We start from the raw sequence: 144,179 nt of genomic DNA, 5'->3' as shown, positions 1-144,179 counted from the left end.
CTTGATAAAATGAACCATGCAACATTTCATTATTAACATGCGTATATCAGGGCATTGGTTAAGTTTTTAAATTTTTCTATAAGCATTGTAGACATACATTTCTATACTGAGATGCCATATAAGCATCGGGTAATGTGAACAGGTTGTATTTTGTAGACCCAACGAACTCTTCTCCAAGCCAGTTTGGAATCTGCATTCCAATAATATGTACAAAAAAATATATGAACAAATAAAGCTAGTAAGCAGAAATTTGAACAGAAAAAATAGACCTTATTAAAAGCCTAAGAAAAATGCCATATTTATAGCGATCTAAAAGAATGGTTAAAAAATCTGTTATTAGATTTTGAAGATAAACTCAAGTGCTTGCTTGAAAAGCACCAAATATATTAATTTTGCAGAACTTTTTGAGTTTACTCATTTCATCACTTAAAGCCTAATCATGCAGTTAAACTTCTATATCTTTTTCTCTACTATATTAATCACACCTTATCAATAACATCTAGGTAATACACAACGCCTTGAGTTTTAAAATTTAATAATCAAAACAGTAGTATAATTTAATGGAAAATAATACCAAAAAAGTAAAATAAATTTAGTTAGACTAATAAAGAAGCTCAGGCAAATGTCATACGCCTACAAGTAAGATCCATCATAATTAATAAAATCCAGCCTTACAAAACTATGTGAAAATAAGTCACAATGAATCTATTATCTATATACCACAACAATGTTACACATTTCATTCCATTATATTTGATCGGTGAAAGTCAGTGCTAAATTGTACATTATTTAAAATCAAGTTAGTGTAAGCAACAAATAAAAAAATAACAATAGTGAGATCAGAATAATATGAGAGAAAACAATTCCTTATGCACCATAAACGGAGTGGAATAATAAACACCATGAAAAATATAAGCACTGTTATCTGAAAAAAATATAAGCAATACGTTTCACCCAAAGAATTAATTTTATATAGATTACAATTTTGGGCCTAATTATGTAGAAATCATTTTTAATTAAAAATATACGTGCATCAAATTTTAAGGAACGGATTGCATAGTATACACACCATGAAAATAAAATAAGGAAAAGGTAATTTACCAGCCAACAGAGTAGTTTCGCCTGTTGATGCAATCACTGAATCTTTTAATGAAAGCACTTATGGAAATGTAAGCTTATAATAATTAACATGTAAATAGATTAAAGTTTCTTCCTTGGGAGAATCATTTATGGAAATAGATTGTTTAAAATACAAACACAATCGAGTTAGACAATTAAAATAATAATAATAATTGTTACTTCTGATATACGGAAAAGTTTGCTGAAATAAATGTAGAGACCAGAAAGGTCTCATTTAATATACTTGGAAGTGAGATTGACCTATGATAAATAACAAGTACGTTTGAAAATTATTTCACCATGGGGATCTGTATCAAGAGGAACGATTTGTGTACATAAATATAAATACAGTATGATGAACATATAACTAACTTGGTATATTCATTTGTTAATCTATTATTAGTTAGTAAGTTATATGGTTCCAAAGATCTTATTATGGCTTGTTCCCTATGTGTGTGAGAGAGAAAGAAAGAGTACATACCCCAAGAAGAGCAGTAAGAGCATCTCGCTATTCCCCTTTTATAGAATGACAGATATCAATGTTCTCCCCTGTTTTCTTTAGTGCTGCAGCTACACTTTCTAAAATTCCAAGACCTAATTGAGGTTTGGCTGTCGTAACCCATTCACTATGGTTATTCTTAGACTTAAGATTATTTGTCCTTCATGGCCACTGTAATATCATGTTTTGTGGCTTCCTCCTCTCGATGTTGATTAAGTATCTCCTCTGCCACTTTCTTTTCCATATCAATGTCTAATCCAGGCACTACATTTAGTGACACGCTTAAATGATATGGATCTTCTACTATGAGTCAACCTCTCTCGCCACATACATAAGCTACAAGATGGCATTAAGGAAATTCTTAGAAACTTTACTTAAGATGTACTTGCATGGACATAAAATGGCTATAGCAGGTACACACACAAATATATGTGTGTGTGTTGTGTAGAATTTATAATAAATATAGCATAGGTCCCACACATGATTGTTAGTAATTATTGTATTTAAACATTATGTCTATGCCTACTATAAAAAAAATGTTATGTCTACAAGGTGAGCCCAATATAGACGCTACTTCAAGGAAAGAATGGTTTTCTCTATGTTTGATGATCATTATTTATGAGTATACGATAATGTATACGTGAGCTTTGACTGGTTATTGTATACAAACAACCATCATTATCATGGACATGTATATACCAACCTATTGATACGTGGACAAGAACCTTTAGTTTAATGCATTTTTTGCTGAAGCTCAAAACATGCTCAACTCCAAACATATTTATACCAAAAGCAACATAGTATCTGTATTTAATAACCAAACAAGAAGATAAAAAAAATAAACAACTTTAATTTTTAATCATGGAAAAATTTATTTATAACTCTGAAATAACACACACACACATAATGGATATATTAAACATTATAAAAAGAAAGCAAGGAAACATAGCACTGACATCAAGAAAGTGGGTTCAGTTTAGAGATTACATGGCCTGGCGATCTACCTATGAATTATAAGAACTTATAATAGCTTGTATCATAACCCAAGTAATTAAGGAGAGATAAATTTCAGTCATTCCCAAGGAAAATCATTTGGTCCATCATTTTAGATATTCAGTAAGATTAAGAAAATACCTCTCTAACTTTCATTGTAATTGGTGTAAATGAAACTCCTGCTGATCCTCCAGAAAAATTCTATGAGAGAATATCATCACACGCACATCAAATTTTATTTTAACCCCCCTCCCCCCCCAACCCACCAAAAAAAAAAGCAAATCATGTACATTTACATTTCTCAAATAATAACCATATACACCTTTCATCGAACAAGTTATGTACAAAAAAATTGACAACATGAAATAAAGTGCAAAAATAATTGAAACATATGGATCAGGTTATTACCATTAACACCATTGCATGCTACAGAAAAGGTACCAGAACTAACCCCAAATTAGAAGCTTATTGATCTTATAGAGAGACAAAGAAGCAACTGCAAAAGAAAACTGAAGTTACTAAAAATCATAGAGAGCTAAAATTGCAAAGACGTTCAGAGTTTAATCTCATTGTGAGAAGTTGAACAGTTAAAAAAATTTTAATTCTACAAAGTCAAACCCTAATTTTCAGTGAATTTAAATTTAACACAAACACACCTTGTTGAGATTCTTAATTCATAATGGATCCACTCTGCTTTTTCGCTACCACCGCACCTTCAGTCCTCCACCACCACTGATATCAGCATCGCTGCCAATGTCCATCGCAATGGCAGTGGAGAAGATCAGATTCGCTTAATCAAATCCGAGAAACTTCGAGACAACCACACCGTGCGCTTTCAGAAATATGATTTTTGATCAATGTGCAAAATTAAATAAAGAATGGAAGATGACATAAACAGAGAATTGAAGATGATAGCATTAGACAAATAAAGAGAGAGAACATGAATAAGAACAATGGGAGTTACAGACTTATAGAGTAAGATAGCCATCGGTTTGCAAAAAAGATTATAAGGGGAAATGGGATTGTGCGAATGATTTTTGCTACTGCCGTAACACTATATTGCATATTAGGGGATTTTTTTTCCGTAAACCTTTTAAGTGTCGCTAAACCATCGTGCCTAACTAGCGTTTTTCTTGTTTGAAGGGTATAATATCTTTTATGCAAGTTTTTTGAGAAAACCACATGTCCCTTAACATTTTTCTTGGAGTTAATTGAATTTTGGATGAATTGCTATTCCCATTTTCTGTTAGATTGAGCACTTACCAGTTACCACTGCGCGTTAACCGACCGAGTCGAGTCGAACTTTGGTTTTAAAAGATTAAGTCTGTGTTTAAATGTGTTAGCCTGACTAAGCCTGTTACATATCATAAATATAATTATCGGCCCGTGGCCTGACTTATTTATAAAAAATAAAAGCTTGATTTAGCCTGTTAGTCTGTTTAAAAAAAATTAAGATAACAAAAATTTATCCAAACAGAATATACAATCAACAACATCAGTAATTCCATAAATATTCATAAATTCAATGTATATCCAAACAGCATAATATAGAACAAAATTATTTAAAAAGTCTGTTTAACTAATAAAACAGAGTGAAATGGATTAAGGAGAAAGAGAGAGCTATTACAAGTAGTATAAAAAATATTAAAAAAAAATTAATATACTAGATCAGCCTTTAAGGCCGAGCTTTTGAATTGAGGCCTGAGGTCTTTGTATTAAACAAACTTTTATATAAGTTCAAGCCTTCTGCCAATAACCAATTTTAAACATGTAAGCTCAGACCTTCACGAGCCGGAGCCAAAGTCTCGATTCGTTTAGCACGGCTACTTACTACTAGGCCAAAAATTATAGGGTGCAAATCTTTCTAATTACCCTTACCAGCCCAAATGCCATGATTTGATCCGACTTCGACCCGACATTGGTCCTTTGCCAAGCAGGATATTGACCTCTCCAACATTTTAATCTTTTATCAGGATGTTTCTGATTAGGTTTTCTTTTTTTGTTTGTGGAAACATATGCACAGTGCTATAAAAGCCAAATGTTTGGGGTAATCATACAAGCACTATAATTAGCTTCTTGCTCTATATCCTGAAAGCAGCATGTTTGCAATGGCTTCATATATTTAAGATGAAGAAAGGTTGTGCAACAATGCCTGACTCCTGAACAGAAAAAGGTTACCATGGACAAATTTGTAGGACCCATAGCACATGGATTGATACATCCACCCTTCTGGTTCAAATTTATTAGCTCTCGGTCTAGACTTAAACTCTTTAAGCTCCATTCCATTCTATCTTTTTCCATCCTTGCAATTTTCATGCAAATACTAGACTTTCTTAAATTTCATGATGCTTATAAGTTTGACAACTTTGAACATGCAACTATGTTCCTTCACATTGCTTTGTTTTCTGGTTCCACACTCTGAATTGAGTTGACTGATTTACCTTACCTCTTATCTGGGTCTGTCAGTGTATGTTCAAGAGTTTTTCCTACTCCATTTTCACACCACTGACCACTTTGGACATGAAGGCCATTAGCTTATTTCAATTCTCTTTTTCAAGGATGTTGGTTTATAAACATGGAGTTTGTGCTATGGATTCCTGTATTTGTCCCTAAAGGATGTATTATGAATATGGCCAAGGCCAGTGATAATGACATGCCTGGAGCATTTACTTGTGGCTCTTACAAGGCTGCTTTTAGGGCAAGGGAATTGGCCAATTTACAATTTAGTTGGATCTTTTCTCCAATTTTGATATTTGCAGGATTGGTTTGCCTCAAAACGGCTAGAAAATGTACCATTATAAACCGGTTGAGTGAATGATCAATGAAGGTTTCAAGCAACCTAATTCACAGTCTAGTAGTCTACCACTCAGTTAAACAGGCAGGGTGTGTATGCATTTTTAAGGTCTAATGGGTATAAAAGAGAATTGAAATGGTGCAATGCAATGCAATATCCTATAGATTATAAAGTAGTTTATACTAGCCCAGGTTGACAAAGATGCCTTATCCAACTGTAATTGGATTTTGTAACTTGTGACAATATCTTCAGCAAAACTATCAGCTATATATTGCTGGTACCGTTAGTAAGTATCAAGTTCAAGCTACTGGTCTTCTGTGGTAATTTCTTTCAATATTGCAAGAAGCATACTAGTACAAAGATCTCATTGATTACTTTAGGAATTCCCTTAAACTGACCTATTTCAATCAGAGGGTATTCATACTGATATCAAGACTCTTTTTCAATCATAAGAAATGGAAACATTAGAGGGCGAGCCTCGGAACAGCGGTAAGGTTACTTTGCAAAATGTAAGGGTAAGGCACCATACAATTGATCCTCACCCCTACCCTCTCAAGTTGGGGGGCCACTGTGGTTTGCCCTTTGCCCCTTTTAAGAAATGGAAACATATGCATTGTTTCTGCTTCTGATCTCTTGTAAGCAAATTACTTTTCAGTTTTCAGTATTGTAACATAGATGCAAAAATCTTAGCTGTTTCATAATAATTACAAAGCCAATTGAAGTAAATTTCTTATCTAGGATCCATGCCTTTAGCAAACTCTGAATAGGCTAATCCTCAAATCTTCCAAAAGGGTATTATACTATTATGTTCTTTCTTCCATACCAGGTCCGCATTAAACATAGATCCCACCGATTTTTTAAATCAAAAGTAAGACATCATTATGTACAATTCTTTCTCTTCAAATAAAATTTCATATGGTAGCATTCACATACCCAAAAAAAATTTAGTTCCACATCATATCAAGAATTAAAGAAAGATACAACTTGTTTTCTGACAAGGATATATATAGATATATGAATCAACTGACGAAGTTTGTGAAATTCTCACTCAGCTTCTTCCGCAGTTGCTTCAACTCGAAGAAGAACAAATCCTACTGCAACCCCAACAAGAACAAGTCCATTCATGATGGCTGCAATCTGGAAAATCTCACCTGCAGCATTGCATGTTGAAGATGCAGCCCCTCCACCTCTTCCCTTACCCTTTGATGGATATTTCAAGGAACTCACAACCTTTGCAAATGATTGTTCAGTGCACACAGGAATACCTAATGATGTCACATTGTTCTGAGCCTTCAACCCACCAAAAGAATTAAGCCCTCTAATAAAGTGCACATTACTCTTCCTACTCCTTGAGCTGCCAACATTGGAGCTTCCCACAACAGTGATTGTAGATGGAGTTGTTGCTGGGGCTGTGGCCATTATTTTCTGAAATGAGAAGATATAATAGAAAAAAAAAAATGAAGAATTAGACACACTTGATGCTACAGAAGATTGCTTGAATAAACAAGGAAAAGTTATGCAAGTGAAATAATATTGGTGTTAAGTGTTATGAGTAAACCTTTTTCTATATCCTCTGATGTGGTTCTTGAAGTACTGAGGTTACAGGTGGGAAGTGACTTTGTATTTGGATCAAGAGAAACAAAAGGATAAGGTAGCAATGATAATGGATGGTTGACAAGAAAAATATGATAGCTTGTTGATTATGTGGCGCACAACTTTACTTAGATGCTAGCCAAGAAAATAATTGGAAGCCCCCTCATCTTTCTAGTTAAAGTTCACTCATTTGAACCATCTTCATTCACTCATTCAATTAATTTTATTTTATCCCCTAGATCTCCTTAAAATACTTGTTTGTCTAACATCAAATTGTTTTAATAATTAGAGTTTTAAGAGTTGAACATGTGGCTAATTGCATGAGAAAATCAGTGACCAAATTACTTGGATTTTCTTTTCTCAACTTTTTTATTTGGCTGATTTTCCAACCCTACATATAGTATCATCAGAGTACCATATCATTACATTTTTTTTTTTAAGCTAAGAACAAAATAAATTGTGATTGTGAGTGAATTAAAGCAAATATCTTATTTAATTGTGAGTATTGTTCGGGTGAAGGGCGAAAATTATTGTTATACCTTGTGTGACGCTGTATTCATTGTGTCCCATGTTTTTTATTTGTTTGTTTTGGGCCTTGCCCAAATAAATTTGGGTCCAATTTGTTACCTTGTGTAATGTTCTCTTCTCAAAGTTCATGCAAAAAGTATTTTTATTTTTATTTTTGAAAAAAAAACTGCATAAAAAAATAAAAATGGAAAATATAGAAAATAAGTTCCGATTGAAATGTCATAATGAATGGGGATTCAGAGTGTGTTAATTCTTATTAGAAAAATTGCCATTGACTCTAATTTTTAAAGTATAAAAACAGATTGGGGTGGACTTTTGATAACTAATTTTTAAGGTAATGCATCCTTATCATCAAAAAAATTTATCACTTTTACCATCAATTGAATTATTATTGACTTTTTTCAATCTAACGGTTATAATTTATTGAAAATTAATAATATTTATTATGTCACACTTATTAATTAATTATTAATTTTCAATAAATTATAATCGTTAGATTGACGAAAAATCAACGGTGATTAAATTAGTTGTAAGAATAGTAAACTTTTTTTATGATAACTATATCTTGCCCCTAATAATAAAACCCCAAAAGTACTTTAAAACCTTTTATACTTTAAAAATTGGGGCAGAATATACTTATCACAATTTTTTTTACCATTCTTATAATCAATTTAATCACAGTTGATTTTCGTTAATCTAACGATTATAATTTATTGAAAATTAATAATTAATTAATAAGTGTGACACAATAAATGTTATTAATTCTTAATAAATTATAATTATTAAATTGACGAAAATCAATAATGTTTCAATTGATTGTAAAAATGATAAATTTTTTTAGAGTTCACTAATGAGAAATACACAAGTATTCACCCGAATCATTAAGCAAGTCAATTCAAAACTCTAATTCTATCTTTAAAGTTTAAAGTATGACTAAAAAATGCGAGAGTGAAATATTGATTTTTAATTTTTGTGATTCATAGCTAGCCTATTCAATTAGGTCTCCAAATTAATTTTTAGAAGGACATTTTGATTTTTGTAGTTCATTAATTGGTTAAATATAATTAACTAAATTGTTTTTAGTATTGATAACTAAAGAACTTTTATAGTGATAAAGCAATTTCAAAATGATTAATCAATTGTTAGTGATTAAACAAACAATTTATATTATTTATAAATTAATTTCAAATGATTTGCTTCGATTTGATTTCGGGTTTGTTTTATTTTCCCACCCGTATTTTTACTTAACTAGTTTTACAATAATTACTTTGGGACATGAATCAGAGGTGTCTTCGCTACTTCATATTATTCCAAATTTCTTACAAATTTTGCATCTGTTTGTGGTGCCTTCGGAACACGACATCTTGCAACATAAACAAAGGGTAATTTTTTCCCGAAAAACGAGGTTAAAGTATATCATTTGCCACTTGAAATTTCCCGCAATAGCAAATATTGATTGCACAAGTGAAAATTCCATCACTAAAAAGCACAAAATCTAGGAAAAAGGAACATCTATAAAAGCAAAAAGGCATATTGTCAAGACAATAAGAGATACCAAAGCTGAAAAGCACATGAACAATATGGTGTGATAAGAAGTGAAACTGGAAAATGTTTTTGGTGCTAAGCGAGTACCACCGAAGAGTCGCACATTATTTATTAAATATGGTAAAAAAGTAATTTATTTACATTATTTTTATAATTATTTTCACCCCTACTTTAATTTTTTTCCTTTTTCACAAGGGAACTAGTATTCTCGTAGATTAAAAATATACTCGAAAAATTGATATAAAAATTGATGAAATGAATTCCTTTTTTGGTGTTTGTTATGGGCCCATTAAAGTGGTAAGTCCAACCAGAGGCAATCTAAGATATGAATTGATATTAACAAAGGATAAATATTCATCAAGGATACTAATCCTAATATGACAATATAGCAAACAGGCATAGGCCCTCATCAGAGGTACCAAAGGCCCATCCACATTACCCACATGTAACCTCTATAAATACAAGGTAAACACTAAAGGTACGATACACTCTCTTTCTTACTGTTATGTTGTCACTGTGCGCACACACACACATCATTGGCTAACGCCATTACAATATTCTGTGTATAGTGATCTGCTTGACTCAAGGGTATCTCATTCATAGATACCTTGGAGAGGGCACTAGATCCAAGATCGACATACCAGCCTACTGGGCTGGACATCTCTGTCTTAAGGACAGAACATTGGCGTCGTCTGTGGGAAACTTCGTCTTGGAGTTTGAGTTCCCATCAATCTGACAAAGGATGGCAATCAAGACAAATAGCAGTAGCCAGCAACTACCCCAAAACCAGAACCAACCGCTGGATCCAGTCCTGGAGGAGGTAAATCAGCCTTAGAACCAGATCGAAAACAACTTGGATTATGACCATGTCAAGGTCGAGGACGATCTCTCAGACACCGCGTCTACTCCAGCGCGTCGAGATAGAGGGGCAGAGGCGAACATGGCTCCAATATGAAATAATCCTTCCCAGCATCCAGGGGATCTTGCTGCGCGTATTGCTCAATCGGTCGATTCGGATACTCGGTTGGCTAATAATGCATTCGCTGCGATCATGGAACGAATCGCAGAATTGGAAAGTCGTAATAACCTGCAACGACAGCAGGATTTTCGGGCAATACGGGATGAAAATAACAGGAGAATGCGAGACCTGGAGCAGCGCTTACCACAGCTGACTGGACCAGGAGCAACAGAAGTTGGAGGCCAACCAGCCAATTGCTGAGAAGGAGCTCGGAACCTAGTTCTACCAAACCGGGTTCCCCATGTAGAAAGTCATGAAAGGCCCAACCCCGTGAACGCAGCGAACCCGAACCAGGGAAACCAGGCTACTGATGGCCAGAATGCTCAAAACCATTAGGCACGAGCTAACGGCCAGGAGGACCGGGTTAGGACTCATCCTGACTAGAATGCTCAAAACATCCGAGGACGAGTGGAACCCGGCAGATACAAAAGGAAATATAGCAGGGGGCAGTATAACAACAACCTGTTTATTAGGGAGATTTTGAACGCACCTTTCTCTGAGGATTTCGATTCGGCACGACTGCCGAAGTATGATGGGAGTCAAGACCCACAGGTCCACATTGACGTTTTCGATACGGACATGTACATCCGAGGCATAGACGAGCCTCTCATATCTCGGATATTTGCCATAACCCTGACTGGGGCTGCGCAGGCATGGTTCTCTACCTTACCTACCAACTCCATTGGGTCTTTTGAGGAATTCAGAGAGAAGTTCCTCTTAAACTTTGCGACAAGAAAAAAACATCTGAAGTCCGAGTTCTCACTTGGGAAGATACGCCAACAACCTGGAGAAACCCTTCAAGGATATCTCAATCGATTCAAGGATGTCGCATTGCAGGTACCGGGATTGCAAGAAAACGTCCACGTGCATCTCATTGTGTCCGGCTTGGACGGTGCATCCAGGTTTGCCAAGTCAGTCTATAAAGACCCAGTGAAGACATTGGAGGAGTTCAGAACCCGTTCGAAGAAATACCTTGAACTCGAATAGATGGAGATTGCAAATGCACAACCCGAAGAGGGTAAGAGAAATAGCCCGCGAAGGAGAAGTCCGGTCTTGAAGGGAAAAGAACGACTTGACAATAAGAAAAAAGATCCTAGGGCTAGGATTTTTTGAGGAATATGATTCACCAAAGAAACTGGTATTCTTCTCCTTCTCAACTAGTTGCAGAATACACAAGGAGGTTAAACTTTGATTTTGGAAATTATGTAAAACTGAATTGTAATTAATCTAAAAAATAATTGGAAAAAAGTGTATCATTTTAAATGACACACCTTATATCCTTTCACTCCCACAAAGAGGTGGAACCTACACCTTTACAACTTTTCTCTCTCCCATGATTTATCTCTTTCTTTCACTTAAAATAACACAACTTTATGTCCTTAAAATGATACACACTTTCTCCAAAAATATGTTCTTAACGGTGAAATAGATTTGGTGGTGCCTGGTGACCATTCCATTATATTAATTCTCCTACCTTACAGGTCTTAGGCAGAGAGTTTTGTGGTTACTCTTTATTTTGTTCTTACATAGACCTTTATGGAAGTCATTCTATGTTACCAAGTAATTTATATATGCTTATATTATACAGAGTTTTGCAAAGTTTTACACGAATAGCACGCAAAATAGGGATCAAAACGGTAATTGACAACAAAATTAAAAAAATGGTTCAAAATAAAAAAAAATAATTAAAAAAATAATTAAAAAAAATATGGGTCGACACGAACACGAATACCTCAACACAAACACGACACGAATTTTCGTGTTGTGTCGCGGGTCGACCCACGTGTCATAACCTATATTGACACCCCTAGATGCAAAGGTAAAATTGGCATATTGGAAGGGTAACAAATTTAGGTATTCCATAAGTTTCACAATAGCCATAGATATCTTTAGCATCTTATCTCTAGTGTTGCTTCTAAAGTGCTTTTAGAGTTGGAGGAAGAGTTCTTGACCAGTATAGAAGTTCTCTCACACATGATGTAGTGGAGGATTTAATTTGCACTAAAGATCAGTGGTTGTATGGAGTCATTGGTATTGTTTTTGTCTTCTTCATGGTTGTGGATGATCTTTTGGCTATAGAATTTTCTCCTCTAACTATTTTTAATACTTGTTTTATAGTAGATAGCTAAACTATACATGTGGATGATTTGGCTGAAGACATAATGGAGGATTGTGTGGTGGAGAAATCAAGAAATGGACCTGGTTCATAAACTAGTGTAGTTGTTTAATATAATTTATGATCAATTTAGAATCTCCATTGTATAATTTTATTTTGATGAGTTTGTACTTTGAACTAGCCATGAGGTTGATGATATTTGTAATATTCTAAGTTGGATTATTTATGAGGTTATCGATAACTTATGATAACTTAGTCGGAATTTGGTGACTTCGGTGATTGTTGTTTTTTCATTTTAAGTGCTTGTCCATTTTACACTTTAGATGCATAGGAATTATTTGTTTTTTTTTGTACATTCCAGATTTTTATGTTGTTTTTTTTTTTTTAAATAAATTCCTATATTGGAGCGGGTTGTGTCCGAGTTTAAGTTTTTTACACATGAATGTATATGTGTCGTGTTCGGTTGGTAGGTTTTGTGTTCGTGTCAAATCTATGTTGTGTCATGTCAACATGTATTGCCACTAGGCATAACTTTGTTGTTCGGGTACCATTTTCCGCCTCAAGGTTGTTAGGAATGTGACTTCCATACTCAAGAGGGGGGATGAATTAAGCATCACAAGATTTTCGCAAAAATCCCCCTTCTTGTTTCTAAATTAACATTTTATAGAAACTCTGACATATATATGATAAACTTATAAATATATTCAAGCAATCAATAATACACAATCTACCATAATGATATAATCTATTCTAGTACATAAATAATATCAAACAAGCAATTAAAGTGCTAGAAATAAAGAATTTAGATAATTACAAACACAATATATCCTGGTTCGGTCACCACTACTTGTGACCTACGTCCAGACTGAAGTCGCTTGATCAAATCTTTCACTATCTATCAGGTTTCGCGGGTGCTTAACAAACCGCTACAACCTTCAAGCTTCTGGGGTGCTTGGAAACCTTATAACCTCCAAGTTTACAGGTACTTGGAAACCTTACAATTCTCTCCAAATTTACTTAGGTATTTGGCTACTCTTCAAATATAATGGGTGTCACAACCTTTTAACTGAAGAATACAAAAAAGAGTGTTTGAAAATAAATATACACTCTCAATATGTGGATAATATAAGTTGAGGCTCTATGGGAATATGATTTATGACCAAATAAACTCAAGATCAAATATGTGTTATGCAAGTCAATGCTCAAATGAAATCTATGTAGAATTGCTCAAATAATGATATAATCTCGTCTCTTAAGGTTTGGAACCGTTCTAAATGAATTTATAGACTTTTCCAATAAAAACTAGCCGTTTATAGTCATTATATGCTTTCTAGACAGGTAATATCCGAATATATGTTGAGGTATATCCAGATATGAATATCCGGATATATCAAGACAACATGAATATTGTTTCATATTTTAGTCATAATATATATTATTCTTATTAAATTGATTTGATCTTGGTCTTTTTAGAAAGATAAAAGAAAGATCTATGACTTTTATGAAGAACATAAGACCCAAACCCATCATATTTCATATGAAAAATTATCCGGAAGATAGAAATCAAATTATGCAGCTAGATAGAAACATTGTTTCGTATTTTGGGCATAGCTTAAGTTATTCTTGTTGGATTGATGTGATCTTGGTTTCTTTGAAAAGATAAAAAGATCTACAACTACTATGCAAACACAAGATCCAAATCCATCATATTTGATATGAAAAATAGTCTGAAAGATAGCAAGCAAATTATACAGCAAATTTTAAATTCAAATGTATTCTAACTTGCTTCCAACCACTTTTTATGAAAGATCTTGACTTAATAAATATGCTTTGAAGTTATAAAACATGTCAATGATCTTTTCTATGAGTTTTTTTAAATTTCTTTCAAGTATATAAAGGGTTATGGATTATGCGATTTGAAAAACATGTTTAATCTTACTTGTACACCCGAGATAAAGCTTTTCGCGCATATAACCAGTTGACAACAAAATATTATTAAAACATAATATTATTAAACATGTTTGATAAAGTTTTAATCTTACTTGTACAACAAAACATGTTTAATCTTACTTGTACATTCGAGATAAATTTATTTCAACAAAATATTTTGACAACAAAACTTTATCAAACATGTTTAATCTTACTTGTACACCCGAGATAAATTTATTACATAATCAGTTGACTTATCATATATCTTTTTTTGCGCCTTGTACACCCGAGATAAAGTTTTATTCCAAATGAATGTTATGCCCTAAATGCTACCCAATTATAATCATAAGAGAAAAGTGATGACGATGAACAAACCATACAAAATCTTTCATAACCTCTAAAAATATCATATAGTGCAAAAAGAAAAGAATGATTGAGAAGCATGCTAGCCGTCCATATATGGCTAGGGTCCTTGATGAAACACTTGCTCAAGAAATATTTGATGTCCTCACTTAGTCCAATAGGTATCTCCGGTGCTTCTTCAAGCAACACAAGCCTATACATCATCTCCTTTGTAGTTGGAAGGTTCCTCCATGCAATTAACCTAGTGATCATTTCAATCACTATACATCCGGAAGATCATATATCCAACGATGTTTCAGTCTTACCCATAGTTGATTTTTGTGACATGTATAATGGTGTCCTCGAAACCTGAACTTCAAATTGTCAACATTGATAGTCTCTTCTTTAGTCTTGGACTATCCAGAATCAGCAATCTTCAGTTGATATTTTGCATCATTCTCTGGTGAAGAATGTTATCTGGATTGAAATAACAATGAATAACTCGTGCTTGATTAATGCGATTTAGTCCTTTGTAAAGTATACGGGTGTAGACTCTTCTTCACACTCCAAGAGAGACCCTTCCTAATTAAATTTTGGACAGAGCCGTAAGACGCAAGCTCCATGAAGATATTTTAGATGAATTGATCTTCCTCTATAGTGAATTGGCTATAGCATGGAAGGATTCATCACAACCAATGAATGATCTCATTATTTTTTTCTTTTTTCTCCAATGAACCTATTGAGTAATGCATTGAACTCTTCACATCCATGAAATTTCCTTTTCAATATTCTAAGTTCTACCATTTAGCCATGATTTTTTTTCCTTCTTCCTAACTCTTTAGATGTGTTGCAAGAAACAAAATAACATGGCTTATATATAGTTTAAATCTAATTCAATAGAGATATAACAGAAGTTAAGTTGAAATTACCTCTTCTAATTTGCCCAATCTTTGGTAAAGCATATATACAGTTTGCTCCTAAATCCTAATTCAATAAAGATATTGCAAGAATCATTATAATAATTAGGGGATATTGCAAGAAAAATGACAATAATCAGGTATCTAAAAGCATATCTACAACTTGTGACTTGAATTCTATTCAAAATATCTTTAATTTATATACTTCAGTAATCTTTGTTTCATTGATGCATGCTTTGGCAAAAAAGTTATTAATTTGTTTTGAATAATGCAAATTCATTTTCAATATCTGTTTGGTAATGATCAGACCAGTCCAATATGGATTAGGCTAAATCATACACGGTTGAAAGATGAAGACTTTGGGCTATATGCAACACTTCGTGGGCTTGAGACGTTCACTATGTATGTGAAGGTTGAAGCATTCTTCTGGCGCACTGGGAATGAATGGGGGGGTACCTGCAAAGACATTATGACGCTGAAGTCAGTTTCAATGCTAGGTTTATGCTATATTTAATGGGAATCAGATCATCATACATGGGTTTGTACCCTTCATATGTATAGCAAGTTTTATGCCGCCTTTGGTAGGCGGCATGCCTTCTTGTTGGTTGGTATGGGTTGCAGACTTGTCTGTCTTGGCTGGTGCCTTGCTGGCTATAAGTCTATATATTTGCTTGTCTTCTTAGAGTGGTGGCAAGCTAGAGCTGTCTTACGTGCATTGGTCTTTATATGTGGTGGGTCTTAGCCTGTAACAGAGTTGTTCCTTAACCTTTAAGTTATATAAGCCAACTTAGCATGATCTGTGTAATGCCTACATCTCGCGTTATGAGGCAATTGCGCTTCTTGGGCCTTTTTTGCGCCTTGGACCTCGTGGGTCTATATAATTATCCAGATCAATTTTCCCCTAGCTCGCAACTTTGTGCTTGTAAGTATAAGATGCGAGATATTGAAGTTTTTATTTCATCGTTTCTTTGTTTGATACTTCTATCCTTTTCTGCGCTAAATACATTCTGCGTTTAATGATAGCTATTGTTTGCAAATACCATTATTAACCTACCGCTAATAAACGATTGATAAGACTTTAACTGTCAGAAACATTGAATGCTACCAAAATTACGTGGAGGTTTTAATTGTCAACGTAAACTTTAATCTTTTACCTTCTTCACACGTGCCTCTTTCTTGCCATTTCAAATGACGATTTTACCCAAATATCCCTTGGTGACTTTTCGTATTTGTACTGCTCGTATTTTGTGGAAGGAAAACGTTCGATCAAACGAGAATACTCTTCCCATTACTTTCGCCGAGTATGTTTCGCCATTGTCTTAACTTTGGATTTCCTTCAGTGACACGTCCTACTTCAACCTTCCCACCGAAAGTATAAATCTCAGGTATATACCTTCTTCTTCTCTTCATCTTTGTGAAATTTGTTTAATCCTCCTCGAATCTGTTGAATTTCATCAGATTTTTTCACAGCGATCCATTTTTCCTTGCTTAGTTACTTAGTTTCTCTTAGGGTATGTCTAACGGACGTTAAGGGTGTGCATGAAAACCATTCTATTCTCTAGCACTGTTTTTGAAAAGAAACAATTCTTTTCTATTTCTGTTCCTTGGAACAGTTTCTAAGAAAAATAATGTGTTTGATAACATGTTCTATTTTTATTCCGAGAATGAGAATTGCGTTTGATAACACAATAAATAATATAATAAAAAATAATTTCTATTGAATATAAAATTTTTTTGGATCATCACTTTCCTTTCCATATGGTGTTGTTGTGGTGGTGGTGACAGCGGTGGTGGCAGTGACGTGGTGATGATAGTGGTGGTGGTGGTTGTGACGGCAGTGGCTGTGGCCATGGCGTTGGTAATGGTGGCGGCGGCGGCGGTAGTGGTGGGGATGGTGGTTGGTGGCATTGGTGGCGGCGACAATGGTAGCAGTGGCATGGTGGTGGTGGTTGTGATGGCATCATGGAGATGGTGGTGGTAGTGGCAGTGCCTGCAGCGGTGAAGGTGGTGGTAGTTGACAATGGTGGTGGTGGCGGTAGTAGTGGCGGGGGTGGTGTAATGGTGGCGATGATGATGGTGGTGACGGTAGTGGTGGTTGGTGGCGGCGGCAGCGGCGGTGGTGGCTACAACAATGATAGTGGTGGTTGGTGTGCTGGTGATGGTAGCAGTGGCGTTGTGGTGGTGGTAGTGGTGGTGGAGGTGACTGTAGTGGCTGCGACAATGGTGATGGGGATGGTGGTTGGTGGCATTGGTGGCGACGACAATGGTGGCGGTGGCATGATAGTGGTGGTTGTGATGGCATCATGGAGGTGGTGGTTGTGATGGCATCATGGAGATGGTGGTGGTGGTGGCAGTGGCTGCGGTGGTGGCGGTAGGTGACAGTGGTGGTGGTGATGATGGTGGCGGTGGTGGTAGTGGCGGGGTAGTGTAATGGTGGCGATGGTGGTGGTGGTGACGGTAGTGGCTGTGACGATGGTGGTGGTTGGTGGCGGCGGCGGTGGTGGCTGCAGCAATGATAGTGGTGGTTGGTGTGGTGGTGATGGTAGCGGTGGCGTGGTGATGATAGACTGTAGTTATAATGCAAAAAATGCGGAATTATGCAGAAAAAAGAAAAAAATTAAAATTTAAAACTAAAAAATAAAAAATTGAAAAACATAAATAATTAATAAATAATTAAAATTTTTTTAAAAAATAAATTTAAAAAATAAAATTTAAAAAATAAAAAGAATTATAAATACTGAATTAAACGAAATCAAAAAAATGAAAAAATAAAATATACGAAATTTTAAAAAAAATTAAAAAAAATATGCAGAAAATGTTTTTGCAATATGTTTAAAGTACAGAAAATTAAAACGTCCAATCTATAAGGTAATTAGTTATTTCTAATGTTGAAGGATCTGATCCCCGGCAACGATGCCAAAAACTTGTTGCGACTCGGCAAGTGCACCGGTCGTAAAGTAATAAAGTGTACCGGAGTACGAGATCGTTCCCACGAGGATCGGATTTTCAAGCACTAGTTCGCTAATCGCGTCTTAGTTGGACAATCAAAAGTAAGATTTTAGAGAATTGTAACTGAAGAACTTAAAATTAAAACAAGTAATAACATTCAACTAAGAAAATTCAGAATTAAAAAGATAATTGAAAGATGATGATTGATTAAGAATGTAAAGCAAGCGTAGTTAAGGTTTCGACTTCCCTCAATCTCCTCAATATGTTATGAATTAAACTGTCAAAAATATGTTCTTAATATATTGCCAATCAACTATTTCTAAGTTAATCAGGACTCAATTCCTTGTTACCCTAAATCTATGTGATCTTAGAAGAACCCTAGTTCCCCGGTTATTCCCCAAGAAAACATGCATTAAGATCAAGAATTCCAAGATTGCACAATTACTCTATGTCTATCCCTAGATCACAAGGATTGTGATAAATTTATCCAATCAGGGTTCATGCACCAACATCCCTATTGTCATACAATTCCCCAAAATCATTCTATAAGGAGCAAACTCATAGAAAACATTAAAAACAGATAAATTTATTCAATTATAAAAAGAAAAGAATTCAGAGACAATTTAATTCATAAACATAAAGATTCAATTGGGTTCCATCTACCCCTAACTACATAAAAGTCTAGCCTAGCATACTGAATTCAAAAATAATAGTAAAGAAAAGAGAACCCCAAGCCTCCATTGGTGTGATGTTGACTTGTTTCCTCAGTGTTCCAGCGCTCCGCAACAGGATTCCTCCTTCATGTCTCTATGTAATTCTCTGGACTTGTGAATTGGTTGACCTTGAGCTCCCCATTTATAACCTTTGAAGCCATATCTTTTAATTCTTCATCAAATCTCCCCATGAATCTCTATCAACTCCCAATTAAATATTGATTTGTTTCTGTTTTTATTTAAGATCCTGCATATTGGGCTTCAAATCTTTGTTATGATTCCTTTATCACTTCTTAGCATCAAATCTTGTGGATTTACCTTCAGAATAAGCAAGATATGAAAACATTAGCTAAATTTTCAAATCTTTATGGTTTTATCATATAACACCTTGAATTCCATGCAATCTACCATATAATTCTTGTAGAATTTAGCATAAAAACATGGTAAACCAAGGGTTTATCAGCGATTCATCAAAACACTTCCTTATGATGTACAACTACGATTTCTTAACCCTCGAAGCGTGCCTTCCTTTTTCTCCCTTCGTAATTAAATTACTTGAGCATATTCAAGTGGCACCATCTCAACTTCATCCCAATGCTTGGGGATTTATCAGAGTTTATGAGATGGTCTGTAAGGCTTACAACTTGGTCCAGTCGCCAGAATCCTTCTTGTGTTTGTTTAGTGTGTTTGGTTCACGCAAAAGTTGGGTATCTTTTAGAGGAAATGCAAATTATAAGTTTTGTGAAGTGTATCCAAGGAGGGTGCACAACTGGACCATAGATTTCTTCGAGATTTATCCTGCGAGAGATTGTCATCCATTTTTCCTAAGTGAGGAGGACAATTCTCCTCTATTTCCCCTGTATTGGACCAGATATCCCTCGGAAGAGCATAAGCTGAATATTTCTTTTTCGGATTTAAACGATTATGAACGGAAGACAATCAACACTTTGCGTAATATTGCATGAGAGGCATCAGATACAGGATTATTGAGTGCCTTTACCATTCTGAATGAGTACACAGAAGAAGATGTTAAAGTCTTCTTGGGTAAATGCTCCATTGATTTATTGCATACTTAGGTATTTTATCTGTATGCACTTTTGACTGTTGATCTAATATATGCTTTTGTTATGTGCCAGATAGCACAATGTCTTCCAGCTAAAACAGCTAGAGGCTCTGGCTGCAAGGAGAGAAAAGGGTGGCTCAAGCCCTACTAGTGCCAATCTGCCTACAACAGACACATGCGCTTCTCCCTCAGGAGTACAATCAAGCCATGGCACAACACACCTTACTTCACCTGGTCCTCAAACTGTAAAATCGATATCTACTTCTCCTAAGGAAAAGAAAAAAAAAAGAGGTAGCCCAAATAACAAGGGGTAAGAAAAGAAAAGTCGAAGAGTCCATCTTTTCCTGTCAAGATTCAACATATTAGGGAGGTGACTGGGGCACTAAGGAATGTCTATATGCCAAAGGGAAAGAAATTGGTCCCTTGATTGAGAATGCTGAAGAGGGTGAATAGGATAGGGAAGTGGCGAAACTGAACATAGCGAACCAGTGTTTGATGTCGCTAGCAGGTATTTATATTATCTCACTTGATTTGCGTAAGATTTCTTTCTTAAGAAAGCGTATCTGCTAACCCCCTCCTCTTTTTTGACAGGTACGTTTCCTTCCTTAAATCGCGCATTATGACTCTGCGAGATGAAAAGACCAACATGATTTCTGAATTCGAACAAGCCAAGAAGGTGGCTGAAGATGAAAAAAACAATATATCTAATGAACTGAAAGAGTTGAAGGCCAACAATGCCACGCTAAAAATGCAAAAAATAGGCATTTCAAACCTAGTGAAGGATTTAGTGACAAACATTGGTTCCTTGGAAGAAGAAAAGACTAATCTGAGTTCTGAAGTGGCGAGATACCATGAACTCTTTGAAAATGAGGTTGTTGGTACTTATGAAAGTATCATCGAGCATGTACTCCTTTTCAATCCTACTGAGAAGCTAGAGAACGTGCATTATCTTCATTTCGTGAAGAATGGTCAATTGATGAAGATGAATGAGAATCGGGAAGAAGAGTTGGTGGAACTAGTGAGCACAATGGATACTGAGAAACCAACTCCACCAGTTGTTCCAGAAAATGTAACGGATATCCAGACTGATGCAGCGGATGGGCCTCGTGACATGTCAATTCAAACGATTTAGGATCATCTTCTTCTTTTCTTTCTGTGTTGTATTAATGGTGGAATCACCAAAACAATTTGCAAGAGCGTTTTGTAAACATGGTATGTTCCGTGTAAATCATAACTATTTTTGTTAACTTTTTGCTGGATAATTTGCATCTTCTGATATTTGTAATTGTCTTCAATCCTTGTTGTTTCTTCATGTTTTGCACCAAGTCTTTAATTCTTCTCCATATTTTGCGTGATGGAAATCGTAGGCTTTTTCCTTCCTTGTTTGCATAACGGAAGTTTTAACCAGTTAAGATTTTACCTTCCTCTTTTTTGTATAATGAAAGTTTTAACCAGTTACGATTTTACCTTCCTTTTTATTCTGCGCATTGGAAGTTTTAGTCACTTAAGGTTTTACCTTACTTTTTATTCTGCGCAATGGAAGTTTTAACCAGTTAAGGCTTTACCTTCCTCTTTCCTTGCATAATGAAAGTTTTAACTAGTTAAGGTTTTACCTTCTTTTTTATTCCGCGCATTGGAAATTTTAACCAGTTAAGGCTTTACCTTTCTTTTTATTTTGCACATTGAAAGTTTTAATTAGTTAAGGTTTTACCTTCCTCTTTTCCTGCATAATAAAAGTTTTAACCAGTTAAGGTTTTACCTTCCTCTTTATTTTGCGCATTGGAAGTTTTAACCAGTTAAAGCTTTACCTTCCTTTTTATTCTGCACATTGGAAGTTTTAACCAGTTAAGATTTTACCTTCCTCTTTTCCTACATAATCGAAGTTTTAACCAGTTAAGATTTTACCTTCCTCTCTCTTGCCTGTATTGCACAATGGAAATTTTAACCAGTTAAGGCTTTACCTTCCTTCTTAATTTGCATGCGATGATTTACGTGTCTAGAACTTATAATTCAGAGCTTGACAAACCCATAATCTTTATTTTTAATACTTATTTTATAGTAGATAATGAACTCTAATCAAGAAATGAACGAGGTTCATAAACTAGTGCACTTGTTTAATGAAATTTGAGATCAATTAACATCTTTACTATATTATTTTATTTTGATGAATTTGTACTTTGTACTCAACCATAAGTTTTATGATATTTATAATATTCCCATTTGAATTATTATAATGTTGTTGACAATTTATATTGTTATTTGAAATTTTGATAACTTTGGTAAATGTTCTTTTTTCATTTTAAGTGATAGTCCATTTAAATTTTTTAGAGTTTTATGTTTATCATGTAACATAACACAACTTCACTTTCCTACACACACATTAAAGAGGTGGAATCCACATGTTTTTCTTTCTCTTTCATCATTCCACTTTCTCTCTCCCTTTTATTGTGTGTGTTGAAAACAAAACTTAAAAAAACCCAAATTTTTATGATGTTTTTAATTTAATCTTTTAAAAAATAAATTCCTAATTTTTTTTGTGTCATGTTAACTTGCGACATGCATCAAATCATGTTTGAGTTCGAGTTTTTGACAATTCAACAAATACATGTCATGGATCGGTTGATTTCTTATTGTCAAACTTAACTGCCACCCTAGAAGCACACAATAGATGAGTCGTGACATTCATGTAGGGAAGCTACAAACAAATGTAACTTCAATAATCAAAAAGTTGAACCCAATATAAACATAAACAGCAATAGCACATGCATTTCGATTCAGTTTCTGATTAACTAGATTGAACAATCTATTTACAACCCAAGTCAAAAAACAAAAAAAACATCTGTATCAAAACTACTATAACTAAGTTCAAATGTTTATGGACATGGAAAGCATCAAAGTTCCAAATAAAGAAAATAGATGAATAACATATCACCCAGAAAGCAAGAGCTACTAGACACAGTTTGGGCTATCAAATTCTAACCGATTTGGTTGTACTGACACGATGCTGCAAGTGAGGATTCAGCAGTTTAGAATGGCTCACATTTTGGCTCTGCTGCATAGGAGGGTTCAACAACCCTGTATCCTCAGTTACACGAAATACTGTAACATGCAACACTACATCCTTCATTCTAAGTAGCTCAAACACACAAACATCACCTTCCCCCAAATTGTTCTCCAGTGTAAATTCAAACCATCCCTGGCTTAACTTTGCTCGACCTCCTTTATAAAGGCAGCGAACCGACCACTGTCTCCCGTCAGAGATTTGAAGTTTAATGAACCCCGAAACCCCATTCAAATTCTTTTCTGCAAAGCAGGATGGCAAATACTGGAAAACAGAAACACAAGTTCAATATGTAAGATGACACATCGAAGAAGAATAAAGATAAACCATCACTCCCTATAAAGCCTCAAGTAATGAGGATAGGGATAAGAGCAATCCCTGTATGCAGTCTTATCCTTGCATATTTGCAAAAAGACTGTTTCCCGGATTTGAACTTGTGATCTTTTAGTTACAAAGGAGCAACTTTGCCACTGCTCCAGACTTGCCCTTTTAAGAATAAAGATAAACATCGATTTGAATTCAACATGTCACCATTATGCATCCCCTATATAAATAGGAGGGTCGAAGGACAACTCGACAAAATGGATTGGGTGGTTCAAATGCTTTTGCTGCATTAATTGCCCTTTCTCTTTCTTCCGCTGTCACGGTTCTTTTTCTTGCAGATGCACTTTCATAAAATCTATAGCGCATTTCTGCTTCCTCCTCATGTTCTGCAGAGGGTTCCTCGCCATCTAGAGTTCCATAAAATGTATTGATGAGAAAATTCATTGTTTAGATAACCAGATCATAGAAAGAAAACCGGGTTAAGATTTAAAAGAGCTTACCAGGATCTGATTTTCGCTTCCTTCTTACAGTTTTATTAACCCCTTCCTCATTAGAATAACGCAATTTCAATTCTTCAGTAGACCTTTTAAACTCAACAGCATTAAACTGAACACCTATGTCTCTGGTTGATTGAATGTCTTGGGAATTGGCACCCTTTGAAGAAAAAGCACTTGCACTATCTCCCCAGTTTACGCGATTGAGTTTAGACCCACCATTAAACAAATTCTGCAATGATGGAGTATGACTCTTCCCAGGGGTCAGTTGATCTACAGATCCAGCAAAAGCCTTGTTTTGCAATCCACCAGAAGTAAGGCGCGAAGATGACGAATCCAAGAATTCAAAGGAGTCTACATCTTCCATTTCGTCAAAAATATGATGATAATTTGCAAAGTAATGCCCTTCATTACGGCTTCTCATGGATGTTTGATAATTTATCTCGGAAGTACTCAAATTAAAAATATGAACAATGAAAGATGAATTTCCTTCATACATGAATACCAACAAGTATCCAACGCCTACGGAGTAGCGTTGAATAAATTCTTGCCACCCATCAAGGAAGCAAAATCTGTTGTCTACCTTTTTTAATCCTACACGCCAGACACTACCATCAGGAACAGTGAGGGTAGTAATCGTAGAAAGTTCACCCCCATATTTCCTCATAAAATAATCTGGAATCCTCTGCAATTCAAAATACATTAGGTTACAAATATTAGTACATTCTTGCAATAAAAGACTGAAGATGGAGATTCCACCAATTTTATGATAATGTTATTAACTATAAGAACTAAAAATTTAATGATGACGAGAATAAAAGGCATGTCATGCAATTCCGTCACTTGAAAATACCCCACTGCCCCCACCATCATGAAGAATGGCGGTTCCTCCCTCCCTCCCTTGAGAATAAAAGGCATGTCATGCAAGAATCTGAAACTACACCAGTGAAACTTCTAATATAATTGCCGCAAACAAATATCTTAGGTTCACTTAAAAGTGGTTCCTCCCTCCCTTCTCCTGTGCCTTGCAAATACTTAAAAATATCTTCAAAACACAATTGCATAGGTATAGTATTAAAACCAATTTGAGTGGATATGGGGAAAAAAAAAATCTTTTCACCTCACCATATATTTCTTTCCTTTCTCCTAGATCAAGTGACGAGGAAAATTTCTAGTGTCCATTAAGAAATTAGAACTCTAAAGCAACGAACCAACTTAGTTATACGTATGAAATATATGACCTCTCAAAATTTCCTTCATGTTAAACCTCATTTCTTCCCCTAAAGAACTCAAGTATGAAACAGCTATATAGATGTAAATAGCCAACTAGTTCTCCAAATTCCAGAGAGCAATACACTCAAGAGCATAAATTTTATCATGAAAACAATCTGACAGCACATATTCAATTTCTTTGCCACATGTTATGTTCTGATTTGAGTATTACTCTGAGAGTAGGTTAAGAATTTCTCCTCCAACAGACTCTAATTTCAACCAAACAACTAACAAAGCAACTTTAGGTGAGATTGTTCAATTAGGAAGTTGGAGCCAAAGAAAACTGCAACGCTTATATATAATGTATGCACACTGTTAAAAGAAAGACATGAACAAACCAACCCACTTTAATTCTAAGACTGATATTCAGTTCAGCCACCATGGTACCTCTTTTGAAGAAACCATAAAACCTTGACATTCAAAGGATATTGTCCTTTATCAACAATCTCAAGAGAACATCCAAGAACACCCCACTTACCCCATCCAACCCAAAAATTGGTGTTCAGAATCAGAGGGTTGAAAAAAATAAAATAATCCAAACGTGGTGAAAAGGGGTATCAGGGTTTGTAAGTAAAGGTGGTGGGGAAGAAGTGGAAAAGACCCAGAAAGCATTTCACTGCCACCTTCACAAACCCAATAAAATCCAATCCAAAAATCAAGATCATAACCAATTCCAAACAAAAAGAAAGAAAGAAATTCAATGGGTGAAAAAGGAAAGAGAAATTTAAGTACCAGTTGCCTGGATTGAAGAGTGGAAGGCAGAATAAGCTTGTGGAAACAAGGGCGTGCCATTCAGTGAGTGTTTGGGGAACCAGAAAAGACGAATTTTCAAAGCATTTTTGAGGACCCTTTGATTGAAAGTTGAAAACTTTGGAGGGATTTTGCTTGGTTACTCAGATCTACTTCTTCTTCACCTTCTTCTCCACCCTTCTCTGCTTTTGAGTCAAACAAGGATTTTTAAACCTTTAAAAAACCCCCACCTTGACCTAATTAAAAGCTAACGAGTCCATGACTCGGTTGAGTTACCTCAATCCCTTTTTCCGTTATTATTTTTAACAATAGCAACTAAGTATATTGGATTAGGATTTAAAAAAAAAAAAATTTGTACAGATTTTAAATGACATTTTAGAATTGGAGAGACTTTATAAAAAATTTTAAAAGACTTTTTTTACAATCAAGATTTCATAAGATTGAATTTTAAAGAATTTTAATATAATTCATAAGATTTGAAAGGACAATATGAATTTATAAGATTTTAAAAAATCATATGAATTTTTAACAAACATTCAAAATTACAAGAGTCAGTACAAAAAGAAAACTTATATTTATCACCTATTTTTGTTTACAATATTTTACTACCATATTTTAACCTCGTTGATTTTTGTCAATCAACAGTTATCATTCATTGCAAATTAAATATTAATTAATAAGTTTGATTTGCGAAAATAATAACCATTGATTGACGAAAATCAACAGTTAAGATATGGTTGTAAAAGGTTGCAGACAAAAATAGGTTGTAAATATAATTTTCCATAAAAAAATAACAAAGAAATACAATGAAATTAATAAAAAAATAAAACCAAATATAATTTTCTCAATCAGTAAAACATAATGGGGAAGGATATACTTACCACAAAAAAAGTTTGCAACTTTTACAACTACCTTAATCACCATTGATTTTCGTCAATCTAACGGTTATAATTTATTGGAAATTATTAGGTCGTATTTATTAATTCCCAATAAATTATAACTGTTAGATTGAAGGAAATCAATGGTGATTAAGTTGTTTATAAAGGTGGTAAAACTTTTTGGTGGTAAGTATATCGTGCCCCAAACATTAATATAATTTTTAACAAACATTCAAAATTACTAAACAACAGTTTTTCACATATCTAATGGGTTGAAAATCATCTTCTTCATTTGGTATCAAAGCTATGTATATATGATTATAAGACCCAATTTTTTTAATTATAAAAATAATTCTAAATTTGCATAGAACCTAAAGTTCATGATAAAATTTCGTTTGGAATTTTTTGCAATTGATCTTAAAAACCTTGAGGTTTTTGGAATTTTCAAACCATATATCATATGCATATTTTCATTGATATTAAGAAAATTTTGGGTTTAATTACATGAAAGTTTAGAAAATTTCTCAAATTTTTTTCAATCGATACATTGAAATTTTAAATTGCTTTGGGGCTTATGAGAAACAAGCTTTTAGTTATCTATTGACACAAAAATTGTTTGAAATCATTTCCTATAGTGAAGGAATTTCGTTCATGAATGTATTATTACGAAATATAGAGTTCATATTATGAAAGTTTCAATCTTTCTTTAAATTGATATTGTTTCATTGATGTAAAACGAAAATAATACGAAAGTTTCCCTGTCATTTTTTTACTGTTTTATGTTGTTTTTAATACAAAAAGCACATTTTTGTGCCAAGAAAAATCGCAACCCATAGCTTGAAAAATCACTTTTTAAACATCCAAAATTTCTCAAAAATATGTTATTTTAAGATAGATTATATTAATATCTCGTTGGTTTGTTGTTTCTGGGTTATTTTGTGATGAAAATCGCTCAAAAATATGCAATTTTTTTTTTAAGTTTTGACAAAGCTCTCATGGCGGAACCCAATTTCGAACAGTCAACCTACCAAAGGAAGAAGAAAACACTGCAATAGAAGAATCTCAAGAAATCCTAGGGGTTGGAGTGAGATTGTGAGAGAGGCATCTTATTTATATTTTTTACTAAAAAGTGTCACGAAATCCACACTAATAGAAAATCCATTAAAATCGTCGGATTTTTGAATACCACAAGATTGTGATTCCATTGTTTAAAATCCTGATTGAATACCAACGGATTTGGACGGATTCTAAAATAATCCTTTAAAATGCTAAGCGAATACCAACGGATTTTTTTGTCCAAAAACAATCCATTAAAATTCTTTGAAATCTCAATCCAATACACCCCCCCTAAATGTAGGATATTGTAACAATCAATTAAGGTTATTACCAATCAATTTCACCGTTAGATCAATTATATTGATTCAACAGTTATATTTATTTTCATCTTTGTATGATTAAATATGGAGAATCATAACCATACAAAAATGAAAATAAATATAACAGTTGGATCAACATAATTGATCTAACGGTGACATTGATTGGTAGTAATATTAGTAATAATCCTAATTGGTTGTTATAATATCCTACCCCACTTACTAATTATCAAATCACTAAAAATCCAGTATTTCTTTATATAAATAAATATGATGACGGTTATCCTTACTATTATTTTAAATTTACTATTCTTATTATCTGATTAGTTACCCATTATCATTGGATCAATTTAAAATCAACACTTGAAAAATAGAAAAAAATTAATTGCCCTTAATTTCAAATTGATCTAAAGGCAACCAATCAGATAATAAAAGTAATAAGCTTAAAATAATAATAAGTATAACCATTTCTAATAAATATATGAATTTTGTTATTTAGAGATCATATTTTATTGATTTAATAATTCAAAAATTCACATTTTACTAGTCTTGTCCTCAACCCTCACATTAGATGAAATTTGAAAATGCTAAAAAAAGAAAAAAGAAGGCTAAAGCAATGCCATTTCATCCCAAAACTCGACATTTTCCGTTTATAGAGTTATAAAATGGATGAAGGGATGTAATTTATGTATAATTGAGCTTGAATGTCAGAGAGATAGGCTAAAAAACCTTAAAATGGTACCCAAATTCCTTTAGGGAGGGTTTGGTTGAGGAAATTTTTTTTGAATACTAGGGAAATGTAACTAATAGGAAAATGGTTGAAAAGTGAGTTTGGTAGGAAAATGTAAAAAAAATTGTTTGGCTGGAAAAATTTTACCGGAAAAATTTGGTAAATATTATAAAGTCTATGTTTGGTTTGAGTTAAAATATTGATAGGAAAATGAGGTGAAATTACCAAAATACCCCTTATTTTTAAATATTTTGAATCTCATCCTGCGGTGTCTATGTTTGATTGTGTGAAGAGTACTCTCATTCAGTGTCATAAATTTATCAGAAATTGCCACATCTTTTTAGACTATTCAAACCTCTAGAAATTGCCTCTGTGTTCATCGCACTCGGCTTCCGGTTATGGTGAAGGATTAAGGTAACTTTATAAAATGGTAATTTTGATAGTTATGGTGCCAATTCTTTTTCATTTACCTAGCTTTTGTGAAATACCACCTTGGAAGTGAGATTTGAATACCATGCATTTTATCAAATTTTGCAAACAATTATCAATGGCTAGGCAAATCACCTAGCTAGAAAAAAAATTTAATACCATGTATCAAAGATGGACAATTCCAAATGCCAATCTCATATGCCTAGGTAAATTGCAAGAAAGCTGCTACCAAACACAACCTATAAAAAAATAGAACCTAAAGCTGTTTTATCCCCACATCTTCCTTCTTTAGATGTATATATGTGCGGGGGCAAAGCAGATTTCAACCTTATCAAGTAATGTCAATCATAATGATAGTTTATTTTAAAACATATTTAAAACGCCAATCATAATCTCATGCAATTTTTAACAGGATTGTTGACTTGGGATGGAAAATGATCATAATCTTAAGCAATTTTTAAATCTTACACAAGTTTGAAGATTTGAGCTAAACATTATTTAAACTTCCATGAGGTGTTTATTTCAAATTTTAAAACCTGTTTGAGAAGTTAAAATTGCACCCGACAATCATGTGATGATTTTTTTCATTTATGTTAGCAATGCCATTATGTTAAATAGTCAAAGTGAATATAATTTAAATTTTTTGAGTGATTACAAGTGGTTGAAGTAAATCATAATAGTGAAATTTGTTCGGAATTCTGGTGAATAATAAAGTCTTGCATCGAAAAAGAATGAATTAAATACAAAATCTGTAATTAAAAAACTCATAAGCTCAATATTTTAAGATTTTGAATTAAAATATATAATTAAATTCACGTATTGTAGGTTATTGATTATACTAGTCTCCCATACTTTAGGCCCCACTGCTGCATAACAAAATTGATATTAAATAAAGATATTGGTTGGTAAAATATACTTTCCTCTAAATAGTGATCTAGACTAGAGTTCATTGTAATGTTTTAATGGAAAAAATATTTGTGGTGATAAATAGAATTCATATCTTCACAACAACCAAGATTACTTTTACCTCAGAAATTTTGCATGCGATAAAAATAAATGAAAAAGCCAACAGTTTTTTTATTTGTAAGTTCATTGAATCAAAAATATTATGTTGCACTTTCTACTTGTATTTTGTGGTGATATAATTTTTTCCATTTTAAGAAAACGAAGTGCATGTTTGCATTACATTTTCATCTCCATTTCTCAGTGTTTAAGGCAACTTTTGAAGGAAGCAAATTCCGTCTTCTTGTGGTCCGCGTCCGGTTAATTGATCAAAATTCAAAACAAAACGGTCCTTAAACTGATTTAATTTCAATGGTATCATAATTTAGAAAGTGAGGAAATTATTCTAGATACCGAGGAAAGTGAAGGTGAATTTTCAAAAAGATCATGTTTGGTATCATAATTTAAAAAATTTACCCGGAAAAGTAATTTACTTAAGAATCCGTTTTGAGTGTAAATTGTAAATAAAAATTCCATCTAAGAGAGTGGTATTTTTGGATTCTTGAGAAAATAAAAAAAAATAGGTGAAAAAGAGGAAACTTATCCAATATTCTTGATATTATTTTTTACCTGTCAAACAATTTTTTTGGTAACATTTTTGAAAAATTCACATTTCCATTATATTCTCAAGAATCATGATTCTCGGATAAAAAAAAAAATTTCTCTACCAAACGTCACTTGAGGAGTAATCAATAATGTTTATTTTATTTTAGATTAAAGACTTCTCACATTACCTCATTACATTAGAAGAATTTCTTCTCCTATACATACATTAACACATACAGCAAACATATGGGTTTCACTAATTTTTATTTTCCTTTCCTTGGATCCACATATTTGTTGTGTGTGTAGAAAAAAATATTCTTCTTACGTAACATGAAAAGTTTTTAACCCATTTTATAAATATTAATTGAATTATTTTCAAAATGATGAATACTTATAGAATTTAAGAGGTCATACTCATAAACATGTTAATCGCATACATACACAGAGGCGGACCTAGCGGGTAGGGGTGGGCCCCCTGAAACTTGAAGGAAAAAAAAATTATATATGCTAAAGTTTGTTGTTTACTTGCTGATGTTGTTTAGGATAGTTGTTGGGAAAAATAAATATTATGTTGTAAGAAAAAATTTTAAGTCACGTTACAGAGACAATCAATTGTAGAATTTATTATTTTTAAAATAAAAAAAAAGTAAAAGAATTGATAAACTTATTTTTGTCTTTTTGTATAAAATAATTCAATAATTTTATTAAGTTCTTCCTTGTAGGCATTTTTACATCCTTAGCGTGATCATTCTTTCAAGCTTTTTTTATATTAGATCTATATTATATTGTAAGTACTTTTATTTATCATAATAATATTTTTCATTTTCGTTCTCCCTTGTATAAATTCCTGGGTCAGCCGGTGTATATACAATAGATTTGTGAGCTATAAAGAGTATTTAGTTACTCTATGAGCATTATGGTGTAGAGGTCAGAAAGAGAAAGAACAAATAAAGAAGAGTTTAACTTTTATGCAGTTAATGCAGAAAAATTATCTGCGGTATACTATATATTACGGGTAGTACATAATGTAACTTTTGAAATCTAAACAAAGATATAGTTCATTTCAAAAACTACACTATGTATTACCCATAGTACATAGTGTACTGCAAATAACTTTTCTGCATTAAATGCAGAAATGTTTTTCCCAATAAAGAATATTCACTAAATAATGAACAAAGCATCAAATACCAATGATAAACGAATAAAGAATATCCACTAGATGAATTTTCACAAATCTGTCACATTACAAAATTCCAGTGGAATGGTAACACCTAGAGAAAGCAAAACAAACCACAAAAATGAACGTTTCTGTACACAATCTAAGTTTACAAAACAATTCCCCAAGTTCCCAAGTGGAAAAAAAAACCATCAATCATGGCTCTTGTTCTAGCTTATAAAAAAGACTATTAGCCAGCAAAGCCATAACAATGAAAAAAAACAATGTCTTCTCAATCTAATGAACTGATCTTGAACAGAATCCGGGCAGATAAGGAACTCTATACAGGTCGGTGAACATGCATGTTCTCATGAACACTCATGACAACATTTCGCAACTCCGGGAAGAGTGATATAAGTAGAAGTTCAAGGATTGCATAAGCAAGTTGCTTCACGCATACAGAAGACTACAATGAAATAAGATAGTATAATTGTTAGTGTAAAGAACCAATTCAACCCAAAAGCTTAAGCTATTGGGTGAGATATCTCACCAGTTAGTTTAGAAAACAAGTAAATTGAGTAAGTAGGCAAAACAAAAAAGTAAAGAGAAACAGAAGCATAAAGTCAGCAGTTTTGCACCAAGTGAATACATCAATGGAAAAGAACTTTAACCTGACTAAAGTAATATATATCACTAGCACAACGTCTGTACTGTTTCTGCCCAATTAAGCTGACTAAGGTTGCTGGAGCTCCATCTGAAAAAAAAGGTGGCAACTTTATATGTCAAAGTCTGGAGATGCAAATTCTGAGAATGGAAATGATATTTACTTAAACTTTCACAAAGTTATAAAGACCATATAAACATGGAAATTATGACAATCATTCCAGAGATTTCTTTCTTACCAATGAATCATACAAAGATGAGAAATGCATTGGCTGTGATTGATATCATCCTCCCATCGTGAATCATACCGATGGTAATTTCTCCTATCTCAATGATGAGTCATACGAGCAATGAATTCTCCATGGCTATGATGCACACCAACCTCAATTTCAATTTCAATTTTTTACATCTACTAAGTTTTTCTTGTGGTTTGAAGCTTTCAAATGTTCTTAATGAACTTGGAGAGAAAATTTAGTTCCTACTGTGTATATTTGCTTGCCAGGATATTTTCATTGATGATCATTCTAGCAAGGTCTCTTCTTTCTTGCTCATACAACATTTCAACCAGCGCTTCAAGCTGATGATCATTCACACCATCTTGCTGATTTGCATTTCAAGCAATTATCATCTCTTTGACGTCTCTAGCATCCCTGAATTGTCTTTCCAGCCATATTTTTTGGAGCTCAAATTACATTGTTCAGTCATTTTTAAAGCTTAAAACTTGGTAAGCTTTGGCTTAAGGGAGATTGTTAGAATATATCTCAAAATATCTTGATTGTATCTTAGAATATTATAGTATATAAGATGATCTTTTAGAAATAGCTTCCTAATTTTTTTTTATATTTCATGATCTATTTCCTTAGCTAGAATTAGGAGTCTAACATTAATATAAATAGAGATTAGTGATTTGTAGTTGGTATAACGTATAACACATCATAAAACATCCTTCATATCAAATCGATATCTATTCCAGATTATTGAGTCCTTATTCTCTCTTTTCTACTTCCCCTTCCTGAATTCCTATAATTTTAACAATTACATTTGCACATTTGCTAAACCACATGGAATGTGATTAGAAGAAGTAAAACTTGACGTGTCTCTGGGTCTGTGCAAATGAGCCAAATTTAAAGGGGGTGTTTGCACTCATATTAGAAGAAAGATCAAAATATACAGGAAAGAAGTTCAAATAAAATTTCAAAAGTGCAATAATATCCACCAAGTCAGATGAATCAACATAGCACCCTACAGAAAATAGAACTAACCGAAAAGCAGTTTCTTCAAATCACTTGCTCTACGAGCAGCCTGAAGCTGTTGCTCAAAAGACCCTGACTCTGATTTGGCGATCTTGCTTCCCCCGGAGACACTTGTGGTTTGTAAAGGCTTTTGATCAATGACACTGCCACCAATTAACACCTGAGGGGTCTGTACTCTTAAAAAAAAAGTACCACCAGGCCAGAGGATCTGCAAGCATAAGTAGACAACATGTAACATCAGCAAAATCCATTGACAAATATTTAATAACTTTTCTTTTTGGCTGGTGAGAGTTACATCTATCTGAATTAAAAAAGAGGTAATTGTAAAATCATGTAAAGAAATTTAGGGCAGGAATTCATCGCTTCATCTGCTATCTATGACTCACCAAGAAAGAACAGCAAATTGATTTTCTTTGGATGAAATAAATAACACAATATATGTATATCAATTTCAAATGCAAAATTTTATTAGGGTAAAATATGTTTTGAAAACTCCAAACAAGCAAGAATCCCAATTATCAAGCTTTTGAGCTCCATCCAATGATGAAAAAAATACCAAGCAGTTACATGCCAAGTAAGCAGTAATTGTATCACATCTAACAAATATTGGCAAGTTCATAAAAAGTAAATTAACAATTTTGGCAGGTTAATAGAAAGATTTAAGATTAAAAAAATTGACAAATATTAAATCAAATGCAATTTAAAGCAACAAAAATCAATAACTGTTTAGTTAATTAGAAATTTTGAGGATAAAAAAAAACCTAAAACCACTCCCCGTTAAACCCGACTAGCGAGTGTGGGGTGGAGGAAATCCTTGTACACAGTCTTACCCTTGCATAATTGCAAAGATGCTGTTTCCTGGATTCGAACCCATGACCTTTCAGTCATAAAGGAACAGTTTTACCACTGCTCCGGTTCGTCCCCATAAATTTTGAGGATACTACGGTACAAATAGTGCACTATGTTAACTTCATTATAAATTCAACAAAGCTATATTGTAGAACAAAATAATGAGTCGAGGATACTAGGCTAATACAGAATTTTTTATTTTAATAATATAAGAATATCTATTGAAAGAAACCAGAAACTACAAATGAGGAGATGTCCTGTTTAAACACAGAAGTTCAAAGCAAAAGAGCACAAAATAAGAACAAGCAACGACATGAACTTAAAAAAGCTCTTCAATCCTGTATATCTACCAGAAAAAACAGTGTGTCAGTGTAAGATACTGTTAATTTACATTAAGGTGGTGTTTGGTTGAGAGCTTTTCAGCGGATATCTATGTTTCTCAAGTATGGCTTTTAGAAACACTATGTTTGTTTCAACGTATTTTCACCAAAAACCCATCTATCCAATTTGTATGGATTTATGAGAAACATAGATATCCGCACTGTTTAGAAACCCAATTTGAAGGTGGGATTTTTCAGAAAACCGGTTATGTGGCTTTTAATGCACTGTTGATTTCATAAAGTTACCTAATTTTTCCAGTAAAGTTTTTCTCTACCAAACAACTTTTTTTTACATTTTTCTACCTATCTCACTTTATCTATCTTTCCAATCATTTCTCTATCTATTAAATTTCCCTACTATTCCAAAAAAAATTCCTCAACCAAACGCCCCCTAAAAGAAAAACAATATCCCAGCAAAATATGTTTAAACTTTTAGCTCAATCCTTACATCTTGGACCCACCGAATCCCTTGAGCAATGGTATCCTCTCTCCGGAGCCAATGAATCTCCCTCAGGAGCCAATCATCAATAGCATCTTCCATAACCAACTGTAATATCTGTTTCGACATCCAAAAGACCTGTCTTCTGCATGAACAGAAATGAACTAGCATTAGCAATTTCAAGAAATGAACATCACCATGGCACTTGATATTTTTCTCAGTCAAATCCATTTAGCCTAAAAGTAACAAAATTTCAAGAAAATTATAAAAGTTTGAAATCTGGTTATGGTTATTGGCATGCACAAGTTGGAGAAAAACATGAAGCTATCATAAGCAGATTATGATCAATTATTCTTTTCAAATCAAACAAAACAGAAATCAAGATAGTACCCGTGCCTGTCAACGGAATTGGCAAACTCAAAAGTTCATTTAGAACTAGCAAATTCATAGCATAGAACCAATAAAGTCTGTGTTCTACAGCAGTAAATTTATAAGTATGTTATTCTCTCATGATTTAGAATAGCTCACCTGTAGAATAGATATATGTGGTTACAGGGCTGAAAATCAGCTTGCAATGAACAATATTTATATGAGAATTCTCCAGGAGGAGAATATACAGTTTTGCCTACACTTTTCACAGTTGAACAATGCCAAAGAATGGATTTTATTTCTACCACACGCCCTCGCAGTCTTACAAAAATTTGCTTTAGGTTTTAAGTATGACAAAACCTACATTCACCAATCATCATTATATTGTGCTAAAATTCAATTTGATTATAATATTGAGAGGTTGCAAGGATCAAACTGCAAATCACTTCACCGTGAAGATTTCATAATTCATAACATGTGGGGGAACGGGCACTCTAAAATCTTAAGTTGTTAGGTGAAAGTGTAGAACTCCGTCTTGTCTCCAACTTCATTGAAAATCACACATCTTAAGATAACTTGCAAGCTAAGAAAGCACATTAAACACAACACCAAAAGAAGCTTCTGTAAATTGGCATAAGACTTAAAGTTGACAGACATTATTTAATAGCAGTGACTGACTTGGAAATACAGAAAGACCAGATAGAGTAATATACTAATATACCTTAGCCAGCCTCTTTTGTTAAGCTGAAATATGTTGTCCACCAAATTCAAAATAGGGACACTCACGTTAGGTGGGGTCCACTGCAAAATGGTTAAAATTATAAATGTTAATGAGTCTTTTAAACTAAAAACAAACAAAAAATAAAGGTTAAACTGATATATAGGTCCCTATAATTTTTGGAAATGTCCAAATAGGTTATTTTTAAAGTTTGTAATAGGGTCCTTAAGGTTTTAAAATTTTCTAATTGAGTCCCTGCTATTACATAGAGCACCGTTATAGTGCTTGAGCTGATCTCAAGAACTCAAATTAAATTTTTTTAAGCTATAGGGACTAAATTATAAAATTTAAAATCCTTATTATTTCAAAATTTTCTAATTGGATCCTCCAGTCCAGCATACTGTTAGAGCACCATAACAGTATTCTAACAGTAGGGACCAAATTAAGAATTTTGAAATTATAGGGATTCAATTTAATTTTTATTTTTATTTTTAATTATGAGATTCAATTGACAGGGGCGAACTGGTATAGTGATAAAGCTGCTCTTTCATAACTGAAAGGTCATGGGTTCGAATTCAGGAAACAGTCTCTTTGCAATTATGCAAGGGTAAGGCTGCGTACAAAGATTACCTCCACCCCACACGCTAGTCGGATTTAACGGGAAGTGGTTTTTTTAATTATGAGATTCAATTGCACACTTCTAAAATATAGGAATCTATTTGAACATTCCCTACAAGTATTGGGACCTACATACTATTTTAACAAAAAAAAAAGGTTCTAATCAAAGAATGGACAACAAAGGATAAGCCAAGATCCTCATAACATCCTGCTTAGCAAAGTCCCAAGTAAAACTTTAGTCCTGCTTTGTTCTGGTTCTCAAATCATTATTCTTTCCCCTAGAAGGGATAGAGGGTTTCCAAAACATTTTCTCTGAGCACACCATCAAGTTTTCCTCACAGTTCTCATTTTTAATTTGTAATAAAAATTATAAGAAGCAACTTCATTTTCGAAAGATTTAGTAATTAATTAGGGTAACTGAGTTTTAAACACTTGAACAGATCTATGAAAACTAGGACACTTAATAGCTTACCTTCCTTCCCTATTTGGTGGAAACATGCTGATTGCACAAAACGATTAAAACAAGCCTTTAGCCAGCTAATGGAATCAATTCAATAAAAGCACAGATATATTTTCTTCATACATTTTTATTTGATGGAGGGATCACTCTCTCCCCCCTCCTCCTCCTCCTCTCTCCTATTTTCTTCTTAAAAGGAAGATAAGCTACCAATAGTAGTATATTAATGTTGTACAGTTTTCATCATATCTCAGTTATATAAATGCTCTTCCCAATTTTAACAAATAGGCAGAATACTAGTCAGCAGCCTGGTCCCAGAGACAATAAGCAGCTATTGTATAACTTAAGCACACACCAATAAGTAACAGTGAACCAATTATCTCAATCAACAATCAAAGTGTGATGTGCAAAACAAAAAAGATAGAAAACCCAGCTGACTATACAAACCTCAGGTGGCACTCCAACTGGATCCTCTACATTATTAGGAATTAGAGTGGAATTTGTCGCTGGAACATCCTTGCCAATCGTAGCTTCCATAACCACATCATGATTTCTATCTAGATCCAGTTTACTAGACTCATTACCATGGTTTATTAGCTGTTGTGAATGATCCTTCGAGCTCAATTCATTGTCAGAATGCCACCCATTATCTTCTGCTACTTCTCTATCAATATTCTCATGGCCAAAATTAACTTCTTTTTCACCTTCCTCATAATCAGAGCTTAACACACTCTCTGCAGCATTTTGCCTTGAAATACTTTTATCCATTTCATCCACATTCAAGTGCATGTTCCAAGTGGAAGATGTAGAAGAACCTTCAATGGTGGAGGATGCTGAACTAGAAACTTTTCGCTTTAAACCATATGAAACGCCTTTAAATTGGCGTACAATATCATCTACAGCATCATCTACGTTGACTGCCAATATAAAAAATTTGAGCATTATGATAGGAATTGATTTTTGCTGACGATAAGAAACAATGGAGTATAGCTCCTTACAATGGAGAAAATCCTCTTGATTATACTGAAAACAGAAAATCAAGATAGAAAAAACGAGTGATCTTTGAGGGTCTGCCAACTCCCTACCCAAAGGGCCCCAAAATCTTCCAACAATTTCTTGCCTAACCTTCACACAACTTCTTGACTAACTCCTACTCTCCCTGCTTTTCATATTTATCTCACTCTCCCGAACCGAATACCCTCATCTGTACTTATTAGTTGCAGCCATGTGGGCATTCCATTATGTTGCACTTGAATATTCCCCACTCTGTCCTCCTTAGCCACATGTGCTGATTCTCTACTTCCCATCCCCTACCTTGTAGCATAAGCCTTAATGTGTAGGTAAACAAAGAAAGGACTGATGCAGAAATATGAAAATGGCATATTGCATATCAACACAATCCTCTCATAAGTAGCTTTATAGCATTCAAGTCCATATGATAAATAAAATGGAAGAGAAAAGCCATTTATAAAACATACGTCCATCAATTAGGGATAAATAAATTCATTGGAAGAACTTTCTATAATAAAACAGCTTTGGCTTCCAATTTGAAACCCCAAATATTAAAGATATAGAAGATCTGTATTCATTATCAATTAAAAGGTTGTCACTTGCTAAAAAATAATACATTATGCCAGCTGCCTAGGTCGCCATTCTATCCTGCCCAACCAGCCCACAACAATGATGAAAAGTTTCCAATTTTCCATCTCATTGGCTTCAACCCCCCGATAAAAGAAAAAAGCAAAACTAACATGGTGTTAGTAGCAAGCCCCCGATTAGGAAGGTGTATGTGAACAGAAATAAGGATGGGCCCAATGATCTAGATGAGATGGGCCCTGTTAGTAATAGTTGTTACAGTTAATTGATTGTTGAGATATATAAAATCATTAATAGAACCAATTCAAGCCCACCTACCTGTGCATTGTCCGCCCTTCAAGCCCAGTGGGCTCTAATGTGAGGGGGCGTGTTAAGATATATAAAACCATTAATGTATCATCACCCAATAGCTTAAGCTTTTGGGTTGAATTGGTTCTATTAATGATTTTATATATCTCAACATTGATATTGTTAGATATAGAAGATAAAGTTACTGGTATTAATTGATACTGTTAGATATATTAAATAGAGTTACTTGATATTAATTGATATTGCTAGATACAGAAGTTAGAGTTACCTGATATTGGAGGATATTCCTCCAAGGAATAGTCAGAAGCAGGATATGAGCAGAAAAGTGGAGGATGGTATTCAGTCACGACTCACGAGAGTTGAGTGAGTGGGAGAGATAAGGTTATCAAATACCTGAGAAATGGTTCTATAATCATTCTTTTCCTTCCTAACCTTGGGTTCTCCATTGATCTCGGGGTCAAGGAGATCATATCAATAAAAATCCATTTTTTCCTTCATTATTTTTTAAATCTTTGGACCAGTTCTATCAACTGGTATCAAAGCTCTTGAATCTAAGGAGCATTTCATCATATACACGGGGATGGAGGCCAGATGAAAATCCTTGGAGAGATTGGGTTTTTCTCAATTCTTGGCTATTGATGAGCCTAAAAGGAGTGGGTCAGTTAGTTAGTTATTCTAGAATATTCTATGAGTAGGATAAAAGGAGTGTGTGTGTAGGGTGGGCAAGCATGAATTGAGGATTGGTTTAGTGGAGAAATTGGGGATCTCTTGGGAACTCTTGAAGCTTAGGTATGTTGGCTTTGAGGGGGAGTTGAGGTCTTTTGGGTTTTTTTCTACCATTAGTGTTTGTAAGGAGCTTGTTTCCATTTATGTTTTTCATCAATTTACAGTCAAATTCAGTGTTATTTTTCTGGTTCCATCTGCTACGAAGCTTAATGAGAAAATAAGGACGTGTTTCTATGGCCCTTTCCAGATTATTCTAAAAGCAGGGGCAATGGCATATCAACTTCAGCTTCCTTTATTCAGTCTTCCTTGTCTCCCTTTTAAATTAAGCAGTTTCCCCTCATGTGACTCATCAGTCCTTGCCTTCGATGCTAACTGAAGACTTGGAATTAAGGGTGCAACCTGCTCCTGTCTTGGCCATTAGTGATAACCTTACCAGATTTTCACCTTGAGGACAAGGTGAAACTTTCTTTTTTTTTTTTTTCGGGGAGTGGGGCCGGGGGTGAATTGTTAGTAGCAAGCACCAAAATAGGAAGGTGTATATGAGAAGAAATAAGGATTGGCCAAATGATCTAGTTGTGCCAAGCCCTGTGAGTAATAGTAGCTAGAGTTAATTGATATTCCAAAATATAGTAGAGTTACTTGATATTAATGATATTTTAGATGTAGTACATAAAGTTTCGTAATATTAATTGATATTGTTAGATATATTAGATCGAGTTACCTCATATTAATTGATATTGTTAGATATAGTAGTTAGGGTTACCTGTTATTGGAGGATATTCCTCTAAGGAAGAAGTAGGATATAAGAAAAGAAGAGGAGGAGGAGAGAGTATCCAGTTAAGACAGTTGAGTGAGTTGGAGAGATAGGACTCTCAAATACATTAACAAGCAGTTCTCTAATCATTCTTTCTATTTCCTAACCTTAGGTTTTCTCCATTGATTCATTCAGGGGTAAGGGAGATCACATCAACAAAAAACATTTTTTTTGTCTCCATTATCCTTTTAATCTTTGAACCAGTTCTATCACATGGCATAGGTAAAAGCTTCCTATCCCACTGTCTTTTTATTACTTTTTTTGTTAAGTTTGGATGGGTGAAACAACGGACTAATATTGATTTGAAAAGTTTAGAAGACGGAAGTCCCAATCAAAGTTACACAAATTCATCAGGCACATTAACGGGAGAAAATAGAATCCTAACTTGCAGATCACCATGCATAAAATAGCTATTAACAGAGCACTTAAATTGCAAGTATGACAAAAATAGAAAATGTTAAAACCATATACCTGCCAGGGTCCTCATCATTGAAGAAGATTTCCCAAAAGAGTAGTTCTTCAGGGGAAAAACAGGGAAAAAATAGTTAGATAGTTATTTTTCCCATCTTTAAGTACCAAAATAAAAAATGATATAAAGGTTACTCATCTAATTTTACGGTAAGAAATACCAAGCAGATGCAAACCTTTGAGGAAACACTCAAAAAGTCCCATACATCGTGTTGTTCAGCAACATTAGCTATTGACAGGAGGTCCTGAAACAAGACAGCATTATTGATGCAGTGTTATAGTTGTTAAAACAGTACAACCGGAAGTATTTCTTTAAAGAGTTGTAGATGATGATTGAGAATACCTGGAGATATTTATTGAGTCGAATGCAACGCTGATGGACAAAAGCATCCTCTGTGCTTGAGGAAAATATCCTTTTGGGAGGCAAATGTAATGTGTAATTAGGAATATCTTTTAGATGTCGATGCAATCGCTCAAAATTCCTGTATCTGAATATTACCAAAAGAAAGTCCAGTGATGTCAAAGCACAAATATAAATATGGACAAAACAATTTTGAAACACCATATTTATTCTCTATAAAGGGTCAGTTTAAACTAGAAGATGGGGGAAAGAGAATGAAAAAACAAAACATATAATACAGTGATCATAATATTTTGTTGTATAGTTACAACTTAAAACTTTGAACTTTACAACCTCTATAAACCCAATTCTAATTAACCTGTTTGTAAAAAGGGAAAATTCAAACAAACATAACTTGTGCACTCCCACCATAGTAGAAATGAATGAAAGAAGCAAACCTTCTACCTTCTTTTTACAAACCAAGTTTTCTCTTGCCCATCAGTCACAGCAATTGAATAGACAGCAAATGATGTGGAACCGAGTTTCTCAAAATATGCTCCCATCACCTGCAGTGTACAAGTAGACAACAAAAGAGCCAACAGTGAAATATTCCATGTATCACAAAGTGAATATTATATTGATTATAAATCAATTTATATTTTAGAATAGTATATTTCACAATTCATAACTTTTACAGTCAAAAGTGCATACCCGGCAACGAAGCTTGGGAGCAAATTGTCCCTCTCTCCTAATGACCATGTCAGAACTACTCTTTCCCTGAAATCCTTCACCATGCTTCTCAAATTCGGGGGTGTAGGACTCTGACATTGTGGACCCTCCTTTATGAGGTTGGATTCCCAAGACAGAAGCACTGTTACATCTCTTGAGTGGAATTTTATTCTTATTAGATGTGAGATCCTTGGTCTCCTTCACTTCATCAACTTGATGATCTGTTTCAGAAGATAGTTCCTTGTCAGGATCCGGCAAAGACTCTGACCTATTTGTGCTTCCAACATTTAGTAGGGGATCTGAACCCACAGTATGCAGTGAAGACTTTCCATTTGGAATTGGACATGTTCCAGGTTTACTCACTGATGTTTCCTGAGCCAAATTTCTATCAGGCAGTGAACTATATGTAGCAAGATTTTTTGCAGATTTGACATTTTTATTCTTTTTCCTTTTGTAGTTCCTTCCTCTTGTCCACATGTTCTCAAGATTCTCAGGCATAAGAACTTCGGTTCTTCTCTGAGTTGCAGCCTCTAGCACTTGTGCCCAATCAGCAGAGGCTGTGTGATTATCATTTCCATTGCCAGCAACAGAATGACCATGATTATTATGAGTTGTAGCACTAGTAGACTGATCACCACCACCCATCCAATTCATACCTTCAGCATTAAGGACAAGTAGAAGAGATTCAATCACCTCATTGATATACCTGATCATACAGACAAATATAGTTTTATGAACAGAAATTGGAAAAAAAAAAAATCTAAGAAATATAGTTCAAATTCTACAGTATTTTTAATCACAGATGACCAACACAATAGGTTTATTTAAGAAATCAGGAAGAAAATATAGTTTCTACAATGTTTGTGTATTAAAACGTTTTCAATTGTACCAATTAGACAATATGCTAAAACATTTTTTTCTTGGATCAACAGACAAGATATTTTAAACTTGTAATTAGATTTTAACTTACAAATTAGCCCACTTGAGAGTTGAGAGGTAACATATACTTTTTTCACATAGGCTTTAATTATGTTATTGGATACTTCCTACCCTTGTTACTTATTAAGTTATTTACATATTAACTTTTTTTATAAATCTATAGTTTAGGAACTGTTCTTTGATGAAGCAGCCATATGTAAGATAATTAGGGGTGTTCGCGGTCTGGATTTGATCGGTTTTGGAAGTAAAAAATATCCGATCCAATCCCTTCAGTTTGATCATGTAATCATCCATTCGGTTTGGATTTTTTTTCAAATTTGATCCGATCCGATCCAAAAATTTTTCGATTTGGATTGGATTGGTTTTCGGGTTTTTGAAAAGCCTAAAATTTGTTTCATGATTATTGTGCAAATAACATATCTTTTGTATATATTGACTTTGTAAAGTTTTTTTTTTGTCAATGAGATATGAAATTCTACACAGATGAAATTTTGCTGATGGGATGTGGCTAGGTTTTTTCTTGGGTTTAGTTGATGGGCTAATGGGTCTTGGGTTTAGAATTTTTTGGACTATGATTGGAGAAAAGCCCAAGTAGGTAAAGAGGAATTAATATATTGGATCGGTTTGGATTGGATCGATTTTCATCAACCAAACTGAAATCCAATCCAATCCAATCCAATTAAAATTTGCGGTTTTTTTCGGTTTTCGGTTTTTTGATTTTCAGTTTATTCGTTATCGATTTTTCGGTTCGGTCACTGCGGTTTGAATCGATTTGGATCGTTGATGAACACCCCTAAAGATAATAGATGGGAAACACCCCAACCCATTATTTCAAAGGACTAACAATTAATAGATGGGATCACAGCCCATTGTATTTTTCTTCTTCTGCATACCCAAAGGTTCATACCTAAGCCCTACTAACACCCTAAATCCCATAATGTTTATCCTTGCCCTCTGCTTAGATGTTCAAATTTTTTTACTTGCCGCTACCAGGAAGTTCCAGTAACAGATACTTATAACCACCCTTTCACTTCTCAACTTTCAAGCTTATCAGCCCACAGACAGAACAAAACCAAGGTAAGAAGGTTTTCTGAGTCTCATATTACATATATACCAAGACTGATTCAAAAAATACCTCTCAACAACACCTCCCACCCCACAAAAACACAAACAAAACTTTAAAAAGTCTTCAATCTATCTAAAATTATTGGAGCAGAAACCCTTCAACAGGGTAGAAATTGTTAAGGCCAATCTCCCCAAGAAGAAAGGCTTAATGTAAATGACACATAAGCATAATATTCAACCACATACCCAGGGCTTGCCAAATTCATTACAGGTTGCAATATCAGGCAAGTTAAAATTTCCCGAGCTATAGATCGAATCACAGGACATTGAACGTCTGGTTTTCTGAGTACTGTAGCTAATACCCCACTCATTAGCCGCTGAAGAACCTAAAGGAAGAGAAATCATTAGATAAGAAGGTATGAGTTGCATTTTTTAAAAGCAAAACAAAGATAACATCCAGTCATCCAGACACTCCACTCACACCTTGTACTCACTGTCTGGAGATATTAATGCTGGATGAAGCTCCTTAGAATTCAACAGATGAAATTTCAATCTTTCATCCCTCTCCTGAGAAGATAATGTTAACATCACATCAACACCTATAGCAGCTTGATTTCTTCTGAAAAGGTCTATATGATCACTTATTAAATCAACTATATCCCTGCAATGTAAACGAGACATAGCACAATTGGTTATTTTCTATTATTATTATCTAGTACTAATCAATTCATTATCACAGTAACTAATCAAGAACTCGTCGAGTTCCTTTCTTTCTGGAAGCAAATAATAGAAGAGGGGAAAATCATATACCTCGTGAGCAAGTCAACAAGGTTTATCTCTTTAACCCTAACTAACACTTCAGCAAGAGCATCCATGACTAAGTCACGTATCTGCTCAGGAAACTCCCCATCTGGAGTAATGTCTGAGTACCACATATTTATAACGAAATCCTTCAATATCAAATCTAGGAAATCATTCAAGGCAGCCTCCACAACAGGAGAATCAATCTTCTTCTTCCATTTGGGAGGGGGAGGTGAAGTAGAAAGGCATGCATCATTCAGAGACAACTGTTTTTTCTCCAAATGAGATAGGTAAGTCTGTGGTCTTGGGGGCTGAACCTTCCAACGGAACTCCACCTTGTTCACAAGAATGCGCAGAGCAACAAAAACTAGAATGGACATTGGTATATTCATCCACATGGATTTACTTGTGTCTGTGATGAACAACAAACAACATCAATAACCAAAAATAATAATAATAATAATAATAATAATCAAAATCTGCAGTCTTAAAACCATAACCCAGATAGCAAAATAGAAAATATAAATCAAAGACTCAAAATTTGCATTCTTAAAACAAAACCCAGATAGGAAAAATTAGCAAGTGTCCATCTAAGATTCAAAATTTGCAGTCTTAAAGCAAAACCCAGATAGGAAAAAAAAAAAAAAAACAAGTGTCAATCAAAGATTCAAAATTTGCAGTCTTAAATCAAAACCCAGATAGAAAAACAGTAAATGCAACAACAACAAGAAAAATTCATTGTGGAAGCGTGAGATTAACTAGAAAATAACATGAATGAAATGAGATTGGAATGACTTACGAGTGAAGAAATAGGAAATGGCGAATATACAAAGAGCCCACCAGAGAAAACGGAGCTTGGCCTCTTCAATGAGATCATAGATGGTATCCATTGTTGGTGTTGGTGTTATAGGACCCATCTTCTTCCCTCTGTAACTAAAAGCGAACTACTTGACACCTTCAAAATATAACACGACAATGTCACAGCGACAACCTCGCTATCTCTTGTTCGGTTTGAATTCGTTTTGTTTTGTCCACCTAAGCTAATCTTTCTAAATGAAATGCTATGTTTTGCAAAACGAGTGTTAATGTAAAGTCTCGGCTCCATTCACTTGTTTCATTCCTTTCTTTGCTTTTACTTCAAGGTCCTCAGAGGAAACTATACTTGTATTTGATGAGAATTTCTATTTATTTATTTATTTTACGTTAATGAGAATTTCTCACTTGAAAACTTTAATAATATTACTCCTAATCTCTTTCAATTTTTTCAACATATTTATTCGAATGCATCCTTTTTAATGTCTCATCGTATATTAGAATTAGAATATTAATCCAAACTTTGAAAAGTTTGCTAACATGGCACTCTCTCCTTCAATATCAATTTGGTGTTTATACTTGAAACAATTTTGAAATATTTTCTCTTTTAGTAATTTTTAAAATTCAAATTTTAAATTTTATAGATGGGAAAAGAGTTCAACATTCTTTGATGAAAAAACAACTGTATTAATATCTCACTATTTTCTACATGGGTAATTGTTAACCTATTAATAATATCACTACTTTCTGCATCGAAAATTATTAAGCCTATTAATAATATTTATTATTATGTCTATTAGGATTAATTAATTTTTTGGGTCTACAAACGAACCAATGATTATTTTGTCAGAAGCTTTAAAAAATAAGTATTGATACAAAAAATAAGTTCAAAGAAACTCCTTAGTTCGTGTATAAATAGGATATGTTTTACTGCATATTTTCTATTGATAATATGTGCACATGTTTCTTCTGTTTCTGTTTGTTTATTTTCTTCATCTTCTCAAGTTGTTCTTCTGCATAATCTTATTCATTATTTGTATATTTATAGTTTTTTAGGACATGTTTATTACATAGTATAGGATAAGACATGATAGTATAAGACATGTTGATCTTCCATATTCCTGTTCATTGTAATCTTTCCCATATGTCATGGGTTGCGTACTCATGCAGGGATTGAGCCTTTTGGTATAGCTGCTAACAGGCAACTTAGCGTGCTTCACCCTTTTATAAGTTATTGCATCCTCACTTTCGTGACACCATGAACATAAACGCACTTGCATGACAAATCCTCATGCAGGTGGCCTTCTAGAGATAACAGTTTTTCCGTCTAAGTAGTTTATGGAAATGTCATCTGTGATTTATAAGGATTGGGTTTTCCTTGATCAAGCACTGCATGCAAATCTTCTCAAGAGGTAGTAAACCTCACATACACATGACAATTGCTAAATATTAATGGTTTGTTCTTAATATGGTTGAAATCATGATAACATATAGCTTTAATTCGGTAAATATAACCTCCACAAATCACATCATTTTTTTGTAGTGGTAAATGCAGATAATTTATCTGCAGTAACTGCAGAAATATTTTTCTGTATTTCTTATTCATAATATTATTGAAGAAGAAGTTGTGTTCAATTGTGCATGAAAATATATCATTCCATGTTAAAATTTCATATGACCTGGTCATGTGAAAATTTTGTTTCTGTATCTGTCTTCACTAATGATAATTGAATTCCACGTATTTAATGCATCTGAACAGAGTAATAGATACAAAAATTTCGCATGACCAATAAGACTCGAAAATTTTTATAACGGAGAGCGAAAATTAAAAATTAAAGTTACAAATTTTATTTTGACTAATAAAAAGTGTTAACTATTACAAGTATTAATTTTAATGGAAAGGGCTAACTGTTAGGATTAGTAATTTATTATTATTAAAAAGGGAAATTTTTTTCTTAGATACAAAAAAAGGTTTATTTAAATTTTTGTCTTTTTAAATTATTGTCATTTTAGTTAAAATTAATATTTTATGTTTAATATTTAAATTAAAAAAATCTATCACTTTGTCTCACCATGACTTCTATTTCCCTCACCAAAAAATACAGTAGTTATGACAAGAATAATACAATTTTATACATTTTAAAAGGACAAATACTAAACCCTATTAAAATGTCATTATACATATAATAATAATAAATATCAAAATCTAGAGATGAGCTATTCACCAAAAAAAAAATTAGAAATGAATGAGCATTAGGTCTGCCACTGATGACTAGTAGCAGGTCATGTGAATTTTGACAGAGAAGATCCACTCCCATTGTGCACTATATGCCTATAGGAAAGATCCTATTTTCGTTTAATATTTTATCATTTTATTTATTTTTAATGGAATTTTAGAAAGAAAGAAGCCATCGGCAAACCAAAAGTAAAAAGGGGAAAAACTAATATTCTTCATTAGTTTAATTCCAATCATTACAATTATAGCAACAAATAGATGAAACAATTTGCGATTCACACAGAAGCACTTAATGAAAATGTTATGGACCTGAGAAAGGCCCATATTCTAGAAGGACCAATAAAGGGCAGTACAAAAGGAAGGGAATCTCCTATTGATGACGATCCTGTCCAGACAGCTAAACAGTTGGACTTGGGCCCCCAATATTCCTAAGAGGCCCAGAAGTACACTCCTTCAGGTAACCCATCTATAAATAAGGAGTAATTAAACTAATAAGGTACACACACTCTCTAAACCGTCTCTCTTAGTTTGTCACTGTGCACACACCCCACGCCTTGACTATGTCGATTATTATTGTGTACAGTGATCAGCCTACCCTCCAGGGTATCTCATTCATAGATACTTGAGAGAGAGCACCTAGATCCTACATAAAATATACCAGCCACCGGATGAACACCTCTGTCTTTCAGACAGAACAGAAAACAAAATGATGAAAAACAAATAAAAATAAGGTAAAAAAAAATTAACAAAAGGAAACGAAAGAAGAAAATCACACGAAATAGAGCAGGTACAAATGTTGTAAGTTCTACCCAACATGAGACCTAGGGAGCAAAGCCTTGCTTTAAAGTTTCAATGGTAGAAACATTAGTCTTGAAGGCCAGAAGCACTCAAAGGTTGATATAGTGAGAGCTGAAATCTTAGTGTCAGCATTGTCTTGGAAGTGCACAAGAGCCTTTGAGAATATGAATAAGTCCCCAGTTTGAAGATTCTGAGTGAAAAACTTATTATTTGTGTCTATAAACCCAACTTGAAGGGTACCCTAAGCAACAAAGAGTAGTTGACCCTGAACAACAAAGAGTAGTTGTGTGTACAAGAGGAATTATCACATTTTAAGAAATGACTTTGAACTTGGCCCTACAAGTTACTTCTGTGACTTGTGCAAGTAAACAAGGAGAACCAATAATATTTTAGTTTTTGGTGGGCTCAAACTAATGAAGTTTAACTAGCTCTATGCTATTTGATGAGATTGAAGTATGTTTTAGTTACGAGTTTTCTTTTTTGCATTGTTGGTCTCCTTTACGTGCAAATATTAAGTATGTATGGTTTACATAGACTTAAGTATGTTTTCATTTTAGAAAACAAAAAGTAATATTGGTTCGTGGTAGCCTGAAAGTATGATTTTCATCCGTTTTCAACTTAGTGAACTCAACCGCATCTTCATAATGCATTTGGCATATTTTATGTTTAGCTATTCCAAACAAATCCTTTATATTTTTTGCTATTCACTATACACATTCATTAAGTTTCATTAAAGGTAAGATGCTGCTCTACATAAATACATTGGTCTTGAAATTTTGTTAATATTAATATTTGTCTTACGCGCGTAAATAAATATGAATGTTATGCAGGTTAGTTTGTGTCTCCCTACAAATTCCTATCTTCACGATTCTGGTCAAATATCTCTTACGGTTTTCAAAACACACAATGCATTAAGAGATAATTATATAATAAAAAAATGCTAGAGTGAGGAGTAAAAGCATAATGGTTTAGAAGAAGAGTTCTAAGCAATTTATAAATACTTCCAACATCAGTAGAATGCGCGATGAAAAAGGTAATTTATCTCAAAAATTTACAATATTAATTTAACTATAACTATCTATTGCAAAGTTTTTAAATGTCATATTTTAACTAATAGTTTCTCGTATTATTCGTACTATATTATCTATTCCACATTTTAATTGTTCAAATAGAAATTGATGTCACGATAATATGTCCATGCGTTCAACTTTTACTACGTTATATAAGGAGAACTTCATATCAAGGTACGATCGTCATGTAATTAAATATTATTTTATTCAGCTATTTTTCTAAGGCATGTAGGTACATTAGCGTTGTCTCACTTTTTGTTGTTTTAAAGGTTGCAATATTGTTCCCCAAGTGATTATTGTCCAAGTCGTACTTCAACTGATGTCTGTAATGCTTTGTGTAGCTTTGGCTCTCATTTAAATTTTTCCTTATGATTTTTCCCTGTTGTCCCATATTGACAGTTTTGAAAATAAAAATATTGTATTTGCTTGTGTAAAAATTGGCTGATTACTAGGTGAAATTTATCTCCCTCGTACTATCTTGAGTCATGGGCAATTATATGTGGTATTATCAAGAGTAAAGAGCAAACATGTATTGAAGATATTGATATTTGATGACAATGGTTGTGTTACAAATAGTACCTTTAACATCGTCTACAAGAAGTATTTCAAAGATTGGTGTAGTTGATTTGGTTCTGTTTAGACACATTCATTCTACTATAAGCAATAAATCTAACTCATAGATATGTGGGTAGTCATTAACATTTAAAGTTCTTTCCGTAATTGTTTGACAATGATAAAGACTTAAAGATCAACAATTTGTGTTTCAATTTCATCAATTCATTTTTTGTCTATTTATGTGAAGTAATATAGGACTTCAAATCTCCTTTACAGAATCTCGAAAGTTAATGCAACTTTGAAATAACTAGAAAGAGATAACATTGTTGTTTGGTAGAGGTAAAAATAGAAAAAAGTAGCAAGAGAGTACTTCTTTATTTCAGAGATTTCTCTAGTAAAACGACTGTATTTTTCATTTTTGTTCCTTCATGTTTATACCTCCACTATTGTACCATTCAGGGCTTCATAGCAAGATGGAGTTCTTGATTTCTTTCACAACCTAACCAACCACGGCCAACAAAAATTCCAATTTTTCCCCCGTTCGAGGCCTGTGGTTGCGTAAAGAATAGTTCCAAAAACATCACTTAACTTTATGTCATTCCAACATATGCAGAATGCAAAAAGTTTCAATTGGACGGTCACCATGGGAAAAAGATGAAGATAATGATGATAATGGGATTGCATACGAATATTGCAAGGCAGATTATGATTTGAATTTATTTTTTAGAATGTCTGCTATCTAATTTCATTTTTTAGACTATTGAGATTTTCGTTGACCATTAGTCATAGTTGGAGTCATCACCATTATCCATCGTCATCAGCCTCCACAACCACCATCACTTCAACTAGCCACCCTTATCTACCATCACCCATTGTCACTATCCATCCTCACCAGCCCCACAACCAGCACTACTTTATCCTGACTCCACCACCACACACTGTCACTAGCCACCAACCACCAATATTGACAAACAACTTAAAACTTAACTTTTAAGAATTTATTTAGTGAAGATATATATTTTTTATTTTGAAAATTTTTGTAAGTTATTTATGTATTTTAATGAATTTTATTTAAAATTGTGACTTTAAAATTTATTTAATAATTTAAAATAAAAACTAATGTGTACATAAATAAAAAAAGAAACATTTTTAAAATCAAATTTAAAAAATCATATGAAATTATGTTTGAAAAGAGTATTTTTGTCTATTTATGTCATATCAAGGTACCATATAAGTATGACTACCCCAAACACCGGATATGATAACATTATCCTATTCTCATAATTATATTGTTTTTTCAAAGGTTTTAGGATCAAGTGTAGGTAAAATCAGTCTAGGGACTGCATCTTACACATGAAGCCATTCCTATTAAATAATGTGGTCAAAAAAGAGTGATTTCACACCCTGTTGGACGTTTAGCAAGTGCACTAGTCGTACAAGTAATAAAATGATAAGTAAATATCGTTCCCACGAGGATTTGTGTCAAGCACTGACTAACCATATGTACTTGAGTTGAATCAAACAAAAGTTCATAGATTGCATAGATTTCTTGTCACCAGAAACTACACTGAATTGAATTAAAACTTGATAAATAAAGAAAATGTAAATTATAATGTAAACAAGTAGTCAGATGTCATTTTTCCTCAAACATGAATTTATAGATGAACCAATTTCCATTATGAGTTATCTACTATGTGATGTTGATCAACCTTTTTCTTATCATCTCAAGATGTAATCCCTTACTACCCTGATAGACACATTAATCAGAAACCCCAATCCCTTGGTGATTCCTTTCTTGATACATGCATTAATTACTAAGGTCTTATGAACACATCAGAATCCTAGCATCAATCCCTTGACTACTAGAACACTGATGATGAAGTTGTCAAAAATAGAGAAACAATGTAAACATGTCTGTTCTACACTATTCCTCAACATGAAGAATTAATCAAGACAACTTCATACAATCACATAATAGATAAACAAAACATCTAATTAACCATTCATAAATTCAAACTTGAGTTCCATTGAATCAGACTACAAAGGACTCTACTCAGACATAATTGAAACACAAACAAGAGAAGAAAGATAGATCAAACTCCATTGTCATGATAGTTGAGTCTTCAATCTCCAAGTACAATTACATAGGAAATACTAACTATTACAAGAACTAATCCTAAAGAATTTGGAAATTCAGAGAAAATGAGGAGTCAGATCAGATCTATGAAAGACCTGATCTGATCTCCCTTCTCCTAGTGTGATGGGAAAAGTCAGAATGAGATATGATAGATTGGATCTGATATCTGGAATCTGTCAGAATGTGAAGGCCCCTTGTCCTTTTATAATTTACAAATTACAAATGAAAACTGACATGGGCGCTAAAACTCTCATTTCTGGACGTTTTAGCGCTCAACCTTGACGGATTCCCAACTGCTTTTAACTGTCTTGGGCGCTAAAACGCTCAGTTTTGGGCGTTTTAATGTTCAGGCGCTAAAACGCTCAGTTTTGGGCGTTTTAATGTTCAGCACCAGCATCTTTTGTGCAACAGGGCGCTAAAACGCTCAGTTTTGGGCGTTTTAGCGCCTAACACATAGAATTTTCCCATTCTTCAGAATCTTCTTCCTTCTCTCTTTTGCTTCTTGAGCTTCATTTTCCTACAAAAACAATGTAAATTTTGAACATAAGCTTCAGAACTTGTATTTGAGAGATTTCTAGGACATTAACCTCTTTTCCATCCATTTAATCACACAAATTGATATTAATTCATGCTTAAAAACCTGATGAACTAAGGGTTCATCACACCCTCATAATAGGATGCTACATACTCAATTTGGAACCTAAAAGTAGATTCTGGAATCTATTCTTCAATCCCCAATTCTTTTCAAATTAAAGAAATGACACACATAACAATCACACATAAGTTCAAAAATATTTCTCATGTGTTGTATTACTCGACACTTTTTTCTTTTTCTTTTTCAGATTTTGTCCTCAAAATCAAAGGAAAATACATGTCAAGAATAACTCTGGATGTTGCAGTTAAACTTCATCTTCACAGATGACCTACCTTCATACTAAACCATGACTAGAGGAGTGACTTTATTCCTCAACTATCTGTAGTCTGTTTCTAAGATCTGCACTTGTCTAGTTTGGATGGTCAAGTTTTCTTTCCGAATGTGGGAAGGATCAAGCACATATTTTCTTAACTAGAAAATGTGAAAGACATTGTGGATGTTGGATAGATTTGGAAGAAGAGCAAGCTGATAAGAAATTGGTCCCACCTTGCATAGGATCTGAAAAGACCTAAGGTATCTTAGCCAAGCCAGAGGCAAGAGTAACTATCAAGAAAACACATTTCACATCTTAAAAAGCCATGGGCTTACGGCTAGTATAAGAAAAGTTATTATGTCTATTATATGCCTTGGCTAGTCTAATTAGAGGTGTGCATGGTTCTGTTTAGTTCGATTTTTTTGCCAAACTGAACTAAATTGGAAAAATAAATTCAGTTCTTAGAAGTGAATTAGTTTATTAGTTCGGTTCAATTTTGAACTGATTCAGAACTAGTTTGGTTTAGTTCAGAACTAGTTTTGAATTGGTTTTTAAAATCAAATTTGAATCAAAATAAAAAATACAAAAAGATTGAAGAAAAAAATAAAAAATAAAGAAATATATAAATGATACTGAAAATTAAAAAATGCAATAAATATATAAAATTAAAAATTAAAAAAATTAAAAATACATAATAAAAAAATTAAAAAACTAAATAAATAAAGAAATGAAAAAATAAAAAAAGACAGTAAATAAATAAATAAGAGAAGAGAAATAGAGAGAGAAAAAGAAAAAAATGAAAGAAGAGAAAAAAACTGGTTTGTTTCGTGAACTAGTTTTCAGTTCAAGAACTATGTTTTAAAAATAGTTCAGTTCAAGAACTGATTTTTAAAAATTAAATTTTTAAGTGTAGTATTTTTTGTGGTTCTTTTACACACCCCTAAAATTGATTTCTGAAACAGTTCTGAAACTATATGAAAAGTATGAAAACATTGAGCAAAAAATAAAAAATAAAAAATAAAATAATACCATAAGTTTGAAAAAAAGAAAAGAAATAAACAATTAAAAAGAAAAATAAATAAAGTAAAAATAAGAGAGAAAAATACATAAGAGAAAAAAGAAAATAGAAGAAAAATAAAAATAACTAACTAAAGAAATAGCGTAATAAAAATAAAGATAAAAGAAGGAACAAAATAAATAAGGAAGAAAAATAGAGAAAAAAAAAACAATTTGGTTCATGGTTTTTTAAAGCAGATCGATTCTTAAACTGGTTTTGAAAGCCAATTCGGTTAATAAATCAATTAAGTTCATATTTTGCACACCCTTAAGTCTGACCATATGGATTTGTATGGAGGTTTCTTGGACTAACTTCAATATTAAAATTTGCTTCTAACCTATTATCAGAAAAGAGGATAGACTAATTATATGACTATTATATGCCTTGGCTAGTCTAATCAGAGGTGTTCATTGTTTAGTTCAGTTCGATTTTTCTGCCAAACTGAACTAAATTGGAAAAATCAATTCAGTTCTTATAATTGAATTAGTTTATTAGTTCGGTTCAATTTTGAACTGGTTCAGAACTAGTTTGGTTCAGTTCAGAACTAGTTCTGAATTGGTTTTTAAAATCAAATTTGAATCCAAATAAAAATAACAAAAAGATTGAAGGAAAAAAATAAAAAATATATATAAATGATACTGAAAATTAAAAAATGCAATAAATATAAAATTAAAAAAAAAATAAGAAAAAAAATGAAAAAACTAAATAAATAAAGAAATTAAAAATAAAAAAAGACAGTAAATAAATAAATAAGAGAAGAGAAATAGAGAGAAAAAAGGAAAATAAATGAAAGAAGAGAAAAAAAACTAGTTTGTTTCGTGAACTAGTTTTCAGTTCAAGAATTATGTTTTAAAAATAGTTCAGTTCAAGAACTGATTTTTAAAAATTAAAATTTTAAGTGTAGTATTTTTTGTGGTTCTTTTACACACCCCTAAAATTGATTTTTGAAACAGTTCTGAAACTATATGAAAAGTATGAAAACATTGAGCAAAAAATAAAAAATAAAAATAATACCATAAGTTTGAAAAAAAGAAAAGAAATAAACAATTAAAAAGAAAAATAAATAAAGTAAAAATAAGAGAGAAAAATACATAAGAGAAAAAAGAAAATAGAAGAAAAATAAAAATAACTAACTAAAGAAATAAAGTAATAAAAATAAAGATAAAAGAAGGAACAAAATAAATAAGGAAGAAAAATAGAGAAAAAAAAATTTGGTTCATGGTTTTTTAAAGCAGATCGATTCTTAAACTGGTTTTGAAAGCCAATTCGGTTAATAAATCAGTTCAGTTCATATTTTGCACACCCTTAAGTCTGACCATATGGATTTGTATGGAGGTTTCTTGGACTAACTTCAATATTAAAATTTGCTTCTAACCTATTATCAGAAAAGAGGATAGACTAATTATATGACTATTATATGCCTTGGCTAGTCTAATTAGAGGTGTTCATTATTTAGTTCAGTTCGATTTTTCTGCCAAACTAAACTAAATTGGAAAAATCAATTCAGTTCTTAGAATTGAATTAGTTTATTAGTTCGGTTCAATTTTGAACTGGTTCAGAACTAGTTTGGTTCAGTTCAGAACTAGTTCTGAATTGGTTTTTAAAATCAAATTTGAATCCAAATAAAAATTACAAAAAGATTGAAGAAAAAAATAAAAAATATATATAAATGATACTGAAAATTAAAAAATGCAATAAATATAAAATTAAAAAAATAAGAAAAAAATGAAAAAACTAAATAAATAAAGAAATAAAAAAATAAAAAAAGACAGTAAATAAATAAATAAGAGAAGACAAATAGAGAGAAAAAAAGGAAAATAAATGAAAGAAGAGAAAAAAAACTAGTTTGTTTCGTGAACTAGTTTTCAGTTCAAGAACTATGTTTTAAAAATAGTTCAGTTCAAGAACTGATTTTTAAAAATTAAATTTTTAATAGTAGTATTTTTTGTGGTTCTTTTACACGCCCCTAAAATTGATTTTTGAAACAGTTCCGAAACTATATGAAAAGTATGAAAACATTGGGCAAAAAATAAAAATAAAAATAATACCATAAGTTTGAAAAAAAGAAAAGAAATAAACAATTAAAAAGAAAAATAAATAAAGTAAAAATAAGAGAGAAAAATACATAAGAGAAAAAACAAAATAGAAGAAAAATAAAAATAACTAACTAAAGAAATAAAGTAATAAAAATAAAGATAAAAGAAGGAACAAAATAAATAAGGAAGAAAAATAGAGAAAAAAAAAACAATTTGGTTCATGATTTTTTAAAGCAGATCGGTTCTTAAACTGGTTTTGAAAACCAATTCGGTTAATAAATCAGTTCAGTTCATATTTTGCACACCCTTAACTCTGATCATATGGATTTTTATGGAGGTTTCTTGGACTAACTTCAATGCTAAAATTTGCTTCTAACCTAACAAGTAGGAGATTTGTACTTCCTACCATAGAGTGTCACATAAGGTGCCATGTGTAACACCTCGTGTATACCCGGTTTGTTAACATGTCATTGTATTAGGCCACACTTAATTAAAATGCGAAATATCTTTTTCTTTTCAATTATGACGTCATTAAACTTAGCCAAGTTGATTACTTAATCAATTTCATAAAAACATCGCCTGTATGTAAATTGCAAAAGACAGCTAACTGAAATACCTCATAGATAAATAAGTGAGTATCTAAGTCACGGGTCTACAACACGTAGTCCGGACAATATCCTGATACATTAATACAACTCAAAGCTAAAAACATAAGTCAAGTCAACGTGGCATGGACAATCCCCATGCTCACCAAATAGCAACATAATCAACAGAGTCTCAACAATAACATCAAATGAAGCTATAAGCATGATATCAAAAGACATAAACTAGCATCCAAGCATAGTCAGCATGAGCAGATAAACATCAATCAACTAAGCTCCGGCCTCCTGCCGCTAGAGGTCTCAACCCCTGGGTTATCTGAACCTGAAATAAGCGCCCCAAACGTGGGGTAAGATCTCTAAACAGGAATCTCAGTAAGACAAGGGGTCCTCAAGGATCTTCCACCCCAAGCTCACTTACATGTGCAATATAAGTTCCAAAAACAGTTAAACAATATAAGTTCCAAAATAGTGCAATGCAGCAGATAATCATGTCATGTGTGTTATAACTAATCTACTGGCCAGAGAAATGCAGGAATACGTCTATTACCCACACTAATGCAAGACGCCACTTGCACCCACCCACAGTGTCACCGTCTTGTATGACGCCACATACTCAGGCTAACCATCTAAGTGGAACAATACATACATATTAAAAGCCCTTGCACATAAAGCTCAACAGCATTTTCAATTATCAATGCATGTAAACACATCATGCATATAAACCATTCCCCATGGGGTATGGTGGAACCACACAATGGCTAAACCGAGGACACGAAAGCTTACCTTGCAAGCTAACAATCCAAGCCAAGAGTCCAACCAAGCGCAAAGCCGAAACACAGCAGAATCACAATCTGTTTTGGACCAGCAATCACATCAATAATCATACACAACAAGCATAAGACACAAAGATAACGTCTTTCCTTTACGTTTCATGTCTTAAGGCTTCTCACAAAGTAATAAGCCCTTAATCACTTGATTCTGACTTAGATTAATCATAACAGAAGTTCAACTTAACCAATCTAGGGTCCACAAACCCCAAACACAATTCTGTATGAACAGTGCAGCTACTGTTCTTCGAAAACCCAGAATATCTGGATATATGTCGGGGCCATGTCCGGATATCACAAAGCCCATATCCGGATATCAATATTTGAATATTTCGCGACAGAATGCAGTTTCTGCATTTCGCGAGATATAACATCCAATGTTCCATTTTTAACACTTTAAAACGTTAAAGCATGCATTTTTACACTCTTTAAGGTTCATATACTGGTTGGTTACTTGTTTAACTCATTAAACATGCCAAGACTCCACTTTAACCAATAAAACTCATGATCAAAGGTTGCACAACTTACCCAAGGCTCAATACAGAGCAAAGGATGCTCTTGGAGCTCACCAACAGCTCCTCAAGTTTGACTTCACAAGGTGCACGAAAATGGCACACAATAGATGGGTCCTTTCTTTACAAAGGAAGCTTATTGGAGCTCCACAAGCCAAGAAGATAACCCCCACAACCCAACACAAGAACTCATCTCCCAAAGAGTACCAACACAGAAACTAAACTCAGAAAAGAAGCATCTTTCCCTCTCCCAAGGCCCAAGCACACTCACACTAGGAGGTTTGGTGAAGAAAGCAAGAAGAAAGGTGACAACTTGGTTCACAAGAGGTGGGGGAGAGGTGGTTGCAAGGTGGCTGACTCCACCCTTCAGAATTTCTCACGTAGGAACATCAACAAATGCCCTAGGATCATGTGTCAATCATATATATAGCCACTTAAGTCTTAATCGCACTGTATTAGCGCTAATTGCTACGCTTATCATTTTAATCCCAAACTTAGGATTCTGAACCTACTCATTTTTCTAAGATTTATCGTATTTTTATTTTATTTTTCGCAGCACCTTTCTGGTACGCGTTTTTCCATAGCCAGTATCAGTTCTGGCATCAGTTCTCATTATTTTAACTTGAAACTTGTTTTACAAGTCCTATATATTATTCTAGTGACATATACACACTTTTCATAATTTTCCGGGATACTTTATCGGTACGCATTTATAGCGAGTAACAGAACTGGTATCTGCACTTTTCGTCAGAAAAGCGACTTTTAGCATTATTAATAACTTACCAATATTATTTAAGCCTTAGAATAATTATTAGGGTCAATTATAGAATTATTTCCTAATTTCACATAATTAATTAATTAACTTCCTTAATTAACGGTGAAGGTTCTTACACCATGCCTAAATGGAAGGAAAACTATTATTGTAGGCAAATTCCACCAAGGGTAAATATGTATCATAGTTGCCACCCTGCTCAAGCATGCATGCTCGCATTATATCGTCTAGAGTCTGTATAATTCTCTTTGTTTGTCCATCTGTTTGAGGGTGGTAGGCACCGCTAAGACTCAGCTGAGTACAAAAAAATCTGTTGTAAAGCTCCCCAATATATGGAAATGAACTTGAGATCACAATCACTCACTACACTCTTCAGCATCCCATAAAATCTTACCATTTCTTTAACATACATATGTGCTAGCTTTTGTGTAGTACTCTTTGCCTTGACGGGCAAGAAATGAATAATTTTTTATATTATGTCTATTATGACCTATATAACATGGGAAATGTATTTCTTATGTTGCATATTTATCTTATGCAACACACAAAAAAGTAGGTAGGATCCACTATTTTTTTTTTCTCTTTTCCTTGTTGGGCATGTGGGTCCCACTTATATTTTTGTGTATTATATAAGACAATTTATCTCTACAATATGACAAATATATTTTTCATATAACATTATATCATCCCTATAAACCTACTATAAAATCTACCGATACAATGTTAAACCGACTATAAAATCTATGAAGACATTGTCCCATATCCATTCGGCTAGTTTTAATTACAAGTTCTACCTATACTAAATAAATAAGAAGTATGTACCAAAAATAATAATAATAATAATAAATAAGAAGTTATTACAAAAAAAAATAAAAAATAAATAAATAAGAAGTACAACTAATTTTCTAACAACTATTCATTCGAAATACATATATTTCTCAATAAAAAACTGTCTTTTATTATTTTAAAAATTAATATTTATTACATTAAAATATTAATCAATCGTAAGCTTTACATGTAGACCGCATAAATGTGTGAATTTAATGAAAAAATAGCTTTTAAATTTTATTAAAATGAATAAACGAAAATATTTTTTTGGAATAAAATGTATTTATTTTATAGATTAAACCTCCGACATGCATTACCATCACATCAAATTTATACTATAACATGTTCATATAAAGTAAACTATCTGAAACTGCAGAGAGTCTGCTTTTAGATTTTTGTTGTTGTTTGTTGCAGTTTTGTTTTGATTTCCCTTAATATTCCCCCACCCAAAAAAAAAGAAAAAAAACGTCTTATCAATTTAATAAGCTTTAACATTTAGTTTTGCCATTTCCCTTTATTGACAAGTAGATATTTATCATATTAAATTTTTAAAACATAAAAGAGAGGCAACAAAATAACAAAGCTATATGATAATATAAATTATGATTTGTGATTTTTTTTTTTTTTTTAAACTAAACAATACGAAAGAAGTACAACCTAAACCCAGGTGATGTTCCCAAAAGAAAAACTAAAATGAAGCAAGTTTCTGTTACAACGCCTTTAGATACTGTTCAATTTGTCTTATGATCTTTTTACTAGTACATTATATTATTTATTGATTTTAATTTTATTTTATTTTGTTGATAAACCAAAATATTATATATTATTTTTCTTTCAGTTTTGCTGTTAACAAAGTGCCAAAGTTTAAATCTTAAAAGAAGTAATTGTTGGGAACTTTTTTGTTGTGACAATGTGTGAGAGATTACTTTAAAAATAATGTGGAGGGATATTATAGATAAAAATAGAATAAAAAAACTATATAATACCTATATTTGTCAACCTCCCTCCAATATAGATCTGCCTCGGTTGAGTTTAAGAAGATTAATACTGATATGGGATTTGAAACTAGAACAAATTTAGTACTTAGTTTGTTGAAGAACAACCAAATTTAGTCAATGAATCATTGGTTACTAGTTGACTCGTTTATACAGGATATCTTGTCATGATTACAACTTATATGTTCACCTAAATATGCCTAAACAAAATTGGAGGCATGCCAAAATTTGTGGCTAGCTGAGAGAGAATCCATGGAATTCGGAACTAAAACTAGCTAGAAACTAATTTCTACAGCACCTTAATGGTTGTCAACCAACAAACCTTGTCCCTTTCTCAATATAACACACTTTTGTTCATTCCACAATATCCTAGATGCAGCCTTGGGCCATCCAAGGTGGTCAGACATGGCTCACCATTTTTCAAACCAGGCCTTAGGTTGCTTTCTCTTATTTTCTCTAGTTGTTCCTTCTCTTTCAACCTTTTTTCATGATCATTTTCATGGTAGATTTCCCATTTTTAAGCCAATAGAACCTATAACATTCCCAAAAGTTGGTGATGTTCCACCAGCTGAAGTTCATGAAAACAATTGTAATACAACATTTGCCAATGAAAGGCTAGAAAATGCCTATGTTGCTCTTCAAGCATGGAAAAAGGCTATTTACTCTGACCCTTTTAACACAACAGGTAACTGGGTTGGTTATGATGTTTGCTCCTACAATGGTCTGTTTTGTGCTCCTGCTCTTGATGATCCCACATTGAGTGTAGTTGCTGGTATTGATCTTAACAATGCAGACATTGCTGGGCACCTCCCAAAAGAGTTAAGCCTCTTGAAAGATATTGCACTTTTCCACATCAACTCAAATAGATTCTGTGGAATTGTCCCACAGAGCTTAGAGAATCTCGCTCATGTGTTTGAGTTTGACATCAGCAACAATCATTTTGTTGGTGGTTTTCCTTCTGTGGTCCTTACATGGCCAAGCTTGAAGTACTTGGATATCAGATACAATAAATTTGTAGGAGCTTTACCTCCACAGCTATTTGAGAAAGATCTTGATGCAATATTCTTGAACAACAACCATTTCACATCTATTATCCCAGAAACTCTAGGAAAATCAAAGGCCTCGGTTGTGAACTTTGCTAACAACAAATTCTCAGGTTGCATTCCAAAATCTATTGGGAACATGGTGAATTTGAATGAGATTGTCTTCATGGGCAATAGACTTGGAAGCTGCTTCCCACAAGAGCTTGGTTTGCTACAAAATGTGACTGTTTTGGATGTTAGCAGTAACGGTTTGGTAGGGACTCTACCTAACATGTCAGGATTGAAGAATGTGGAGGTCATAGATATTGCACACAACAAGCTTAGTGGATATGTGTCTAACACCATTTGTCAGCTACCTATGTTGAAGAACTTCACATTTTCTGACAACTACTTTAATGCGGAAGCTCAAAGTTGTATCCCTTCTTCCAATTCATTGGTTTGTTTTGATGACTCAAACAATTGTTTATCTGGAAGAAATAATCAAAAGACATCCATGCAATGCTTACCAGTGCTAACTCGCTCTGCGGACTGTAACAAGCACCATGGTGGAGGCAATGGGAATAGCCATGTCCCCTCAACACCAAAACCAACTCCATCCCCTAAGGCTAAACCACCTCCAACACCAAAGGCTGAGGAGCCACCAACACTCCCACCAGTTGAAGATATCCCACCAACAATACCACCAGTTTAGGATATCTCACGATCAAGTGCACCAGTGCCATCACCTCCTGTAACTTTTCAATCACCTCTTGCATCTGTCCACTCACCACCACCACCAGTTCATTCTCCTCCTCCACCAGTTCACTCTCCAACACCTCCACCTAACCATTCTCTGCCATAATTTCTTCTTCTTTTAATATGGTAGAACTTGACGCTTCCTGTTGCTTCTTTTCTCTTGCAATCTTTCTGTTTCTTTTGACAGTCTTCTCTATCTCTGGATCAAACAAACTGTAAGAATCTAGGGTCACCAAAAATAGAAAAATTAATAACAATTAAAATAAAACTAAATTAAAATAACAAAAACAAAATTAAATTGCAAAAAATTAAAGGTCCAACTCACAAACCTTTCTTTCATAACTTACAATCTAGCCTTAACTTAATATTAAATGTTTAATTCAACTCACAAACTATGATTAGATCATCTAACATGATTTTTTAACATTAACTATGCTCATGAGGTAGTGTCTCATTAACTCATTCTCAAGTTTCTGGTAACTTTTGAAATATTGTATTTTTATCCAAAAACTCACATTAATTGTACTTTTATCACAAAGTGACTTACATCTCATTAATTAGAATTCTTGTCTAATTAATCTCATATCATCATACAAAGATCCCTAATTACTCATTTTACCTTTTCGAGTTATTATAGTTACAAACTTTGTTAATCACGTGAAAGTCAGCCCTTGCCATCGGCTAGCCACCGGCCATCTCTTCCACCTATTACGGCCACCACCAACCATTAGTCTGCAACCAAAATTGCCACCAATCAACTACCCGCCACCACCAAAATCATCGGCAATCATCACCTCCAACCACCGCTACCATCAATCAGCCCCCACAATTTCCACTAGTCACCTCCACCCACACTTGCCACCATTTCACCAACCGCCACCATAAGCCAGCCATAACTATCATTGTCACACCCTAACCACCTGGCACCAACTATCATCATCGCCATCACTACCATCATCAGCCAACCACCATAATTGTCATCAGTCATCGTTGGAGTCATGTTGTGACTTTGGCAAATGTACCGGTGGTAAAAGTAATAAAGTGTATTGAGTACAAGATCGTTCCCACGAGGATTAGAATTTCAATCACTAATTCGTTATTTACACTTAAGTTGGATAATCAATCAATAGAGTTGAATGAAATTTGATCATGAATATTGTATGAAAACCAAACAAAATAACAAAGCAAGAAGGTAAAATTTGGATTACTTGTCAATCAAGAAACACAGTTAGGGATTCAACTTCCTACAACTTTCCCTTTATGTTCTAAATTAAAACCTTCATTAATCGCCTTTTTTATATTGCCCACCAATTCCCCTAACTTAGTTAAAACACAATCCCTTGGCATTCTAACCATTTACTCCCTTAAGAGAATCCTAATTTCTTGGTGTTTCTCAAAAAAATTTAAACATTAATATAAAGAATCATAAAAGTGGCACAATTCATATGTCTATTCCTAGAGTCATACAAATTAATGATGAATGAGTCAAACCAAATTAATATAACAACATCCCTGTTGTCATATTTGAATTCTAATTCAATCTACAAGAATAACTCATAGAAAGCATTAAGTAAAGACACATTCATTCAATATAAAAAGGAAAAATTACATTAAAGACTAATTCAGAAGCATAGAGATTCAATTGGGTTCCATATAGCCCTAACTACAAAGAAAATCTAGCCTAATATGGTGAAATCAAGAAAACAAGAAGCTTCCCCAAACTCCATTGATGCGATAGTGCGGTGAATCTTCAAGGTTTCCAGCATAATCTCGCAACCCGTCTCCGGCTCTCAAAAGCATGAAAGACTCGCTCCTCCGATGAAAACTACACCTCCAATGTCAAGTTATGTCAAAGAATCATGAAGAATAACTTAAATAGGTGTAGGAATACTTGTTTTAGGCGAAAACCATGTAATGGACCTTAATTGGATCGCAATTGGGCATTAAACAGGCTGGAGCGCATTAAAAAGTGCTAAAACATGTTATTTTGACAACAAAAATATGATTTTGTATTTTGGCCATAACTTACGCTATGCGCGTCCAATTGATATGTTCTTGGTCTTATTGCAAAGATAAAAGAGAGATCTACAACTTTTATGCAGAACACGAGATCCAAATCCATCATATTAGAAACAAAAAATTTGGCTGAAAGATAGGTATATGGAGATTTTCACTTAATGGTTGCTTCTCATTTATCGCTTTAAGTCCTTCAAGCTTAACCATTGCTCCAATGCTCAAATTCAACTCAATTGTCCTACAAAACAAGCAAAAATTATTCACATGAGTCAATAATTCAACCTCCATGCTTTTTAGCCAAATAACTCTAAGTTTTCATGCTTTTGACTAGATATAAGAGTGATTTTAGTTCTTTAAAAACATGATAAGCTATGGGTTTATCAAATCATTCATAGATTTAGAATATTGTTGTCCCCAGCAATCAATTAAAACAAAACTATGGGGAAGGAAATGAATTCATGTGCTCAATGAATTTTTAACAAGTTAATCAATCAGTATCACAATCAACGGAGTGTTCAGGCTTAATGTATAAAAATAATGAGACACCAAATCAAGCAAGTATTCATAATCCAAAAGTCATAGAATCATAACGGGAGTTCTCAAGACAAAGAGTAGGAAGATTTCATCAAAACACCCCTCACTAGGATTTTCAATTCACTCACACTCAAGTGTTTGAGGTTGTAACAACCCTAATTCTCAAACTATGTTAAATTGAGAGTTAAGAGAGACAGTGTGTGAATTTTATTACTGTTAAAGAATTCTAACAGTTGAATTATGAGACTACCATGATAATGGATGTGAGGATACAATTCATTCCTAACAAGTCAATCAGGATATAAAAAGAACATAAGTTACATTTAGAGACATAAATGTGAAATTTATGGTAACAAAGGTATTTTGGTGATTTTGCAAACTTGGTCTGAACCGAGTTTTGACAGTCTAGACAGTCTAGTTAAATTCTCTGATGAATTTTACGGTTATATATGTGTCTAATTTAATTAAATGATGTGTAGACTAATTTAAAGAATTAAGTCAAAGATTGATTAATTAAAAAGTCAACTAGGTTAAAAGTAAACTTTAACTTTACACCTAGGTTTAATTCTTGGTCCAAAATGACTGTTTTTCTTTGTTTGCTATATCCCATGTGTAATCATGCTAATTTATGATTGGTTGGTCAATTTTCAAAGGTATTACATGTAAAGTAATAACCAATAGAAACTAAGTTACATAAACTTTAAAAAGTCAACAATTGTGTGCTATGTTTTCTTTTAAGTGCAAGATGATTCTTCCTTGTCTTGGTCTTCATATTCCACACCACCTATGCATGAAATAAGTCTAAGGAAGTGTCTTCTAAGAACCAATGGGAATTAAGCTACTTTATGTTTTTGTTAGGGAAAGTTTGATTTTGATTTCTCATGCTACTATCCTCATTTCTTAATTAAGTGTTTATCATCATCAAAACGGGGGGATTGTTAAACCATAAGTCGTAAAAACTACGATATTGAAGTTTTGATGATAACAAAGCACCTACAATGGACCAACATAGCTCAACATGGATAATTCAAAACACAATTTATATAACTTAAATATAGTAATCAAATTAAAAATATAATTCCATAATAGTTGAATCAAATATCAATTTCATCATATATATAATATACTCATCATAATCACATCAAATATCAACTTCAATATTCATCACATATATTCCCATCAAAATCACATCAAATTATCAACTTCAATATATATTCACATCGAATCAAATATTATTCATAATCTTTATTAAGTTCATTTAGTGTATTTATTGGGTTTAGTGGGAAGAGAACCATGGTAGACACGGGAAACTCTTTTGCCAGTCTATCCCGCGACCCGGGAAATCCTGTTGCCAGCCGCGTATAATCAAAATTGGCCATATCAAAATATCAAATCTTAGTGTGCACACCTCTTTCCAAAGTTGCTACTAGTACCCGGGAAACCCTTTTGCCAGTCTATCCCGTGACCCGGAAAATCTTGTTGCCAGCCGCGTATAATCAAAATTGGCCATATCAAAATATCAAATCTTAGTGTGCACACCTCTTCCCAAAGTTGCTACTAGTACCCGGGAAACCCTATTTCCAGATATCACTTTAGGAAGAACGGAAAACATCATTGTCACATCATGTAATATTGAAGGCATAAAGCCCAAAGGTTGTGTTCATCACTCTTAGCAGGTAGGTACCATCCCAAAAGCTATCTTCCCACTATTATTTATTACAATCACACACAATCAATAAAATTCAATCTTGTCACAATCTTTATAATTGGAAAATTTCCTCAAATATTTTTCATAATCTCCACATCAATTTAATCAAGAGCATAATTTTCAAATTCAATTTTTTAAGAATATCATAATTTCCAAATCCATTATCCAAGAATATCATAATTTTCATATTCAACATCTACCAGAGTAAAACCCAAATCCAACCATCATATCATAATTTTCCAAATCATAATTCCAATGTTCACATCTATTATAGTAAAGTCAAAATCCAATAATTAATCCAATTATTTCTAGAGGTTAAAATAATTTAATTTAGATACCCTAAGAGTTACATATAATATATGAAAATATCCTAAAATTTCCCAAAGATTAAGATTACATTTAACAAATTTAATATAAAATTATCCTACGATCACCTAGAGGATTATGTACACCAAATTTCATCTAAAACTAATTTAAGATGCCCTAAGGATCAGGATTACACTAGACAAAATTTCTTATAAAAGTTAATCTATTATTTCTAAAGCACTAGGATTATACCCAACAAAATTCGTATAAAACTAACCTAAGAGCACCTAGGGATTAGGATACCTAGGGATTAGGATTACATAAATTTCAAATAAATAATTTGATTATTCCATGAAGATTAGAATCACTCTAATAAATTTAATATAAAACATAACTATAGTGTCTTAAGCATCAAGGTTACATCAAACAAAAATTCATATAAAGCTAACCCTTGACTCTCTAGGGATAAGGATTACCTGGTCTCTATGTTTTCTAGCAATTTGGGGAAGAAAAACGGTTGGTAACCAAAGAAAAATAATAATAAAATAAAATAAATTTGAAGTAAGAAGAGAGAAAGTAGAGGACAAGGGGAGAAGAGAAATGAAGAAATGTTGAGGATTGGAAGTGATTTGATTTGGTTAGGCTATGCCCTATTTATAGCTGAAGTTTTGTAACTGAGACATTCATTACGGTAATATCAAAATTCATCATACTTATTTCAATTATTGAAACTGCAAGTAATATCAATGATCATCATAATTATTTTAAATATTAATATATTAACGGTTACAAAATTAAATAAAAAAAATTGTTGTCATTTACTAATTAAATGATAACCAACCATAACTGCTGAACGTTACAACTAAAACCACCACTAATTAAGGTTACAATTATGACACACTCTTAGCAATCAATGCCTATAACACCATACATAACACCATACATAAGGGTACACACTACTATTATTTTATTATTATTATTATTATTATCATTATTATTATCATTATTATTATTGTTACTATTTTTCTTGGATATTACATTCTACCCTCCTTAAAATAAGTGTCATCCTCAAAACTTAAAAGTTTAAACCCCTCACAAAAAAGACAAATGTAAGCAAGCAAACCAAAGTCATGGATCACCAAGCAAACAAGACAATAACTTCTATATATAAATTATTTTCTCTAACTAACCCTGTAAAAGAAAAGTTTCGACCTCAAAATACTTTCTTTAAATAAATAGGGGTATTTATTGCATATATAAACCTTCATTTGCGTGAAAAATTTAAACAAGTCAAGGACAACTCTACAAATCTTTAGAGAAATATATTTATTCTTTTTCAACAAAATGAATTCTAAAAGAGAACATACAAGCAAAGTAAGAACATCATTAACAAGAGTAAAACTTCAAAATTAAAGCACATATAAAAGTCAATAAGAAATCCCTTTAACTACCCAACTCTCACGATTTTATTTTATGTCTTATTATTTTATTTCCTAATTTTTTTTTACTTATTTATTTATTTAACTCTGGGATCTTTGATCCCTTGGGTTAGCACCAAGAGTAAACCCAAGCCGAACCAAGGGCTCTGATGCTATAGTAACCTGATAGGACACCTATATAAACATATTATGAAGGTTTCTGAATAAGAATTAACATTGGAAAACTTCAGAACACACAGAAGTCAGAAATTAACCCCTAATTGAGCTAGTTTTGCATATCCTTGAGGAAATTCTCAGTTACTCTCTCGTTTCTCAATCTTTTAACGTTCTTTTTGTTGGAACTAAATAATGGGAGGTTGCCCTAATTCTGTTTGAATGATTTTTATTATTATAATTGTTGGTGAGACAATTGGAGAGATCTTAAGGGGCTTATGTTGAGGGTGATCAATGTGTGTTCATAGACTTGTAAATATCCAGTTGAAAAAAAATTTCTTCAAGCACCTGTTGGAAGCTTAATGATAGTGGAACGATCAACCTCAGTCTGGATATAGCTCTCAGGTGGTTAAAGAGTGAACCAGGATATATCCCGGTGTGATTCTTCATAAACCTTATCTCTTTGATTTCGATGCTTATACCTTGTTTTCTAGATTATATATACATGTTATATTGAATCTGTTTAAGGTCTAAGAATCATTATATTTCTGTTTGATTTCATTCTTGAATATTTTCTTGAAAAGGGTATTGAATTTTATTGATTGATTCCTTTTCCTTTCTAATTTTGATTCCGCTGTTTAATCTCTGAATTGGATCTTATTTCACATGTTTTAATTCTGTTTTTGGGTTAGGAAAAGTTTAATAATGAAGTTGTAATAAAAAGGTTGTGTTTTGCATTATTTCTTGAAGAAGAAGTACTAGTGACCACACAATTCACCCCTTCTTGGGTGATTGTTTAGCCATTTTTTCTTTTCTATGTATTTTTTATTTTGAAGTTTTTTGTAACTTATTTATGTATTTTAATATATTTTATTTAAAATTTATTTAGTAATTTAAAATAAAAACTAATGTGTACATAAATAAAAAAAATAGTTTAAAAATCAAAATTAAAAAATATATGAAATTATGTTTGAAAAATGTATTTTTGTCTATTTATATCATATCATAACACCATATGATTCACCCCAAGCACTGAATATGATAACATTATCATATTCTCATAATTTTATTGTTGTTTCAAAGGTTTTAAGATCAAGTGTAGGTAAAACACTCTAGAGACTGCATCTTACACATGAAGCCATTCCTATTAAATCATGTGGTCAGAAAATAGTGATTTCATAGGATGCTACATACTCAATTTGGAACCTAAAAGTAGATTTTGAAATATATTCTTCAACCCATAATTCTTTTCAAACTACAGAAATGACACACATACCAATCACACCTAAGTTCGAAAAGAATTCTCAGGTGTTATATTACTCCACACTTTTTTTTGGGGATTTTCTCCTCAAAATCAAAGGAAAATACATGTGAAGAATAACTCTGGATATTGCTGCTGAACTTCGTCTTCTCAGACGACCTCCCTTCCTACTAGACCTTGACTAGAGGAGTGACTTTATTCCTCAACTGTCTATAGTCCGTTTCTAAAATCTGTACTAGTTTAGTTGGGGTGGTCAAGTTTTCTTTCAAAAAGTGGAGGATCAAGCATATATTTCCTCAACTAGGAAATATGGAAGACACTGTGGATGTTGGATAGATTTGGAGGGAGAGCAAGCTGATAAGCAACTGGTCCCACCTTGTAGAGGATTTGAAAAGACCTAAGGTATCTTACCTAAGCCAGAGGCAAGAATAACTATCAAGGAAACACATTTCACGTCTTCAAAAGTCAAGGGCTTACGGATAGTATCAGAAAAGTTATTCTGTCTATTATGCCTTGGCTAGTCTTATTAGAGGTGTGCATGGTTCAGTTCGGTTCGATTTTTTTGCCGAACTGAACTGAATTGGAAAATACAATTGAGTTCTTAGAATTGAATTAGTTTATTAGTTCGATTCTGTTCTGAACTGGTTTATAACGAGTTTGGTTCAGTTCAGAACTAGTTATGAATTGGTTTTTAAAATCAATTTTGAATCCAAATAAAAATTACAAAAAGATTAAAGTAAAAAAATATAAATATATATATATATATAAATGATACTGAAAATAAAAAAAGCAATAAATATTTATATATAAAAAACAAAAAATAAATAAGAATTAAAAATACATAAGAAAAAAATTAAAAAACTAAATAAAAAATAAAAAAAGACAGCAAATAAATAAATAAGAGAAGAGAGATAGAGAGGTAAAAAATAAATGAAAAGAAGAGAAAAATGGTTCGGTTTATAAACTGGTTTTCAATTCACAAACTATGTTTTAAAAATAGTTTAGATCAAGAACTCATTTAAAAAAAAAATTAAGAAGTGTTTTTTGTGGTTCTTTTGCACACCAGTAAAACCAATTTTTGAACCAGTTCTGAAACCATATGAAAAGTATGAAAATATTAAAAAAAATATATAAATAATACCATAAATTTGAAGAAGAAAAAAGAAATAAAAAATTTAAAACAAAAATAAAATAAGGTAAAAATATGAGCAAAAAAATACATAAGAGAAAAAAGAAAAATAAATAAAGATAAAAGAAGGAACAAAATAATAAGGAAGAAAAATAGAGAGAAAAAATATTTAAAAAATAAGAGAAGAAGAAGAAGAAAACAATTCAATTTATGGTTTTTTAAAGCAGTTCGGTTCTTAAACTGATTTTGAAAACCAGTTCAATTCATGAACTGTTTTTTCAAAAACAACAGTTCAATTCAAGAACTCAAAAGCAGTTCAATTCACAAACTGATTTTTAAAAACCAATTGTTTTTAAGCGCAGTTCAGTTCATTGTTCAATTTAGTTTTTTGATTCTTTTGTACATCTCCGAGTCTGATCATATGGATTTGTATGGAGGTTTCTTGGACTAACTCCGGTCCTAAAATTTTCTTCTCACCTATTTCCACCTAATAGGTAGGAGATTTGTACTTCCTCCCATAGAGTGTCCCATGTGGTGCCATGCCCAAATGGAAGGAACACTATTATTGTAGGCAAATTTCACCAAGGATAAATATCTATCCTAGTTGCCACCCTGCTCAGGTATGCGTACTTGCATTATGTCCTCTAGACTCTGTATAATTCTCTTTGTTTGTCCATCTGTTTGGGATGGTAAGTAATGCTAAGTCTTAGTTGAGTATAAAAAATCTGTTGTAAAGCTCCCCAATACTGGGAAATGAACTTGAGATCATGATCACTCACTATACTCTTCGGCACCCTATGAAATCTTACCATTTCTTTAACATACATATCTGCTAGCTTTTCTGTAATATAGTTTGCCTTGACGGGCAAAAAAATGAATAATGTTTGTCATTATGTCTTTTACCACCTATATAACATCATATCACGCCTGTATAGCTACTATAAAATCTACAGAGACAATGTTAAACCTACTATAAAATCTATGGAGACATTGTCCCATTTCCATTCCGCTAGTTTTAATTACAAGTTCTACCTATACTAAATAAATAAGAAGTAGAACTAATTTTCTAACAACTATTCTGATGCACCTGAGCTGACTGACTTCAACAATTGGATCATTTTTATTGGGCCACAACTCTAATCGATTTCGAGCTTCTTGAATCAATGGTTGGGCCATGTACAATGGGTCAACGGTAAGTGCATCATGTTCATTCGAAATACATATATTTCTCAAAAAAAAAAAGCTGTCTTTTATTATATAAAAAATTAATATTCATTACATTAAAATATTTATCAATCGTAAGCCTTACACGTAGACAGCATATTTTTATTAAAAAAATTAAGGAAAAATTTGCTTTTAAATATTATTAAAATGAATAAACGAAAATATTTTTTTGGAATAAAGTGTATTTATTTTATAGATTAAACCTCGGACATGCATCACCATCACATTAAATTTATACTATAACATGTTCATATAAAGAAAACTATCTGAAACTGCAGAGAGTCTGCTTTTAGATTTTTGTTGTTGTGTGTTGCAGTTTTGTTTTGATTTCCCTTAATATTCCCCCACCCAAAAAAAGAAAAAAAAAACGTCTTATCAATTTAATAAACTTTAAACATATAGTTTTGTCATTTACCTTTATTGTCATATTAAACTATTGAAACATAAAAGAGAGGCAACAAAATTACAAAGCTATATGATAATATAAATTATGATTTGCGAAGCTTTTTTTTAAACTAAACAATAAGAAAGAAGTACAACTTAAACTTAAACCCAAGTGATGTTCCCAAAAGAAAAACTAAAATGAAGCAAGTTTCTGTTACAAGGCTTTTCGATACTGTTCAATTTGTCTTATGACCTTTTTACTAGTACATTATATTATTTATTGATCTTAATATTTTTTTATTTTGTTGATAAACCAAAATATTATATATTTTTTTTCTTTCACTTTTGCTGTTAACAAAATCCCAAAGTTTAAATCTTAAAAGAAGTAATTGTTGGGAACTTTTTTGTTGTGACAATGTGTGAGAGATTACTTTAACAATAATGTGGAGGGATATTATAGATAAAAATAGAATAAAAAAACGACATAATACCTATATTTGTCACCCTCCCTCCAATATAGATCTGCCTCGGTTGAGTTTAAGAAGATTAATACTGATATGGGATTTGAAACTAGAACAAATTTAGTACTTAGTTTGTTGAAGAACAACCAAATTTAGTCAATGAATCATTGGTTACTAGTTGACTTGTTTATACAGGATATCTTGTCATGATTACAACTTATATGTTCACCTAAATATGCCTAAACGAAAATAGAGGCATGCCAAAATTTGTGGCTAGCTGAGAGAGAATCCATGGAATTCGGAACTAAAACTAGCTAGAAACTAATTTCTAAAAATAACATCCTAATGGTTGTCAACCAACAAACCTTGTTTCTTCCTCAATATAACACCCTTTTGTTCATTCCACAATATCCTCCTATATGCAGCCTTGGGCCATCCAAGGTGGTCAGACATGGCTCACCATTTTTCAAACCAGGCCTTGGGTTGCTTTCTCTTATTTTCTCTAGTTTTGCCTTCTCTTTCAACCTTTTCTCATGCTCATTTACATGGTGTATTTCCCATTTTTGAGCCAACAGAACCTACAACATTCCCAGAAATTGGTGATGTTCCACCAGCTGAAGTTCATGAAAATGATTTCAATAAAACTTTTGCCAATGAAAGGCTAGAAAATGCCTATGTTGCTCTTCAAGCATGGAAAAAGGCTATTTACTCTGACCCTTTTAACACAACTGGTAACTGGGTTGGTTATGATGTTTGCTCCTACAATGGTCTGTTTTGTGCTCCTGCTCTTGATGATCCCACATTGAGTGTAGTTGCTGGTATTGATCTTAACGATGCAGACATTGCTGGGCACCTCCCAGAAGAGTTAAGCCTCTTGAAAGATATTGCGCTTTTCCACATCAACTCAAATAGATTCTGTGGAATTGTACCACAGAGCTTAGAGAATCTCACTCTTTTGTTTGAGTTTGATATCAGCAACAACCGCTTTGTTGGTGGTTTTCCTTCTGTGGTCCTTACATGGCCAAGCTTGAAGTACTTGGATATCAGATACAATGAATTTGATGGAGCTTTACCTTCACAGCTATTTGAGAAAGATCTTGATGCAATATTCTTGAACAACAACCGTTTCACATCTATTATCCCAGAAACTCTAGGAAAATCCAAGGCCTCGGTTGTGACTTTTGCTAACAACAAATTCTCAGGTTGCATTCCAAAATCTATTGGGAACATGGGGAACTTGAATGAGATTGTCTTCATGGGCAATGGACTTGGAGGTTGCTTCCCACAAGAGCTTGGTTTACTACAAAATGTGACTGTTTTGGATGCTAGCAATAATGGGTTTGTAGGGACTCTACCTAACTTGTCAGGATTGAAGAATGTGGAGGTCATAGACATCGCACATAACAAGCTTAGTGGATATGTGTCTAACACTATTTGCCAGCTACCTTTGTTGAAGAACTTCACATTTTCTGACAACTACTTCAATGGGGAAGCTCAAACTTGTATCGCTTCTTCCAACTCATTGGTTGCTTTTGATGACTCAAGCAATTGTTTATCAGGAAAAAAGAATCAAAAGACATCCAAGCAATGCTTACCGGTGCTAACTCGCCCTGTGGACTGTAGCAAGCACTGTGGTGGAGGCAATGGGAATAGCCATGTCCCCTCAACACCAAAACCAACTCCATCCCCTAAGGCTAAACCACCTCCAACACCAAAGGCAGAGCCACCTCCAACACCAAAGACTAAGACACCTCCAACACCAAAGGCTGAGCCACCTCCAACACCAACACTTCCACCAGTTGAAGATATCCCACCAACACTCCCACCAGTTGAGGATATCCCACCAACATTACCACCAGTTGAGGATATTCCACCAACACTTCCACCAGTTGAAGATATCCCACCAACACTCCCACCAGTTGAGGATATTCCACCAACATTACCACCAGTTGAGGATATCCCACCATCAAGTGCACCAATGCCATCACCTCCTGTAACTTTTCAGTCACCTCCTGCACCTGTCCACTCACCACCACCACTAGTACACTCTCCTCCACCACCTGTCCACTCACCACCACCACCACCAGTTCACTCTCCTCCTCCCCCCATCCACTCACCACCACCGCCACCAGTACACTCTCCTCCACCACCTGTCCACTCACCACCACCACCAGTTCACTCCCCACCACCCCCTGTCCACTCACCACCACCACCACCAGTTCACTCCCCACCACCCCCTGTCCACTCTCCACCACCACCACCACCAGTTCACTCCCCACCACCCCCTGTCCACTCACCACCACCACCACCAGTTCACTCTCCTCCACCACCACCAGTTCACTCTCCTCCACCACCAGTACACTCTCCTCCACCTCCTGTCCACTCACCACCACCACCACCAGTTCACTCTCCTCCACCCCCTGTCCACTCACCACCACCACCAGTTCATTCTCCACCTCCACCAGTTCACTCTCCACCACCACCAGTCCACTCCCCACCTCCACCAGTTCACTCTCCTCCTCCACCAGTTCATTCTCCACCACCACCACCAGTCCACTCACCACCACCACCAGTTCACTCTCCACCACCACCCCCTGTGTACTCACCACCACCACCAGTTTACTCTTCTCCTCCACCACCAGTCCAATCTCCACCAACACAAACATGGGATGACATTGTCCTTCCACCATTCTTCGGAGCTGAATACAGATCACCTCCTCCCCCAACAATTACTGGATACTAAAATAGAAGAAAACAATAACATCACAATCTTTGTTTGTATTTTCGCTATAGTTTCAACATTTATGCAAAGCTGAACTACACGTATATATGTAAATTCTAATTGAACTCATCCTTAATGCTATTTTATATCTCCGTAGCTCTTATTTGTAATTAATATTTTTTTCCCTTCTTTTCCTTTCATTTTTGTGCTAGTCAAGGAATGTAGTAATGTAACCTCTTTGAATATTTCTTTGAACAATTATCTATGGTTTTAAATTAAGGAGGACCTTACAATTTAGTCTGAATAGTTAATTTAATTTCTTAATAAACGACAACATATTAATTATTGTAAACTTTGCCATCAGTAATTCATATACTTGTTTAAAAAAAATCAATTAATTTAAGCGTTAACTTTGGTGCACAATTTACGCATATTTTTTTTACAAAGAGATCATTTTTCAAATTCCATATAATCTTTCCATCACAAGAAATAATTTTATGCTATCCCTCAAACAATTTCGACATGCTGGATTAGAACCAGCGATCTAAGAATAGCTATGAGATAATGTATCTACTCTGTCTTCTGCTCTACCCACAGAGTCGTTTATTACTTAATATAATATTAGAATTATATCATTATCACTAATTCAAACATAGTGTAATTACGATTGAATCCCTGAATTATGAATCAATGAATTAATGACTAGTGTTATTTTAAAAGCATTGGTCCTAGCGTGAACGGTATGAAAAATAAAACATAGACAATGACAAAAGTTCATGAGTGCAATTAATCATCGACCTAGGGTCATGACAAAAGCCCTTAAGTTATTGCCATTATTTTCTTATCATATTAATTCGTTGACATATTTTTCGACATTGTACTACATGTAGGCTGGTAGTTTGCCCGTAATTCATGTTGGGGTGATGTTGCTCTATTAATGATGGAGTGCACCTTATTAAAAGTGATGCAGGGCTCAAGGCTGCCCAACCACTTCATCATTGTGGAAAATTCTGGAAGAAGGTGTGGAGGGTTCGCCTCACCTTATATAAACCCCTTGAAATCATTTGTAATAGGTTGATTTTGTTAGAGAATTCTGAGTAAGAGACACTTGATTGTTAGCTTTTAGGGAAGTTCAAGTATACCACCATGGTAAAGTTTGATTGTATCTCTATTGAAAAATTAGGGAAGCTTGACTCTTGTAATCTTTCCATTTGACACAGTGAAAGATTTTCTGAACTAGTGTACTCTAGGGGTGTTCGTCAACTGATTCAAATCGGGTGACTGAACCGAAAAATTGAAAACCGAATTAATCGAAAATCGAAAATTGAAAAAAATCGCAAATTTTAATTGGATTGGATCGGTTTTTGGATGGGTTGGTGAAAATCGATTCAATTCAAACCGATCCAATTATTCCTCAACCTTACCATTTACCTACTTTGACCTTTTCCCAATCATAGCCCAAAAACCATATAGCAAAATTCTAAATCTAAAACCCATTATCTCATCATGTTGGAGAAAGTGGATTGTGCTTAATCTATGTTATGTTTTTTTTTGTAAGATACATAATATATTTTTATTACATATGTTATTGTTGTACAACAGCTCTTCTATAGGATAAAAATTTGAGTTACTTCATATCTCATGCAACCATATTATAAATTTTTTGTTGAAAGTAAAAGATGATGATTTAACTTTTTGTTGTACAATGCTTCTAGATTTCACAATAATAATTATACAAACTTTACAAAGCCGATACATGCTATTTGCCAAATAATCATCATACAAATCTTAGACTTTTCAAAAAATCAAAAACGAATCCAATCCAAACCGAATAAAATTGAATTGGATCGGATTTGAAAAAAAAATTCAAACCGAATGGATGATTACATAATTAAACCGAAGGGATTGGATCGAATGATTTTTACTTCCAAAATCAATCAAATCCAGACCGCGAACACCCCTACCAGAAGGCGGAGAAAGTCAATAGCAGTTAGCAGAGTGTGGGTCTTAAGTTTATTTATTTTATTTCTCTTTTTTAATATTTTGGACTTGAGTTCATGGATAACTACAATCGTTTAGGGCCTGTTTGGAGCACCTGATGAAGAAGATAGAATAGGATAACTTATCATATCCTATTTTTATCTCTTGTTTGGTGGGTCAATAGGATATGATTAGTTTATCCTATTGTCTCATTTTATCCTATCCAATACATGATTTCTTATCCTATGGAGGAAGTTGGGTTAGGATCCAACATGGTAGGATACCAATATTGGATACCTAATATAGTTCCATGCTACCCAATATATTCCCACGCTATCCAATATATTTATATTTATTGCATTATATTTTGTTTTTTCTTTCTCTTTTCTCCTTCTACATAATCTTATCAGATTGTTAATCAGGTGCTCTTCAAACGACATGATATAGACTTATCAGCCTCATATCATATCCTACCCTTATCAGCCCCATATCATATACTACTCTTATCCTATCTTGTCCACCAAACGAGCCCTTATCGTTTCTAAATTTAATTATATTTCTCTTATAAATTGAGTAATTGAGTGGGACGAGAGCGAATATAGTTCAACATTGCTTGACGTAGATACGTGTCTCCGTTTTTCTTCCCTCATTTCTTTTTTGATTTGCAACTGTTGTAAGTGTGATTGTTCGGTCCCAAAAATATTAGTAGCAGATCATGAATACAGTTCTGACAAAATAAATGTTTTCTTCCAAGTTGTTGTGTAAGAATTTTCCATTATTGAATTCAGTTTTCCTCCAGCAGTTTAAGTCGAATTCAATGTGCCATCATATGTGCCATCATATGTGCCATAGTAATTTGAATTATTTTTATTTGTTTCCTGCATTCTGTTAGCACAAAACCTTTTACTATTGAATTCCTTTAATCTTCTGACAATGAAAGGCATGTAACCAAAGACGCTTCATCACTGAAAGACAATGACAATTTTTTATGGGGGATGTTCTCAAACATACATTTGTCAAGTTCGTGAAGCATTGACTAAATAGGAAGAGTTACATTTCCAATATGAGAAATCTATGTTGAAATCTACAATTGAAAACCTTTACCTAAGCTTTATCTGAAAGCTCAACTTTCAGAATTTGAATTGTTGAGATATATAAAACCATTAATATAACATTACCTAACAGTTTAAGCTTTTGGGTTGAATTGGTTCTTTATATGGTATCAGAGCTTCGTTTCCCAAGTTCGATCCTCACTGCTCCTACTTTCTTTCTAGTGAAATTTCTTTCTTCGCACAGGTAGGTGGGCCTGTGCATTGTCCACCCTTTAAGCCCAGTGGGCTCTCGTCTGAGGGGGCGTGTTGAGATATATAAAACAATTAATGTAACCCCACCCAACAACTTAAGCTTTTGGGTTGAATTGGTTCTTTACTTGAAAATTGAAGATTACCACAAAGCAAGGAAGGCTTTACATGAAGATTACCACAAAGCAAGGAAGGACAGCTCTCGGATTCAAAACATAAAGTTCTTCAATATCCGTTTTGACAAAAGAATCAAACTCTGAATTAGTCATTCCTTGAATCTCAAGTAGAGTATTATGGACTCGCCCAACTATTACTCTGCAAACTATAACAGACTTTCTCAGGACAGGTTTATGTGAAGAGCCAATGGAATCAATGGCTTTTCCAGTTATAGAAGCGGTAAAAGCCCCAACAGCACCGTGGAGTTCTTTGTTGGTGGAGAAACCATGCCTCAAAATTTGACATACACCACATTGGTCAAAAGTACACAGGCTAGAAGAGCCATTTATACCAAGGGAGCATGCAACAGTTGTACCATGAAACCTCAACAACTCATTTCCATCAACCAAGCATCGAGGGTGCTTATTTTGTTGCCTTTCAACATTAATATTCTTAACCATTTCTCTGCATTCCTCAAAGCAAGCAAATGTTTTTTGCGTGTTATGGACCTTCATGACACATTCAATTTGTGCTACCTTGCTTTCAGAATTGACATAGCTGCCTTGGCATATTTTTTCGATAATCTGCCATGATAAATCTTCTTTATGAAGTCCTATGACTGTAAAAGTGTACATGTTGAAGTTTCATATTAAACCATACTAGTGTATTATCCGTGCGATATACCGATATACGGGAAAAAAATTGATTTGTTTGTCTCGTAAAAGTTTATCAAAATTTAAAATAAATATTATGAATAATATTTTTTATTACAAAAACATGTAATTGCATGATGTAGGAACAAACAAAAAACTCAATGTCTTTCTTGAGTCTCAAATTAAATAACATTACGACGTGCACTATAAAACATATTCACGTATTCAGATAACAAAACATGTATTATTAACACGGCGATGATAAAATAAAAAAGAACAATTAATAAAGACTTAATTAAAATTTAAAATATGCAAGTGATTTGCAACTTAATATCATATATTTGTAATAAAAAGAAGGAGAGGGTTATATTTACAAACTACACTATGTTCTCTCGGAAGAACACTAGGTTACACTATGTTCTCCGGGAGTACACAGTGTAATTTACAAAAATTTGTAAAAAAAATTTATAAACAAATCATTCCTCTAAAAAAAAAGTCCATACTATAATAGGAAATAGTCACTTAGCTTTTGTTTTTAATTTTTTTTTCAAGTACAGTGTACTATAGCAGTTTTAAAACTAATTTAAACAACAACAAAAAGCATTTGATTTTTTTAATTTAAAAAAAAAAGAGTCAAAAGCCCTGGTTTGAAATGAATTTAAAGCATGCTTTGACTTGATTATTTTTAAGGACATAATTTTTTTTTTCAAAAGTTCTTTTCGACAAAATTTCTAGTCAAAGTCAAACTTTGACTAATTTTTTTGATAAAAACCTAAAAGTTTTGGCAAAACTTTTATTTAAAAGATATTTTGAATACAATAATGAAAATTAAATTAATGTAATTAAAAGATATTCGTTTTTTTTTTTGGTATTAAAGTTTTGTCATTACTGAAAACTAAATTAACGAGTTGTTTCTCTTATTTTTAATTACTTCACCCAAAAAAAAAACACTAAAAAATGTTTTGAGTTTTCAATTATTTGAAGACAATAAACATAAAATTGCTTTTAAGTTTCATACGATAAAAAATTATGGCACACAGATATCATTTTTTTTAAAACATTATTTTTATGAACAATTCCAAACATGAATTTCGTTTATGTTTATTAAAATTAGATGGGTTGCAACTAATTGGCCCATTCAGACACAAGACTGACCAAAAAAAAAAAAAAAAGGCATGATATCCGGTTTGCATATGGGAAATGCTATTTTCTCTTTGTGCCGATGTAGTTAGAATATTTAGAGTCAATTTGATAAGGACATGAAAACCAGGTATACGAAATAAATAAAATAATAAAATAAAATAAATCTAAAGCAGAATATACTGACTCAAAAACTATAAGCATTGTTGAAATAGTTACACATACAATCGATGTGTGACTATATATTTCAACACGTTCCCTCATATGAGAGTTCATTCGGCTAGAAGCGTGGATATTGCACAGGCCCAATTTTTTGTGCACTTTAAAGTGGGGGTGATGAGGATCGAACTTGTGAGCTTATAGTCACTCAAGCTCTGATATCATTTGATAAGAACCTTGGATACACCACCCCAAAAGCTAGCTCAAAGAGTGGAAGTGTCGAAGGCTTTATAAACTCCACATTAGTTGCTCATACAACCAATCCAATGTGAGATTATATATCTCAACAAACATCTCAAAAAACATGAAGAGTCTGTCGGAGACTCCTTGACACCACCGACATTTGACAAGTTTCGATATTTATAATATTTAAATTTTTATTATATATTATAAAAAAATTGATCGATATTTTATCAAACTAATATAATTAAAATTAAAAATGGATATCGAATAAATCTCAGTGTATAAGAGATTTTTAATTGAAAAATATAATATTAAATAGAGTAAACACTCTTTTTGGTCCATGACAATATCTACAAAATCCTTTTTAGTCCCTGGCAATAAAAAAGGACCAAATTGGTCCCTAACAGTATGCAAAAAGGGCCACGTTAGTGACGGAGGAGTTGACATAAGGACTAATGTGGCCCTTTTTTCATAATTTTAGGGACCAATTTGGTCATTTTTATTGCCAGAGACTAAAAAGGATTTTATAGATATTGCCAGGGACCAAAAAAGATGTTTACTCTATTAAATATGTACATCTTATGTTTCTTTGAAAAAATTGATGAGTATTATGAGTTTATTTATTTATTTTTGTTAAATTATTGAATATTAAATATAATATACATTACATAAATTAAAAATATTATTTAATATCAAATGTATCATAATATTTTTTTAATTACATGTTATCATATCATGTTTCACGTCGATGCATGCTACATCAATTATAAAAAGCGTAAATACCCTTTTTGATCCTCAGCAAATTTCACGACGCCCGTTTTAGTCCCTAGCAAGTAAAAAGGCCCATCGTAGTCCCTAAGAAATTTAAAATGGACCTATTTAGTTGAAATCGTGTTCCCTAACAAATTTAAAAAAAACCCGTATTAGTCCCTAAAAAGACTAAAATGAATTCATTTTAAATTTTCTCAGGGATTATGAGCTTTTTTATTTGTTAGAGACTAAAGCGGATATCGTAAAATTTGCTGATGACCAAAAAGGGTATTTAGTCTTATAAAAAGTTCTGATCCTTACCTGAATGCTCAGAGATATCGCGATCTTTTAACAGTGTCAAGAGATTTTAATTTCTCACCACGTTCTTGATGACAAGTTAATGTTGGAGGACCATTACAATCTTTCTGTACTAAAACTCTTGGCTTTAAGAAGATATAACATTCATCACAATCAACATAATGTGTTTCCCTTGAAGATATAGCTCGCTTCGTTGATCTATGATGATGACCTTCTACTACCCCTTTGCCATCTTCGCTGCTAAGAGGATAAGGACAACATACACACATTTTAATCTCACCGCTTGAACTATCAAGGACAATTTCATGGGTAACAGGGTTAAGAATGGCATTGCGTGCTTGGGATTTTGAACTATCAATCTTGCCTTGCTAAATACTTCTATGGTGCCCACTTGCCATAGGATCATGAACATCCAATGAATGTGGTTTGCAATGAATTGATTTCTTCAAAGAATGCCAAATCTCTGACATTCTCTTAAAATATGTTTTCTTTGTGATATGAAAGATTCATCCTTCACAAGGCTAAATAAATATACACTGTATCTCTAGGCAACCAAACAATCAAGGAAACCCAATTATTATTTTTTAATGGGATAGGATATTGTGACACCCAAATTATGTTACACACATGTGACACCCAGTCAATCTCACCGTTAGATCGCTTATGTTGATCCAACGGTTATATTTATTTCCATCTTTGTATGGTCATGATTTCTCAAATTTAATATTTTATATTTATTTCTACGTTATGATTTTCCATATTTAATGCTTTCACTTTAAATTTGGGAAATCATGACCATACAATGATGAAAATAAATATAACCGTTGGATCAACATAAGCGATCTAACGGTGAGATTGACTGGGTGTCACATAGGTGTAATATAACTTGGGTGTCACAATTAAGGTTAGATTCTTTATTTGCGAAATTGTTTTCTTTATCGGATCATTCACAATTTGGGGGATATTCAAGGGAGTAAATTTTGTCAACGAACCTGATATTGCCACGTCGAGCTTTCTACTGAAAAATACAAAAAATTTCAAACTCCTCATTTATTTATTACTTAAACCGAAAATATTTCCTTTTTACTTGAACTTATTTCCTATTATTTATTTTAATTGTCCTCTAAGAAAATTATTAATTATTATAGACAGTTAAAGATATAATCATATACCAAACAGCCTTGGCACAAATGATAAGAAGTCTGGATCCTTAAGCAGAAATTTTGAATTCGAGCCCTAAAAATGAGGAAAAAAATTTGGGAGTTTAATAAGGTCTGACAAGTGCTCGAAACGGATATAATTTGGAGGATGAACCGTTTGGGAAAATAAAATAAAAATATAATCATATTCATACAAAAAACGCATGAATACATGGCAGATGTTTTAAGATTTAAATCTCACATTTTTTGTCACAAGTTTAAATGTTATATTAAATTAGTGACTCGAAATGTAGGAATTTTTATTAGCTATTATTACAATAAGATTTCATTGTAATAAAATATTATTTATATTATAAAGTACGTCTTTTAAGAAATAATGTCATGGCAAAAGAAATAATTTATTATTTATTATGAATTTCATTTCCTGAATCTAAGGAAATGCATTAAAAAATTACTAAATATTTTATAATTTTATAAATTAGCTAATAATTTTAATAATTATTATCTTCAGATATACATATATTTTTAATTTGAATATATTTAATGATACGAATAATGATATTAAATTAAAAAATCTAAAATAAGATAAAATAAAAAAGATAAGAAATTCACTACTTTTTAAGATTTTATAAAATAAAAAGGTAGAGGGACAAAACACACACACATATATAAGTGTTATATTTATAAATTAAATTATTTATAATTTTTACGACTAAATCTTAATTATTAATTTCCGTTAATTTAATGGTTATGATTTCCAAGGTTAAAAAAGAAAAAATATTTTTACCAAATTCTACATGTACAAATAATAAGAGAAATTTAGAATATGAGAGATGTAGATTGCAGGGGGGGAAAAGGTGGATTTGACTAGGGTAAAACTTGTCATTTAAATCACAAATATTTGTTCCTTTCCACAATTATTAATAAAAATATCTACGGTATGAGATTTGGAGTCCCACATCGAAAACATAAGATTCTAGTGTGAAGTTTATGTAGATTTTGGACTCTCCTATCTCATAAGCTAGCTTTTGAGGTGAGATTCTCCTGAGATTTGTTTCAATTGATATCACGAAGTCCCATATCAGAAACATAAGATTGTGAATTGACTTTTTTGAGGTGAAGATCTCCCATGTTCGTTTCAGATTGTGATTTATATATTTTGATTAAACTTGCCATTGAAAAGTATTCATAAGTTGATCTAACCTTTGTGATATCGACTAGAATTGCAATTAAAATACTCCCTTAGAAAAATGTTAGCTATGCTTATATCTATAGTTTTATGATCTGATTTCATAGTCTCATTAATCCAAATTAACATGGGTGCCAAGTTTAACTCTAATGATCATGAATTGATATTGTAGAGATAGATTATTCTACCTATCTTTTTTCTGCCTACCACTTTAAAAGACTGTTAAATCAGAATTTTAATTAATATTTATTTTTTCTCTCTCCTCTTTAGATTCTGGATCTGACGGTATTGGAAAATGGCAAAAAAAAAAGTAAAATAACATATCCCGATATTGTATCCTCAATTATTGATAACAATTAACAAATAATAGAATAAATTGGTTAGAAAGAATGTATTTTTTGTGATCTTTGTAGATTTTGCATACAATATTGCACACATAAAATTAAATGAAGGTTCATATTTTCTAACAATATTTGCATGATTTTATTTTATATATAAGAATTTCCATGATTTTAAACATGTCTCTCCTTTTTATTTTAAATTTATCATTGTTTTTTTCACAATATATTAGATATTAAAGAAAATTAAAATTTGCAATATTATGCATTTGTATGACATGCCCCGTAGCCAACCTTGCTAGAAATTCTTGTCATTGGCTTTGAGTTTTGGTGTACCTATATATATTTAAAATTATAATAATGGTGATTCTCTATATTTTGACCATTACTTTTGAAAATATTCATTAAATAATTTGTCAGACTTTAACCTCTTGAAAGAAAATCCAAATGAAAAATGTAAAACTTATCTGAAAGCTCTTAAGCAAAATACTGTTGCTAATACTCCACTGTTGAATGGTATCAAGATCAGCAGCAAAGAATGTCAGCAACTCTTTTTGACTCAGGACTCAAACTCCACCATGAATAGAGGTGTTAATAGGTCGAGAAGTTTTGGTTTTACAATGTTAAGTCTATGTTTAAATGTATCAGTTTGAGCAAGCTTGTTATCTGTTATGAATGTAATTATCGGCCTGACTTATTTACAAAAAACAAAAGTTTGATTTAGTCTATTTAAAAAAAAACTAAGACAACAAAAATTTATCCAAAAAAAATATAAAATCAACAACACTAGTAATTTCATATTCATAAATTTAATGTATATCAAAATAACATAATATATAATAAAATCATTCAAAAAATTTGTTTAACCAATAAAATGGGATGAAATAGATTGAGGACAAAGAGAGAGCTATTACAAGTAGTATAGAAAATATAAAATAAAATAAAAATTAATATACTAGGCTAGCCTGAGAGGCTCTAAGACCGAACTTTTGTATTAGAGCCTTAAGCTTTTTTATTAATTGAGCTTTTATATAAGTCTAAGTCTGGTTCCAACAACCAATTTTAAACATGTACGTTTAGGCCTTCACGAGACGAGCAGAAGGCCCCTGGTTCATTTACCACCCCAACACTAACGTGGGTCATAACATTGATTCAGGACCGAACCCATGGGGCAGCAACTGTAGCAACCCAACCTACTGACAGGCCTAATAGAAATACAAAAGAGCCCAAATATTTATTGGACTAGGAGAGTTAGAATAACTCTAATTAGGGGTGTTCATCAACCGATCCAAATCAATTTAAATCACGACCGAACCGAAAATCCGATAACTGAATAAATCCAAAATCGAAAAGAAAAAAAACCGCAAATTTTAATTGGATTGGATCGATTTTCAGATTGATTAATGAAAACTGATCAAATATATCAATTCCCCTCTACCTACTTGGGTCTTTCCCTAATCATAGTCCAAATATTTCTAAACTCAAGACCCATTAACCCATCAACTAAACCCAAGAAAAAATCTAGTCACGTCTCATCAACAAAATTTCATCTGTGTAGAGCTTCATATCTCATTGTCCAAAAAAAATTATATTATTGTTTAATGATGTTTTTGTATTTCACAAAAATTTTTTTTTTTTACAAAGCCAGAATATATACAAAAGATGTTATTTGTACCGTAATCATGAAACAAATTTTAGGATTTTCAAAAAATCGAAAACCGATCCAATCTAAACCGAAAAAAATTAGATTGGATCATATCGGATTTAAAAAAAATTCCAAACTGAATAGATGATTACAAAATCAAACCAAAGGAATTGGATCAGATGATTTTTGCTTCCAAAACCGATCTAATCCAGACCGCGAACACCCCTAGTGTCCCCTGGATTTTACTTCTTCACATTGAACACGTTAAAATTTGACTGTGTTTTTTCTCTATCTCTCTCCTCTACTCTTTTTCATTTTTTCTGCATGTTGGCCGACCTAGTTACTCTAGGCCGACCTCTTATCGCCAAGCTTCTAAGTCTGAGCTCCGATTTGTGACTTGCTTCCTCACTATTTGAGGGACCAACTTGTCCTAATAGTGGTATCTCCAGGCTAACCTCTGATTGCCGAGCTTCTAAGTCCAAGCTCCGAATTGTGACATGCTTCCGTGCTATTTGAGGGACCAACTTGTCCTAACAATTCATGCTAGGCATGCTTGTTTGACAGTTTAGATCCTCTGGTGTCATGTACTTTTTTACTAACATACGCTCTGGAATTTTTAAAAGTCAAAGCTTCTAAATAATTATATCATTTCATGAACTTCCTTTTTACGTCATTTCTCATGTCTTTGACATGTTTATGATTCAATTTTACAACATTTTATAATTCTACTTTTGCAAAGAACTATATGTCATCATTTTAAATTTACACATGGTTAACAAAGAATTGCAAAGTGCAGGAACATAACTGGTTACATGATAACGAGCTTATTAATAATGCTTGGACCATGAATGAATAATCCAGACAATTAAAGATCAGGACCCAGTTGAGGGGAATGCCTGATAGAGATGCAACCATTCAATGCCAATATAACATTTTTACCTTTGAAAGTAATTTAATAATTTCAATAAAATATATCTAAAGAGAATTATTAAAAAACTTATGATTTGAAAATAGGACGTGGCTCTTTGACACACCGCATGGGATCTGGCAATAACTGGTGACCAAGTGGCTTCAACCCTCTTCTAGACCAATAAGTTACGAATGAAGTCTCTAGCTTCCTCACCTATCATCACAAAGTGATAAATCATAACAAATTCATCAATCACGTTGAGCAAAGTATTATCAATCAGATTTTACACACCAAGCCTGTCCAAAAAACATGCAAAGAGGGTTACAACATGTCATTCCAATGGCATCAATACTAAGAGACATTCCCCAAACTTCATTCTCAAATTTTGATGCATCTTTTTTCCTATATCCCCCACCCCCAAGAAAAAAGAAAGGCCTTTTTGGCTTATATGAAAACGTACACGAATTATTAAAAAAGTCATATACATGATTTTGACATGATGAATTTGAAAATAAGAGATCTATTACGTCTTTCAACATCAATGCAAAATACTGGACAACACATGACAAGCTGTAACAAGGATCATTGAAGATATATAACATTTGGGCAACTCAGTTGAGGCAGTTCAAACTGAAACTTTCAGGGCAATTTCCTACTCAAATGCTTTGGAACAAGATAATCTTTCTGTACATTTGTAGAAATATGCTTTTCACATTTGTACTAGAGCTTCATTACTTGTCAATAAAAGAGGTGTGGGAGCTTTTATGCTTGATAATATTATCTGCTAAATTATGGTCTCTTTTGCTATAGGATCTGTCAAATTGAACTACTCATTCTCTTCTATTAATGAAATTCCTTTTATTATTGAAAGAAAGAAATCACATCAAACACTTGATGGCTCCCCAGCAAGATGAAAATGAATGTGGGAACTTTTTTGCTTGATAATTTTATCTGCTAAATTATGTTCTCTTTTGCTATAGGATCTGTCACATTGAACTCCTCATTCTCTTTTATTAATAAAATTATTTTATTATTGAAAGAAAGAAATCACATCAAACACTAACTGGTTCCTCAGCAAGATAAAAGTAAATGGAAATGAATGTGGGAGCTTTTTTGCTTGATGATTTTATCTGCTAAATTATGTTCTCTTTTGCTATATGATCTCTGTCAAAATGAACTCTTCATTCTCTTCTATTAATGAAATTTCTTTTACTATTGGAAGAAAGAAATGACATCAAACACTTAATGGTTCCTCAGTAAGATGAAATGGAAATGAAAATGAAAAACAAACCTGCTTAACAATAAATGGCTCCTCAGCAAGACTAAGTGGCTCTGTCAAAATAGTTAGAAACCCATTGCGATTGCCATAAACAATGTCCGTGAAGGGCCTATCACCCACCTGCCACAAAATGCTTATGGTTTAACATAAACCTGAATCAAACTACAAAACAAGTAGCTAATAGAAATTGAACACTACAAATTTTTTATCTACCATGATTAATTTGGAAGATTCACAACCAAAATGCTTTTCAACTTCTTCAGCTGTACCAGCTGGCTTCTTCAACCCTGCAGCATACAAACACATATCAACAACAATACTAGTGTCATTTCACCCCAGGGAATATTTCAAAGCATTTTAACACACAGCATGAGATAACATGTATTTCAAAAAACAGAATCAAACCCCTAAAAGAAAAGGCAAAACTCACTGTGTCTGATGACTTTAATTCCAATTGCACCCTCAAGCATCCTAGCTTTTGAACCATCATGGTCATACTCATAAAGCCCTGATTCACAAAACCAATAAAAACAACACAAAAAACACATTATGTGATTGTGTGAACAACAAGTACTACAATAAAAACTATTTCAAACAATTTCAAAATGCTTCATGCTAGAATTACCAGCAGAGTTACTGAATATAGCAATATCATGACCAAACTCCGATTTACAACGTTCCAATGAAGACTCAAGCGAAGGCCATGGCGTCAAAGAGTAAGGTGCTGTAATAGTATTATCCTTGTCAAACACAACACCCTTAAAACCCTTTCTACGCAACTCAGCCCAATCAATGTACCTTATATCAGGAACAGAAATATGGGGCAATGCAAATTTTGGGTCTTTTAAGATAACCATAGTTGAACATAGAATTGCCTCCAAGTTGATTCTTTGGCCAACTGCTGCTTTCACATCTACCCACCACATGTTTGTGAAAAGTACCAAGTGGTGTTTGTGGTTATGATTGGAATAATCAGAATTGTACCTAGACCTGTTACTGTTTTCTTGGCCTTTGTTGCAATTATTATGGGTATGAGGAAGACTTAGGCCAAAGAAGTTTGTGAGGGGAATATGGGTATCAGCATTGGCAAGTGATAGAGTGGTGAATTTTCTCTTTTGTTGGATATGATGTTGATGGATATTAAGATGGTTAGGAATGTGATACCAGCAACTTGGAAGATGAGAAGCTACAGTACTAGTTAACAGCATTTTTTATTATTATTTTCCTTGGTTTTACTAATGGCACTCCCATATATTGTGCTAATGGGTATGCTTTTAATTTCACTATTTTTATTATATTTATACTGTATATCACTAATTTTAAGTGGTTTCAAATTTGAGGCATATTTGGATAAGTTTTTTTTTTTAAAAAAAAATTGTTTTTTTTAGAAATCTAAAAGTTTGTCTGAATACCTGCTCTTAGAAAAATTAAAAGTCATAAAAAAAGTTAAAAATATGTTTTTTTTTTTAAAAGCTGAAAATTTTAATAAAAAAATAAAAGTTAAAAACCCAATATTTTTTTTTTGAAAAATCAAATATTTTTTAAAAAATCTAAATAGTTTTAGCTTTCGTAAAAAATATTTTTAAAATAAGTAAGACATAAAAAAACACTTTTTTAGGATGCCCAAACTTATTATTCGAACTTAGTGTATCAGTTATCAGTTTATTCGCACTTAACTGATGGTAAGTATAACTATTCCCATATAAAATATCATTAATACTTTCAACAAATAAAATAATATATTAAAAATTATATATTAAAAATATCCTTAATTGAAAAAAAAATCCTATATTTAATAGTTACATAACAGATTAAGCGAAACACTTATTTTAAATTTTTGAAAAATATTATTTATATAAATCAAACATAGTAGAATAACCTGATAATTATTTAATTAATTCATATCGAATATTGAGAGAGAGAGATTAAACATAAATCAAACATGTATTTCCAATTCTTATATTATAATTAAAGGGAAATAAATTGTCATGTTGTTGGAAACAAGTTTTTTCTTCTTCTCTCCCTTCAAAAGTAGGCTTTCTATTTTTTTTATTTTTCTCTCATGTGAGAACCACACCTCATTGTTAGATATCTAGAATTATTTTAACTATAGTGGCATTAAACTTATAGTTATATTATGAATTTATGGGAGTTTGAGAAAAGAGACCAAGGTCTTTGTAAATCAATTTGAGTTTATCCAAGAAAATGAACCATGGAGGCTATTTCCTTGATACAACAATTAATGGAAATATATTGAGAGAAAAAAAGAAAGACTTACATATAGTTCTTACCGATCTTGAAAGGTGTATAATATGGTTTCAAGAAAGGTTTTATGGTGGATTCTTGAGAAGAAAAAAGTATCATCAAAGTATGTAGAAAGACAATCAAAGATATGTATGATAATGCTAATACATGTGGGAAGACTTGTTATTGAATATCAAGTTATTTTCTTATCATGATAGGTGTACACTAAGGCTTTGCTTTGATCCTTATCTTTTTGATCTAGTTATGAATGAAATAACATAAGACATCCAAGATGAAGTGTCATGGTGTATGTTATTTGCAAATGATATTGTGCTTATTTAAGAGACTAAGACTAGTGTTAACAGAAAACTAGAACTATGGATAAGCACGTTGAAGTTTAAAGGATTTACTCTAAGTTGTTGCAAGAATTAGTATATGAAGTGTGAGTTTGCTTCGACAAGAGATGGAAATTAAGATTTCATGCATTTGTTTGGACAAGAGGTACTCTATAAAGATTCTTCCAGATATATGGGATCAATTTTGCAAAAAGATGGGGAAATTGATGATGATTTAAATCATATAATCAAAATAAGATGAATGAAATGATGTAGTGCATCAGAGTTTTTGTGTAATCGCAAGATTACTCTTACGCTTAATGGAAAGTTTTATAGAACAACAGTAAGGCTTGCAATGTTATATGGAGCTAAATGTTGGCCAATACATTGGCAACATAAATATAAAATGGGAGTAAATAAAAAATGAAGATTTTAAAGTGGATGTGTGATCATACAAGGATTACTAAGATAAAAAATGAAGATATTCAATGAAATATAGGAGTAGTATCAATGGTAGAAAAGAAAAGAAGAGAGAACATAAATTAGAGTGATTTGGGTGCATAATGCAAAGATCCCAATGTTATTAAACCCAGATTGGTGATTGATCCGGTCGGGGTACCGGGTCAGTGGGTAACTGGTTCAACCGCATTAACCAGATATGTATATAAATTTATATTTTATAATTAATTATATAATATATATTTTAAATAGTGCAAGAGAACCAAGAAACAAATATAGCTTAGTGGTAAATACTACAATTTATATCTTCACAACAAGGGTTCGATTCCCACTATATGTAATTTTTAAATAATTTTATTAAATAATATGTTATATATATTAAACGGTGCATATTAACCAACAAACTAACTCAGCCTAGTGGTAAGCTGTTGTTTGGCATCCTTACGAGGAGAAGATTTTTTGTGGGACGGGACCATGGTGGTCCCTCCCAAATATAAAAAAAAGAGGGACAGAGGGGAAAAAATCAAAAAGAAAAGGGTAGAAATGGAAGAAAAATTTCCATTTATAGAAAAGGGACCAGTGAATAAATGGTGGGCCTGGAGCATGTTAAATTGTTTCCCTTACGAGACTCGAGTTTGAATCCCAGCTGCTGCAATACTGAAATTATTTTTTCCAAAACCGGTTCACCGGTTCGACGGTTAATACCGGTTGAACCGCGGTTCACGACCGGTTCACCGAGTTGATACCGGGTCAGCAGCATATCCGATCCATTGCAAGAATCAGATCGGTTGACGGGTCGGTTCTCGGTCCGACCGGCCGGGCCGATTTTCATGAACACTGAAAGATCCCCATGTGTTCTTGTAAGCATATAAGTTTGTTACCAAGAGTTTGACACAAAGAGAGAAAAATTATCGAATAATGTGTCTTATGATGGACTCGAGTGAAGCTATTAACATTGTAGAAAGTTAGACCTATTTTTCTTCTCATTAGATGATTCATTTTTTTGTCATTTTCTCTTATATCACTCTTTATTTCTTTCTTTACCCTTCTCTCTCTCTCTCTCTCTCTCTTTTATTTCTTTTATTTCTCTTTTATTTCTCTTATTTATTTATTTTTTATAGAAAAAATATTTATCCTTTAAAGGACATATAATTGTGTCATTTCATTTTAACTAAAATAATAATATTTTTCTTAATATTTAAATTAGAATTTTTTATCAATAATCTTCCACTCTCCTCCACCATGATCTTTCATTTGTAATTATATCTCTCGGCATAAAACACAATAGTTTTGTTTAAAATGACCTAATTTTATATCCTTATAAAATGACAAATACTTTTTTATTTTTTTATTTTTACTTTTTACTTTTTTTCTCTTATATTTTTTCTTTTCTTTTTTTAATTATTTGTTGATATTTTTAATTTCTAATGTTATTTATATTTTTAAATTTATTTTATCTTATATGATACCTGGGCTCTGGGGGAGATGTAAGAAAAATTACCAACTTAACCCTTACTCCAAATATTATATTTGGTTATTTATTAAAATCACCTTTTGAAGGAGAGGGTTAGATTGTTAGCTTTTAGGCTCACAGTGGTTAAGTAGAAAGAATGCCTAAATCCACTTCAAACCTAAATCCATATTTTACTTAGTTAACCAAGCACCAGAGCAAGTTCTGCCTACACTATCCAAGCAAGAGTCTCTCAAGAAAAAAAATGTCAACTGTTTAAGGCTCAATTCCTCACTAAGGTTAAATTACCATCTCAATTGCCTATGGATCCAACTTAGCTATCTGCAGTATTCATTTTAATCTCTCAATCTCACTCTGCTTTATTACACAGCCACCAATCCACTCATTTAAATCTACATTAACACAATTGCCCTGAGTCTTTTCTTTCTAACTAACAAAATCCAAGCTACCTATTGTGCAACTAAGATATTACTGTTGAAAAACTACAAGCTTTCTTTTAAAAAAAAAAAAACTATCTTCCAAATTTGTCTCAAATCAATTCTCAGAATTGGCATTCACATTGAGTCAAATACATCAAAACCAAAAGAAACTTATTTAGCAAAACACTATCTAACTAAAAATAGCAAAATTATCAAACCAAGGAAAGTTCAATATTTACAGAATATCCAAACAACAAATAAGACAGCAAAAACAAAAGATGCAATCAAATAAAATATTTTTCATTTTTTATGTTTTTTTCTTCTTATTTTTCATTTGGTTTTATATGCCACCAATCACAACTAATTTGGAATAAAATTATTTTTCAATAGTGATATTGAATCATAACATACTAGCCGGAAAGAAAACAAGGGATGCTACTCGGGCGAAACAGGTGGTTGTAAAGTTAGAACATTAGTTATGAGGTGCTCCGAAAAAGCATTGTGGTTCTTCTAGCCTTCTAGGTTACAAAAATTAATGGTCCTCCCCTCCATGCCCTTCATCATATTTGCATGAGTGCATTAAAACTTTCTTCACCACCACAACGGTCACTACAAAATTACAAATTACAGATTAAACTTTAATTTTCATTCATAAAAACTTCACCTTTTATTTGATGGTAACAATATCCAAAATGATGCACGGACTAACACGACACGGGACACGACACGACACGTTAATTCTAAAAAATGACATATTTCGATACGTTGTGACACGTTTTGATAGTAAATAATATTTTTAATATATATAATATAATTTATATTTAATAGATATAACAATCCATAATATGTCATATAACTAATCAAATATTCAAATTTCATAACATAAATATAAACAAAAATAATTTTTTGTACCTTGTTAATTTTTCATGTCAAATTTCATAACAGAAAAAAATTTATTTATAAATTTTTTATTTTATTTTTAGTTAATAAAATAAAATTAAGACTAAAAAAAAAAACGTGTCCGAGCATTGACCACGTGTCCAAAAAAATTGACTGCGTATCGGAAAAACGTGTCCGAGCATTGACTACGTCCACGTGTCTCAAAATTTGACCGCATGTCCGAGCGTGTCGGACACGTGTCCGACACACACAATTCAAAAAAAATAGCGAGTCCGTGTTTCACAACAATATCCTATCCCAAATAAATGTGATAATGTATACTTTAAAAGTTAATTTGTATTTTGTAATGTTGAAAATAACAAGAAATATCTAATTTAACTAATTAGACCGAAATGATATTGTTTGACCAAAATGATTCTAAAAAAAACTATACAAATACTCTAAAATGAAATATTATGCACACATGCAAGTTTCAAATAATGTTTAAAACTGAAAAAACGAGATTATTTTAACCTAGTTAAATATTTGAGAAATATATTTCTCATATTGTATGAGAATCATGCCATACAAAAAAAAAATAATATAATCTATTCAGAGAAAGAGAAAGAATGAAAAAAAATAAATGTCACCTATTTTTTTTTTCTTTGTTGAATGAAATAATTGTTCAAAAAAAATAAAATATATTTATGCAACAGTTCAAAATTTGATTCTTCGAAGTTCTAACAAACATGTGAAGGCAAAACGACGTCGAGTCGTGCTCTGGACCTTACGCTTTAGTCACATTGAAAGCGACGCTGCATTTGCTGCTTGCATACTCCAATCCAAAACGAAAATCGCCATAGCAGATCGAAATCTATGCTTTTGCGTAAGGAACAATGATCTCATTCAGTTTCTAACCCAATCAAACACACAAACATCAACTCCCGAAAACCTCTCTCATCGGAACCTGCAAAATCCCAAAAACAACAAAAAAAAAACTAAATGGACGACAAATCACAGTCCAAGAATAAGAAGAACGACGACGACCAAGTTTCGCAACAACAAAAACACGAAGAAGACCCTAAACCGCCAGTCGCCGGCGGCGGCGGTGGAGGCGGAGATTGGGGTGGATGGGGCTTTTCGCCTCTCTCGTTTATCTCGGATCTTCAAAAGGCCGCCGCTGTCGCCGCCGAAGAGATATCTCGCAATGTGCGTTTCGAAACGAGATGATGCCCTTTTTTTTAATATATATATTTTTTTTGGTTGCGGTCCAATGCGTTCATTTCAGTCTGTGAATTAATTTTTTGATTTTTTGGTCACAGTATTCTGTATCAATTTTGTGCTATAAATTTGGTTTTATTGTTATTTTGTGAGTTTCCCGGAGTATGTTGCTTTAAATGTTTTTTGTCAATTTTTTTTTTTTTTACATTTTTTTATTACTGATTTAGCTGATGGTGGAGTTCGTCAGTATGGAATTCTCAAGTTCAACGGTTTCATAGCATATAGTGTTTTTTTTTTTTTTTTTTTTTTGAGGAACACTATATAAGGATTTTGATTGTTACGGAGTCAAGATGGGCATGTGGGAAAGATGAATGCTATATATCCTTCTAGAAAATCTTGGCTTAAAATAGATAATATTAAATGAAAAAAGTGGAGGCATTAATATTTTGGAAACTATTTAATTTTGGAGGATTATTAGGAAGAATCGTTAAGAGGATATAGAGTTATTCATTGTGAATTGATGGTGCTTTTTAAATGCAGGCTGCTGCAGTTGCACAGACAGCATCAAAGAGCATTGCCGAGTTGCAAAACAGTGCTGAAGATTCAGAACCTTCCAAAGAGGATGAAGGGGCTGAAGCTGACAAGGAAAGTGAAGATGAGGAAGATGACAAACTGCGAACATCTGCTCTGGACAAACTGGAGAAAGCTAGTGAAGAATCACTGCTTAGCCAGGCAAGCGTAAAACGATCCCCTCCGTTATATAGATGTTAGATCTTTAATGCATTTCCATATAAGAGCAACTGAGCATCTTTGTCTACCATTAGTATATGGGTTCATTTGTCATGTCTTTGCTATGAATTATCAAATATGCAAGTTTCCTATTCAAATTCCCTTTTGTTTGTCTTTTATATTGATATCTTTTCTGCTGAGTGATGATTCAAACTAGTGCTTAATTGAGCTTCTAGCCTATGCTTTTATAGGTCTTGCCTCTTTTAGGTTCGGTTTTGCCTCGTGATTTTCTTGACTAATTGTAGGCAACAATGTTAAGAAAGACAATTGATGGTTTAATGTTGTTGCATAATTGTTTTAGGGAAAAATAACAATCCTGTGTTTGTGGATGTAAATTTTACGCATTTACCTGTCTGTACTTTATACGTTAAGCACGTATTATAATTGAGCTCCTTATTGTGTGCAGGGTTTGAAGGTTTTTGATAATTCTGTGGAGACTTTTGCTTCTGGAGCATGGAATGCTTTAGGAAGTGCATTTAGAGGGGGCACTGGTTTAGTTCACAGGTAAGATTCATTGCTTTAATTTTTTTTTAATACAACGACCCACATGGGGCTTGCACTGTTAGTCTAGTCATTGATCACCATCCTGATGGACATACCTAGTTTTTTTTATGGAAATAAACACCTACGGTATTTGAAAATGTGTAACTAGGGTATTGTGCAATTTTTTTTAAGGGGAATTTAGTATGGACCAACATGTTCTTCACTTTCGAAAAAGGACATGTAAACCACTGCGGTGGTTAATCCTGTTATGGAGTGGTTAACTAATTGTTCCTCTTTCATCTTAGGTGAGATTCTACCATCTTTTCCTCAATAGGTGCTACCCCTACTTTCTCTCTAATGCATTCATTTGTTATCCTATCTTTTCTTGTATGCCTACTCATCCATCGCAAAATCCTCATCTCTACAATATTGATCCTATGCTCTTGTTGACTCTTTACTGCCCAACATCCAGGATTAGAATGCTAAGTATAATAAATTTGTAACATATTCTTTCCCAACTTTCTATGCTTATGGGATAAACTAATGATTGATGCACCTAAAGTTGGCTTACATGGGAAGGTTGAGATTTGTAACGTGATTTGAGTTCCTTTTTGTAACCTTTTAAATATTAGGTTGATTTAATTTTAATTATTTCATTATTTTAGGCGTGTTTAATGCTGATTGAATTATAATCAGTTATATTTAAATTCTTCTTTTCTTTTTAGGTGTATTTAATTTTGATTGGGTTGCAATTAGTCGATAAAAGAATTTTTAAGACCCTATTGTAAAATGCTAAATAGATTGTATTTTGGTAATTGTAATTGAGTATGGAGAGTTTCTCTCTTTATCAAATCCCATTTTCTGTTTAGCCTACTTTTTTTTATGTTATGGCATCATCTAGTTATCAGAGCTCAAGTTCGCTTTCGGCAATAGCTGAACAAATTCGTGGTGGTCATGGATGGCGGGATCATGGTGGTAGGGGATGTAGAATCTCTCTTGAGACCGAATATGAACAACCGTGTTAGAGTGACCTACATGACATATAAAATGAAGAGATCAGAAGACGGACCCAAGATTTGGAATGGGTAGAGCTTAGAAGGAGAATCCAGAAATCGGAACTGCTAGTGTTCAAGAGGCAAATCCACTCTGCTTATAAGTTTCAAGGCTTATAAATGCCTTACTCGCGCCACTTTGGCAAGTTACAGTGGTCAATATGTTTATTAGCAAAACTACAACATAGTGAAATTACTTGATTGAAACTTCTTCATACAGAAAATATTTCACCAAATCAAAATGAAAAGTTGCAATTTCAGTTATAATTTACAATATGCCTCGTGTCTTGGCCATATCTTAGTAATACATGAGCTCATAGCTGTGAATAGTGAGCTATTATGACTACTATAGCATTTAGTGGTGCAGTAGCTCTTCTTGTGCTTTTCTAGATGCTTAGTCAGGCATTTTGAAATAGCATGTGGATAACGTTTCCATCTGTGCTATGGCTATGCTGAAATAGTTCTGTCATCGTTGTTAAGAGAAAAACGATGCAATCCATCCAATATTTGTGCCAATTCTTCCTAAATAAAGAAAGTACCCTCCTCTTCCTTCATTGGCTCTGTTTTTTTTTTTTCATTTCTTGGGTCTGGGTTTTGTTAATAGAGGTTTGTTGTCCTTCATTCAGGTGAAATGTAACTTAAAACTGCTCTCTGTCTTGTCTTGTCTTCTTTTCTTTTGATTCCTCTACTCTCTTCTTGGGTTCTGCTTTCTCCTTTACTCTTGGTTGGGTAATTTGGATTTCGATTTGTATATATGCCTTGGCTGTGTCTTCTTCGTGCGATACTTCTTTTGGCATATTTATTCTGGGTTGTGGGCTATACCACTATAGTATAGTGCTTTCTGTTTGGGTTTTACTGTGTGCCTTGTAATGTGCCATGAGCAGGGTTCTTCCTGGATATTTTTAGAATTTAGATGTAGTTTCCTGTCTCAGTTATTGTGCTGAGAGGCCCATGACTTACTCGATTTCCTTTTATACTGTGAGTCTTAAATGTGAATTGAGTTATATTTTATTTGCATATTGTTATTTTGAGATGAATAATATTTAAATATATCTTACTTTTTATATAATATTCACTAATTTTCAAATGCCTGTATTACAATATGCATATATGCCCAAGCTTGTAAGTATCCTTACCTGAAAATAGCTGCAGCTGATTTTGCAACTAAGAACATGGAGAATGAGGTGTGCACAGTATATATTTGCCACCCTAAAGTCATAGTAGTACCAACCAATCACATGCAATACCTACTTCATAAGCTATATATGACTGAAACCTTTTAGATAATTCAGCTTTCCCCATTCTGTTATAGTTATATCAGTATTATAGCTGCATTAAACAACTAGAGAGTATATTCTCTCGACTGCCTTTGGTTGTTTCAAAATTCAAATATGCTCTATCTTTCTTCTCTCTTTTCTTCCTATCTTGTTTATATTTAGTTTCTGGATCTGACTTCTTTTCACTGAGAAAAGCTTTTCATTTTTTATTTGAAGTCATGGTCTTTTTCTGCTTTCTTGCATTTTATTCTGAGTATCTGTTGATATTCAACAGAAACCTTGTATTGCCTTTAATTTTCCATACATGTCTCTGAACTAGCTCTAATCTTTGAATACTTCACTAACGTCATAAAGGACATGGTTGCTTCCTGTCATGGAACAAATTTTTGTGTATAACTGGTATTAACTTGAATAATGTCTTTGTGTTCTTTAGGCTCGAGAATTCAGCTTCAAACCTTGCAGGATCTGCACAGCATGATGGGCCTGGAGCTGCAGGTTCTAATGCACCTTCTCTATTAGAGGTTTGAAAATTCCTGTCATTCTTCATATGATATTCATAATCAATAATTACATTCGTACATGCTTATTTCTATTCATTGTGTAACAGACTGGAAAAGCTTTTACTGCAAAGGGAATGCAAGTGCTTGAATATGTGGGTAAGGAGACGATGGACCTATTAATCAGTGAAACTGGAATAGAGGTTGAGAAGGCTAAAAAAGAGGGTGAGGAACAAAATGATGAGGATCAATTATTGGAGGAAGTGACATTTGATCGATGCTTTTACATTTATGGAGGTCCAGAGCAGTTGGAGGTAACCTTATTAGAATATTTAGAAATATCTTATAATATCATATTATTGTCTATTCATATGCTTTTTCATATGCAATACTCAGGAACTGGAGGCTTTGTCTAGTCATTATGCCTTGTTATTTAACCGAAGAAAAGCAAAGCTATCAGCAGAACAAAAGTCTGTATATGATGGGAAGCTTAAAGAGGTCCAACAAATTTTTAATTTGAGTACTGAAATTGATAGAAGCAGTGCTGATTCAAACAAAGGAAAGACAATAGAGAGAGGAAACGAGGGCAGTGGTGATGAGATGAAGAATTTGCATGATTCAAGTGTTGGGAAGGCTGCTGAAATGGCTGCAGGGTAACCCATATGTTAATTATTGATGTTCTATTAACCTAACTTTTTTGCCATAAATTTGAGATGTGCTAAATACTACAGTTCTATCTGTATGGGTGTGGAGCTGAGTATAAAAAATCTACATGATGTAGATAATTTGAATGTTTGGATGCAGGATAGCATAGATAAAATGTACTCACGGTCATAGGATTAGTAAAAGCAAGCCAAGTAACTTCTGTAATATTTGAAAGTGTTTGTCTATCACTTTATTAAAAGGGGCGAACCGGAGCAGTGGTAAAACTGTTCCTTCATGACTGAAAGGTCATGGACTCGAATATAGGAAACAGCCTCTTTGCAATTATGCAAGGGTAAGGCTGCGTGCAAGGATTTCCTCCACCCCACACTCGCTAGTCGAGTTTAACGGGGAGTGATTTTTTTTCTTGTCTATCACTTTATTAAAAGTACTATATTTTTACCCCTCCCCCTTTGTTATCCTGATCATTTGGGTTGCGCTGGTCATTACATAATTATATTCACCATTTATCCCTATAGACTGAGGAAGCTTTCTTACAGATTATATGTCCGATGTGATTCCTCTTATTTCATTTTGCAGTTTCACGAACGCCTTGGCTGGACTAGCTGCAAACGATATAATTCAGAGAACTGCTGCAAGATTAGAATCTCTTCATTCTGAGGGAGTTCATGTACGAGAAAATATTCTGGAATTTGCTGGCAAAATTTATTATTTTTATAATTTATAAAAGTCATTCTTTCTTTTTATTATCATGTGAGGTTTGTTGTAAAAGTGAGTAAAAAAGTGCCGCTTTTCTATGTAGAGACTATCTGAAATGTGCTGTTTTGCGGTGTCTCAACTTCTAATGTTGGGCAAATCCATCATTTCTCGTGCCAACAAAAGTGAGGATGAAGAAGCCGATGACAATAAGGCGAACATAGAGTGGCCTGAAGATGTTTCTGCAAAAGCTAAGATCATAAGAATAAATGCCCAAACAATGATAGGATATGTGGAAGCAGTTTCCAACAGTTTTATTACAGGTTAGCTGTCTACTGCTTCTTTCTTCCTAAGTAGCAATTACTGAGTTACGTTTATCATTTGGCATTTTTGATGCATTTATCAGGCATATCTGATGTGACTGAGGCCTATCAAGCTGCCATTAAAGGTGTTGCTGCTGAGTCTCACACAGTTGTTCCCCAGACTTCAGTCCAGGAAAAAGCCAGTGCCTTCTCTGAACACCTTCGAGATGATCAAACAACAGCGATTAGCAAAATCCAGGATGGGATGCAATTTTTAGCTCACGTTGTCCTTTCAACCTCTATGAATGCTGCTTGAACACCCATGTTTCTATTTGTAAATAGTCACGGTTTAATTCGATAAGTGATACTCCTCAACTATGTGTAGTTTACTACGACCGTACCCCGATGATTGAACTGGGGCAGATCTGTCCTGTTTAATTGATCACTGCAGCCTTTTTCATTCTTTAATTTCTTAAATAACTCTGTAATATATAAAAGGATTTAGATTGGTACACTTCTTAGTTATGTTATTATCATTTAATTATATATTCGCTATGATACTGTTATGAATTATGATATCATCTTCCCTTGAAGCAAGGCATAATTGTTAGGCAGTTACTAACTAGTGTAAGAAAGTTTAGGGAGTTAAAATTGTTAGCAGCTATGATCCAATAAACGAATATGTAGAATAGTCTCAAAGCTTCTACATAGGCTATAAACAAATGGATGTACATGCACTAAAGAATAGAAAAAGATTATCAAATTTTTAGTTCTTTATTATTCCTCTCTCTTACTCTCTGTGAATAAGAACACAATTCCTAACATTGGTGCTGTCATCCTTGTGAACGCCATTTTTTCTGTAACATGGAAGTGAAAGAGAAACTTACCTGATCTAAATCCAAAACCTTAAGGTGTTAAGTGATGGTCTTTTTAATATATTATATTTTATTCTCTAACACCCCCTCACGTAATAGCCTTTTGGGCTTAAAGCGCAGATATGACACAAATTAATTTTTGGTCTGCCTTGTGCTGCACAAGTTCATTTTTTTTTTGGTCTTCGTTGTGCTTTTCTTAATTCCACCTGAAAGTGGGGGCGGTGAGGATCGAACTCGCAATCTTGTGGTCACTAAAGCTCTGATACCATGTAAAGATCCATTTCAACCTAAAACCTTAAGGTGTTGGGTGATGCTAAATTATTTGTTTTGTATCTCTCTAACACACCCCTTCACGCAAGAGCCCTTTGGACTTGAAGCGTGGATATGACACAAGCTCATTTTTGGTCTGCCTTGTGCTGCACAAGCCCATTTTTTGGTCTGACTTGTGCTTTTCTTAATTCCACCTGAAAGTGGGGAGCGGTGAGGTTCGAACTCATGACCTTGTGGTCACTGAAGCTCCGATACCATGATAAACGGCACTTCAATCCAAAACCTTAAGGCATTGGGTGAAGGCCTTTTTAATGCTTTATATTTTAATCTCTAACACCTCCCTCACGCAAGAGCCCTTTGGATTTGAAGCGTGAATATGACACAAGCCCATTTTTTGGTGTGCCTGTGCTTTTCTTAATTCCACCTTGAAAGTGGGGGGCAGTGAGGATCAAACTCTGGTATCTGAAGCTCTGATACCATGTTAAGAACCATTTCAACCCAAAATCTTAAGGTGTTGGGTGAGGCTAAATTATTTATTTCGTATATGTCTAGCACACCCCCTCATGCAAGAGCCTTTTGGGCTTGAAACGTGGATATGACATAAGCCCATTTTTGGTTTGCCTTGTGCTGCACAAGCTTAATTTTTGGTCTGCCTTGTGCTTTTCTTAATTCCACCTAAAAGTGGGGGCGGTGAGGATCGAACTTGTGACCTGATCACTGAAGCTTTGATACCATGTAAAGAACCACTTCAACCCAAAACCTTAAGGTGATAAGTGATTGTCTTTTTAATACTTTATATTTTATTCTCGTGCAGCAAATTCTAGACACCTTGCATGCTATGAAGGTTTCCCCTTAGAGTGCTACGCTCGCAACCATTTCTCCAATTGTGGAATGGCCACCTGCAACAATGCCATTATCATCTCAGTTCTAAAGCTTGTGCTTCTTCTTTTGGCTATGCTTAGAGGTTTCCTCCTCTGAAGCTAAACCCTCAGGTTGGGAGATTTTCATCACTTTCATCAAGAATTCATGCCAAGAAGCGTTGCACACTCAGACCCGGCAAGGCTGTCTAGATTTTGGCATGAGAACTCTCATAGCATCATGGACTATGGCCAACTCAGATTCAACCAATCACATGGAACAATGACTCTTACTTTATGGTCACCGAAACTTTAATACTATTTAAGAATCAATTCAACCCAAAATGTTAAGATGTTAGGTGATGACCTTTTTAATAGTTTATATCATTCTCTAACACATTTCCTAACACACATGCACTATTTAAAGTTGGAGGCAATTTATGAGTTACATATAGTATATGTTGAGTGGTGTAATGAGCTATGATTCATTGACACTTCAAAAATCCTGACGTGTCATGTCCGACACTTCTCGAATATTCCAAAACGCGTTGCAGAGACTCAAAAAAGAATTCAAAAGTTGTGTTGCGTTCTATTTTTAATTCCAACTATTAGATTTGTTGGATTATGATTACCATTGTATTGAGTTTAATATAAATATTTGGGATATCTTATGTTTATTTACAAAATTGATGGCTATTATAAGTTTAACTTATTTTTTATTAAATTATTGAATATTAAATATAACATACACTACACAAATTTAAAACATTATTTAATATCAAAATGTATTAATCTAACATTTTTTAAAATTAACATGTCGAAATATTATGTCGTGTACTGTGTCAGATGTCGATATCGGTGCAACATAGGTAACGAGTATGCCCCGTAAGAATCTTTTATTTATTTATTGGAATATCCAATAAGAATCTATCTCTTCATGTGAATGATCACGAGAAATTTTGAGGTTGATCTGCTCCACTTCAAAGATGTTGTAGGACTGAGTTGTCCTTCATGCGAATTAGGTTGGACCCACCATATTTTGTCCACATTCAACTACAAACACGTCCAGATTCTATGTATTTAAAGATTAAACCCACATGATAAGAGACAAGAAGCAAAGAAAAATTTGTGTTCCTCAGACAACTGAAACTGAGATTAAATTGCTTACAAAACTCCATCTATTGGAGGTGTGTTAAGAAACGAGGAGCAGGAAATCAGACATGGGAGACATCGATCCAGCTTTCATACAATCCACAGAACACCGTCCAACAGCCAAGGTGGTGGAAGCTGGTGAAATTCCAATCATCGACCTCTCAGAAAGCAGAGAAGAACTCATCTCAAAGATTGGCAAGGCATGTGAAGAGTGGGGTTTCTTTCAAGTAATAAATCATGGGGTTCCCTCCGAAGTTAGCAGAAAGATTGAGGTTGTGGCCAAGGAGTTCTTTGAGCAAAGCACAGAGGAGAAGAGGAAAGTGAAGCGAGATGAAGTTAATGCAATGGGGTACCATGACGGGGAAAATACCAAGAACGTAAGGGACTGGAAAGAGGTATTTGATTTTCTTGTTGAAAACACAACACAAGTCCCATCTTCTCATGAACCCCATGATGTGGAGCTGAGAACTCTCTCCAACCAGTGGCCCCAATATCCTCCTGATTTTAGGTAATCTTAATCATCAAATCATCAAAAGAAGCTAGAGATAGAACTTACTTTTGATACTCTGAAATCATTTTATTCTATCACATAATCTCGATTCATGATCCAATGGTTGGTGTTGTAGCCATGTCACAGTTTAACTTGTTGGGTGAAGCTAATTCAACTCAAAAGGTCAAGTTGTTGGGTGAGGTTAATTCAACTCAAAAAGTCAAGCTGTTGGGTTAGGCTGTTTTATATATGTCTAACACGTCCCCTCATCTCATAGGGCTTATTGGGCTCGAAAGATGGATGATGCATCAGGTCCAGCCTAGTTATGCTAAGAAATTCCACAAAAAAATGGGGGACGACGATCGAACCAGGGATATCAAACCAATTTAATCCAAAAGTTTAAGTTGTTAGGTGAGGTTACATTAATGGTTTTATATATCTAATTCAATGCAAAGTAAGATTGCATCCACACAACTGTTATGACCCTATAAAAAAAAATTTAGACCCTGCAAATGCACATAGTAAAAATTTTATAACATCATGTTGCCCATATTTATCACATAATCATGTATATGACACGACATAAAACTGGTTTCTACTTGAACAATAGTTACTTAAAATCAAATATAAACTTCACATTTCAAAATAATTAAACTCGACAGAAAATTATTCCTAGATTGAAGAAAATGTTTTATTAGGAAAACATTGGAGGAGTATACTCGAGAAGTGGAAAAGCTAGCTTACAACTTGTTGGAGCTGATTTCATTGAGCTTGGGTTTGGTTGCTGACAAGTTCCATGGCTGCTTCAAGAACCAACTCAGCTTGGTGCGGCTCAATCACTATCCCCCATGTCCATTCCCTGATCTGGCTCTTGGTGTTGGTCACCACAAGGATTCCTGTGCTTTAACTGTGCTTGCCCAAGATGATGTTGGAGGCTTACAAGTTAAGAGAAAATCAGATGGTGAATGGATTCCAGTTAAACCCACACCACATGCATTTATCATCAATGTGGGGGATGTAGTTCAGGTATGTTAATATATAATGCTTTACTCGTTGGAAAGAATCAATTCAACCAAAAAATTTAAGCTCATGAGGTTATATTAACGGTTTTATATTTTTTTAACACGGTTCATGATACGAGAGCCCGTTGGACTTGAAGGATGAATGATGCACACAAGCCTAGCCAACTTGTGTTAAAAAACTCCACAATATGTAGTTATTTTTATTATTAGAATGGGACGGTGAGAATTGAACTATAATCACTTAGTCACATCGGCTTTGATACTATGTAAAGAACCAATTCAACTCAAAAGCTTAAGCTTTTGGATTATATCTCTATTAACACTCATCATATGAGAGCCCGTTGGACTTGAAGGATGAATGATGCACACAGGCCTAGCCAACTTGTGCTAAAAAAACTCTACAATATGTAGTTATTTTTATTAATAGAATTGGACGGTGAGAATTGAACTATAGTCACTTAGTCACGTCGGCTTTGACACTATATAAAGAACCGATTCAACTCAAAAGTTTAAGATTTTGGATTATATTTCTCTTAACACTCATCATTTGAGAACAATGTATTTGATTCAATTGGATAAATTTAAATGCTCTGCCCAACGTTGGGTGCTTTTGCAGGTTTGGAGCAATGACAAGTATGAGAGTGTGGAGCACAGGGTGGTTGTGAACACTGAGAAGGAAAGGTTTTCCATTCCATTCTTCTTCTTCCCAGCTCACCATGTTATGGTGAAGCCTGTGGAGGAGCTGGTGAATGAGCAAAATCCTGCAAGGTATAGAGAATACAACTTTGGTAAGTTCTATGCTAACAGAAACCGTAGTGATTTCAAGAAACGTGATGTGGAGAATATCCAAATTCATCACTTCAGGATCCATGTTTGAGCATAAGAAGTTGTGCTGGTTCCTTCATTTCAAATACAAATAAATTTGTGTTGGTTCCTTTCTGTTAATACATAAAATATCGAACTCTAGTTCTAGTTTCTTTTCACACCCTAATTCTCCTATAGCGGAATAGAATCATAAACAGAACACTGATCAAGATGTGTAACGTAAAGGCAGGATTTGAAATTCTGAAACATTGAGCCATGGATGCCCTGTTATTAGTATATTGTTGTGCAAATTATCCTTAATATAGTTTATGTGCTTTAATAAGCAAAGATCTAGCATGAATTAGTTCATACTTCACATTATTTGTATTCTGCTTGTCGGGCCCAGAGGTGCTCTGGGATATTACAGGAGCAAAAGCGTGCAAGGAGCAAATTTACTATGAGGAGCAATTAATCAAATGAGGAGCAACTCTACCCAAGATGCGTAAGCGCACGCGTCAAGCAATATAGGATTTTCAAAAGCCCTAGATTATCGTCCTCAGGAAACACATGTAAAAGTTGCGTAAAAAAGGAAACAATTAAAAAATAAACAAAATGAAGAGCGACAAAACAAATGTTCTAGGTTGGAACTCTCCAAATATCATTTTCTACTAGCTAGTTAAACAGAGTTAACCAATCTAAGTAGTTGAATGCTGGGAGTCATTCTCAACCTTCATTGAACAACACTAACATTAAAATCACGTTAAACAGTAAAGACCATCAAGTTTGAGAGCAATAAGGTAAAGGTCACTGTCACCAGGAATCACTTAGAACAATTATGTTTTTCTTGGATTTAGTTTTCAGAATATCAATAACTTTAAGAAAGGTAAACATAAAGTAAGAAAGTAGGTTTTTAGGTTCGGTATTTTCACCCCCTTGGTTGAACCTGCAACATTACACGTTTTCCGAATTGAACTATGCTCTTGTCTCCATTATGGTTAATCCAATATAACCTGGAGTCAAGGCCTTTTGCTCCAAATCACTCTTGAAGTTTATTGAATTTTAAACTCAAGGAGATCATGTTTTCCTTCTCAAAAGAGCATGGCCGAAGGGATCACTAGCAAAAGTGATTTACGCATGACAGTGCTCCCTTTTCTGGATATTCCTCTGACTTAGAGAAAAATATTCTAGAACTTCTAATTTCGCTTCACACTACTTTGTGAGGGTTTCATCGACCAAGTGGACTTAGGATGAGTTTGCTAACCAAAGGGTATTGCGAAATCAGAACATCAAAACAAGAAACATCTCATAATTCATTAAGAAAAAGATGGTTTCATTACAAATTCATCCTAAGACAAAGATAGTTACTTCTACCTCACCCTCAACCTACTTAAGAGGATTAACTCATAAGGAGCATAACTGCAGCTACAGAAAGAAATGAAAAAAAAAAAAAAACTACAAAGAAAATTCTAAAACTTCAGGTTGAAGATGAAGATGATCCCTTGTGGTTTAGCTCTCCTTTCTTTTTAATTGAGGTCATTGCTTGCAATCTCAACCGCTCCATGAATCTACGGACCAGCTTTTCTCAAATCCTCTCCAATCACAGTGCTGCTCCTTGCCAAATCAACCCTATCGCAGCTGTGGTCCCCTCACTCCTTTCATTCCTTTTGCACGAAATCTGCACAGTGAGGGTGTTGCTCCCACATTCTCTGCTAACGCCGACGTGGAGGCACTCAATTGGCTACTTTTCTTGCGCTTGTACTGTAGCGTGCTTTCCTGTCTCCTTTTGATGCTGCATTTTTACTTTTCTTCCAAGTTTCTCCTTCATTGAATTGGGCTTTCTTTGGTTGGGCTTCAAGGTTCTTGCAAGAGCAATTCGATTCATTAAATACATAAAAGAAAGAATCAAATAAAATTGCTCCAGTATTGCCTTAATTCCCATATTACGTATTGCTCCAGCGCAATATAACAAATATCTGATCCTAGCAGAGATAATGGAAGAAAAGTGCAAGTTACACATTAAAAATTTGGATTTAAAGAGCACCATCAATGAATCTCAACTTTTGAGGACCATCATATTCCTACAATGATTTTTATTACTTATAATGCCACCATTCTTATGCTTTTCATGTTTCTTTTATCTGTATTGATCTTAAAAGGTATCAATGGGCCATAAGAGATGTCAGTTTAAGATATTAATTAGTATTATGCCAACGTTTATCAAACACATTAATTTTACCTTAGTTGGCAGATTTCGTAATCTTTTTTTCCAGATAATCTTCTTACTTGAAAGGTAAAAGACTAATTTCTGAAATAAAAAAGATTGATTTCTCAAAATATGATCAGGTGGCGAGCACATACAAATCCTAGAAACTAGTATTGCAGGTGCAGGGGCCAAAATTAAGTATTAAATAAATAATAATTTAAGATAATTTAATTTTTTTATAGAATTTATAAATTTTAAGAATATCTAAAACTAATTATGTTTTCAAACATCTTAAGTAACTTTTTTTCTGGTTATCTAATGTTTATCTCATTATTATTGTTATTATTTTTTGCATGTATTAAAAGGTATAGGTAAAAGTTGTGAAATTTTTATTGCAACCAAGAGCAGGTGATCAATTGTCTTGTGTTTTTAAAAGTTTAAGCTGGACATTTATGCCTAAAGCCTGTACTTGAATTTTTTTTTCTTAACCTCTAAATCAAGCCAAACTAAAAAAAGAACAATCAATTTACCAAAAACAAAAAAAAGAACAATCAATATCATTTTGTAATATTTGTAAGACATGGTAAACAGTTTACAACTCCAGGCACTTAAAATTATGTTGTATGTAAGAGGTTTTTATGTGAAAAGATGAAGCAATTATTAAAATTAATTATTTGACATGTAATATTATAAACTTTGTTGGGCAGCCTTTCAACAAATCTTTAAGTCAAATCTGTATTTTTAATTGGGCCTGGGTTGTTAATTTGGAGTTTCTATGACCTTGACAGTTGAGAAGTATTCTGTAAAATCCCAATGGTAATGCGTCATTGAATTACAGCCATAGCCATATTTCTTTTAGTTTGATTATTATATCTTGTATTTATAAAATCATATGCAGAAATTCAGGTAGAATTACGTTAGGTAATAGATTATCATATAGTTAAGATGGAAATGGATACTCTCATGTAGAAAAAAAGCATGATATGATCATGTGGGAAGATCACAACCATACAAAGGTAAATCAACGGTTATGATTTCGTAACTACCTATTTTAACATTTTTTCTCTCTCCTCCTTTATTACTATTGATCTACCTTTGTATGGTTATAATTTCTCACATGACATGGTCATGTGAATTTTCACATAAGAGGATCCAGATCCAGTTAAAATAGAGTTGAGATAAAATATGAATTTCAAAACATTGTTAATCACACTAATTAGTACAGGTAAGTGTAAATCTAGTGAGAGTCTCTATGTGCTATGTAATGATGACTAATTAAATAACCACTAAATTTAAGATAATACATTTTATTCCCTTTTTAGATACCAACGATGTAATTAACTTTATCTTAGTTCCACCGATTAATATATTAACAAATATGCAAATTAAGTGACACACAGATTTACGTGAAAAATCCAATTAAAAAAACCATATGCAAGAGTATAGAAGGTTTTTACTGAGTGGAAGAAATTACAACCTCTTTAAAATACATGGAGAGAATAATATCACTCTCTTATATATTAGGAGAATACACCTACAATATCCCAGGAAAATAATAGTAATTTATAATATAATGAATTAATAATAGTAGTAAATTATAAATTAGTAGTAATAATAATAATGTGTGTATATATTTAGGATTGGATGATAAATTGTGATTGTTTGAATTATTAATTGATTGGTCATTTATGCATTAATGTTTGATTAGTAATTTGATTAGATATGATGAGTCAACATTGAGTTAATAATGAGTTAGTAATGAATTAGCGATATTCTGAGCCATAAGAATTTAAGATTAAAAAGGAACTAGTGTATGAAGCCAATATCTGAGCCAGATACATCAATGAAGAATAAGGAAATAATTGCATGAAACCCATATACGAGCCCAGAACTTCAACTATAAATAGAGGCTAGCCTAACCAAACCAATTCATTTTCAATCCTCAACATTTCTCCTCTACTCTTTGTAACACCTCGTAGTACTCCGGTTGTTAACATACATGATATTTAACATTCACAGCGGAAGACTTTAATTAAAAAAGGAATAAAGCATCTTATAAAAATACGAGTAAACTTTTTTCAAAACATTTTATAAAAACATTTCAAAAAACGTTCACGTGAGGTACTGCGAAAGCGTAAATCTACAACATACATCTACTAATTAAAACCATTGGCCATCACTAATGGCCTTTGACCATCCGGATATGACATCAAGTGCCATTCCTGACGGAGTCTCTCGGACAGCATAACGACTGTATTTCGGATAACCGGAACATGGGTCCCACGCATACAATTAACCTGATAGATACAATAATTTAAACAGATAGCTTGCAAGTCCCACACAGAATGCGATCCCCTCAATGGGTCAATACAAATAATAAGGCTTCATGCCCAAATTAACTGAATACATGCATCAAGTCTATATTAATTCAAAGTATCTAAGCATCAGTAAATAATCCTTGGCTCTAAGGATACAATCATGAGCCTAAATAAATAAATAAATACAAAATCTCCACAAAATAATTAAACATGTTAACAAGTCTACATGCCAACATCAAGTCTAAACATAATATAAAATCATCAACTGCATCATCAACTACTTCAATGCGGGGGCCTTGCACCTAGAAGCATCACCACTACACCGGGTACCTGAAATGATGTCCCCAAACTGGGTGAGATAACAACATCTCAGTAAGCTCAAGGTTCATAGAGGATCCTTTAATCCCTTGAGCCCACTTCCTGCATGACAAGTCAAATATAAAGCATATAATACAAGCATACAACATAAACATAGCATCTTCATATCATCCTTGTGTAACCCCAGGGTCAAAGCCATAGACAGTTACACTTGTGTAACTTCCAGGGTCAAGCCATAGACAGTTACACCTGTGTGACTTCCAGGGTCAAGCCATAGACAGTCAACACAACCTCTGTATGATACAGCCCCTAGAAACTGGATTGGAGCTGTTCTACAGTCTATTACTGCGTCAGCAGTCAAAAAACAGCATATGAAAGTTCACCTGATTAGAATACCCTCAATATGGGTATCCAAATTCTTAGAATTTTATTCTCATTCTATTTATGACCATAAGATCTTCATCATAACCCTCTAATTTAAAAATCATATAATTAGGGTTATTATACTCTTCTTCTCCTCTACTCTCTCTCTCTGCTTACTTCAAAATTTTTTTTTTTTTTTTTATTATTATCTTCCTTTGGTTACCAATAGCTTCTCTTCCCTAAATTCTAGATGGTAGCAAACACGAAGATCAGATAATCGTAATTCCTAGAGAGTCATATGGTAGTTTGATATGAATTTTGGTTTGATGTAATCCTAATCCCTAGAGAGTCATAAGCCACCCTTATGAATCTTGTTTGATGTATTCCCGGTGCTTAAGAAATCCTAGGATAGTTTTATTCGAAATTTATTTTAAAGATATTATAGGATAATTATATTGTTTGGAATTTTATTGGATTTTATTTATACATATAGAAAATAATTGAATTATTTTTTTATTTGAAATTTGTTACATGTAAATTCTAATCCTTAGAGTATTAATTTTTTTAAATAATTAATATCATATATATATATATATATATATATATATATATATATATATATATATATGTTATCTCCTTACAAATTATTTATATACCTTCTTCTTTTACATTGTTCAATAACATATAATGCGAATATTAGTGACTTAAATTTACCAATATATTAGCATTTTTATAATTAATTATAGTTTTGTGAAAAATTGACTAATATTTTGATTTATTTGAAGATACTTTAAAATTTACTAAATTAGTGATACGTTTGTAATGGCACCTGATATATGAATAGTGTGATTTAATACGTTTAGATCAACCTTAAGATACTTTTGATGTAAAGACCCATTAGGGTAATTTCTAAATCTTCTCAATATGTTTAATTATTTTATTTTCATGATCTTCTTTTATATATGAACATTATTGGGAATTTTGTTGTGTTTAATCTTAATTTATAGGAAATCACAAGATTAATTATATAATTATTTTCTTAGATGTAATCTTAATCCTTATGTTCTATTAGAATATTTTTGTATATGAAATTTGGAGTTCCTAGGTTCCTTTAGGTTATTTTTTTATATATGAAATTTTGTATATGTAATCCTAATCCCTAGAAAATTTTAGAATGGTTTCATTTGACATATGTAATCCTTAGGGTATTTAAATTAATTTTTTTTTAACTTTAGAAATTAATAGGATAAGTTATATAATTATTTTGGTATTAATAATTGAAATAAATATAATTATTTAAATTAAATTTTAACCCTTTAATGATAATAAATAAAAATAATTGGATTATTTGATTGATATGATTGAATTATGAATATTGATATGATTGGTTTGAGTTTTATTTTAATAGATGTTTGAATGATGATATGATTTGGGCCTACAAATTATAAAAATGCTAATATATTGATAAATTTATGTCACTAATAGTCACATTTTATGTTATTCAACAATGTAAAAGAAGAAGGTATATAAATAATTTGTAAGAAGATAAAAAAATATCCTATAATTGTATAAATAATTCAATTATTTTCTATATGTATAAATAAAATCCAATAAACAACCTATAATTATCCTATAATATCTTTAAAATAAATTTCGAATTAAAACTATCTTAGGATTTCCTAAGCATCGGGAATACATCAAACAAGATTCATAAAGCTGGCTTATGGCTATCTAGGGATTAGGATTACATCAAACCAAAATTCATATCAAGCTACCTATTGCCTCTCTAGGAATTAGGATTACCTGATCTCCGTGTTTGCTACCTTTTAAAATTTGGGAAAGAGAAACGGTTGGTAACCAAAGGAAGATAATAATAAAATAAAAAAGTAAATAAAAATTTGAAGTAAGCAAAGAGAGAGAGAGAGAGAGAGAGAGAGAGAGAGAGAGAGAGAGAGAGTAGAGGAGAAGAAGAGTAGAGGAGAAATGTTGAGGATTGAAAGTGAATTGGTGTGGTTAGGCTAAGGCTCTATTTATAGTTGAAGTTTTGGGCTCGGATATGGGTTTCATGGAATTATTTCCTTATTCTTCATTGATGTATCTGGTTCAGATATTGGCTTCATACACTAGTTTCTTTTTATTCTTAATTTCTTATGGCTCAGAATATCGCTAACTCATCATATCTAATCAAATTACTAATTAAATATTATCAATCAAACATTAATGCATAAATGACAAATCAATATATATATATATAGACTACTAAATCTATTTTAAACTGCTATCCAACCTAGTCCTTGGTGGCTGTCTTCCATGCAAAATACTACCTAAATTTTGTGCCTATCTTTTTTTTTTTTTGAGTTAACCCAACCATAATTATTTCTTTGAGGCGAGTTGGCTCCCTCCGGTATCCCCATAAACTTCAACTCTTTGAACCAGCTATGTGACTAATCCTGAGTGCGGGGCAAGTTTGGGATGAAGATATTTAAACCCCTCCTAAAGGTGGCATATGAGGATCGAACCAAGACCCTTTCCTTTCCACTTAATCAGCTCCCTTGCTACCAACTGAGTTACCACCATTTGGTTACCTATCTCTTTTCATATTTCCTATATATATGTCTTAAGACTAATCTCACCGATATCTTTTTTCTTACATAGAAGAGGATCCTAATACGGAAGCGAAAAGTTTCTATAAAATGCTTCAAGATGCTCAATGTCCATTATGGGATGGTTGCAAATATATTGAACATAGTGAATATACAACGCTATTAGCTACCCTAGAAATAGTAACGTTGAAGAGTGATCACCACATGAGTGAGTCTGTTTACAACGGATGGATGCAACTCATTGGTCAGGTTATTCCCAAAGACAATAATTTGGCGAAGGATTTTTACCAAGCAAACAAAAAGGTGAAAGAGCTTGGGCTTGGATGCATAAAAATTCATTGCTACCCCAAAGGATGTATGCTCTTCTACAAGGATTATGCTGATCTCACCAATTGTAAGATTTGTCAACAAAGTAGGTACAAAGTAGTGAGGAAAGGAAGGAAAATGACCTGTCAAGCATTAAGCAAGATGTGGTACTTTCCACTCATGCCTAGATGATACTCACCGACAAGTGTACCAATCACACAAGTAATATAATGAGTAAGTAGAGTATCGTCTCCACAGGGATTGTAAACCAAGTACCACAATAACCAGTCCCCTTAAGTTGGAAAATTCAGTTGTTTTGGAAAATAGTGAATTGATGGTAAAACAAAGACAAATATGTAAAATATATAATTTTCAATTTAATAATCAATGGTAAAAATAAATTGGATTTTTGAGTAAATAATAAAAGACATTGCAGCTAAGGTACACACACCATATGATGTGCTTTAAACTTTGGATTGATTAACATTGTTCATTAATTTTAATAATTTAGAGAAATTATCATCTAAACATAATTAGTTAAATCTCAATCCCTTGGTAATCTAACCCTATAATCCAATTGGAATCCTAATTCCTTAGAAATCCCGCATGAAATTAAGCATTAACCACGATAAATTAAACGTCTGCAATCCACACAAGTATATTCCTAGAGCATGCATAAATTGTTACTTTACACCCTTTTAGAATTAAAACTCCAATATTCCTATTGCGAATCCTAATTCTCAAATTATTATCTCTTATTAGGTTGATTAAGTCTAACAGAAATAATAAACACTACGCACAGAGTAAAAATAAAATATATTAAAATAAACGAGAGAGAATAAATCAATCCATCGTGAAAAGGGTTCATATAGGGTTTGTGACCCAAACTACAATAAAAGAAATTAGCCAGCCATAGACATAGCTGACATACAATTATAATCAAAATAAAATTACTATGAGAACCGAAGAATGATCCTATGCTTTTCTCCTCCAACTGGAATCCTTGTTCTCCTCCGTCGTACGAATCATTTTCCTTTTTCGTCTCTCTATTCAACATCCTTTTTATAGTCCTCTCTCGCGTTGTTCCAAAATTGCCCTTCAAAACACGCGGTCAGGTCTTTCTACAAACTGGCGCGGAATCGCGCCACCACGGCGCAGAATCGTGCCAACCTTCAAAACACGAGGTCAGGTTCCCGCAAACTGGTGCAGAATCGCGCCAAAACTCTGGAAAATAGCAGGGAACAACTGGCGCGGCCTCGCGCCACAACTCGCGCAGACTCGTGCGGTAATCTTCTTTTCTCAGTTTCATATTTTCCTTCTTTTTTTCCTATATAAAAATAACAAATAAGTGAGAAATAAGACTGAAATGGAAAAGTCAATATAAAAAGCAAATATGTACAAAAACTGCTCTTTTATGACTTAATCCTTATTATTTTTAGCTTGGAAAATCACATATGCCAGAGGCACATCAAATTATTCCCAGATTTAAACGTTGTTGTCCCTAGCAACAGACAAGATCCAATCATGGACAAACTAAAAATAACAAACCAGCATAACATCATACAGAAAATCAATAATTCACTATGCTAAATATGACTGAATTAATGCTAAGAACTCCTGACAATGCCCTCTATTCTCATGAGAATGTCAGAATCTAACTTGAACACCCCTCACTAAGATAAACATATAACAATCAACACTCAAGTGTTTGGAGGAATAACAATCACTCAATCCACCACAACAATAGTACTACCATAAGCTTGATCATATTCTCAAGTTCCTAAAAATGAGAAACATTAACACATGCACAATTGATCAAAAGGACTTCACATGGATATAACTTGGCCTGACTTAGGGGTAGGAATTTATGGAAAGTAGCTAAAATTGTAAGTTGAGATTGAAATACTGATATACACTTGAAAAAAAATCAAATCTCATCAAATTTAAGCTCCACTATTCTTTAATATCAGGGGTCCATCCCTTTTATTGTCCACCTTTTTCACATTGCTATATACACTTTCAATATTTTTTTTTAAATTACTTAGCTTCAGTGGAGCTTACCTCAATTGATTTTCTTTTCTTGTCAAGCATTTCAATCTCAACAAAGGTAAGACAATAGGAGCATGGCTAAGCAATCAACAGGCATCATGAACAAATAGGCTCAGGCTCAATGGGGTTAACAATGGAAAAATGGCCATGGCTAACAAGAATAAAATTACCTCAATCATTTCAATCAATGCATGTATCACAGAGAAACAGAGAAAGTTCTAGAGTGCTATCACAATGAGGTATCTCAAGAATAAAATTAAGTGTTTAAGCACAAAACCTCACCGGCTATGGTATCAAGCTAGACTCTCAAAAGAAACATCAGGCATCATTAATCATTCAAGCATAAAATTCAGACAAATGAGCAATCATGAAATCTACTTATGCCCATCCAATATCATGCCAGAAATTCATACAAAGCCAAAAACTTGTTGCAAAAAATTGGCAAGTGTACCGATCGTTCCAAGTAATAAAATGATGAGTAGAGTATTGTCTCCACGAGGATTGAGGCACCGAAATTATTATAACTATTCTTCTCTTGTTGGATTAATAAAATTGGTTTGAGAACAATTGTAAATTGTGAAAATTTAGAACAATTCAATAATTGTGAATAATTCAAAGATTCTTTTTAAAACTTGAAAACAACAGATTAAGATTGAGAAAATATTTAAGAGAATTATTGCGGTAAAGAGACGCCAACACCTTTATGATCCCCACCTTGCAATCTGAATTAATGTTTACATTTAATTTAACCATTGATCAAACAATTCACCATCTTTTAATTGATTAGTTAAGCCCTAATTCCTTAGTGATCTTAACTTTATTAACCCTATTAGAATCCTAATCCCTTAGAAATTCCTTTTAGGTTAAACTTTTGAATCGGTGAATCCTTAACGTTTGCGGTTCATGTAGCCTATCCCTACTGCATACATGAACTGTTACTTTCCTTTTTGTCTGGAATTAGAATCCCAATATCCCTATTGAAAACCCTAACCCTCACAATCCCGATAGAGTGATCAATTCTAGAAGAATTAAAAGATGAAGAGCAAAGGAAAATAAATTCAATTGGAATAAACAAGTATAAAAATTAATCAAACTACAAAGGGTTCACATCAAGGGTTGTGACCCTTATCACAATAATAAAAATTAGCTAGCCATAGACATAACTGACATACAATTATAAAATAGAATTCAAAATAAAACTACTATGAGAAACGAAGAATGATCCTATGCTCTTCTCCTCCAACTGGAATCCTTGTTCTCCTTCGTCGTACGAATCACTTTCCTCTTTCGTCTCTCTGTTCAACATTTTTTTTGTATTCCTCTCATGTGTTGTTCCAAAATTGCCCTTCAAAACACGCGGTCAGGTCTTTCTGCAAACTGGCGCGGAATCGCGCCACCACGGCGCAGAATCACGCCAAAACTCTGGAAAATAGCAGGGAACAACTGGCGCGGCCTCGCGCCACAACCCGCGCAGACTCGCGCGGTAATCTTCTTTTCTCGGTTTCATATTTTCCTTCTTTTTTTCCTTTATAAAAATAACAAATAAGTGAGAAATAAGACTGATATGGAAAAGTCAATATAAAAAGCAAATATGTATAAAATCTGCTCTTTTATGACTTAATCCTTATTATTTTTAGCTTGGAAAACCACATATGCCAGAGGCACATCACTAGACTTCAGAGATTGTATTCATCAGAAAAAATAGCTGCTCACATGAGATGGCACCAGGAGCATCGTAGGGATGAAAAATTTGTGAGGCATCCGTTAGATACTGAAGCTTGGGTTTATTTTGATGAGGCGAATCCTTCATTTGCAGCGGATCCCTGTAATATGCATATTGGTTTATGTTCAAATGAGTTTGTTCCTTTCAATTAGATGGGTATGAATTATTCTTGTTGGCCTGTGATAGTGACACCATATAATCTCCCACCTTAGATATGCATGAAAAGAGAGTTTGTGTTTCTTACGACATTAATTCCTGGACCTTCCAACCCAAAAAAGAAGATGGATGTATACCTCAGGCCTCTAATAGACGTGTTGAACATGTTATGGATTCAAGGAGTTCTGATGTATGATGTATCATTGAGGAAGAATTTCACCATGCGGGCTGCCTTGATGTAGACAAAAAATGATTTTCCTGCATATATTGAGCGGATGGCAGACATCGAGGAAGCTTGCATGTCTAGTATGTTTGGAACATAATATGGATTTTAGCTTGAAACACAGTCGTAAGGTCTCTCGATTCGACATTCATCGACGATTCCTGCCACTCGATCACCTGTATAAAGGAAATAAAAAGACTTTAAGAGAGGTGTTGTCGAAAGGTTAGACACACCTCGTCGGTTAAGTGGCCAAGAAATATGGAAGAGGTTGAAGTATAATCCAAGTGTTGAAGAGAAAGCCCATAATTACAAACTGGATGGATATGGCGTTGATCACCATTGGAACAAACACAACATCCTTTGAGATCTACCATACTAGAAAGATCAATTGTCAAGACATAACCTTGATGTAATGCATATTGAGAGGAATGTGTTTTGCAATATTTTATATACTGTGATGGACACCAAGGGAAGGATGAAGGACAATCTAAACGCAAGATTGGACATAGAAGCAATTTGCAAAAGACCTAGTTTGCATTTGGTTGAAACCCCAATGGGCCAGATTTTCAAACCTCAAGAGTCGTACACACTGAATAAAGACAAAAAATTAGAATTGTTGAGTTCAATTAATGATCTTAAATTCTCAAATGGTTATACATCGAAGTTGTCCGGGTGTGTTGACATGAATGAGTCAAAGTTATTCAGGATAAAGAGTTATGATTGTCACGTTTTCTTTCAGAGATTATTGTTGTGGGCCTTCAAAGAATTACTGAAGCATGTGTGGAATATCTTGATTAAATTTGCAATGCTCTTTAGAGAAATTTATGCTTCTCAACTTAATTCCTGGAGGCGAGCGTGCCAATAATTCTATGCAAGTTAGATATGGTGTTTCCTCCTACCTTTTTTTACTCAATCGAACATTTTCATGTTCACTTGGCCTAAGAAACAAGGGTTGGAGGTCCACAACAATATAGATGGATGTATTTGTTTGAAAGGTTAGGTTTTTCTTCAGGCATTTAATTGTGTCACATGGTGATACAGATTATAAGTACCCTATATTGTGTTCACAGGTTTGTACGCACACTGAAGGTCAAGGTCAGTAATTTGAGGCATGTTGAAGGACCTATCGTTGAAGCATGTCTCATCGAAGAGATTGGTAAATTTACATTGTACTATTATCCTCCTGAATTTCTATCAAGATGGAAAGGATTCCCTCGAAATGATGATGGCAGTGATACGAGTGCTAAGATATAAATATTTAACTATCCAGGTCGAGATGTGGGAAGGCAAAGCAATTTAGTTTTGGAAGGAAGAGATAAGCAAGTAGCGGAGTGGTACATTATAAACAACTCGCCAGAGGCCGCTCCATACATAAAGTAAGATTTCATTTGTTTTTAGAGATGGTGTTTCCATTATGCGACTGTGTATTTTTTAGGGGCTGTCATCATGGTAAGTTTTTTTTCTTGTTAAAGATTTTTTTCGAAATAGACCGATCGAATAATCCTTCATGGCCAGATTCCGAAGTTAATCAATTCGTTACCTTTCAATTTCCTTAATGGTTTAAGGAGTACTTCACGCAAAACTAATCAGCTGCACATGATGTTCTGTGAAGTTTATCTGCTGGAGCTGCAAGATTTATCACCTAGTTCAGGAAATATATAATCAACAAGTATAGGTTTGCAACAGTAGAAGTGAATGAAAATACATCATGTTGCAATTATGGTGTATGTTGTCGAGGTGGACAAGTCGATAAGGTTGAGGGCGACTATTACGGGAAGTTAGTTGACATAATTCAGCTGGATTACAAGTGGGGCAAGTCAATTACTCTTTTAAATGTGATTGGTTTGATAACACCCCACGTGGGACAAAAGTGGACCAATATAGAAATATTGAGGTCCATTGGACAAGGAGATATACGTGGTTACGACCCATTTATACTTGCTCAAATGGCGGAACACGTTTATTATATATTATACCCTACATCCCAACAAGGGTGGAGAGGAGTTATAAAAACCAAAACCCAGAATATTATCCCCAAGTCTAGTGAGTTAGACTCAAATGACATGAGTGATCCATTCCAGGCTGATGCGAAAAGGGAAATGCCCATAAATATTGCAGAGGATGATGTGCCAAAAAAACTTTTTGATTCTGTTACGGAGTTAGAGTTGATTTGTACCACCCCGATTTCCCTAACCGGAACGCCACACAAAAACTGTACAGATGCGCACTTAAATGATTAAAATAGTAGAAGACTTAAGAAATATCATAATAGGTCTCTTGAAACTACGTGAGTAATGAAAACTTTCCCTTTGTATCCTTTATGTTAACAACATTACAATAAACTATACAACCCCATAACTGTATAGAATTTAAACTTAACACCAAATTGTAACAACTATCAATTTAGTAAAAACAGACAGCAAAACCTCTATTTATCGGTCTATCCAAAATTTTAAACCTGATATCCAGACTTAACCAATACATAACTAATTCATATTACATCTTTAGAATCTATCCATAGATTCCTACTTACTCACGGCAAACTTGTAACATACAGACATATTTTGCTGTACGTAACATATCCAAACCTTTAACGATATGACTTTCTATAAATTATATACAGTCGTACCAATATTATTTTCAACTCAAATACATAATGTATCCGAAGCACAAACATACACACATAAACACAAATGTTAATCATTCGCGCAGCTCCTGATGTCTCTGCCTTCCTTTTCACGTCACTTATTCTTTGAAGACTCGTCTCCCAAAGAAGAACCTGAAATGTGTGCCCATAACACGGGGTGATATATAAAATCCCAGTAAACTCTAAGTTTATAGAATAGTCTCCCAATCTTAAGCTCACTTCCTGCATAATTGGTCGGCACACATAAAGTAGCAGAAACATACAGATTACGCATACAGTTTTTCAGACAAAACATATAACACACAACATACAAAATTCCATATTATTAAATCTAGTTCAATTACATCTTACGGTTAATTTACATGTACTCATTACTATTTGACAAGCAATTTAACATATTTAAATTAAACAGATAACTTATCAATAATTTGTAAACATACAACAGTAAAAAAATAAATATGTAAACACACAACCACTTATAAACAACTTTATTTAATTTAGTAAATCATTCACAGTTTACCATTAACCTTACAGAATTTACCATATAATTCAATGCTACATTCTTACGGAAATTCGTCTTTCTCCCGTTAACCTGATACTCTCGGAGTAATATCTCCAAGTATCATAGCATTCACAGACGTACTCACATTCCTTTATCATAATCTTCTTTCAAAAACCAATACTGAATTTCATGAATTTTCAGAATACAACAGAGAATTGACAGGATCCGTAAAATAATTCAATCAAACAAACAGTAGGAAATCAATAGAATTAATAAACATAATTTAATCAACTGACAGCCATACTAAACAGATTTTCAACACAACAAAATAATTACAACATACACACATTCAATCTACACATTACAATGCATCATAAAATACAAGGTAAGCCTACATATACAATCACACACACACACACACACACACACACACACACACACACACACACACATATATATATATATATATATATTTATCATCACATTACAAATAGCCGGAACCACCCGAGGACCGGATGCGTTCACGATAATAACTTATCATATTCCACCAGAGTCATCCATTAATCGAATGATCTCAACTTGTACGACCAGTTTATTCATTGGTCTCGTAATGGAATTAACTCTTATTTCATGTATATTTATATATAATTCACTTTAAGGAATTATGGACTTTCAATTCAACACAGTTACAAAGCATCCCTTTTCCATGGGGAATCCTCCTCTTATTTTTCTCTGTTGAAGTTATCTATTGCCTTATGTTGTGGAGAGCATTTTTTTGTGCAACTGTCACATTGAGTACTCAGTGTCATTGGCGGACCCACACTTGTGCAAGTGTGGGCAAGTGTAGACACAAACATCGACGGACTCTCATTCAATGACATACGATATAAACCACACTTTCACAGCATAATCATATATACAAACTCTCATTCAATGACATACAATATAAAACACAGTCATACAGCAAACAAGAAGACAACCATAACTTCCTCGTGCACCATGGTGTGAAAGTGTGAAGTTACTGTAATTGGTGGGTCTAAAGACGATAGAAAAACTGAAAATTAGAAAGTGAAACATATTATCTTTGCATATAATTATTCAGATATTGTGTTATGTGGATTTTTCTTGAATGAGCGGAATGTTTATTAGGTATAATTAATTATATTTTATATCAAAATAATAATAATAAATGAGGCAAGATTATTTTGCATTGCTATAGGAATAAAATCTTAAAAATAATCATTGTCTGAAATTGTGAAATTATTATTATTCTTAACAAATAATCGTTCTATTGTAATAGCTCAGTTGACTCTTGATTATTTTTTTTTATGTCCAAAGACTTGTTGTGACTTCGGCAAGTGCACCAGACGTAAAAGTAATAAAAGTGTACTAAGTACCTCACCAAAAAAAAAGTGTACTGAGTACGAGATCATTCCCACGAGGATTGGTTTTCAAGCACTAGTTCGCTAAAAACGATTTAGTTAGACAACAAAGAATGAGATGAAGAGAAGTGAAATTAAAAACAATTAATAACATGCAAATTAAAATTCAAAATTAGAAAGCAATTGAAAAGATGATTGATTAAGAATTTAAAAACAAGCATAGTTAAGATTTCGACTTCCTCCAATCTTCTCTATATGCAATGAATTAAATTATCAAGAATCTGTTCTTAATATAATGTCAATCAATTATTTCTAAGTTAATTAGGGCTCAATTTCTTGTTACCCTAAATCTATGTAATTTTGAAAGAACTCTAGTTTCCCGATTACTCCCCAAGAAAATATGCATTAAGATCAAGAATTTAAAGATTGCACATTACCCTATGTCTATCCCTAGATCATAAGGATTATGATAAATTTACCAAGTAGAAGTGTTCTTTTCTTGTTTGTATTCTTCTTCATTTTTGAGATATTCCAATCGGTTCATCGCTTCGCGACTAATCTGATTCGGGGCGGGTCCCGGGAGTAAAGTATCTTTTAGGTCCTCAACAAAAATCACGGGGCACATTTTAATCTCTTAGAAAAAAAAGTTGACTTGTAGTCCTTCTGAAATTTAAAATAGACCCAGTTAGTCGAAATTGTGATATCTCTGAAATTCAAAGAAGACCAACGTTAATCCCTCAAAAGGATTAACATGAGTTTATTTTAAATTTCAGAGAAACCACGAATCAATTTTTTTTCTAAAAAATTAAATTAAACACCATAATATTTATTGAGGATCAAAAAGTATTTTACGCAAAAAAAAAATAAAAAAATATTTCTCAGTTGTGGATGATTCGGTATCTTTTGTACTGGAGATGTCCAATTGAAGGTGTATGCATATCTTTTTTCCATTTTGGAAGTGCTGATTAAGATATCCTTTCATCTTGATATTTTGACGTTGTGCAATTATGGAATGATATATTGATTGATTCTACAGCAGATGAGACGGTGATTCACCGATTGATAACAGTTAACATACACTATTTACTTTTAAGAAAATAATGTGTGGGAAAATAAACTTTTAGGTTATAGGAGAATATTTTTCTCTTCTATACATACATCGATTTTCATATTAATTTTTTTTTTTTTAAATGGGGGAGTCTTATATATGATTGTCTCTATAGCATGAGATAACTTCTCTTCTATTGTATGAGATTAACAAAATTCATAATTTATACCTTGATATAAATTATTACTACTTTTAATAAAATAATATAGTTTTGTTAGTAAGAACTTTAAAAGTATTGATTAAATTACGTTTAATATATCTTATTGAATATTTTTAATTATTTAAAAATGTATTCCTTAATTTTTTAAGAAAATTATACTTTTAATTTAATAATTATTTTTTTATTTCTTAATAAGTTAACAAAGCCCAATTACATCAACATCAAGTCTCACGGCCACTTTTAATAGAATAATGTAAACTTGGCTTTTCAATAGATGGGGACGAGGTAGGTGAAAATGTAGAACATAATAATAACTAGGCGTAACGCATGCTTTGCCTTGGTATATTTATTAACGGGCTTCTTCAGGGTATATTTTATATTAAAACACAAAATAACGAGATCCATCGTTAATAAAAAAAAGAGAGTAAGAAAATAATAGTATAATTATCGAAGTTATGGCATAAAATAATAATCTCCTATAATATGATATTACTATTTCTCTTTATTAATATATAAATTTATTTTCTTGCCAAAATTTATTTAGACCATGATGCTTGTTACTTATTCTCATAGGCGGACCTTCACTTGTGTCACTGTGTACAAGTGCAGACAAAAATCTTTGAAAAAAAAAAGGTAAAGTATTTTTTGGATTTTCAATAAAAATTATGAGGTCCAATTTAATCTCTTAAAAAAATCAACTTGTGATTCCTTTGAATTCTAAAATAGACCAATTGATCGACATCGTGATCCCTTTGAAATTCAAAGAAGATCCACGTTAATCCCTAAAAAAAAAATTAATATGGATCTATTTTGAATTTTAAAGGGATCACCATTCCATTTTTTTTCTAAAAAATTAAATTGAACCCCGTAATATTTGTTGAGTATCCAAAAATTTCAAAGAGACTATTTATTTATATATTCTTTTATTTTTTAATACATTTAAAATTTTCTTTAAATTTTTTTTTTTGGAAACACCGCCCCAACCCCACTACTAAATATACTGACATAAATAAAATTTCATAAGTGTGGCGTTGCTTACTCTTGCATCCTTCTTTCGTCATTTTCCATTGTCGCTGACAGAGGTGTAATAAGTTCAACTATCTATAAATTATTAGAATTTGATTGGTTAAATACTTAATCACATGTTTGTTTGCTTTAATAAATAAATAAGTTTACTTTTATAATAAAAATCAACCTCGAGCTTTATAGATACATGTTGATGAATTAATAGCTGATGAATATAATTAAGAACAGTTTTTATATTTTATTACTTAATAAATTATAATTTTATCTAGAAAATTACAATTGTTAAATTTTTTCAAAGATTCTTTTATAATTTTTACCCTTCTTATTTTTTTTTTCATTTTTAGTATATATGAAAATATTTATTAAATAACAAATAATAAATAATAAATTTAAAAATACTTCAAGAATAAATTTGATAATTAAAAATAAAATAATCTAGGTATAAACAAGTTAATCTTAAGTTTTACATTTTTAAACAACTTAAAATTTGAGCCCAAGTTTTAAACTCGGCTCGTTTAAATAAATGAACCAAGTTTTAATATCATTTTTTTTCAAGCTAGACATTGGCTCAACTCATTTACAGCTCATGCTATCATCCTGATATGTTGTTATAGAAGTATCAATTTAATTAAATTTCATCCTCTAAAAATTAAGCCATCGTCACATTAATCTTAATTTAATTAAATTTAAAAATTAATATGATAATAATTTTGACGAAAACTATGTAATTAATTACGTCGAAGTTTTATGGTATATTGATAATGATACATGTAAATTAAAGGATAGCCTACCTATGCAATTATGCAACTGCCTACTTTTAATATAATGGCTATTTTAAATTATTTTTTTTTGGAAATAAAATGGCTATTTTAACTTATTACGCAATTATGCAACCACGTACTTAACAGTCAGCCAACAAAATAATGACTCCTTTAAAATTATCATGCAATTATTCAATAACTTTCATACTTTTTTATTTTTTGGATACATCACTTTCGTTTTCGTATTCCATTTCTGAGGTGTCCAATCATGATGATTGGTGATTACCAACTTTTGTTTTATTACTTTTGAGTTTTTTTTTTTTTTTGGGGACTACAAAATTATTGGGACAGAAATTTTAAGAGTTCATTTTTTGCCATGTCATATAATAAGAACATTTTACCTGAACATACAAATTAAACGTGGATCTCACGTTTAAAAAAAAAATCAGAATATAAAATTTTATTCTTAGGATACGGAACCGGATCCTTGTTGCAATAAGAAATAGTGTCATTCCTACAGATGACAAACTGATTTCCCAAATTTTAAATACCATGCAACAGAAATTTTCACCACATTTTGTTTTTCCTTGTTGGAAAACAACTAATCCCGGAACATTAGAGAAGCAAAATCCTTATGAAATCGAGTCAACAAGCACTGAAACTCCTATTTGGTCACACATCCACATTCAATAAAATGAAATAAACTTGGCTTTTCAACAAAGGGGATCACCGATCACGTGGGTGAAATACTATATAGTAATAACGAGACATTACACTTGCTTAGCCTTTTATGGAAAAGTCCAACTGATGGAGACTACCAAATCCTTTCTTACCGAATCCAACTGTCTTCATATGTTGTCATTATGATTATAATTATGACATGATTTATTGATATTGACGCTAAGGCAATTTAAAGTAATATAAATTTGTTATTTTTAATTAGAGATTTTAAATTTGATCTTTAGAAATAGAAAATGTGATTTTTAGAGAGTAGTTTATATATGAGTCTGACATTGCTTAGCGTAAGGCTTTGTTTGCGAGTTTGGAGGAAAAGAAAAGGAAGAGGATCTAAGGGGAAGGGAGGGGAAGAAAAGGAAGGAAATTGAAGAGTATTCTCTTCCTTTGCTTGACAGTTAAAAAAATGGTAAGAGAAAAAAATAGAGAGTTAATGAGATATTTTTACCATTTTACCCCATTTTTAAAATTAATATAATTATTATATTTTACAAACTAAATTTAAATTAAAATTAAAATTTCTAACAAAATTATTTATGTACTTTTCACAATACAAAAAAAGATCATATTTTTGACGAAAATTCTACGTTGCAAACGACGAAAATTTCATCACAAAATTATTTTTTCGTCGGAATATTTTCGTTGAAAAGCGACGAAATTTTTTCTTTGATGAAAATTTTTACAAAAATAAATGTTCTATCGAAATTTTTGATGAAATTTAGTTTTCGTCAAAAGTTTTGACGAAAATGATCTCCTCCATCAAATATTTTAAACGAAAAAAGAATTCCGTTAAAAATTTTGACGGAATGTTTTTCGTTCAAAATTTCTACAGAAATGTGTTCTCACAAAAATTTCAACGGAAAATATTTTGTCAAAAATTTTGAAGGATATGTTTCACTTGAAACTTTCGACAAAATTTAGATTCTGTAAATAATTTTGACAGAATATTTTTACCGTCAAAATTTTTTATCGAAATATTTTTCGTCAAAATTTTTTACGAAAATATTTTTTGTCAAATTTTTTTGACAGAAATGTGTTCCGTTGAAAATTTTGATAGAAATGCTTTTTATTAAAAAACTTGACGGAAACATTTTTCGTCGAAATTTTTTGGTGGAAATGTGTTTTGTTAAAAATTTTGACGAAATTTTTTTTGTCAAAAAGTTTAACGAAAGTATTTCTGTCGAAAACTTTCGACTGAATTTAATTTTTGTAAAGAATTTTGATGAAATTTGTTTTCGTAAAAATTTTTCGATTGAAATGTGCTTCGTCAAAAATTTTGATGGAAATATTTTTCGTCAAAATTTTTTATGCATATGTTTTTTTGTGAAATATTTTGATGGAAATGCTTTGACGAAATTTAGATTCCGTAAAGAATTTTGTCAAAAAAAAATTTCCACCAAAATTTTTTACTGAAATGTTTTTAGTCACAAATTTTGATGGAAATATTTTTCGTTGAAATTTTTGCGAAAATTTTTTATGGAAATGATTTCTGTAAAAATTTTGACGTAATTGTTTTACGTCGAAACTTTTCGATAGAAATGTGTTTCGTCAAAATTTTGGACGTAAATATTTTCGTTGAAAGTTTTAACGGAATTTAGATTCTATCAACAATTTTGACTGAATTTTTTTCCGTAAAAATTTTATGTCAGTGACTATGGAAAAATCTGGTTCCGTCTCTAATATCGTCTTTAGTTTTAGCGGAAATTTTTTAACGTATATGATTTTCGTCAAAATTTCATCATTATTTTTGACTAAATATTTTTCATCGATAAATTTTGTTGGTATTTAAGACTTTTCTAATAATGTCACATTTAAAAATGATTCACATTTATGTAATTTTCACATTTTAATGCTAAGGGTAGATAAGTAATTTTTAATATTCCCCCCTCAAACCCTCCAAATTGGGGGAACTTTAATTTTAAGAAGAATGAGAGTTTTGAAGGGTTTAGTAAAAATCCCCAATTTCTTCTCCTCATTTTTTTAAACTCACAAATTAGGGAAGAGCTTATTAAAACCCTCCCTTTCCTTTGCTTTCCTTTCCCTTCTAAAACCAACTCCCAAACAAAGCCTAAATCGTGCTAGTTGAATTTTTCTATTAACCAATTGGGGGGGGGGGGGATAAAAGCACAACAAACTTTCTATGCAATTGCGCAACACATTTATTTTATTGGTTTGTATTCCTTTTTGCATTAATTATTGTTGTCCAATCATGAAGATTATCATATCTTTTATTCCGATATTTTTACGTCTTAAGATTAAAATAAATAAATAAAGATATATGAATTTTAATTTAATTTAAAATATATACAAAAGTCCTTGTCATATACTAATCAAAAGAGTCTTATATGTATACAAGTCCAAGACATATACGAATAAAAACTGTTTTATATATACAAAAGTCCCTGTCATATACTAATCAAGAGAGTCTTATATGTATCCAAGACATATACTAATCAAAAAAGTCTTATATATAGACAAAAGTCTATGTCATATACTAATCAAAAGAGTCTTATATGTACAAAAGTCTATGTTATATACATCCAAACAATATTAACAAAATTCATGCAACTGGATGATCTTCATGATAATGGTCATCACCTAGGTCCCGGGGACTGAGTCTCGTCATCATCCTTCGTATAAGCTTCTCCATTTGTTCCATTCGCCTCTGCATCATAGACATGAGACTATTGTAACACCCCGTAGTACTCCGGTTGTTAACATACATGATATTTAGCATACACAACGGAAGACTTTATTTGAAAAAGAAATAAAGCTTCTTATAAAAGTTCGAGTAAACTTTTTCTAAAATATTTTCTGAAATCATTTATAAAAACGATCACGTTAGATATAGCGAAAGCATAAATCTAAATATACTTATACTAATTAATCCCATGAGCCAGTATTAGTGGTCATTGACCATCAAGATATGACATCAAGTGTCATTCCTAACGGAGCCTCACGGACAGCATAATGGCTGTATTTCAGATAATTGAGAATTTGGTCCAACACACACAGTTAACCTGATTGATACAATAATTTAAACAGATAGCTTGCAAGTCCCACACAGACTGCAATCCCCTCAATGGGTCAATACAAACAATAAGTCTTCATACCCAAATTAACTGAATGCATACATCAAGTCTATATTAATCCTAAAGCATAACATCAGTAAATCATCCATGGCTCTAAGGATACAATCATGAGCCTAAATAAATCCATACATAATCTCAATACAATAATTAAGAATGTTAAACAAATCTACATGTCGTCATAAGTCTAAACATAATATAAAATATCAGCTGCATCATCAACTACTCCAATGCAGGGGCCTTGCCCCTAGAAGCATCACCACTGCTCTGGGTACCTGAAATGATGTCCCCAAACGGGGTGAGATAACAACATCTCAGTAAGCTCAAGGTTCATAGAGGATCCTTTAATCCCATGAGCCCACTTCCTGCATGACAAGTAAGATATAAAGCATATAATACAAGCATACAACATAAACATAGCATCATCATATCATCCTTGTTTAACCCCAGGATCAAAGCCATAGACGGTTACACATGTGTGACTTCCAGGGTCAAGCCATAGACAATCAACATAATCTCAGTATGAAATAGCTCCCAGAGTCAAGTCATAGGCAGCCTACATATCATGATCACTGGCCAGGATCCTCATAACATATATCATAAGTGCATCATCATAACATCAAGATCAGATAACATCTATATGAATGTGAATGAATGCACATATACATCATACCATATACTTTCATACAACCATAATGCCCACCATCATGGTGGGGCCATAAGAGAGAGGAGTCAACTAGAACTAGAAGCTGACCTCAGGGAGCTTAGCACAAGCCCACACTCCAATATAGTACGTATGCTCCAACACAATCTTCAAGTGTAAGGTTCTCTAGGCACACCTAGAGTAAGAACCATTCACATCATTAATTACATATTAATTAATCAAGTCATATCCACGACTTAATCATTTAATGATTCCACTTTTCATACTCATATGCCAACAATATGTCCATTACAAGTCTAGACCAATTATTACTTATTACATATTTTAGTGCATTATTACAAGTCACCTCAATCTTCAATTACTTACCTAGCTTAGAATCACATGCAAGGCTCACTTAGGAAAATTAGATTATTTTCACATATCCAAGCCATATATATGATTATTATAAGTTACTAAGGGTTCCCTTAAGCCCAATTAGCCTAAATATCACTTTTACGGTTTTCCCATAATTGTACACGCTTCTATTTTCTAATCACTGAGCGCAACTCACTTGTTATAAAATTCTCATCTTTTAGTATGTTAATCTAGACTCAATTAATTTTACAAAAAGGTATCACATGCCTCATTTGGAGTTTTCTAGCTCCGGTTATCACCATTTGGAGTTGGACAAGCAAAGCTATTTGTCAACTCCGAACAGAGCCCTAAACATCCTTACCATTTCTGCGATTCTGGAAACTCTAATAAACCAATTACTCTCAAATTTTTATGCAGACAACTATACACCTTTATCTTTAATTCTAGATATTATGAGCCCAATTTGAGTAATAATTGAGGGAGAAACAATTCGTGGAAGTTCAACTCACAAATCTGTTTTTAGGCAGTGCAGGGGATCCCAACATCCCTCATAGTTTTCATCCCTGTGAGAGTTCCACAAGTCTGATTTATTTCAAATTTTAATATGTTGTATTTTACACCTAGGGCTTTAATTATAGGTATCATAAGCTTAATTTGAGTAATTAATGAGAGATATATGAATTTTAGAAGTTGGACCTTTGGAATTGTCCCTGCACAACGCGAGTTTGGGCAGTCTGAACTCAAATTCACTTTCTGGACAAACCACAACACATAATACTCTCAAATTTTATGAAAATATAGATAACATATCCAGATTTAAAATGAGGTATCATGAGCCTCATTTTACGAAGGGATGAGGGAGATATCACCCTCCAAAGTTAGGGTGTAAATTAAGGTTTTAAAGCTTTTTTCTTTGTCCTTTCTTTAGTTAATTAGTCCCAACACTTAATTAATCCACTAATCCATGATTACCTTATTTTTAACACAACTAATCCACCTTATACTCAAGAGGTCAGAATCATCATGTGTCTCTTTTAGGGTCCAAGTTCATCCTTTTCCATGAAATCCATACAAGGATCCAAAGGTTGTACCTTTACACATCAAATCAACCATTTCTTAGTTCAAAACTCACACACCCTCAAGAACAATCATCAAAACTCTTTCTTTAAAATTTTAAACAACATTTTCCCTAAACACAAGACAAAAACGAGGATTAAAAGGGAGGAGGAAAGGATTTTTGGGTCATCTTTTCCCAAAGGAAAGCTTACATCTTCAAGCTCACACATTTAGCTCCAAGCTCCACTTTTTACCAACAAAGATGCTCCTTTAAACAAAAACACTCCTTCAAAAATATGCTCAAGAGTTAGAGCTCATGAACACAAGAGAGAAAGATGAGATTTTTCAAGAAAAGTTTAGGAAACTTTCACAAAAACTCAAGAGAATCAAACACACAAGTGATGTTCTTCAAGATAACTCAAGAACACAACTCCATAGCTCCTTGAACCTTCAAAACTGTGGCTGTTCATGAGGATATTGACCACGAAATTTTTCTTCACACCATGAAAATGGTATGGATGTGAAGAGGAGAGTGAGGGTAATGCCGAAGCAGTAACCAATTGGCTAAACAGAAGTAAAAACAAATACAAGGATTGCAATAAAATACTATTCTCTTTTCTTAATTTTATTTAACCAAAAACAACCGAATAACAATAGGGTTCTCCAAGCGTTAAATAGGCAAAAACAAAATAACAAAAAAAGTAAATAACTATAATCATGCGCAATCAAAGGAGGTAACGCACAATCAACGCACACTCAAACATAATCTAAAATAACAAAAGGAAATAACTAGTAATTATTAAAATTCCCTAAATAAAGAAATAAATTATGGAAATGCCCATCCAAGCGAGTCAGCTCGGGTGCATCATTCTCTCCCACTTGAAAAAGATTCGCCCTCGAATCTGCTTCGTCTTCATTGATATGAACTTCTTCAGGTGGTAACCCAGGTGGCAATTCTTCTGGTACAATATCACCAAATTCCCTAATTAAGATTAGGACTTGTGAATGCAATTCTTTCTTGATACGCTCGTCTGCATTCGTATTGAACTGCTTGGGAACTAGAAATATTGTGAGTTCTTCTAAGGGAGTAACTGGACAAAACCCATAAACTATTCCAAAAGGACTATTGCCCATAGTTTGGTTCAATGATCGCATCTGTGATCTATCTTTGGAAATTTTCGTCTGATGTAACAGTAATTCCCATTGCCCTTGACGATCTCCAATTAAACTTTTATCAAAAGTAAAATCTTTATCTCCATGGAGCATGAGGTTGTTATGCTTGTTGTCCCCAAATTCATAATACTAGGGTAGAACTTCATCTTTGTCGTTAGAGATATTAGAATTTCTAATAACTGATTTTCCACCGAAATCAATAAGAGATTTCTTCTACCTCTGGATTCTCGTCGTCTTGCTCCCAATCATATTTATCGTAGATAGGGAACTCGTCATAAATTGGAGCATCCATAACAGGATTCTCACCATCTTGCTCTTCATCATATTCATCATAGATCGGGACCTTCTGGTCTTCTGTCAAGTCTATGATGTCAAAGACCTTTTCGACGGTGTGTGACCCGTCGATAAACTCATCTGTATGAGTGGTGCCCTCAAATTCCGGGATCTCAATCTTCACCCCAATATTAGCAAAAAGGATTGATTTCGAGGTTGACTTCGTCCTCGTCCCTCCTCATTCCAATTCCAGAATGAGTTTTTGCTCCTTTCCTCCTCATGAGATGATCTTTCAGATTCCCTTCCTTCATCTGACTCGTCCAACTGTGTTTGAGCAAATAGTTGTTCGAGATCCTGAATTCCCCTACCATGTTCTGCCAATGTAGCAGCCATTGCTACAATTACGGTGTGTCGCACGTCAATGTGTGGTTGTTTTCCGTCGACGTTAAGGGTGTTAACATGCCCTCTATCGTCGTCGTCGCCTCGACCCTGTCGTCCACGACCTTGACCTCGACCGCCATTGTTCGGTTTAGCCATTTATGTGACAACCAGAGCTCTGATTACCAAATAATGTCGAAGCAGTAACCAATTGGCTAAACAGAAGTAAAAACAAATACAAGGATTGCGAGAAAATACTATTCTGTTTTCTTAATTTAAAAACAACCAAATAACAATAGGGTTCTCCAAGCCTTAAATAGGCAAAAACAAAATAACAAAAAAAGTAAATAACTATAATCATGCGCAATCAAAGGAGTTAACGCACAATCAACGCACACTCAAACATAATCTAAAATAACAAAAGGAAATAACTAGTAATTATTAAAATTCTCTAAATAAAGAAATAAATTATGGAAATGCCCAATCCAAGCGAGTCAGCTCGGGTGCATCAGAGGGGAACAAGTTTGGTGAAGGAGATTTGGTGATTTGGAAAGGTTTTGGAGGTGGAATCTTAGAGAGAAGTGAGAGCAAAGTTTGAAGTTTGAATTTTAGAGAGAAGAGAGAAGGGGGCTGCTGATTCAGGAAGAGGGGGAAGGGTGCCCTATTTAGTGGTGCCATGTCACTTTAGTGGCACTTTGTCCTTTAGTGAGACACGGTGTAATTTTTATCTGAACCGTTGTCAAATTTTTTCTCGAAAGCCCCCAAGACTCTAACTTTAAGTACTTAACATTAATTTTGTCTAATTATTATGTTCATAACTCAAAAATTCGATTAGTAGATCACAGATCCACTAACAGATGTTTAATTGCACTGTAGTCTTTACCGGTGTTCTTAACAGTACTCGGATTTCATAATCTTCTTAACTTTAACATTTTTGGTCTAATTATGAATTTTTAGGCATATATTGGTCTTTATTTCCATTTTCTCATCTTTTTCCCGTTACGGGATTCTACCGGCTCCTGCTACAGCAGTACAAAATACCCGACAGAAGTGACTTTTCAAAAATACTCCAATATGGGTATCAATGTTCATCAAATCATATCCTAACCTCATTAATTATGTTTATATCGTTAGATTGGCTCTCTAACTATAATTTGCTCACTTGAAGCTATTCTACTGACTATTACTGCGTCAGCAATCAAAATTAACAGATCAAAATTCACCTGTGTAAAATACCCTCAATATAGGTACCAAAATTCTTAGAATTTCAATCTCGTTTCATTTATGACCATAAGGTGCTCATCATAACCCTCTAATTTAAAAGTCATATAATTAGGGTTATTATATTCACCACACCTTTTAAAAAGATTTTGTCCTCAAAATCGGATCATACCTGATATCAAAATCGGGATAACGCCGGAGAATATCATCCTCCCGCTCCCATGTGGCATCCTCAGGTGTAAATCCTTCCCATTGAATCTTGATCATGGGAATAACTCTATTCGAAGCCGTTTCTCATCTTGAGCAAGAACCTTAGAAGGTCCAACAACAAACTTCAAATCCTTCTTAACCTCTATGTCATCGGGCTGTACAATATGTGAATCATCAGATATATATCTGCGGAGCTGACTCACATCGAAGACGTTATGTAAATTTGCCAAGTTGGGAGGTAGAGCAAGTTAATACGCCACCGGTCCGACCCTCTTTGTTATCTGGTAGGGCCCAATGAACCGTGCACTCAACTTCCTCACTCCTAAGGCACGCCCAACACCTGTAGTAGGTGATAGTCGGATGAATACATGATCCCCTTCAGAGAACTCAAGGGGTCTGTGCTTGACATCATAATAACTCTTCTGACGGCTCTGGGCTTTCTTCAGCCTACTCTGATCATCTCAATCTGCTCGGTAGTCTCTTGGACCAAGTCTGGCCCCATTAACTGTCTTTCTCCAATCTCCGTCCAACAAGTAGGTGCTCTACACCTATGGCCATACAAAGCCTCACAAGGAGCTATGCCCAAACTAGCATGATAACTGTTGTTGTATGAGAACTCAACCAGTGACAGGTACTTGTCCCAAGCATTACCCTTCTCAAGCATACATACTCTCAGCATGTCCTCCAGTGTCTGAATGGTCCTCTCTGTCTGACCATCTGTCTGCGGGTGATATGCAGTACTCAATCTCAATTAAGTACCAAATGCCTCATGTAACGCCTCCCAGAAGCGTGAAGTAAACTTCGGATCCCGATTACTGACTATGCTTTCGGGAATGCTATGAAGCTTCACAATCTCTCTGACATATAGTCTGGCTAGCTGCTCTGTGGAGAAAGTCGTCTTGATTGGAATGAAATGGGCGGATTTCGTCAACCTATCAACCACAACCCATGTAGAATCAAATCCAGCCTGGCTTCTCGGTAATCCAACAACAAAGTCCATGGATATACTCATCCACTTCCACTCCGAAATATCTAATGGCTGTAACAAACCAGAAGGCTTCTGATGCTCAATTTTTACCTTCTGACAAATAAGACACTTATTCACAAACTGGGCTATGTCTTTCTTCATCTAGACCACCAAAAGTTTCATTTCAAATCTTGATACATCTTGGTTGTACCTGGGTGAATGGTGTACTTACCTATGTGGCCCTCTGTTAACACTTATTCCACCATTGGCCCCTTAGGAACAATTAACCGATCTTTGTAGTATTTCACATTAGAAGCATTGGTAAACACAAAATCTTGCCCTCTCATCATTTGAATCCCTTCATCAAGCACTTGGGCCACTTTAACTCTCTCCATTAACGAATTTTGGACTTCAACCGTAGTCATGAAGTATGAAGTCTCAAGTGGTGTCGCAGAAATTCTCAAATCCCTGAACTCCTCAATCAAATCATACTCTGCAATCATCATGCTAGCCACACCCGTGGTCTTTCTTCTCAAGGCATCAGCAACAACATTTGCCTTTCCAGGGTGATACTGAAGGTCAAACTCATAATCCTTTAGAAATTCCATCCATCTTCTTTTCCTCATACTAAGCTCTTTTTGATCGAACATGTACTTCAAGCTTTTGTGGTCACTAAAAACTGTGAAAGTAGCACCATACAAGAAGTGCCTCCATATTTTCAATGCGAAAACCACAACCGCTACCTCAAGATCATGAGTAGGGTAATTCTCTTCATGTGGTCTCAACTGTCTAGAATCATAGGCCACTACCTTTCACTCCTGCATCAACACGCACCCTAATCCATACTTGGATGCATCACAATAGATCTCAAATCTCTTCTCCGTGTCAGGGACAATCAAAACAGGTGCGGTAGTCAACTTGTCCTTCAGTTCTTGGAAACTCACATCACACCCAAGGGTCCATGCAAATGGCACCCCCTTTCGGGTTAATCTAGTCAATGGCAAGGCGATTATGGAGAATCCATTAATAAACCGCCTGTAGTATCCTGCTAAACCCAGAAAACTTTGGATTTCAGTCACACTCTTGGGTCTCTCCCAATCCAGCACAGCTTCAATTTTACTCGGATCCACAGCCACTCCAGCAGATGAAATGACGTGACCAAGAAACTGGATCTCATATAACCAAAACTCACACTTGGATGGCTTGGCATATAACTGATGCTCCCTCAAAATTTGTAAGACTATCTTCAAATGCTCTGCGTGCTCTTCTTTACTCTTGGAGTAGATCAAAATATCATCAATAAATACCACAACAAATTGATCTAAATATGGGTTGGAGATTCGGTTCATATGACTCATGAACACGGTCGGGGCATTGGAAAGCCAAAATGGGATCATTAGATACTCATAGTGCCCATATCTGGATCGGAAAGCCGTCTTCGAAATATCCTCTGCCTTTACCCGGATCTGGTGATATCCGGAACGAAGATCAATCTTCGAGAACATAGAAGCACCTCTAAGTTGATCCAACAAATCATCAATGCGTGATAGAAGATACTTGTTCTTTACTGTCACCTTGTTTAACTGTCGATAATCAGTGCACAATCTCATAGTTCCATCCTTCTTCTTCACAAAGATAACTGGTGCACCCCAGAGAGATACACTCGGTCTGATAAGGTTCTTACGGGACAATTCTTCTAACTGCTTCTTCAGCTCTGCTAGCTCCACTAGTGACATCCGGTATAGAGCCAATGAGATAGTGTTGTGCAATTTGCAATAAATTAAATCAATCACACAAATACGCAAGTGCACGTGTCACAAGTAATAAAGGGATGTGTGAGTCCAAGTATCGTTCCCACAGAGATGGTTTATAAAGCAATGATTATTTAAGTAAAGAAACTAGAAAAATATTAATTTTTATGGTTGGGTTTGTAAAATAAAAGATAATTAAACTAAGAAAACAATAAACTAATTCTAAGGTATTAAAATGATGGATGAGATATAGGTCAGGTTCAAATTTTCTGATACAGCAATGCTGAAACGATGTTATAACGATGATATATCAATGCTTAATTAGTAACCGAACACTAAAGTATGCTAGGGCTTTTGGCCAACCTAACATATATACCCACCCAATAACTAATTCCCACATCTCTATGGCCAAACTAATTACTGAATTGTTAAAGTTCAAGTTCAAAGGCTATGTGGTGTGAATGATCTCTCTACCCACAACTTAATCAAGTTAACTTTCTTAACCTAATTAATCCACACAATTCAACAAGGGTCTGGATTCGGAAACCTCTCGGCCCCAACCTCCTCAATATCATATATGTATCTCTCGACATGCTTACATGAATAAGAATAAGCAAACTCATTGAAAAACTAATTAAACATTAATAAAAACAAAGTTTAGGCATACATCTCAATGTTACAGCATAGGTACTCTATCACCTAACCTATAGAGCAATTTAGCTCATGATGGAATTAAATAAAACAGAGAAGAGGAATAAACAACTCATTGAAAAACAGAAAAGAAGATGAAAACGAATGCTGTTGTAAAACTCTGTCACGGTCTTGCTCCAGCAGCTCTTCCTCTTCCAAGAATCTTACTTTCTCTCTCTAAAACGTGGTGTGGGGTACTGTATTCTTTCCAGACTTCTTGAATTCGTAATGTAGTCCTCTTTAAATAGGAAAAGGTAGTTGGTTAATTGGGCCTCACTTTGGGAGTGAAAATCAATGATTTGTGTTGCTGCAGCCTTATCTTATCCCTATTTTCTTGGGTTGTTGGCACTTGATTGAATAAGATCTTAATCTTCTTGATTTTCTTGTGCTGTTGGGACTTGATTGGATAAGATCTTGATCTTCTTGATTTTCTTGTGCCAATATTGTTATTGACTAGATAAGAGTTTGTTGTCCTTGATCTTTGGGATTTTTGGGATAAGAATTAATCTTCAAGATCTTCCTTGATCCTTACTTGCTGGTGCTTTATCCATTTGTTGAGAATTAACTAACTTGAATTTCAAAAGTTCGGTTGTTCCTTTGTCGACGCTTTCATGCTGTATCGATTTCTATATCATCATTTCTTCAGCTCCTTTGCTACAACATTCCTACGTCAACTTTTTTTGCAAAGACAAACACTCAACAAGTCATCTTTTCTTATACAAAATCAAGGAATATTGTCTCATTTTCCATACTTAGTCATCTCAAAGCACTTAATCATAATATGCAATATTTAGCTCAATTATCATGCAAACAAGACAACTTATATGGAATTTATGGAGCAAATTCATCAATAAAATACCAAATTAACTCTCATTTGGGAGAGTTAACAATAGGCCCCACACCAGGTACTAAGTCAATAAAGAATTCAATCTTTCTCTCAAGTGGAATATGGGGAATTTCTTCCGGAAATACGTCTTCAAACTCAAACACAACTGAAATATGAGCAGTAGGTTCTTTGGAGTCTCCTACGAGTCCTCCCAGGATAATGTATCCTACATCTCCCTCATCTAGAGCCTTATTTAACTGCGGTGCCGTCAAGTACAAACTGTCAGGCCTCTCCCTGTTTGCAGAAAAGAAAATCCTCCTGCTACAACAGTCGAGCATCACACCATACCGAACTAGCCAATCCATACCCAATATAATATGTAGATTCATGCCCTCAAGCAGTATCAAATCCGCCATATACTCTTCTTCCTCATATATGAATCTGACTTCTTTGCACTTCAAAGAAGTAGAAACAATGTCTCCGATGGCGGTCTTCACTACCATGGGAGGCGTGAACTCATGAATGGGCAAGTGTAACCCATTAGCAAAACATTCTGATATGAAAGAGTGGGTAGCTCCCAAATCAAACATCGCATCAAATGCATATCCTCTGATAAGAATGGTACCTCTAATCAGGTTGGGAGACCTCTCTGCCTCCTGCTGCATCACTGCATACACCATGGCACTAGTGGGCGCCATAAGCTCCTCTATTGCTCTCTAAGTAGGCACGAACTGAATAGGAATCTCCTGAATGGCTGCAACTCGCCCCGTCTTCTTGGGGCACTCCCTGGAATAGTGTCCTGCTTGACTACAACTAAAGCAAACATTCTGCCCCAGTCGACAAACACCTGTATGCATCTTCCCACACTTGGCACAATTGGGGATCTTCCCTACACCAGACATGCCCCTTCCATTCTTCACGAAGGAAGTCTTCTTAAACTTGGTGTTTTGTTGTGCTTGCAAACCTTTGCCCTTACCCTTGCAGGGCGTAGTCCTCCCATTGAAGCTCTTTTCGGTTGCTTCCTTACCTCTGGTACGGTAGTACTCCTGAATGTTCTAACACTGCTTGATCAACTCCACAAAGTCTCTGGTACAATGACCAGCCAGTTTATCCGCTATCATCATTTAGACCCTTCTTAAATCGAAAAGCCTTGTCTTCTAGAGTGAGGGGATCTCTACCATAACAAGAATATTTTGCCAAGTGGTTGAACTTGCTCAGATATTCATCCACAGTCATGCCTCCCTGCCGGAGGTCTTCAAACTCACTCTTCTTCCTTTCCCTGGCTTCTTCAAGGAAGTACTTCTGCAGAAAAGTGACTTTCAACATTATTAATCACTTATTATAATTAATTAAGCCTTCTCATAATTATTAGGGTCAATTATGAAACTATTTCCTAAATATATATTTAAATTAATTAAATTCCTAATTTAACGGTCCGGGTTCTTACAGAGACCGTCTTCAAGGCCTCCTCCTCCATGCGAGCTAACATAATCTGCATGTCAACAGTAAGGGGAAAACCTACCATTAGCTAAGGAGGAGGCTTTAGCACGACACGAAGGCAATTACAAACTCTATCTTTCCAAACTTCCCTAGGATCTAGGAACACAAAATCCCCAAAGGGAGTATAGAGAGGTGGAGAGGGAGCAACTTGGGGAGCAGTCATAAGAGGAGCAGCGTCAGTATCCTCAGAGATAACTTCCGCCTCGCCAACTGCACTGCTTCCCCGAGGTCAAGTTGCCTCTTTTTTTGGAGCTCTACATCAGGACTGGCCTCGACCGACTTTCCCTTGGATGAGGTCTTCTTCTTCAAGAATTTCTTGTAACCTGAGCCTGTCATAATGCTGCAAAAAGAGCAATTAATCAAAAAGAATGCAATAAGGTACAAAAAAACCCAGTAAAGCCAGGATAATATACCAAATTCTTTGAGGATGTCATCCCGAACTTATCCATCATCCAACCTAAGTCAAGAACGACATATTCCGTGACATAGGCCTTTAGGATGGTGAAACCCAGTCGTTTTGCATCAGTAAGCGAAGCTTCACGGGTTGAATAGTCCTTAGATTGTTTGAGGTAGTGACTCCTAGTCCAGTAAAGCTCGAACCAGGATGATAAATTCTCGTCCTCAGTGACCTTGACAGCAAACCAAAGACAATAGCTGGAATGAACTGCCACCTTGAAAAAGTAATCCTTAAACTTCTTAAAGGATTGAGTATAAGGATAGAAGACTTCGTGATTGGGTGTGTTACGAAGTGTGACCTAGCCTTCTCGTTCTTTAACCTCGGATCCAGACCGAGATGTATATACATTAAACAAAAAGAAAAAGAGCAGAACCGTTCACGGTAGATTGAGATACATGCACACTTGTTCAAAACCCCTAATAAAAGCCCAGGAGTTTGGATAAAGTTGTATGGGAGCGGCACAAAGTTGATGTAGCACGACTATTTGGAACTCTGAAAAGGGGAACTTGATTCCAAGCTTAGTAATTAAATCCCGATAAAAAAAGAAAAAATAGGGCTCATCCTCATTCGGGCCTGAACATA

General features: G+C 33.5%; 9 protein-coding genes, 1 long non-coding RNA gene and 1 pseudogene across 10 annotated transcripts in view; 5 read left to right on the top strand and 6 right to left on the bottom strand.

Annotated features, from left to right (window-relative positions):
• Nucleotides 1-2,746, bottom strand: part of LOC133318330 (uncharacterized) — a 3,835-nt gene extending 1,089 nt beyond the window's left edge. The window contains exons 1-3 of the long non-coding RNA XR_009752460.1: nt 2,322-2,746; nt 1,601-1,954; nt 98-190 (exon numbers count right to left, since the gene is read on the bottom strand). This is a non-coding gene — a long non-coding RNA (uncharacterized LOC133318330). The remainder of the gene's footprint in view (nt 1-97; nt 191-1,600; nt 1,955-2,321) is intronic.
• Nucleotides 2,747-3,276: 530 nt separating this feature from the next.
• LOC133318328 (uncharacterized) lies at nt 3,277-6,193 on the top strand (annotated as a pseudogene).
• Nucleotides 6,194-6,335: 142 nt separating this feature from the next.
• Nucleotides 6,336-7,112, bottom strand: LOC133318329 (uncharacterized). Its single transcript, XM_061520318.1, has 2 exons — nt 6,964-7,112; nt 6,336-6,830 (listed from the first exon to the last, which is right to left on the bottom strand). Exon 2 carries the CDS (start codon nt 6,822-6,824, stop codon nt 6,450-6,452), a length of 375 nt encoding a protein of 124 aa, XP_061376302.1. The 5' UTR covers nt 6,825-6,830; nt 6,964-7,112; the 3' UTR covers nt 6,336-6,449.
• A 15,761-nt stretch (nt 7,113-22,873) lies between these two features.
• LOC133318340 (B3 domain-containing transcription factor VRN1-like) lies at nt 22,874-26,217 on the bottom strand. Its single transcript, XM_061520330.1, has 4 exons — nt 26,002-26,217; nt 24,004-24,682; nt 23,711-23,910; nt 22,874-23,443 (listed from the first exon to the last, which is right to left on the bottom strand). Exons 1-4 carry the CDS (start codon nt 26,059-26,061, stop codon nt 23,087-23,089), a joined length of 1,296 nt encoding a protein of 431 aa, XP_061376314.1. The 5' UTR covers nt 26,062-26,217; the 3' UTR covers nt 22,874-23,086.
• A 6,079-nt stretch (nt 26,218-32,296) lies between these two features.
• Nucleotides 32,297-46,556, bottom strand: LOC133318351 (uncharacterized). Its single transcript, XM_061520340.1, has 15 exons — nt 46,466-46,556; nt 45,676-46,078; nt 45,349-45,526; nt 45,112-45,251; nt 42,844-43,567; nt 42,598-42,698; nt 42,136-42,280; nt 41,969-42,037; nt 41,796-41,841; nt 38,327-38,796; nt 36,808-36,887; nt 35,727-35,862; nt 34,059-34,257; nt 32,805-32,887; nt 32,297-32,599 (listed from the first exon to the last, which is right to left on the bottom strand). The coding sequence occupies exons 1-15, from the start codon at nt 46,554-46,556 to the stop codon at nt 32,474-32,476; spliced, it is 2,991 nt and encodes a 996-aa protein (XP_061376324.1). The 3' UTR covers nt 32,297-32,473.
• Nucleotides 46,557-62,217: 15,661 nt separating this feature from the next.
• On the top strand, nt 62,218-63,696 carry LOC133318369 (pollen-specific leucine-rich repeat extensin-like protein 4). The gene is made up of 2 exons (XM_061520355.1): nt 62,218-63,459; nt 63,547-63,696. The coding sequence occupies exons 1-2, from the start codon at nt 62,218-62,220 to the stop codon at nt 63,694-63,696; spliced, it is 1,392 nt and encodes a 463-aa protein (XP_061376339.1).
• Nucleotides 63,697-74,656: 10,960 nt separating this feature from the next.
• On the top strand, nt 74,657-76,948 carry LOC133318368 (pollen-specific leucine-rich repeat extensin-like protein 1). The gene has a single exon (XM_061520354.1). It carries the CDS (start codon nt 74,657-74,659, stop codon nt 76,946-76,948), a length of 2,292 nt encoding a protein of 763 aa, XP_061376338.1.
• Nucleotides 76,949-80,372: 3,424 nt separating this feature from the next.
• On the bottom strand, nt 80,373-80,999 carry LOC133318367 (uncharacterized). Its single transcript, XM_061520353.1, has one exon. It carries the CDS (start codon nt 80,997-80,999, stop codon nt 80,373-80,375), a length of 627 nt encoding a protein of 208 aa, XP_061376337.1.
• A 7,774-nt stretch (nt 81,000-88,773) lies between these two features.
• On the bottom strand, nt 88,774-91,356 carry LOC133318366 (phosphatidylglycerophosphate phosphatase 1, chloroplastic/mitochondrial-like). Its single transcript, XM_061520352.1, has 5 exons — nt 90,774-91,356; nt 90,579-90,656; nt 90,362-90,435; nt 90,161-90,268; nt 88,774-89,082 (listed from the first exon to the last, which is right to left on the bottom strand). Exons 1-5 carry the CDS (start codon nt 91,354-91,356, stop codon nt 88,957-88,959), a joined length of 969 nt encoding a protein of 322 aa, XP_061376336.1. The 3' UTR covers nt 88,774-88,956.
• A 5,415-nt stretch (nt 91,357-96,771) lies between these two features.
• On the top strand, nt 96,772-103,442 carry LOC133318343 (uncharacterized). The gene is made up of 9 exons (XM_061520333.1): nt 96,772-97,164; nt 97,717-97,908; nt 98,372-98,469; nt 101,211-101,298; nt 101,385-101,588; nt 101,671-101,927; nt 102,517-102,607; nt 102,740-102,956; nt 103,040-103,442. Exons 1-9 carry the CDS (start codon nt 96,958-96,960, stop codon nt 103,249-103,251), a joined length of 1,566 nt encoding a protein of 521 aa, XP_061376317.1. The 5' UTR covers nt 96,772-96,957; the 3' UTR covers nt 103,252-103,442.
• Nucleotides 103,443-106,032: 2,590 nt separating this feature from the next.
• LOC133318327 (protein DMR6-LIKE OXYGENASE 2-like) lies at nt 106,033-108,751 on the top strand. Its single transcript, XM_061520315.1, has 3 exons — nt 106,033-106,597; nt 107,278-107,605; nt 108,218-108,751. Exons 1-3 carry the CDS (start codon nt 106,158-106,160, stop codon nt 108,476-108,478), a joined length of 1,029 nt encoding a protein of 342 aa, XP_061376299.1. The 5' UTR covers nt 106,033-106,157; the 3' UTR covers nt 108,479-108,751.
• Nucleotides 108,752-144,179: the final 35,428 nt, after the last annotated feature.

Source organism: Gastrolobium bilobum, unplaced genomic scaffold, assembly GCF_033153095.1.
Source record: "Gastrolobium bilobum isolate Gb01-03AN ecotype WA unplaced genomic scaffold, APGP_CSIRO_Gbil_v1 utg3828, whole genome shotgun sequence".
Classification (NCBI taxonomy): Eukaryota; Viridiplantae; Streptophyta; class Magnoliopsida; order Fabales; family Fabaceae; genus Gastrolobium; species Gastrolobium bilobum.
Note: the sequence above shows the minus strand (reverse complement) of the source record. Positions and strands in the feature narration are given on the sequence as shown.

Coding starts and splice junctions, on each gene's coding strand:
- LOC133318329 (XM_061520318.1), bottom strand. CDS start 6,824: ATGGCCACAGCCCCAGCAACAACTCCATCTACAATCACTGTTGTGGGA.
- LOC133318340 (XM_061520330.1), bottom strand. CDS start 26,061: ATGGCACGCCCTTGTTTCCACAAGCTTATTCTGCCTTCCACTCTTCAA. Junction 24,683..26,001: donor CTCTTCAATCCAGGCAACTG/GTACTTAAATTT, acceptor TTTGAATTGCAG/AGGATTCCAGATTATTTTAT. Junction 23,444..23,710: donor TATATAGGGGATGCATAATG/GTGACATGTTGA, acceptor TCTGTTTTCCAG/TATTTGCCATCCTGCTTTGC.
- LOC133318351 (XM_061520340.1), bottom strand. CDS start 46,556: ATGGATACCATCTATGATCTCATTGAAGAGGCCAAGCTCCGTTTTCTC. Junction 43,568..45,111: donor ATGAATTTGGCAAGCCCTGG/GTATGTGGTTGA, acceptor CTGTATGATCAG/GTATATCAATGAGGTGATTG. Junction 32,600..32,804: donor ATATATATTACTTTAGTCAG/GTTAAAGTTCTT, acceptor ATTTCATTGTAG/TCTTCTGTATGCGTGAAGCA.
- LOC133318369 (XM_061520355.1), top strand. CDS start 62,218: ATGGCTCACCATTTTTCAAACCAGGCCTTAGGTTGCTTTCTCTTATTT. Junction 63,460..63,546: donor AACCAACTCCATCCCCTAAG/GCTAAACCACCT, acceptor CCACCAGTTTAG/GATATCTCACGATCAAGTGC.
- LOC133318368 (XM_061520354.1), top strand. CDS start 74,657: ATGGCTCACCATTTTTCAAACCAGGCCTTGGGTTGCTTTCTCTTATTT.
- LOC133318367 (XM_061520353.1), bottom strand. CDS start 80,999: ATGTACACTTTTACAGTCATAGGACTTCATAAAGAAGATTTATCATGG.
- LOC133318366 (XM_061520352.1), bottom strand. CDS start 91,356: ATGCTGTTAACTAGTACTGTAGCTTCTCATCTTCCAAGTTGCTGGTAT. Junction 90,269..90,361: donor AATCTTCCAAATTAATCATG/GTAGATAAAAAA, acceptor ATTTTGTGGCAG/GTGGGTGATAGGCCCTTCAC. Junction 89,083..90,160: donor AGCCATTTATTGTTAAGCAG/GTTTGTTTTTCA, acceptor TTGTGATGATAG/GTGAGGAAGCTAGAGACTTC.
- LOC133318343 (XM_061520333.1), top strand. CDS start 96,958: ATGGACGACAAATCACAGTCCAAGAATAAGAAGAACGACGACGACCAA. Junction 97,165..97,716: donor CCGAAGAGATATCTCGCAAT/GTGCGTTTCGAA, acceptor TTTTAAATGCAG/GCTGCTGCAGTTGCACAGAC. Junction 97,909..98,371: donor AAGAATCACTGCTTAGCCAG/GCAAGCGTAAAA, acceptor TATTGTGTGCAG/GGTTTGAAGGTTTTTGATAA.
- LOC133318327 (XM_061520315.1), top strand. CDS start 106,158: ATGGGAGACATCGATCCAGCTTTCATACAATCCACAGAACACCGTCCA. Junction 106,598..107,277: donor CAATATCCTCCTGATTTTAG/GTAATCTTAATC, acceptor ATGTTTTATTAG/GAAAACATTGGAGGAGTATA. Junction 107,606..108,217: donor ATGTGGGGGATGTAGTTCAG/GTATGTTAATAT, acceptor GTGCTTTTGCAG/GTTTGGAGCAATGACAAGTA.